The sequence below is a fragment of the Phalacrocorax aristotelis genome, chromosome 11 (genome assembly GCF_949628215.1).
Source record: "Phalacrocorax aristotelis chromosome 11, bGulAri2.1, whole genome shotgun sequence".
Taxonomy (NCBI): domain Eukaryota; kingdom Metazoa; phylum Chordata; class Aves; order Suliformes; family Phalacrocoracidae; genus Phalacrocorax; species Phalacrocorax aristotelis.
Genome location: NC_134286.1, coordinates 10,327,286 through 10,471,464, shown reverse-complemented (window position 1 = coordinate 10,471,464; position 144,179 = coordinate 10,327,286). Strand labels below are relative to the sequence as shown.

Here is a 144,179-nt window from a genome sequence, read left to right as displayed (position 1 = left end):
TTTTAAAGGAAGGCTTCGAAATAAAGATGTATTCTTGTTATAGCACCAAGGACAGTTTTAATCAATGTTGAACAGTCCAGTTTCTCCCCTTGATTAACGAGCATGAAATACCATCTACCTTATAACTACTCCCAAACACCTAAGTATGTTAAACAGCCTTTTGATTCTCTCCAGCTTTCCAAGTGTGCGTGAAGCTTCAGCTGAACCCAGTTTGTACCATCAGCAACTGGAATTATTCTGCATTTGTCACTGTTGGCATTATGTTTCTCTCGACCATAACGAAGTGACACTGAACTACAGAACTCTTTATACTGTTTTAATACTGTGATCGTTTGGGTGTTATGAATCTGCAGGAATGTTAAGGCAGTTAACGATGTACATCTGCCCAGATGAAAAGGCAATGACGTTTCCAAGGAATTTTTTACCAGGTAGATTTAACCACACTTTAAGCCAGAAATGGATCTCCTGCACCTCCCCTGCAGGCAGTCAGGAGGGTGTCTTCTGAGGGACTTGCTAAAACTTCTCAGATAAATCTTAGCTGCCAGTGGGAGCAAGACAGGCGTATGGAAAACAGCTTTTGTCCCAAGACACTGAGGTCTAGCAAAGACACGCACTCTGAGGGTGGCTAAAGACACCTCCCTGACAAATTTAGGATCCGGCGGCTTGCTGAAGGTGTAGGGTGAAGCCTTGCTAAACCCCACAGATGGATGCCCCTGAACCCAGTCCTCCCACCCACCTCCTCCCAGCTTCTTTCACCCTTTGGGCTTGTAGCAGCCTCAGGGTGATCATCCCTGCTCTGGTCTTCAACCTGTGACCCTCCTTTCCCTGACACACATGAAGCATCAGTGAAAACATCCTATCTACCAAAACTAATGCAAAATTTCTCCAGTGCCATTACAGTCTGGGCTAACCATGGTGTGCCCACAGAAGGGCTCTTGGCAAATCCCTGCCCTCTCCTGCAGAGGTGGTAACATGTAGTACACCAGGTCCACATGAGCCAAGAAAATCAAGAGTGCTGTATTTTGACAGTCGAGAGATGTAGAAGTGTTCTAGGGTAGAGACAGAATGAAAGAGTGGACAGGCACAAACATCTGCACGAACCTCTGTCCATGAGCACAGCACATGTTACCCGTCAAACACGCACACAAGCGAACGGGGCCATTTACAAACTTTGTGCCAAGAAGGAAATCCATGCTGTCTTCTTACCTAGAGGAGAATGAAAACATTCATGATAAAGCATGAATGAAAAAACTACTAAATATTTTAATCAACTCAGTCATCATATGAAACGGAAGTAATTTTCCCCTCTCAGGGCTGCATGGATGGGTGCGCACTTGCTGCCTGATGGAGCAGCCATCATCTATTTAGGCTGCTTTAACTTAATAGCTAAAATTCAGCTCTTTGACTTCCTGTGCTTAGGAAAGAAATTTATATACATTTTTTAAACCCCGAAATAAAAAGAAACTACTAACAGCCACAAAGACGGGGAAAAAGAAGAGCATTCAGTGCAAAACACAGCCTAGGGTAATCCAGGATAGGTTTAAGAGTGTTTCCCCTCATTGCCACTTCTTTCACACATTTAAAATCTCACTTGGAAGACCCCCACAGTCCTTCCTAAATCTCTGTGTTGTGTTATTCCCTATCCACATAATTAAAACAGGTGTTGAGCAGCAAGGCCCTAGCTGCCAAACTTTGCCATGAAAAAAAGAATCTGTTTCATCTCGACCTTTGCTTGCCATTTCTTTCTGAATTTCTGATGTGTGTCTTTCACCCCGTGAGCTCTTCGTTTCTTCAGCACTCCCTTGCCAGCAGGACTAAACACCAACCCCTGGCACAGTCCTTGTCCAACAGCAGCTCAGGGAACACTGGCTCCTACCACCTCACATATTTTCCTCTATAAATAAAGACATTGGAGCTGCTTTCCTAGCTTTTTTGCTACTCTCATCTAGCTTTCTTTAATCTGTGCATGTATTTTCTAATATTTACCATGTGCACACGAGCAAACAGTGTCCGTTTTTCTTTAAAATCTTTAATCTTTCCGTTAATCTAACTTGAGGTGGGGTTTTTTTGTGTTCTCGTCTGCCTTCTTACTCTCATTCCACTGCCAAATAAAAAGCAAGAAGGAACCCGCCACCCATCAAATGATCTTGACAGCAGAGAGCCTGAAAACAGACAGTCAATCCAAAGGCAAACTACAGAATACTTCATTTTCATCATCTTTCAGGCAAATCTCATTTAATTATTAATGGTAAATCTTAACTATTTAATCCATGAAGCTAGATAAGCAATTTATGAGAGAGGGAAAGCATAGCAGGGAAAAATGTATTTTCAGATGGGACACAAGACAGACATAAAATATCCCCTAACTTTGGGCTGTTTTCAGAGGTGCTGTGTACAGTGAAGCCACCTCAGCCTGATTACTGCCCTGCTGCCCCCCAGCACTGGTAACACCCCGGATCAGCCCAGAACACTGCAGAAATACTTGGTATCCCTTTTCCCCAGTGCAAGGCACTGAGTTGCACATTTAACTGGCTGTTCGCTAGTGGAAAGGCCAACATGGAAAACAAGCTGCTTATCTAAAGAGACAGTTTCCCTTTCATCTTAAAGGCACACATCAGACTTTATGTTTTACTTGCTAGAATGATGAATTTTCCACTGCAGAATCACAGCTGCCAACAGCTTGAAATGAGCTTGGACAGCCATGGGCAATTAGCAATTTTACATTCATTACCAGGTTCATGATTTGTCATATGACCTCTTTTTTGTAATTCTCTTTTTATTAGAAAATTCAAGTACAGATAAAAAAATGCAGTGAAAACTAAAAAAAAAAAAAAACACAACTGCAGGCTGCATTTAGAATAAACAGAAACTGGACTTTTAGACCCCCATTTAGACAAGTGCTGTGCACAAATATTTGTCTACACAGAGGGCACAAAAACTTTCATAATTTTGCTTTGCTGAGGATAGGAAGACTGAGGATGGCACAGGATATATTTCAATTACATCCACCCATGTAGGAATGTAATTACATTTAGCTCATGTATGTCTTACCATTATTACTAATTCCAATTTGTAGTATTATAATATAGATTGTAATAATAACTTAGACTGGAAAGTACCTCTGGAGTTCTCTAGTCCATCCCCTGCTCAAAGTAAGGCCAAATTCAGAGTTGGACAAGGTTTCTTGGGGTTGCACGCTTCGACAGCCCATTGGAAACCCTGTTTTGGGCTGTATTCAGACAATCATTACAAGTTTCAGATCTCGGAGATTTTCCACCCCACTGCTATGTTCTTAGCAAACTCCATATAGTTTGAATAATAGAGCAGGAAAAAATACATGATTGTCATCAACCAAGACACCAAGACACTTTTTACAGGGATGAGAAAAAAAACCCACCTGAAATGGGTCTTGCCACAGAGCCTTTGGAAAGCAGCCCAAAAGACTTAGACACCAGTGGGGGGCCAGACTTAATGCGCATCTCCATAAAGATAAGTGAACCTGACGGTATAGGTAATTAACTTCCATGCAAATGAGACATAACAGCAGCAAATTTTAGCTCAGTCTGCCTACTGAAATCAGTCAGCACTTTGCCATTGGCTTCACTGGCAGCAGGACCCAGCTCTCAGTTCGTTGTGAAGCTCATTTTAACTCCCCAAAGCAGGCGGTGCTGCAGGCTGGGTGCCCTGTAACAGCCTCATGTACCCAGGCTCTAAAGCTGTGCCCAAGGCAAGCTGAGCCCTGGCAAGGGGACAGAGGACAGTGCCACACGTAAACATCACAGACCTCTGGCCTTTTGCCCTGCTGCCCAGCATTGCCTGAACCAGTTCAACCTCCTCTCGTGGGGTCTTTTAGTGGACTTATTGAGCCTCAGACAGAGGCCATGGAGCCTCTGCAATCCCCTGCTTGGCAATGCATCATTTTGGGCACCTGCACGGCAAACCTCAAAATATGTAAACACCCAAACCAAAGCACAGCCCTCCTTCAGATGGAAAAAAAAAACCAAACTGCATCCCTTTTTCCTCATTCTTTTTTCCCATTTCCTTTGTACGTTTCTTCTTTGCCAATGACTCCAAAGTCAGTTTTCCCTCTCAGCTTTTGCAGCAATCCCAGTTCCAACCAACAGCAGCCAGACTGGCAGTCCACAAGGGAGGTGGGACTGAACAAACCAAGCAAAAAGCACATTTAGGTCTGTGCCTAAAACTGGATGTTTCCCTGGCAACATGGAGAACTTGGTACATCTCACGACTTGCAGCATGCACAGATTTCCTCACTGTAGCACCAGCCCAGGGAGCTGCAGGGAACTGGCTGCAAACAGCAATTCCTCCAGCTGCTGCAAGCATCCAAGAACCTCCAGCCCAGCAAGGGTCGAGGCTCACTGCTATGCACTGGACAGCGTTTGGGGGGAAACAGTGCCCAGCAATGGCTTGTGTCCTACAGAAGGACAACACAAAAGCCATTATACTTGTAATGTTCTCTGTCCCAGCACACAGCAATGCCATAAAATGGAGAAAACGTAGCAGCAAAGCACAGCTTAAATTCATTTCCACTTGAAAAAAAATGATACGTAGTTTTACTTCAAGGGCTTTGAAACCAACAAGCAACTTGGCTTTCAGTAGAGCGAAGCCTGTGAGAAACATAGACCCCAAAACCTAAAACTATACAAATGGAAAACTCAGGCATGTCCTCACTAGGAAATCTGCCCCAATTCCCACAGCTCAGCTGGGGGTGGAATAACATCTCCTGACCCAAGACAAATTACACAGAGGCCTCAACCTCTAAGGAGTCCCAGCTTCCCAAGCTATAGTGTCACAGGCAGTGGCAATAAATGTGTATTTGGAGTCAGTGTTTGTAGGGAAAAATGCATACAGTGCAACCAAAATAATTAGACAATATAAGAACTGACATGATGATGTACAAGAAATAAACAAAAAGGAATCCAAAATCATCTCTTTTGCTGCTTCTCGCTAAAGATGTTTTAGCGTATTGTTCTTCAATACAATTCAGATTATCGGCTGGTAGAACAATTATCTAACTAAAAGATTTAACCATGATTAAAGTCTAAACAATCTGCTGAACAAACACCTCGCTTGAACTGCATTTCAACTCCCGGCACGTTCAGTGCTTTACCTACAGATTTTTCTGGTGATCAGGCTAGCAGCACACTAGGCAACATCTCTTACCCTCTCACACACAATTTACAATTCCTCAGATCATTACCAGGAGGACCAGTGCATTGGCTGCGTTTCTTTGGCCTGGCCCAGTCCATCCAATTAGCTCATACCCGGTTCCATCTTCCCATCTGTATGCAGTTTATTTCTCCCCCAGCATAAAATCCAGGGAAGCCTAAAACCACGCTGGTACGTACACATGGCAAACTGCAACAAAACAATGGGGGTCTCCAACTATTTCTCTTAGAGATACTGCAAAATCCCCCACCAATGCCTTTACAAATGCATATACTCAGCAGACTGAAATGGAGGTAAAGAGCACTAAAACTCCTTTTCCAGATAGACAACAAGAGCAGACAATAGAGGGAAAACAGACACAAATGTAAGTTTACTCTGCTGGGGAGAGGCAGCGCTCTCAGCTACACTTGAAGACCAGGGCAGCATCCCACAGCGAAGGGGATGCGTGCTCTCCCATGCCTGGGGCTGGTGCCTGCACTCACCTCATTATGCTGATGCAGAAGTATCGACTATTATTTCCATCCACCCATAGCTCACAGCTGGGTTTTGGGGTTGGTTGTTTTTCTTTTTGATTTTTCTTTGTTTTCTGATAGCTTGGAAATTAATGAAACATTAACAAAAAAGCCTCAGGAGGGCACGGAGAGAGGAGGTAGGCTCACCTTTGCAATAGGTGGACCCCCTTCGTGATGCCAACGGCACCCCAAGCACAACAGGTCCCCTCCGCGAAGCCCCAGATGGTTGGAGGGGTCTCAGCAATGTCAGCAGGAAATTGTCCATAAGGCTTTCATTGACGTTCTGGAGTTTAAATTGCTGTTTTCACTAAAATAGAAATGGGCAGAGAAGTGCCCTGATTTCAGCCACACTCTGTTCAGGCTGGGATTTTAAAATGAGTTTCAAGGAGGATAGAAGGTCTCAGTATTTTCATGTGGAATGCGGTAACCTTTTGTTTTAAGACAAAAGTACCTTTTTCAATGAAAAACACTCTATAAATATTTTTAAACCTTGCAGTCACATGAAAAAATATTGGGTTTTTTTAAAGGTTCATATCACAGAAAAATTAGAAGCTTTGTTCTCATTCTGTTACAAGAAATTACGTATTTATTAATCAAAACTGAACAATAGTTAGTTAAATTAAGAATTTTGGTTTCGTTTTATTAAGATCCTTAATCAAACTGTGAATTCGAGATTCTTTGAAATGAGGTGGCATAAGTGGATCCACTGCTCAGAATCAAAATCACTGTCCACTTTACACATTGCACATCACAGGATTCTTTTGTCACTTTGTTTGAAATTTGAACAACTCCATGTCTTGTAAATCCTATTTTGCTTTGAGGTCATTCCAGCTGTTCATTTACCTGATATATTCACAACTTCTGTGCAAGTTCTCTGCCATGATGAAAGGAAGAAAGAAGAAGGATCAAAGACAAATTTTCCAGTCCTTTGTACTCAGTAGAAGCCAAAAAAAGTAGACATAGTTTTTACTGAATAAAAAAAACTATTAAAAGATATTCATTCCTTACTACTATAAACATGATAGAATATTACCCTTAAGTTAGTGCCCTGATTCAGTCAAGACACATCTGCAATAGCCGTAGGCAGGTATCATGTGATCAATACCCACATTTATTTTTTTCTTTTTATTTCATTATCAATAAACAAATTATAGGATAAAACTCGTATAAGTAGGCCACCATTATACACTAGTGAAAAACAGACCTGAAATGCATATGCAGTGTATTAATTGTGTAGACTTAATGACAGGTGTTACTCCAGAAGTAGCAATTTTTTCCAACTCCACTTAATCTGGTGCCTCAAGCAGCACTCATGATGGATCCATTAGCTCAGTGTGAAGGACATGTGCCCACATGTGTTTTGTTCTTTACAGTGCAGAAAATTTAATCAAATTAGAGGATCAATGAGTTTTTAACAGGAATGACTAGCTTAGATTTTTAGCCAGGTCAACTCAAAGACATCTTTGTATCCTTATAGAGGTGCAAGGAAACAATTGGCCTAACTCCACTTTGATGAAGCCATACAGTAATTTTTTGCTATTCTATCCAAAACTTGTTTTATAATGCTTTTAAACTATTTGACAAAAAGATCTTAATGAATGTTATTAAGTAAGAAATAAACTCCTGAAAATACATGAATGCGTTCATATAAAATTATATAGTACTGCAGAAGTGAGAGAACGTCAAGCCCTCAAAATTTTCCTTTCATTAATGATGGTAAAATCACAGTGAAAGAGCAAGAGCCACAATGCACCCCACAAGGATGGAGAATGGTGATGAAAAATCTTCCAGTCCCATTATTACTGAGGCAGTTAGAGATGCCCTACTCTTAAACCTTCAACTACCTAGAAAATACAGATCTGCCTCCCAAAGCTAAAGCCCTGTGCTAAGGGGCTCTCAGGATGGGGACATACTTTACAGCAGTCCAAGAAGAATCTAGAAAACTTCTTAGAGCTCCCATTATAAACTACAGCCCTCTAAGGTAGATCCAGATAATCACTGGTAGGTACTTAAACACCAGTGGCTCCCACAGAGCCCACACACAGGTGTCCCTGTGTGCCATTATCTGCCCATCGTGAGACAAAAACCTTAAAAATCATATTCCTATTTTCAGCTTTAAATCTTTCAAATGATAAAGCTGAACAGGACAGGTAAGTGCAGACACACTCAGGCATCTACTCAGGCAAGTTGCAGCTGGGCAGAAACCTTGTACTCAGGTAAGCGCCACAGGGAAGTTTAAGCCAAAAGAAGACTGGCCATGCAGCAAGTCTTTCTTCAAATGTCTTTTCACAGAGTCATCATGAGAAATTTAAATGGAAACTCATTCAAAGAGCAACAGAACTGGAATTTGGCAATGCCGAAGCAGCCACCCCAGCAAAGCCACCATGCCTGGAACCACTCTGCACCATCAGTGCCACACAGGGCACCCAGCTTGGTCGTCACAGATAAAACAATGCAAGGATGTCACCCGCAGCCAAAGTGACGTTGTTCTTCCCATGGAGAGGCTGCAACATCCCCCTGTCCCAGCTAAGAGATGCCCACAGCAGCCACCACGAACAATCACCCATTTCCAGAGGTCCCGCAGAGCTCTCTGGATCCTTTTGGAAAGGACTGATGCATTTTAGCAGGCAACTTCTGCAGAAAGGGCCAGCCTGCCCAGCTGAGGCCTGAAGTAGAAGACAATTTTATAACCCCGTGCAACAAACAGCTTCCTAATGAGCAATGGCAGGAGACAAGAGCCAGTGCTCCTCCCCGCCCCATGCCAGCCTTCCCCAGTGAAGCAGACGCAGCTGATCTTTCTGTGGACAACAGGCAAATGAACCCATCGATTTGTCTGCAAAAATTGAGAGAATGCATTAAATTAAGACTTCTACAGCTGTGCAGTGTCAATACGCCAATAGGTGTCGGTGCCTTTCCATAGGACTAAACAACAGGTCCACACGCAGAAAATGTCACAGCCCGTGGCTGTGCTGACAGGCGTTCCAAAGGCGTTTATTTAGGGACCCACGCAGCCGCACGTCGCCATGCTCATCATTACCTGCCGCCCGCCATGGTTCAGCCCAGGAAGGCAGCAGCAAAAAGCAGGGATAATCCACTGCTGCGGGCAGTAAGAGATACAAAAGCAGCTGGGGCTTACTGCAGCTACCGGGCTAACTTGGAAGCGTTTAGAAAATGCTCAGGTGCTCATACCAACACAGTGGTATGCCATGGGTGTATCAGCTGAACGCAGAGAAGATTAAACTGACAGTCTATATTCTGATTTATGACATTAAAAATGGCAGGATCTTTACTCATTGGGCTTGATTAATAGTTGTGCTGCTTGACTTTTTAATTAAATTGTGAAGACTATTTATTATATGACCATAAATTGTTTGTATAACAAGGGATGGTATTGAGGGATCTGAAAGCAAAGGCCAAATAAAATAAAAACTAATAAAAATATATTTTTTAACTGTAAAATCAATAGTAATTTAAGCATGCTAGGGGTCACAATTCTATTTTAAAAAGATTGATCATCTCAGAGGAAGAATTTTTAAACATTTGGCTGGTTTCTTCCATTTTCCTAGAATCACCTTCTTTTGGAGAACTGACAGCAAAATGTTAAAACATGTTGATTTTAAAATGCTGGGCTTTGAAAATCACCCATATTTGTCCATATCAGGCAAGGGATGGGGAACATATATCTAAACAAAACTCCCTATAACTTGCTAAGAAAGGTGAAACACACCATGATGACATACTACATATTCACAGGCAGCAATAAAAGTAACCTGCAATACCTATTTCCCCACATATGAATTCAATTCCAGGTAATAAAAATCATAGAAAAGGATCTACAGGCACAATCAGGGATCTGATTTTGTACCACTGGTGTAAAAAAAAATCTGGTAACTTACAGTGACGTTAGGAGGCTTTCATGCCAGTTGGATGACAGGAAACTGCAAGGAAAAACTACGGCTGAAGGAAGCTAATTAAGCTAATGGAATATCCTGTATAACCTAATGCTGAATGCAGAAGTGAATATAGCTTCCACACTTTTCTGCATTACAGATGTACAGATTTATTTAGGGAGATATCCCAGAAGAGCAAAGAGAAATGTAAGCGTAAAATGTGACATTTCTGTAAAGAAAATAAGGAACAGCAAGCTAGTGCTGGTTGGGAACGCCTCCCTTTCCTTCAGCACATCCTCACGCATATGCAGAGATCTTCCCCACAAGGACCATGCCTTGACAGATACAACAGGTTCAATATAATTTCTTATTTATGTGCACAAGTAAATCAAAAGAGCCAGGGAAAACTTTACATCTTACAAAATATTAGATATGCAAGTCTAGGGAGTAAAGCTTACAGGGTCTCAGCTCATTTAGTCTTTGACAGGAACACTGAAATCATTACTGCACCTAAAGCCTGGAAGCTGTTATTTACTGGAACTGTATTTGAAAGCAAACCAGCTTAGAGCACTCACCTTTTCCTGGAACCCACTTCTTGAGTTTGTCTAATACTTTCTTTTAGAAATGATGCCTGCCACCTACTTCTGATAAGTCTTACACCTCTGCCATTTGCTGCCAGACACTGAAATTCAGCAGAGAGAAAAGCCCCCAGCTAGACAAGTGTTTTCTCTTGGGTTCATCCTGTTCAGGGCTGCTTATATTCCTTCTGCTCCTGGTGCCAACAGCAATTTTTTTTGCAGCCTGTCAAAACAGTGATTAAATCCAAGACTGCAGACTAAAGTCAACCCTCAGCAGCCCCAGAGAGTCCCAGCGGAGGCAGCCAGGTCCTGCCTGCACCAAGGGCTTCAGCAGGCACCTTGCATGGGGAGGAATGGGAAGGATGCAGGGACCGAGCCTGGCAGCACATCCCACCCCCTCGCTGGGATCAACGTGCACCCATAACAAACCCATCTGAGGGCTTCGCTTCTCTGTGGGCACTGAACCAGCAACGCTTTGCACCACACCCTCGCCTTCCCAGTACGGTCGCCATGTGCTGCACTGCTTTTTACAGATTCCTGCCTGATCTACATTGCAGCAGAGGACCCCCAGGCATGCCCAAGCAGCTTTCCCAGCTCACCGTTTGTGGGCAGGTATGTGAGATGTGAAAGGGGGTGGCAGCAAGGCAGCTTCCCCTTAGGGGATGAAGGAAGGAATACATTTGCGAGCGGAACCCTCTTCAGAGATGGGCAGAGGATGCTGGTGGTAGCTCTGAGGAGGGCTGCACAACAAGGCAGATGCAGAGGTAGAAGTATTCAGAGGAATGTTAATTGACCAGCAGGAAGAGGCAAAACCTGCTCCTGAGGAGACAATTGTTACCTCTGCATGAAAAGAAGGGTCTGGCGCTTGTAGATGTCTAGAACACACCTTAGCAGTGTCTCAGGGCATGCCACCCATGGCAAATTATTTGGCAAGAGCACCAGTGCATGTTGTAGCCTTTGGGTGCTGAGCACACCCCAACGCCTTGGCCCCACGCATCAGCTCTGCCCTGCTGCTCTAGCGCTGCGTTGTACATGAAAGCAAATACACCTGGAGCACATACCTTTCCCAGGATACAATGCTCAAAAATCCAGACCCGCTCACTATCTCTCCAAGGTGTTATTGCAATAACAAAATAAAGCAGTAATTTGCTTTTGTGGAAAGTAACTGTATTTTATTGCATCAGAAAGCACTGACTTTCTGCAAAGATGAAAAAGCACCAGCCTAACAAAAAGTGATGCTCTAGCGTCCTGAGCTTCTCTAATGTTTGTGATTTCTCTGGCAGAACCTGGTGAGAAAACAAAGATTTTGTATTATGCAGACCGTAATCTTTCACTAATACGTCTCATTCAAAGGCAAATTTATGTACTTCTAAATGTTTTGAAGATATTTCTATATCCACAGTTGCATTATTGTGCATTCCTTCTCTTCCTTACAAACTTAATAATGCCAATTAAGTTTAAAAAGCTGTGCAAGCTCGATCAGTGAGGCTTAAAAATGTTTTGGATGATTAGATTTGGAAAGATGCCTTGCTTTAAAAATATTTTCCCTGTCCCTGTGCATAGAGCCAAAGGTGACTCCACTTTGCAGCATATTCCAGCTGAGCTCCAGACAAGTAACTGGCCTGCTGGTACAGTAGAAACTCCTAGAGAAGATGAGCGTTCCGATACTGCATAGCTTCCTTTGCTCCCAGCAACCCTGTGTCACGTTCCTTACACAAGCCAAGTCACGTTTGTGCGAGCACACAGTCCCACGGAGGGACTTTTCAGCACAAAGTTTGCAGAATTTGCCCTTTACCACATGCTACAGATGTCTAAAAGGATACATGCAAGCCAGGATTCCAAGGAGAGTGGGTGCAGAGACCCAGGACTCTCGGCATGCCAACTGGCACAGCAACAGGGAAGGCCATACTTTTTGGCAAAAGTTCTGTGAAACATTTCATTTTCAATGAATTGGCATTTTCAAAGGCGAAAGTGCTTCATCAGAATATTCCCCTAATGTGAATACACACCACAGTGGTTTGATTTGCAAAAAATTCCCTCAAAAAGTGCTGAGCTAGCAGGGCTGTTCGCCTGAAAGGGTATATGAAAGATTTGTACAAACACCATCAAAGATGAAATGATGTGTTAACTTCTGGATTATGACTAATCCCTCTGGAAATAATAATTTATTCAATCAACAAAATAAGATCAGTTACATTAACCTTGAAAGATCTACTAACAGCTACCCTCCAAGCTTCACCTACACAGATGATGAGGTTTAGCACCAACAGTTCCAAGAATCTGTTTCCTCACTCTATTTTCACCAGAAAACAGTGAAAAATATCCTCAGGCCTTTTTACTGTTTTGCTTACATGGAATGAAATAACATGGAAGATAATTTTCTTCTCACATGCCCATGTTTATCTCAGGCTTGACTTCAGCAAAGTTGCTGTACTTCACATAAACGTAAGTGGGAAAGCACACAGGGATGCAATTTCTCCGTGCAGCACTATGGGTTGGTTTCTAGAAAACCTAATTCAAAGGGCATACTGGGGTTGGGTCCTGGTTTAAGACACATGTAGAATATTTTCAGGTATTCAGGAGACCTTCCCAAACTCAGGCACCACCAGGCATCTCCAGTCAGACAACAGGCACAGGTTTTAAACTCCTTATGCCCCAAAAACCACCATGGATAAGGGACTCGCAGTGTTTTCAGCAGGTGCTGCTGAAGAGATGGAGAGAAGGCTGGGACAGGGACTTTTTAATTTTCTTTTATTCTCCCTATCATCCATAATTTAGTTGCACCTTCCAAGGCAGTGTATTGTTGTCTCAAGAATGATTCTGACCAGAGACAGCTTCCTATGGAAAGTGTCACGCCATGGTGTCCTTTGATTCATATTGTGCTGCTGCTCCCGTGCAGGCAATGCTGTGCCTTCCCACACTACGGCAGATGCAAAGTGAGAGGCTTTGCAGCAATCCCAAGCTCAGCACGGCCGTGTCTGGAGTGTAGCCATTCCTGCCACTGGAGTGGTCCATGAGGACCAAATGGATGAGCACTGAGATCTTGGATATAACCCATCCTGTCACGAGCAGCATGCACAACTCAGTGAGCTGGCTGGTGGGAAAGGCAAGGACATTCCCTCAGCCATCTCCTATTTCTGAGTCCTTGATTTTTTTCTCAGAAGGAAAATTCAAAACAAATGAAACAGAAAAGGTGATTGAGATCCCCTGGCAGGTGAAAACTACAGGAAAATCAGAGCTTTTTGCAAAGCCAGGTCCGTACCCTGCCAGAGCTCCATGAGTGCTCTAGAGGAATACACCGACAACAGAAATTTCCAAGACAGGATGACTCGGGAAGAGCCAACGACCAACTGGAAGGCAGCACAAAGCTGTGGTGTACTGCAGCCAACTTCAGCCATGCTCACAAGATTGCAAGAAGTCAGCCTTGCGCGATATTCCTGTAAAGCGATGGCATTTAGCTACTGGCTATGAAGAGTCGCCAGGATGGCAAGGTTTCCTGGAGAGCTGGAACTACCTGAGAAATGGTCACCAAGGTCCAGACCCATAGAAGAGTTTGAGTGCTGGACTCCATTTTAAGCAGGGTACCTGGGGAGAGCAGGCTGCCGCAGGATCATAATCATTACATACAGGAGCTGCCTGCAAAGATGCAGAAAAGCAGGTGTATCTTGCTGGCCAAGACTTGGCCGCAGCATTCACATGTCCTGGTGCAAACTGTAAATATTGAAAAATATTGTATCTACAAACTGGCAGTGCCCCTGGAGACAGGCAGCAGCTGAGCAGAGAGCTGAATTTCAGCACAAAAGTCCAACCCCAAAGGCTCAGCTCTTGGGTGCTCAATTGAGCTCTGACTGAAGCCAAAAGGAAAATTCATTCCAACGCACTAAGGAGCAAATTTTACTGGTGTTTATATTTCTAAATATATAATTAATATTTCTGAAAGATTTGTTCTGGGAGCTCTGGAGAACAGCAACATCAAAAGAAAGTAGACTTGAAAAGAGAAAGGAGAGGTTGAGTCAATAACAGCGTCTTTATCATCCATATATTTAACAACTGCACATTTCTGTGCTGTTTTTAAAAGAAATCACCCTCATTTGCTATCTGTGCATTTGTGAAACACCTTTACCCTCCAATCCTCTAGGAAAATAATTAAATTTAATAGAATCCACCCACGTTCTAAAGCTGAGATGGAAAGTACTTATATTTAATAGAAACTACATCTTCTAAATGATTATGGTATTTAATTTGCATTCTCTTTGCTATTTGAACTGCAGCTTTATTAGAACAGCATTGTTGGCTGCAGTGTTTATCTTTTACCACCATTGTCACGATAAGAAAAACATGGAAAGCAGATGAAAAACAGAGAAAATATGAAAAGACAGAGCATAAGCAGAATAGGCTGAATATTTGTGTTTGGGGAAAAATATCTCAGATCTCTGCAAGTCTCAAATCCCCATTCACCCTCCCTGAGAGCTTCCAGGAAGAGAAAAGAAGATGTAGGATGTTGCCGGCTCATTTCCATACCAACTAAACATCCTTTTGCTTCGGCAGAGAGGGGCAGAGGTCAGCAGCTGAAAACCGCCCTCCAGCATCTGTGCCCATTGGCACTGGTGGAAGTGGCTGCTCACAGCCTGCCCCTTTCCTCCATCCTTAGACGGTGGGACTAGAAATCCCATTTTCCTTTTCTGCTCTCTCCCTCTCAGGACCTGCTTAGCTTTGTGGGTTGGAGCCAGTGCCAGATGTCTGTGTTTATCCAGTTCAAATCCCCAGCCAGAAGATTACGCACATCTACACTGAGAGGATCGTCTTGAATTTCTGTTAATGAAATAATCACAAACATCAAGAGATTGTGACGCTGGGCCCAGCGCACCCAGAGCGTTTGGCAGAGGTGAATCACGAACGGGTGCGAAGGGAGGCAGCTGATGGGGCGGGTGAGCCAGGACCTGGCAGGTGCTCAGAGACACACACACGCTGCCTGCGAACCCACAGCCCTGCTCCAGCCCCACCCGGCTCAGCCACGGAGGCTATTACGAGCCAGAGGATAAACTACAGAGGAGGAAAAGTGAGCGGAAAAGGCAACTTGATCACAGACCCCAGTAATCACTTCCTGAGCTGGAACCAAAAGGGTATTCACCACTGAAGTGGTGAATAATCATACAGGGTGATAATGATGCTATGCAAACTGAGCTGCAGTCTCAGCATCCATGATTCCCCCTTGCTACCAGTTCAGCACCATTGCCCAGATATTTTTAGAGCATCTCTGCCAGCTCCCCAGCATGTTCTTCCACCCTGCCCAAGTGCAGATGCACCTATGCCTGCTTCTGGCAGTGTAGCACCATCCCTGTGCGATGCCTGTAGAGCTGCTACATGAGGAATATGGATCAGGCCACCCGCCTAGAAATCAGCACAATTCAGTGTTACAGAAAGGGCCATCATCAATCAGCACCCTCCAAGCCCTCCCCAGGCAGAGCAAGGAAGGGATTTAACGAGGGAAGCTGGGAAGACTCCAGCACTCACCACAGCACGAGGCACTGGTGGAGCACAGTGTTTTTAAGCAACCGGAACACCCCAATAGCATTCACAGCTCAGTTATACAGGATGACCCACATGCAGCCAAAAGATGGTCCCTGTCCTGAATCCTGGGGCAGGAATCTGGTTAAAAAAGGAGGGAGACAAGAGGAAGCACTCTGGAGTTACTCAGCTCTTCAAATTTGAAGGAAACATGATATTGGACAAGCAAAATACCATATAGGAACCTTATCTCTGCTGATTCTGAAAAATTAATAATTAAATTCTCCTCAACCTTGTCTATAGCTGGGGATTTGCTCAGATTCTTTTAGTCATCTTTGTCACCTGCTGGATGGAGCAAGGAGCACCAGCTCACATTTTAATAGGTGTCACTGGGTTTATGGCGCCATGAAACCACACTAAGCAGGCAAGGCAAATGAGGCAAGCGTCTCCATTTGCTGAGAAATCAGATTCACACTAAAAAGTAATAAAACTATCATGATTTTTTACTGGTTCTTTTTTTAATAGAAACAAGTTACTAGAGTGAACTCTCTTTCTGATGAATGACAGACTTACTGGGAGAATAACATGTCTGCTGGTAAGATTTTAAGAAAAGGGACAAGGTTTGGGGTTTTTTTAAACTGATGATCTTGAAAATGTCAACCTTTTGCTCACTGCAGTCATGAGTTTAGACAGATCCCCACCACAAAGCAAACTTTGATCCAGCATAACACTACCAAACCTGGAGCAGAGCCAAGGACGCAATATGCCTCTATCCTGGGGCTCCTGCGCTGCAATACCTACGAAACATTTCAGACAGCAGAATTCAGATAATATTTCAGATAGCATAATTAATAATAGTTGTTTTAATTAAGTCTTGTCAAACAACACAGAACAAAGAACTGTAATACCAACACACCAGCGCTGGCGCAGGTTTTTAAGATTTGCTCAAGCAGGTTGTCATCAGCATCTCTGTCCTGGCCGGAAATTCAAACAGAAGAGGGTAACTGGAACATGAGCTTGCAACTATTAAATGCAAACCTAGCAAAGAGCTTACTAGAAGGGGCAACAGAGGTTCAAGCCAGAATTAGCCCTTCTTGCCAACCGAGAACAGTTCTTCCATGGCTGCTCTGTGCCTACTGAATGTCTGTCTTCAGCTCTTCTCTAAATATATTCCATGTCATCTTGGGAAAAATACTAGAAAAGAAAAAAGACCTTCAGTACTTGCACTCTTTCTTGTGAAAGGGCTGCTGCCGCATGCACCCCCTTTCTTAGATCTGCTACACAAAGTGGGTCTGCCGAGAGGTTTTGTACAGCAAAACTTCTTCAGGTGATGATGCCAGAGCACGGAGCACAGCAGGTGCACCTCTGGCCTTCATTTGGTAGCAAGAGAAATCAAGGTGCCTTCAGCTTTTGAAGTCATCTTTTAAGCAGGTAGGTTCATCTGATCAGAGGCAGCCTGGCTACGTGGAAGTAGATTTTGTAGGAGAATATAATGGCAGAAAAATAAAATGTAAATACCCTATCTCAATTTAATTAATTGACTTGTAATTATCCAGCGTAACTCACCTGCAGTTCTGCCAGGATGGGACAGAGATATCGGCACACCAGAGACAGGCATGTGTGGCCTCAGGAGTGCCCACACTGGCCCCAGGCAGCCCCAGCGGCTGAACAGGGACCCAGTCCTGTCAGAACCCAAACCTTGGGGCAACGCAAAAGGGTTCAAATCCTCATCGTGGCTCCTTCCAGCATGCAGATTGAACACTGCAGGCCATGCACAGGGGGTGTGCCTGGTCAGGTCCCACAGCCCATCTCTGGCCTCTGGCAATGCACCAAATCACTCCACTGGCATGGATGAATGAGTCAGGCCAGGGGTTGCCATATGTGCAGATGATGCCTGGAAGGTACCTGTGATCCAGAAGTGTTACAACGCAAAGAGACCACGTCCTGTTGCACACTATTGCCCCAGTCCCCTGCCAAGTCCTTGGATCATGGCTGCATCTATCAGGCTCCAGCTGTACTTTGCTCCTTTCTAGTAGGGGCTCAATAGTTCATGTTCCCTTCGAGGTGAGTTCTTCCTTCAATTTAAAATTGACCATGTCAGCATGTTTTTGTGCTCACATTCAAGTGACGCTAATTTTACATGGCAATATGCCAGTTCAGAAAACCAATACGTAAATTCATAATTATTCATGCATAATTCAGGAATTATTTGCATACAGTAAACAGGCCATCATCCTGATGAAGTGTCAAAAGATATAAAGTGCTAATGAAAAAAATGAGAACAGACAAGAAGAGATCATGAGACCAAGAGAGGGAGAAAGTGGAAGTATATCCTCTAATGAACTTTCAAAAGTTTCTCCAGGCTCTTGTGAATGATAAAAGACACCCAAAACACAGCCCCAGCAGCCATCCCCTCTCCCGCGTTTGTGTCCAGGACAGTACAAGTATTCCCAGCAAGCAAAGATACATTTTCAGTCTGGCCCAGGATTTATCTGGGTACAAATCAGATCTTCCAATCAAACCAGAAATTATTTCTTCTGAGACCTAGTAATTCAAAAGACCCATTGCTGTCAGAGGGGAAGTGTTTCATTATTAAAGGGTTCCTTGGCTGTCTCAGGAGGGTACCTACATTCTTCTTATGCATTATGTATGGCGAGATTATTTTAATAATTTCACTGGAAGAGAAAGCATTTCCAAGCCTCATTCAAGTCTCTCTCACTCTTATCCTGGGTCTATGAGTGAGACAGGGTCCCCACCTCCAGTAAATATTCTATATTATTAAGAGTCTTTGTTAGCAACATGTCATTCACCGGGGAAGAAAGGGAGAAATGGATTCACACACTGATACTCTGGCATTGACTTCATTTGCGTTGTTTTACAATGAGTGTTACGTCCAGCGGAGAGACCCAGCTCTTACTGAATGAATGTTATTCGCAAGGAAAAGCAAAGGTTTTTGCTGACAGTAAATTCTACCTTTTTAAATATGTAAATATTTTTATTTACAGAAAAACATAAATATTTCAGAAAAGGGCTTTTAGCTTTCAAGATTCTGAATAAATGTACCTTGGTTTTAATGTGTTTTTACATAGATTAATATTTCTACCAAACATAGGTCTAGGTAGTTTCAACTGTCATCTTAATAAAAACCTCAGAGACAAATGTTGAAAGTTGTGGTGAGAAGTATGCTTTTTAAAGTCATTTTTCAGTGGTTAATTCTAAAAACTTAATTTTTAAATAATAATTGCTAGTGAACAATTTGACAGAGCAAGGAACAGTGCAAAAACAAATTAGAAAGCACAATTTCTGTCCTGATTTACAGCGTATGACCCTGTTGCTTTGTGCCCATTATAACTGGCATAAAATTAAATAGAGTGATAATGTATTACACCGGTAATACTCCTGCTAGACTGAACGAAGTCCAGCCGGACTGTTTTAGGCTCACGGGGGCTATTGGAGTTTCTAGCACTTTTTGTGCATATGCGTTATTGGGTGGTTTATCATTGATTAGGCGTCATAAAAGACCTGACTTTGCTATCTGCTTCCATTGAAGTGGAAATCAGAGGTATCTAGCCAGACTTGCTACGGATTTATTATACTTCCACTGAACTGAAAACATACCTATTATTAACGGAGGGGCAGTCGATATTGTCACTAAATACAGGTACCAAAACATTCATTATCTCTAAGCGTTTTGATTATATTACAGTTTGCTCATTTCTGCTCTCACATCAAGAGCAGCAAGGCTGCATTCAGAGGACAAAAGGAGAGACAGGCTTTCTTTGTGAGCATTTTTGTTTGTTTGCTTGCTTTTTAAGCAGATAATCTTGCCTCTCCACAAAACCTATTTACAATCAAGGCTTCAGTCTTGCTTTCTTCTTGGGGTTTTTTTTTATTATTTTTATTTTTATTTTATCCTGTGAATGGACAGCCGGGGGAGCTGAGATTGGGAGAAAAATACATCGGCTGCAGTAACTCTTGAGAAAAGCTGACAATCAGCATGGCTCTCTTTCACGCTGCTGTATGCATGATAAAAAGGATCTTTTCTGGTGAAGATGCTCTAGGAGAAAATGTTCTAAGCGTGGTGCACAGTGGAGAGGGAAGGAGGGAGACAAAGTCTGGAAAAGAAGGCAGAAGCACTTTGTGCCGTAAGAAAAGATTTAAGCTTGTCAGAATGAAAGACAGGCATTTTCAAAGTGCATAATTTCCAGAGAATTACATGGGATGTGGGTGGCTTCAAGGCTACAGCTCCTGCTCTGCCACAGATAGGTTTCAAGGTCAGAGTCTAATTTTATCCTGTGATATAACAGCCTGCATTACGAAGCTGCCGAGGCATGCCTGAACACCTGTTGCCCAAAGTGATTAGCACCTCAGTTTCCTTGTTTCTCTAAAGCTGCGGACAGCGCGAGAATGGGGCAATTTGGGATCGCTCCGTCACGTCTCGCACGTTGGCCTCACGAAGAGCGCGAGCGACACAGTCGCAGCCACAAACACCGCTCCGAGCAGCAGCACAACCACCACGGGTGGTTTTTAAGGTGAGCTGAAGGTAATGAAGGGGAAGGAATTTAAGCAGAAATTCCTGCAGTGGACTCAAGCTACGGAAGATATAATTTTTTTTTTTTCAGTTATCCCAGAGAATCCTCAGCTTGAAACTTAACCACTTCAGTGCAGGAACTAGAAGTGCAATGTAGGGAGATAACATTAGCAGTGATTTTGTGCTCATGAATTTAAAAGTTGGTCTGAAATGAGCTTGGCATCGCCCTGGAAGAAGCAATGGGATGAAATTTGATTTCAAGCAAACTTAACCAGAAAAAGAAAGCAAAGAAAAAGCAAATTAAACACCACTGAGATAGACCTTGAGGAAGCTGACATGGATGAACAATTTTTGATGTCTGTTCCTCATAGAGAAAAGGGGGGTCTGACAGGACCATAGGTCTGGATGTGACGTCTGGAAATCAGTCCATTGGGTTTCCTGGGATGGGCTCCCTGTGATCAGGGCAGGCAGAGATCTTCACATATGCGGTTCCTGCCTTGGAGCAACCACAGGACAAAATTACTTTCTGCATTCCCCGCCAGCCCTGCTATTCAGCCATTCCTTAATATCCATGAATTCCCTCTAATTTATCTATTGGCATCTGCAATGTATCCCAGAGACACAAGGGGCCCTGTGAAAGAAACTCTGGTAATGTTTTTTGGTGCTTAGATGGCTTTGTCTGATTCTCTGGAGTATCTCTTGAGATAAATCATGTTATTGTTAATGTGGTTTCTAACAATGCATTGATATTTCCTTGGGAGATACTGGTCCTGTCAGCCCTCAGAATTTTAAAAACAACAAACAAAAATATCTTGATTCTGGGAGACTTACTGACCACCACCAGAGAGGTCAGCAAGGGACTTGTATTCACACACATTATGGATAGACCTAACTGAAAAGAAACAATCAATAATCCCCTTTATTCACATAAAAATGACTGCTGTCCGCACACAAGCTAGGGAAGCTGTGTGGAGCAATTAGAAAGGAAAAAAAAAAAAAAAAAACAAACCCAAACCTTCTCCTTTTGTTACTTTTCCTATAAATTAACAGAGATGTATGCCAAAAATGAACACAGATTTTTATTGTTTTCACAAAACTAAACCTACAGATTGTAGGGCTGTGCAGAAACCGGTGGACAGCTGAATACATCCCTGCAGCCCAGGGCTGCTGCTCTGCAATTGTCAGACAGAAGATGTCAGGTTTTGCTGTCACCTCCACGTTCCAGGGCCAGCTCAAAGCACGGCTAAACAGAAAGGCAAATTCTGGAAGGGCGGAAGGGTGGTCCCTTCCCAGTGAAACGCAGCCATCGGGTGTGTGAGCACCTTCGGAGGGGTCTGCTCTGAGCACCCACAGCTGCCTGCTCAGCCCTGTGCTTGCAGCCTCCAGACACACGTGGGTTTTTTCATACCTTGCAAGCCCTTTCCCTCCTGTGAGCTTACCTGTAGCAATATTAAAGCGGTCTCCTAATGACAAGCTCAGAGACAGATTTTCCTTGCCTACGCAAGATCACTGCCAATTCCACCCACCGAAAGTATTGACTGCCACTGGGATGGGGTCACGCCTGGAGCCGTGAGACAACAGAGAGCTGCAAATTGTAAAAGACAAATTAAGTCTCCACTGACAGTTCTGAGCACTAGCACGAAGAGAACTTTTTCTCCCAGCATAATGCTTTGTAAGACTTTGCTAGATTGAAAAGAAAAACAACACATGGCAACAATGACCTCTGGGCAAAGGAAGAGCCAAGGATGAAGCTGTTGCAGCTGTAACACCCAGAGGAGGTGCAGGATGATGCTGTGGGAGCACCAATGGTGCCAAGAGCTGTGCGGCCACCTCTTACTTCTGCAGCAGGGACGACAGAGATCAGCGCAGTTTTTTGGCTCTAACCAGGCTGACAACAGCCACCAGCCCCCAGGTTAGAAACCCAGGGCCATTGCAAACTGGATCTGGAAACTGTTAACCATAAACTATCCTCTAAAAGACTCTGTTAAAGCAAAAATCTTTCCAACACAGCCTACATTTATTTTGCCTTGTACCTCACCTTGGTTTTAGCTGTATTAAAATCAGCTTATCCTACACCAGTCCAGTGCTAACTATAAATTATGCTGCCGACTATTATAAATTCTTCATGTTGTTATTTTCAAAGTAGGAAAGATTTGCAAGGCAGGAGAGTCTCTCCTATAATCCTTTTACCTTAATCAACCAAGCTTGTAAACTTATTATATAGAAAACAATCAGAAAACCAGTATCAAATTTGTCTGACAAGGTTATCTTGCCCTCCTTTAATATTTTACTGGTTATGAAGTCGGGTTTAAAATAAAGATGCCTTCAAGGTACTTTCACCCCTAGCAGATGGCAGAAGTCGCAAGGCAAGAGCTGTAATTGAAAATTCAGTCGCAGTCTCATCATTTACTGCCTCCTACACCAGTGCTGAAAAGAAAAAGAGGGGTGTCTGTTGATGTTGAGGGTAACCATTTTCCTGGTTGATGCTTCTTGCCCATGGCCTCCGTGGAGGCTGGCCACATCTCACTGCAGTTGTTTTGGATGTCTCCAAACTGCTCAGTTGTTTCCAGGACCGAAGCTGAGGAAGACGTGTCACTTTGCCTGCTAATAAGTCCCCAGTCGCTTTTCTTTATTGCCTTTGGAGCTGATTCATGAAGATTGGCAGGGGAAGTGCACTTACACTGGGACTCTGCCTTTTGCATCCCCCTGACAAGTGACCAGGCTCAGCCCAGCGTTTCCCTAACACTAAGGTGAGTGCAAGCAGAAAACCTGCACTCCACGAAATGCTCCATGTGCATATGGGTTAGATACATTTTAATTACATGATTTCACGCTATTTTTCTCCCCCAGATTCCCAGACTCGTGTAGGACCAGCAGGACGTGCTGCAGGGCTGGCTCATGATCCACACTTTTAGAAGGAGCTGTATTCGTAAACCATAAGTATAAGGTCAGACCTGCATCCTCCAGGCCTGCTTCCTAAAGTATCAAATCCTTAGCTGCAACACGGAAAGCTACAGAATGAGTAGCATCTTGCCAAGCTTCTCAGCAAGGGCTGAGACCAGCTGGCCTGGCTCAAAAAAGATGCAGAAGTAGCCGAAGCACTGGCTGTGCTTTGGCGGCAGCGCTGCCCCCGGCCACAGGCTCCTGCGTCTCTGCTTTTCGCAACCAAGTCCTACCCACTGGCAGACCTCCAGCACAGCAGGCTGGAGGGGTGGGAAACCAGCCCCAGAAAAGGGGTACTGGCAAGCAAAGAGAGTATCATGTGGAAGGTAACAGGGCAGATGGTGCAGGGGTAGAGGCAGCATTCACTCAGGAGCAATTCTGTAAACATCCCACCGTAGATAAATGCCAGGGAAGACCATTTTCCTTTAATGGTCCCTTCATGTCTATTGCATCTGAAATATGCAATAAAAGGAAAAATATCTAAAGCCATAAAGAGCCAAAAAGAAACAGCCTGGCATCTCCTGAAATACTGTGCAGGGTTGGACCCATGTGATTTCAGGAGGGAGGAGGGTGTTGATACATAGGAATAGTATCAATGGGCCCATGCTAGGGGAAACTTCATCCACCCCCAAGATGCCCATCTGAATGAAAATCCCACGCTTTATACTCCTCATCACTTGTTCTGCTCCAGGATACTTGCCTCCGGGCTCCACGGTCATCACTGGGGACCACAATGCTACCAGGGGAAGCAGAGCTGGTAGATAGACACAGCCTCACAGCAGCACCACGTGCTGCAGGTCCCAGAGATGTGCCAAGAGGAGATAGTCCAGGACAAGGTCTGTGCCACTGCACTGCAGCATAAGGAATCAAAACAGCAAAATTCTACACCCATGAACAGTAATAACATGATAATTTCAGAGCATCCCTAACTGAACTGCACCTCACTGGCAAAATCTTGGCCCTACATCTGAAATACCAAAGAAAATAGTTCTTTTTTTTTTTTTTTGATAGAAACTAATAACATACTGAAAATCCAGACTGTGTGGGATGTTACGGAGCCCATCTAGGGGCTTAGGATACCTGCTCCAAGCAGTACCTGGAGCAGAGCTGCAGGATGGGAGCACCCTGTGCTGCAGATATTAAGATATTACAGCACAGCACTGCTGAGGCTCAGTGGGACCAGAAAGCTCCAAGAGTGAAAGGTTTCAGATCAGGCTCAGTTTCAGAAAGAGTCTGTGCTGAGCTCGCTGGCTACTTGCAAGCACCTCATTTATAGGAAAGACATGATAAGCACTTATATAGCTGTCTATATACATGGGACACTGCTGCATGTAAGGCATACCTGTTCTCTCCAGCTCAAGCAGATACACCTCTGGACAGATCATATATACTGCAGAGCTATAAGAGGCTTTTGATTTTGGGAAACTAAAGCCTGGCTCTGTTGTGCCAATGAGCAGTCATTACTTGAATGTGCTGGCATCAAAGTCAAGGGAGAGAGATCCTGGAGCAGGCTGAAAACACAAAGGGGTGTCATGGAGAAGCACAGTTGTCTTCCCTCCAGAAGGGGGATGCTCTCATCCAAAGGCTGCCATAGTATATCCTGAAAAGCAGTGAAAATGAAAAAAGTTGCCAGAGAAGACAACAAGGAAGCAGCTGAGCTGGACATGGAGCAGCTACTACCCAGCGTTTCTAATTCCCTGGCTCAGCTCTGCCTCAAGCATGGAAGATGCTCACTGGCTCCAGGAAGGGGGAGCAGCCGCAGCTGGCTTGACTGACTGCGGAGGTTTGATCAGGGTGGCCCTGGTGCTGTGGTGGTTGATCTTCTCCCTCCTTTCAGCTGCACTCTCTCCTCATCTAGTCTGTGTAGGCTCTTGCTGCCACATTTTCCTGTTCTAGCAGAACTTTCAACAACAAACAAATATTTGTTACACAAAAGTCCTTCTCCCTCCTACCCATTACACCAGGGGCTAGGGAAATCACAAGAAAATCAACCTGCAGCAAGCCAAAATGGAGCAGAAATCCCCGGTGAGAGGCAGGGGGCTCTGTGCTAGGCGCACAGGTGGGATAGCGTCCAGCTCTTGCCCAGGCAAAGCAGGCAAGGAAGGGAAGGCAGGAGCAGAAGACCCCTGCCCAGGGGGACATGGAGGCAGCAGGAGGGGTGGGAGAGCACAGAGTGGGCTGAGGAGGAGGTGGGCCCCTACACCAGGGGTGGCCATGGAGAGGGCAGGTTACTCACTGGGGCTTTCTGGGAGAGCCCATCTACCCAGTTTATTCAATCCAGCTTTTTTTTTTTGCTGTTAAAAGAGCTTCATAAATCCAAGAAGGGAGCAAACAACATAATTAGCAAGCAAATTACACATTGCAACATGATGAAGAGTGAATAGGGGAGAGGTAACTCACTGAGATCTCTCTGCAAATAAGTCTCCCATTGGAGCATAAGCAATTTCTCAGAAACTTATTACATCTGCATGAGTCAGAATTGGTTTGAAAGCAGGGAAAAAAGGTAAAAGTTCACCGAATCCTAACTGGCAACAAACATTTGATCAGCATCAAAACTAGTATCATAACTACGTTGATATAAACAACGCTGGCTTTCCTATAAAGTGTGTAGAAAGATGTTAAATAATACCTCCTGCTCTTTTTAATTTAGCTGGATGCAGTAAAATAATGCCAAAGTGGGGAAAAAAAACCCAAAACCAAAAAACAAAACTAGCCAAAAGACCAATTTTCAGTGCCCGGTGTCAGTAACCAAGGACATGAAAGAGTTTAATAATCATATTTAGTGTAGACATGCATTATGCTATTCGTTGTCCAGCCAGCAACACCTAATTGAACTAAAATTATTCGTTCTGCTTATCTAATTATAAGGCACAATCTCAAGGCTGTGATGTCATCAGTCACTCAGTGTCAGACTTTTATATGAGGCACAGCTGATGACACTCACTTGTGCATGGCACGGAGGAAGTGCCAGTGCTGGAATCGCAGCTTTTGTTTCCAGCAGATATTACTGTTTATGATAGCCTTGATCTTTTTGTCATAAATTTACAGATCCTACTGCTGCACACAGATATCACACACTAAATCTATCAGAAAACATTACCCAGTATAGCTCTTGGCAACACCAACTCTGCTGTGTCAACCAGCCAAAACAGGGCTTTAAATGAGGAGAACAACTTGGATCATATGTTTTGTTAATTATGCACAAGAAGACGATGTAAACAAGCTTCATGAAGATTATTATGCATGAGTTCATGTTTTTGCACAATTCACAAATTACCTATAACTGCTCTTCTCAGATAAATAATGTTGGAACAACAAAGCTGACATTTTGTGCTGAAGACTATGACTTCACTGTGGCTTTCAGAGAAATTACCCTTAGATTTACAGTCTTATTAACCCATGACCCTGAAAAATGTCTGATGAAACTTGTTTATCATCCTAGTCTTGTGGCTGAAAACAGTCTTTTTCTTGATCCAGATGACTCAGTGCAGAAGCAATACGGCTCTGAACTGAATCCTTAACAAAGTGGTCTGAAAGAACCAGCCCCAACTGTGTATGAGCATGGATGTCCCTGTTTTGCCTAAGAGAAAAGCTGTCTCAGGAGGTTGAACATGTAGGATAGCCTTCCTTTTCTGATTAAAGTCAATCTTATATGAAATGGGAATGCTAAAAAAAGACAAAACTTCTAGAAAGCATTTGTCCCGCAGCATCCCCTGCTCACACCAAACTTGCTCTGCTCCTACAGGGCAATGCATGGAGAGTCTGTGGGGTCAGGACAAAGACACAGGGCTCCTACAAGCAGCATCTCCACGTCCTGAACAAACACAGCTCCAAATGCATAAAGCCGTGGCCCCTCCCTGGTGCTTAGGTCACAATAAGCACGTCGCTTTGCAATATCATTCCCTTTCTAAGGCCCTCCAACCCCAGCCTTTCTGGCTTCACTCCTAACTGCATGCTTGTTTGGGGTTTTCTGCTGAAAAATGACAAAAAGCGACTGCACTCAATTTCTCAGTGCCTTTGTATTTTTTAACAGTGCATAATCAGGTCAGGGCAGACTTGTGACTTTTTAAATTTATCATATTATTACTTTGATACTATTTTATTCTGGATTGTTAGATAACAGGAACACCTTTCTAACCCCATGTTACTCTGCAAATTGCTTTAATTTGTACCTACTAAGCACTGGCCCACTGTCCAACACTACAAAAAATAAATTTGATATGAAGAGTTTGCCTGTTTTTCTACAGTATCTCCTAGCAGAGCTAGAGAAGGAAAGTACCTCCCTGAGATGAGAATAACGTGGGACAAGGACATCGTTTCAGCCAGCAATGCAGACAGCTTTGTTGGAGGAGAGCAGCGGTTAGCAGGCTTCTTCCCTTGACTAGGCTTGTACGCATGCAGGAAGCCTTAACTAACATTTGTTAGATTGTAAATCCCTAAATGACCTTCATGTGTCTCTTTAAAATCATATTGAAGTAGTGCCAGGTTCACCAGCTTTGCGTCATATCCAAAATGATACTGAGAGCCTTTACTTAAACTGGTAGCGGTGTAAGAGCACCTTGTCCCAGCTGCTCTCTTCATACCTGAAGGGCTTTAAAAAGGTAATTTGAGGGTTCCTGCAGAAATCTCATCCATCTTCCAAAACTGGCTGTCACGAGGGACACAACTGCTGTAGTAGCGACTGCCCAGTGGACTGGAGGGCAGAGCAAAAGTCCAGATGGACCCCAAAAGACCTGGGTGTTAACCCAAAACTTGCTCACGCCTCCACAAGCTGCTACTACCATCAAGTCAGAACAAGCGTGTGCTTTCCTACAGATGTGTTCAGGCATTCGACTTTCAAATTCAACTTGCTCAGGGGCTCCTGCTCTGTGTAAAACTGCGCTCAGACCCTGAACATAATGTTGGCTAGTGGCATCCGTATTCTCCTTGACTGTGACATTCATAGCCTTTAACTACACGTATTTTAGAATTATATTAATGGCTCCTATATTATGTAAGGCAGATTAGAGTTCTGTTCCATTTAATCTTGCTCATCCATCATTTATTTAACTTTGCACATTGTCATTCAAAGCAAGTATTTTAAAATCAAGGCTCCATTAACCTGTTCAATTATCTGTTGTTCCGGGCAACCATTATCACTAGGTGCAATAGCTTTCAAGAACTGAAATAGAACACTATGAAAACAAAAATACAATTGTTAACCTTGGAGCATCTCCAGGTCCTAATTTTAAAGGAGCTCAGGCATTAATCCTACAACTTATAAATAAATTATTATTAAAAAAAAAAAGACCAGGAAAAGTTGTAGAAACAGACAACTAAGCAATGCCTTCCATCACTGATATTGCTTTTTTAAGCAGGTAGGTCTTTTTCCATGCAGCACACAGAACGGCTTTGATGTTCTGTGTAATGCTGTTGCTCACTCAAAGGCAACTTAGAGTTCAGCAAAAAATTCAGACTGCACGGAGAGTCTAACCTCGCAGCTCTGCACTCTTATTTATGAAGCGTTCTATATTTAAGAGCATTAATAGTGCTTGAAAACTATGTTCAGAAGAGACACAATTGTGGTGACTCAGTCTTAATCACTTTATAATTAGATGTGGGTTTAGTAACTTCAAAGTAAGGGGAAATATTGGTCTATTTCTGTACTATTCTTACTCTATGTCATGCTTGTAAAAACTTCAAAGTGTTTAAAAAACCGTCTGATTTCATACATAATTAGTTAAGGAACTGATACTTCCAAACAGAAGCCTAAGACAATAGCAACCCACTTTCTAGCATTTGGCAAGGAACAAAACAAGACAGAGACAACAGCAAGAATTAGCTGATACCAGAAATCACCTCCGTGCTTTCCGGAGTGGGAAAGCCTGGGATCAGACAAACCACGTGGGCTGTGCATCTTTAGACTTCTTGTTTGTGCCAGGAGGTTAGCAAGGAAATCTTATGGACTGAAACATATTAAATGGTCAGAGGTGGCGAGATCCAGAAACACATTTGAAATACAGAGGTGCAGAAAAATAACATCTTCTAAGGGAAGATGCTCTCAGCCCAACTCTCTGGAGGCCGAGGGTACCTGATACAGCATCACACAAAAAAAGCTAATAACAAGGCAAAATTGCAAGACTGACTGTGAAATGTCATTAGCTTTATCTGGGGAGAAATGTAAACCCACGCCTCCTTGTTACCCTTCCTTTTCCTAACACTGGCCAATACCACATCACCCAAATAGCCCAAACGGCTCTTCCATGATCAGCAGTGCTCGCACAGCCCAGCCTACCACCACCTCAGCAGTTCTCTGGTGCAAGAATTAATGCAAACTGCTATTAAGGCATATTTACTTCTCCTGTTCCTCCTTCACAGTGCAGAGAACCAAAACAATACCTTTGAAAAAATGTACATATAAGATTAGATGAATTACAGGCAATACAAACAAGAGACATACATGGGTATTGACTAACCTTCTTGCTCAAAGTAATTATTGCAGGCTACAGCGAGGAAGCTGCAGTCTCCCAAATACCTTCAATCATATCTCATTGGCCTCTGGCCAGATCAGCCTGCAAGAATCTTTTCAATCACACGATCCTATAAAAACCAATTTGGTTTCATGATGGTGATGAATCTGTCCTCTGACTAACCTTATTATTTGCTTGCTTGCTTTGAGAAGACCCAGATCAGACAGCTTCAGATTTATCCATACATTTTCAGTGTTTTGTTAATCACTTTATTGCTTTATCAACATTCCCATATCGGACAATTACCTTCATCCGAAGAACACTTGCTAACTGTCAATACTTGGGATGCTGGGCATTTGTGCTAAACCTAATTAGTGGGACAGCATTCCTGTCGTTCTACCAGAAAGTGATAACCGGCTGTAAGGAAACAGGACAAAAACAAGTGGAAAAGAGAATAAGATGCCATGTGTTCTCATCCATGGGAAATCATGCCAGACCAATAGCGCATCATTCCTTATAAGAAAACTACCTTGTTGGACTGGGGAAACACACTTGTCATCTATCCAGAGTGCAGCAGTCAGTGAAATCTCCCTGTGTGAGTTACTGCTCGGCAGTGGAGTGGTTGGGGATTAACAGCAGGAACCGGCTCTGGGGGACCGCCAGCAGGCTGTGCCAAAAGGGGGCTTCTCAGAGCAACGATATTGTCAGTGATGACAATCCTGCTCATGGTGGCCATTAAGGATCCCGGTCCACAAAGCAGCTGTGATGTTCAAGGAACATGCCAGGCTCACGTTCAAGGAAATAGCTGTCTTACAGAGGAAGGTGTAACATCAAACCTGTGTAAAACTGCACTGTACTACCAGGCTTTTCTTTTCCTTTTTTTTAAACCTTGAAACGGTCAGCCTGAGAGTCAGAGAAAAGGTGGTGATATCAGAGGGATTAATACTGCTAAAGAGCAGCGTGTGCTGCAGAGAGACATGGCTCGCCTCTACTCTGCGTCGGGCTGGTAATTACTGCCCCAGGCCCCTGGGGAGGGATGCAATAAGAAACGTGTTTCATCTCCTGAAGAATCAAGATCTGAAAGAAAAAAAAAAAGTAATCAACAGTGCAATTTGCTTCTAATTCAGAAACTTTCAAGGTCTGCTGCTGTGAAACAGTTTATAATGAAGCAATTTCCACCACCATGCTGAAGAGGAGAGATGTATGGACCAGGAAAAAATCGAAAGCTACTCCGCCAGAATCATTCCTCTTGAAGAGCCATCAGTATTGCTGCTGAAGTGTCTTCAGTGCACGTGACTTAGCATTTATCACCCGTGCTGATGCCACGCTAACCAGCCCCACGCAGGTCAGTGTACTGCTGGCTCATCTCCGCCGTCTGGGCTGTGCTGAGCCTGGGGGCCCAGATGGCATTTGAGTTCCTCTGCGCAAGGAGATGTGCAGGACACAGAGCATGAGTTGCTCCCATTTGCCTCGCAGAAAAACTTAACATCTAAATAATCAAGCAGTGGAGGAAAAAGGGTTTTTAAAACACCAGCTGCTGAAGCCTATGTCTGCAAGGCCTCTGCTCCACAGGGAGCGCCAGCGAAGGCTCAGCTGGTGCAAAGTGTTTAGTTTACACAGGGTGACAGTAACTCCTGCACCAAGCCAGGAGACCTTGCGGTGACCTGCCCATAGTCACCAAACCCTTGGAGGTTTGCAGGATTTCCTCACCTCAGCTGGGACCATCAGGGCACAGGGGCAAGTGGGAGCAGCAGCACAGCCAGCTGCCAGGATGGGCACCCAGGTGTGAGGCTGCCAGTCCCGCCCCAGCACAGGGAAGGCTCAGCCAGGGCAGCTTCTAGGCCACAGCACCACAGTGAGGCAAGCCTAGCACTCGCCCTAATGAGCCACCAGTTACATCAACAAACTGCATTAATTTTAATGCTCTCCCTTTTATGCCAGAGTCATTATGCTTTTGCACTCCATTTACCTGACTGTGTCTGCTGAGACAAACAGCAGCTCAGTATTAGGCAGTAGCATCTCTGTAAACCCCACGAGCCCCAGGTTGAAGGACCTGAGCTCATGCAGGAGCTCAATGAGACACAGATGCAGCATGGAGGATGCAGGGGAAGGTGGACAGGCACCCTGCTCGCTGCCGCTGGATTTCCCCAGGGCGGGATGAGTGCTTGGCGGAGGGGAGGTGACATTTTTGCATCCAAAGACATCCCAATCCCTCTGCCACTGCAGTGCAGCTGAGGGACCTGAGCAGGATCACAAGCGGCAGCAAGCTCGGGCTGGGCACAGAGGCAGCCCTGGGCTCTTCCATGGGCAGGCAGAGCTGTGCAGCCCCTCTCATCGAAGCACACCTCTGGTAGGGGATGTTTGCTTATTAGAAACTGCAGTTTTCACAGGAAAAGAAAAAAAAACAAACCACACAGGTGGCATTTTTCACTTGTTTCCATTGAATTTTTAAACTGAAAATACCACAATTTTCAAAGAAGGCCAAAAGAAAATAATTACAAGACAGTGCATAAACAGAAATTAATAGAAATACTTCCATAGGATTTTTAAGCATGAAAAAGCTTTTATAAATATCTGTGGAAAAATTACTGCTATTTTGGATCAGCTGTGGAGTCAGCATCCAGCAACAGATTTTGCTGAGCATCCGCTCCTCCAGAAGTGCTTCCCAGGATAGAAAGCAAAACTCCCAGGCTTCTCAGCACACTCAAGTTGCTAATTTTGTCCAAGGAAATCTACCCACCAAACGGATCCTTTCATGTTTTAGAGGGAGCAGTCCCAAGGAAGACCGACAGCCCTGCAGACACTTCGGTCACCAATCAGTCCTTCCCGAGGTTGCTCTACAGTGCATATACAACCGTGCACGTACAATATGGTGTACGTGGCCTGACTGGGGTCTGCCAGAACCTTTCCCTTGCCAAATACACATTTTCAAACATTTTAATGCTGATCATCCCTGCAGCCCCTAGGTGGTAACAAGGGGCTGAAACGTGGGCAAAGCACGGAGGCAGTGACGAAGCTGTTCATAAGGTGTTGGGGAGCTCTGACCCCTTCCTAAAAGCCCCAGGGGGAGCTGAGCTCCTCCTTGGAACTAGCGACAGGAGGCAAACAGAGTGGGAGAAGTTTGGGGAACTTTTCCCTGCTGCCCAGGGGTGTTCAGGATCGCAGGCAGCTGCACTGAACTGGAGCCATCCTTAAAGAAAATTCAGCAGAGAGCACAGAGAACAAGACCCTTGAGAGAGAGCAGAACAAACTGTACAGCCACAGCTGTTGACTAATGAACAGCGGCTTATTATCTAACTAATGATCAATTAGTGTTAAAGCACGAGGTCTGTCCCATTCCACAAGCCAATGACAGCATCTCTGCACAGAGCCTGCAGCACCCGGATGCACACAAAAAGGCCATTCTTCAGGGGAATTACTAGCAAAACCAGCAACCTCTCCCATGCACACAGAAGAATAATTTTCAGTAGTGGAACTAATGTGATTTGACCACATGTTTGGGCTTTTCCCCTCCTGTGGATAAAACCCTTATATTATCATTTATTTATTAACATAAGCCCTTATTGTAATTGGGATTAATCTCCTGCTTTGCCCTGCTGGGAGCTGAACAGACACAGGGGGCATGGGTGCAGCACAGGGGACCCATGTCTGAAGGTACCTAAGGTTTTGTGCAAGCTGTGGGGACTGGAATACAAAATGGTATTGCCGGTCACTGGGAGGAAAACGGCATCAGTAGCGTCCATGGATGGTGCTGGAAAGGTGCTGGCAGCCATGGTTTCACCCCCAGATTGGTGCTGCATCTTCTGGCTGAAGACAAGTGGTGCTCCCGCAAGTGGGGCACGATGCACTGGGATCAGCTGGCGTTTGCCCTGAGCATCTCCTCCAGGCTCACAGTTCATCCACGTTTTCTGCCTGTACCACAACTGAGAACATCTGCACTGCTGAGACCCGTCACTACATTGTCCACGTGCAGACATGAACACAGTGGAGAGAGCAGCTTCCAAAACCACTGCAGATTTTGGGCATAAACACCTCTTTGGATATAGAGTAAATCAGTATAGAGACAAATCTCCCCATCTACTGATAAAGTTTCTTTCCTGACAACATGCAGTACAGCAGAGCAGCATTCACGCTTAGTAATTCCAGTTAAATCAATGGAAATACCTAGAAAAATAACTTAGTCCCAAGAGTTAGTTCATGTTGAGCCAGATGGGACGAATGACAGTGTGGCTCCTCACTTGTTTGATTGTTTTTTAACAAATCTATTGTCTGGACTCGAGTAATAATCCACCATTTGGACTCTTAGTAGAGTATTGATGCATCTTCTGTGCAACCCTAAATCCGCTCAAGACAGAAGAACCATTTTTACTGACTTTGGAAGGTGTTGGTCAGGGCTCACCTCCTGGAGGCTGTGCTGCCCCAGGCATAAAGCACAGGGAAGTGGCTTTGGTGCTCGTCCGCACGCCTGCCTAGACCGGAGCCAGCACCCACCGGTCCCAGCTATCGCTCTGCAGAGCAGGAGCTCCGTTAAAAAATCCCAACGGATTAAGGATTATACAAGCATACTTTTACATTTTATGTTTGCTAAAATTAACTCTGAAAACTGTCAATGCTGCAGCAGAACTCTGCAAGGAGGGCAGGATATTCATAAGGCTATTTTAAAGATGTTAAAAATTGGGAAAATGAGTATAAGAAAAAAAAAAAAGGAGTTCCAGCTGAAAACTTTAAAGCCAGCCCACCAGCTAAATAATGCAAGGAAAACAAGAAATAATTATTAATAGAGTTAGGAGGCCTTTAATACTACATTTATCAGACAAGCTAAAAATAGCAGCTAAATATAGCAGCATTAGACTAAAACACTGTCTTTAGCAGGCTTAAGTTTTGACATTTCATTTGCTTTCTAGCATCTACATGAAATCACTCAGCACCTTGATTTTTTTTTGAAACAAAGACAAATAGTAAGTTTTTATCTGTTTAAAGAAGCCCAAATCGCGGTGCACTAAACATCGAGAGAATGATGTAAAACCTAATTAAAGACCTTTAGCTGCCACAGAATTGAAAACCAATTAAAAACCTCCTTTTGCCTAGAAATGTCCCAGAAGAAATTCCTAAACCTTAATTTGCTTCTGTCCTTATCTCTGTTGTGGCAGGTCTCTGAAGCCTTCTCTGCCAAGCCAGGAAGATAAGAGAGAAGCGAGCAGTGGTGCACAGGGTCTGCCTCCCCCTCCGCAGGCAGAGCCGACTGGACCACAATCTTTAATTATGGAGCATGATCAGATGCGCTGTAAGAGAAACGGCTTTTAAATCACTATTTGAAAATTGATATGCACGCCTCAGTACCTTGCTGCTAACTATAGCCCTCGCAGCTGATGAAGGATGACATTCAGCCTGGGCCGTGCCCTGAAACCACCTACTCCTGCCAGCAGTTTCCACTGCTCCCAGCTCAAGCCACTCAGGGTACATCAAGGAGGCAAACTAAAATTTTCAAGTTTATCCCCCCACTCCAAAAATAATAAAAAAAGACATTATAGGATCAACACACTTCTGTCCTGCTGCCTGGGGGTAGTGCCTCAGCACTTTGCCCGACACTTGATACCATTTTGGTTTATTACTGCAGAGAATTATCAAGGAGACAGGCTGGGAACACTCAGAAAGCCTTTTTACAGGTTTATATTTAATTTAAGAATCTAATCTAATTCCTTAGTAGCCTTTCCTTTTTGTTAAATTAACACTTAATTCCTTCCTTGCTATTTGAATGAATTCATATCTGTGGTCAGCCAGAGAAGATGAAATTGGAAATTACAATTCTGGGGGCATCATGCTGCAGACGAGTAATAAGAACTATGGGGTTTTTACATAGATTTTGACATTTATTAATTTTCTTTAATACCACTTTTTGTTCTGTATGACAATCTCATTACGACCTGGGGTTTGAGATTCACTACCACGGCAAGTGCAGAGACCAGAGGTAACCGGAGGGCGCAGCTCTGCTCCCAGCTCCACCATTGGGAAGACGCAGCCTGCCCACTGAGCACAGCACTTGTCCTCCCAGGCATCACTCACACACAGATCAGAAATCCCAGGCCCTTGAGACCCTCCAAAGTGTGATCTGGGAGGTGGTGCTGTGCCGGAGGAGGAGCACCCGAGGGCAGAGAGGGTATGGTGCCAGATGTGCCAGGGACCCGATGAGCCCTTGGAATAATACAAAACCACCTTTTCTCCTGCACATCTTCCTCTTTTGTTGAATGCTCCCTTACTGCTGTTACTGCATTCCTTCTTCCTTCACTTTTTTTAGACCTCTAACATATTCTGTATTTTCCTTCCCACCAAGCCAGACTCAGTCTTCCCTACCCCTGCAGGGCCACGCAGCCGGGTCAGCTCTCCCCACTGCGGGCAGCCAGCAGCCCTGAGCACACCGTCCCTCTCACAAGCTCTAGTCTCCTCACCTGGAGGAGGGGAACAAAAACTTTCTTAGAAAAACTCTAAGAGATGATGGATGACTGACCACTGCACTTTGCCCCCGGAGATCCCCCAGGCATTGCTTGAGCTGGCAGTTTGCTGGGGTTGTCCTGGTTTAGTGCGTATCCATGAGCTTCCCAAAAGCAACTTGGACAGTGCAGGTCCTTTCATTATTTTTCCTGTTGAAGCCCCAGGCTCCATCTAAGTCACCAGCTGCAGAGGAGCAGCCTGGGCCTGTTCAGACACAAGGAAATACCACAGTGCTGCTATTTACCAGCAATTACATAAAGCAAACTTTCACCCTGAGAACATACTGACATTATTTAAAACTTGTCATCCTGGTGACTTTGCTCCCTTTGCTTGTGTGTGTCACGATGGCAGCTGCAGCAGGTCGCTGCCTTGAGTGTGCCACACTGGTGGGGCTCCGCTTTCTTCTTGCTCCCAGCCCCAGTGCTGTTGCTCCCCATGGGCAGGGCTGGGTGCTCTCCCCTCCACCCTTTAGGTCTGCAGCTCCCAAAGTGACTTACTCATTTGGTCACTCAGCTCAAAACCCTCAAAAAGAGCCTCTTTCTCCCATACGGGCACAACCTGCCAGGCCACGCTGGGCACTGATCCTGCTGGAAACACCCCCTTTTACACAGGTGCCATCCCCACATCCAGGTTTTGCAGCGCAGGAAGTAGCCGTTGGGGGCTGCTTCGCCAGCGCCTGCCAAAGCAATGCCCGCACGGCCTCGGCGCGGGGTAAATGGCCCCCGGGTTTCTTGCAAGCTGCTGCCCAGAGAAGGGAAACTTCTCCCCCAGCAGAAGAGGCCAGCAGCTGTAACACTGCGGGGTGCAGGGAAGATGGGTAGCAGGGCGCAAGGACCACAGAGACACATATCGCATCTTGAGCCACTAAATATGTGCGCGGACAACCAGGTACCAGCCTGGACTCTTCTACTGCACGCAAGGAAGAGGTTTTTCTGCTCATGCAGAGGTTTATATTGCCTGCCACTGTTGGGAATATGCTCACAGGGCTCACCGTGCACAGGGACCTCACTGCACACGTGAGCTCAGCGACATGGTGCCACTGCTGGGGCCATCCTCATGCAAGCAGGCACAGGCTGGGGGCTCTCCACACAGACCAGGCAGCTGCAAATGTTTACTGGGCAGGTACTGCTGCCTCAGAGACCAGCGACTGAGCCAGAGGCAGCAGTGTGTTGGCCGTCAGCAACTCTTTTGCTCACTCCTAGGCATTATGCACCGAGATGAGTGATGAGAGCTGGAAAACCTACCTGCCCCTGGGGCCAGCTTTAATTGCAGCATCTTCCCCAGCCAGGACAGAGGCCTCGGAGGACAAAGCTTTTCCTCCCCCAGCACCAGCTTGATCTTGAGCTCTCACCCTCTGGCATGCTGGGCAGCACAGGAATCCAGCGGTCCTTTTGCTTCAGGTGGGTGCACTTGTCATCGCTTAGCATTTGCAACCAGCCCTTGAGGATCATTCCCGTGAATGAGGGCAATGAGTCATCTGATCAGTTAGCTTACCATGCCAGTGAGTTTTGCTGCTGCACTGCTTACATGAAAAAAAGCAGCTTTAATTTGGGGAAGGCAGCTTTAATCCCTGCTGGAGGAGAAAAGCCATCAGAAGCTCATTTACTGCAGTTCAGCAGGAGCTCTGCATGTCAGCTCTCACACCATCAGACACTTAGTAAGAGGCAACTCCAATTGGGAATTAACCCATTTTGCAGCTACTACTAAACCTCTGGGTTTAATTATTTTAAAGAAAGTATTTTAATCCCCAATGCTGGTCTTTCCCAGAGACCTCCCAGCCTCAAAGCAGGTTCCTTTCTACAATGGCATCTTCAGGACCTTCTCTAAGGTAGGTTGGATCCACAGCTCAAGGGGCCCCAAGACATCAGACCCATCCAGGTATCCCAAGACCGTTGGCGTCAAGGGCTCTTCTACACATAGAAATAGGCCTTTTTTTCCTCCCTCCCTCCGTTGGTACAGCTGAAGTGTTTGGTTTTTGTTGTTGGTTTGGTTTTTTTGGTGTTGGTTTGGTTTTTTATGCCAAGCTTTTGTTCCTGAACAGACTGCCCTGAGAGAAGGATGGAGAGGGACTGTCTAGAGGTTTGTGTATTGTAAGGTCACAGCAGGCTTTCCCTGACATAAGTCACTAATAGCATGGCTAGACACACTAAATGACATAAAAGTGTAGAGTGGACAATTGAATATCATTTCAAAGTGATACTTACCCTACTTGCAAAAATCACTGGCTTTACAATGTCTAATCCTTTGCAAAATGTCTGTATATTAAATAGCAATATTTAATGCAACCACGTATCCTCTTGGTGGACTCGTTAGTCTATCCTCTTGCTAAAAATACTCTGGTTTGTCTCTGGGAATACAGTAATTCTCATTAGAAAATCATGGTTAGTCTTATCTACTACAACAGCGCAGGCCAATATACATGGAAAATACATTAAAGAAACTAAATGATGGCTTTATGCTTTTCTGAGGGGTAAAAACAGTCAAAGCAATCAGTTATTTTCTTGTGAGAATATAACAGAAAAAATCCCAAACTACTACATGCAATAACCTTGTGCGTGTACAACTTAGACCGGTACACCTCACCGTGCTCAGACCATGCATCGTACCCACAGCTACGTCCTTTCATTCCCTTTATGGCGTCTCTTGGACGTCCTCAACCACACCGACCCAGCAGGGTTATGTGCCAGATGGAAACCACGCCTCACTGAAGTGCTCTGTGCCTACCCCAGGCTCATTTTGGCTTCTTAAATCATAGCTTTCCCTTGTCTCTTCATCACAAGAACTTGGTCTCCAAATTGCAGGCAGTTGCTTGTTGAATTTCTCCAAAGTAGATGCTGCTTTCACATCATCCCTGCAGAAATACTCCAGCCTGTGGGAAGAGGCACAAGCCCTGTGTTGCCCTATCACACAAAGGCCTAATTTGTAAAAAAAAAAAAAAAAAAGTATATGTTTTCCAGAAGTGTTAAAGCAAGCAACTGGGAATTCTCAAGACTATACAAAGCACCTCCCATGGAGCGTGCTGGCCACGGGACCCTGCTGTCAAGACACTGGTTAGGGCTCAACCATTGCATAAATGGGTACCTACCTTTCTCCGTCCCTGCCCCTCAAGGTCAGTTCCCTCATTTACCAGCAACTAGACTAGTTGTTTAGATGACTTACAGGCAAGAGAAAGCACTAGTTACCTTGCAAAATAGTAACAGGAAGACAAAAACAATCACAACCACAGATTTATTTTTATTGTCATAAAGGCTACCCACCAGCAAATAAATGTTATAATGCTTTTGGAAATACATGGCAACCCTTTGAGGGGGAGCGCATATTAAAAAAAATCCAAACCCTCAGACTTACAGATTTTGCCTGGCAGCGGGACCCTCTGGGGATCTGGTTAGCCAGCAAATACCGCTTTTGCAAACAGGAGCTCATTTGCCTTCTCTGGTTCATTTAACTTCTATATTGAGAAAATGAAGTGACCAAAGTAATTGTCATTCTCCAGAAGGCATCCAGTTTGGAGATCGCCCACTCAGATAGCACGGCTGAGCAAGGAACCGCCAGTAACAACGGAGGCAGCCCAAAACTGCTGGGGAGGTGAGTGCTGAATCCAGCCTGTCTTACAAATGGAAGCAGAGGCTGCGAGAGATGAAGCCGAGGACACCTGCAGTGAGCCTGGCTGCAGATGAGACGCTCCCTTGTCCAGAGGAAAGCTGTGCCCCGGGAGGGTGTTGGAGCTCCCTTTGCCCTTGCGAGGCACCTCGCGAAAGGGCATGCACAAGGCCCGGAGCGCTTCCCTGGCCTCCACCGCCTTTAAGCAGCAAAACCCTAGGAAACTATCAAATGGAAACCCTAGGAAACTATCAAATGGGCTGAAAGGTAAGCAGTATTTTTACTACAATGGCTTTAAAATCATTGTAGCTTTCATCAAACTCTCATTTTACCAGTAATTTCATCACATCATTTTGGTGAAAAAAGTTCCCTCACTGCTTGGTGACAGCCACGAGCAAAACACAACCCTGTGCCTGTAGTAATGCTAGGAACATGCTCCAGATTTTTTTTCCGAGCCTAAAATTACTTGAAATAGCTTTTCATCAGGACACATAAACCTGATCTGACCACACACACAAAACACCTCACGTCGTTCCTCATCATTCACTACAGCTGGAAGGAAAAGAGACCTTAAATGAACATTAAACATTGCATCTGAGTATTTAACATCGCATCTTCTTCAGCCAAGGGAAACCAGTTGCCGTGTTACATCCTCTTGTTTATCACTTTATTCAGCTGTGAACACAGAGTTATTGATGATACTCTAATACATAACTAAGTTACTTTTACTGAATAAGTAAACTGTAAAGGTTTCTTGCATGCCTACAGAATGTATTTTCTCTTATATTGTCTGCAACTATATTACAGAGTCCTCCTATTACGCAAACCTGGTAAATGAAGCACAAAAATATCAGACAATTTGAAAGGTCTGAACAGGACAAATGTTGCCGGTGAAATATCTGGTGAGGCTGTACAGTTTTTAAGAACAAGTTACCATTAAACTACTGCACCTCTTTCCAGTGTCTTAACGATGGAAAGCAAAAGGCGGAGCTTGTTGAGAAGTGGCAAAGCACTTCCTACAGGCAACGGGAAGGAGCAGGGCTGAAACTGCCATATATTTTCCACTGCAGTGCACGTTTTTACAACCAAATGTTGATGTATAAACCACCATCCATCATCTATGATGGAACAAGCACTAAAAATGGAAGAAAAAACATTTAGCTGCTATTAAGCCACTCAAGTTTTTTTATTTAGCCATTCGGGGTGGTTTTATTTTTTTGTCTTTTTTTTTTTAAACAATTCATCCCACTCCACCTTGACAGCTTGTTTACAATTTCTTTCTAACCACAGACAGCTGACAGATGTGATGTGATTAGCAAGACAAGACAGCCTAAATACAGAGCAGACAGCACAGCAGAAGACACACAACGGGACTGCAAGCTACTCCGCAGGCTTCAACATACCTTGAAGTTGTCACCGCAAAGTAGACATGGGCATTAACCCCTGCAATTCCCGGCAAGGTCAGATTTCAAAACTGACTGCATTTAGGAGCAGACCCAGTTTCTGTAGAATTATAGAGAAAAAGTAGGTGGCTTTCTGTGGCTCAACTCTTTCAGACAAGAACATCTTCAGCTCAGCTCCACTATCGTTAGCAGAGTTACAAAAATAATTATTGCAGTTCAGCTTGTGCACTGGTGACCTCCTCCTTGATGCCACCTCCACAGCGCTATGGTAACAGGAGCCCGCACAACAAGCACTGCAGGGTGCAACAACTGCTCTGATCTGCAGGAGCAGAGGTGCCTGTGGGGAAAGACTCCCATCCAATATTCTGACTTGTCAGACGTGAAGTCGTCTATTTTCCAAGGAAAGGGGTAGGGACCAGAAGGAAGAGGAAGACCAAAGAAATTACCTAATAAACACTAGACAGACTCAAGTATCTGTAGTGGTGGTAAATTCAGACACCTGGGGTCTCCCTTGCCAGGGTCTTTACATCACAAGCTTTGGCTTCTCAAAAAACCCCCAAGTAATACACCCAGAGAAGAAGCCACTTTGCAGTCTTTTGACTGGGCCCTTCCAAAACATTACTCTCCAGTTTTGAAAGGCACATGAAGCTTCACTGTAATGCATCAGAGAACATGCCGTCCAGGATGTGCAGATGAGGTCACAGGCCTGGTCAGACAGCTTTACTTACTAGCCTGGTTGAGTAATTTTACTGAAGTCTTCAGTTAGTGAGCAGAGACCGACAAACGAGCAAGGGGCACACCACCTTCTGCAAGAGCAGCACAGGTATGCTCGGGGCTGACGGTTCATCTCACACAGAAGTGATGCGCAGCACTTTGGCAGCGGCATTAACCAACAGGGATGAGCATTTGGTGGCACAGAACGCAGCTGGCTGAGATTCCACCGCATTTTTCTTAAGCAGTTACTCGTCTGGCGGATGGGGAAAGCCCTCTCACCCTGCGTGCGGCAGCGCTACTTCAGCACGGCCACCCAGCCAGGTTGCAGCCACCTCCCACACCTGAGCAAGGATGGTTCAGAGGCAGGAGGGACAGCCTGTACCACGTTAGATATTCAGTCTGTACCACACCAGGCTTTCAATCGGTTATTTCTGCAACGAGCGCAGTTACCTGCAGCAATTCAAGAACTGTTTTTGTAAAACAACCAGTGCTTCCTCACGAGGTTCTCCTATGCCTGCTGCGTGTGGTCGATACAGCTACTTGACTGTGTAGTCTTTGCTGTTGACATCAAAAAGCCATGAAACTGACCCTTTGTCTACCTTCAGGCAGATCAAAGACCTCAGGGATTTTGAGATTAAAAGAAAATAAATAAATCAATAAACAGTCAGAGAAAACAAGTACTTCAAACCTTAGATGACAACCAGCACCAGAAGACTGTGATAAATTATTTGCTCCCATTTCATGCATAAGGGAACACAGACTTTCCGGGTGGCTTAGAAAAGGAACGGGAACTAGAGAGGTCTTCCTTTAGCACACAGGAGAACTGGGAAAATAAAGGTGTATCACACCCTCCTACCAAGACCCAGTGCGTGAGCTCAGCTCATGGACAGCCAGGGCCAAGGGTGCCCCGCCAAGCCTCTCGTCCTGCTCTCCCCAACAGCAGCACTTGACCTTGTGAAGCTGAAGAGCCACACTGTTGGGTGGTCACGTACCGCTGGAGATCCATGATGCTCCCGCTCTCGGGGCACTGCTTTTGCCCACCAGTAGCAACATTCAGGGCTTCTTCCAGCAGGTCCCTCCCTCCACTCTCCGTGAGCGGTGTGCCAGTAAGATTTGGTAACACGGAGCAAGAACAATCCTGCCTACCAGCTTTCATACTTGCTTCCTACACATGGAGCATTCCTCTGCTTAATTTTAAGTTATTTCAATGGCCAAGTAGTAAGATGAACACAGGGTTTAATGGCTTGATACTGCAACGTCAGCTCTGTGTGGGGCATGGGGAGAAGACTCACAGCAAGGATCTTCTGTAAAGAGAAACTCCTGTAATTTTTAACTTGTTTACTAATTGATTGGCTGATTTTATAGTGCTCAAAATAGTAACTGCTGTTTCCCTTCAGCCAGTGGACTGTTAATGAAGCTGGAATTTGTCCCAGCAACCATATGGCACACATCATCTCTATCAAGTTATCTAAATGCCAGAAAGTCCACATTTATAAGTGTATAAATACAGAAGAGGAGAATGAAACGTGATTCCTTATGAAGTGCATTTTCTGGAGTAACCCTAAGCTGCAAGACGCAGCTGTTTATTGAATGGCATGGTTTCTCATGCCACATGGTTTTAACAGAAGACTAAAAAAATTCATCTTAATTTGGAATAGACAGCAAAAACGAGTGAGATGTAGAATGTGCAATATCTTTTAAAACTCCCAGATCTAATACAAATATGTTTACAAATAGGATGGGTTTTCTTCAGAGAGGAAGTAAGGATGGGGAGAGCAAACAGAGCTCCTTTCTCATCACCACCACAGTACAGGCCACATGCTTGGTGACACAAGGAGGTCACAGTCACATTCCTAACTGCTTGGCCTCTGCATGCCTCAACCTGCCTAGAGTGAGAGATAAAATGTGTGAGAAATATTAAGGACTAAGCAGAAAAGGGGGGGGGGGGGGGGGGGAACAAACCCTGACCCTCTCCAAAACCAGTGGCTGACAAGTGCTAGAACTGAGTGGTCTCGTCTGGACACCCTCTTACAGTGACCTCTGCATGCAGCGACTGCAGCTCGGGTTTGCCCTGTGCTTTGGAGACCCAAGATTCAAATTATTCTTATAAGCAATCAAGCATTAAAAAAAAAAATTCCTTCTTCCACACCGTCAGGTGAAGACATCTTCCGGGCTCCGCTGTCTGAACAGGCGCCGCGCTGAGAGCCTTGCTGGTCCCTGCTCAGAGGGGCACACCCTGCCTTCACAAACTCCCTCCCTCCACTGACCTTCAGCTTCCCCCGGAGCCCCAGCTGGGCAGAGGCGGCCGCCCGATGCTCCCCGCCGCCGGGCGGCCGCCCTCTCTGCAGGGAGCGGGCCCGCTCCCCAGGCCGGGGCACCGCGGCGGCACGCGAGGCTTGCTGCCTCCGTGCAGACGGGTCTGCATTGTTATTCCATAGCACATGACAGAAGTCACAGCTCGGGGAATAACGCAGAGATGTTTGAGTTTCTCCTTTCCCAGCACTGTGTCACTGCAGGCCAAATGGAAACCTCCTGGGTTATTAAACAAAATAAATTTGACAGGATTGTAAATCATAAAATTGTCCCAAATTGCAGAGGTGCTGACAGCATACACTATAATCTGTTTGGCATCTCATGTTTCCTTTTCTTTGTTTCTTCTTGCCACAGAAAGAAACATCCATCCCCTCCTTATATCTCTACAGAGAAAAGCCGCAGCAGAAATGCCAAAAAACCCAAATGATGAACCAAAACCTGACATTTTATGTTGCCTTGCCAGGTTCAAGTAAATGCAATAATGCTATAATGGTTAGATACAGAAAATGGCTTTAAAAGTGGTTTTTAAAAAAAAACCAGAAGTATAGCGTCTAATATTCAATGTGCTTTTAAAACATTATTCAGAATCGACTATACAGAACACCCCGTGACTCATGGGAACTAGAGCATCATTCATGTGATTAGAGCAGAAAAGCAAGGCATTTGTTATATATGAGCACTCGAGACACCCCATATATACACAGCCAAATGTTAATAGTGTTGCATATCAACACAGGCAACCTGCCTGTTTTGGGGACAGACTGGTAGATTTACTTAATTGTCTTTATTTACAGCAACAGCCATTGTTAAAACCTTGAACTCCTGACAAAACATGCCTCAGGGACAGCAACTCTCCCTCCCCTTTCTAGAAACACTGGCTTTCAAACTGAGCCGTAGACTTTTCTTTCTTAACTGCAATAAGAAGCTGCTTTAATTTTCCATCCAAGTTCAGTTCTCCTGTCCCTGGTGCGGGTTCTTTAGTGACACAAGGTTGTTCCTTTGAAGCTGGGACAACATCCACCCCCCTCAACGAGCCTTTGTGGGCAGAAAGGGGGCCTCAGAGGCAGGGTTGAGTAAACCTCACAAGCCAGTGCTCTACCCACCTATTAGCAAGGAATACACTCTATAAAAAAAGGCACATAGACATTATTTGCAAAAAACCTGAGAATAAAATATTCAAAATTGATGTTAACAGCACAGGCCAAACCAATCTGCATTTAAATGTCTGATCCAGGGCAGATCTGCTCTCCAAAGGAAATAATTTCTTCAGATTTATTCCATTGTTAAGGAAAGTATTGAGCCCTCTTTACCATACCTACCGATGCAGCAGAGGAACCTGGGCCCATTAGCAGGAGTTATATGACTTAATATTTATTGAGAGCTGCCAAAGGTTTGGATAAAAATATGGAAAGAGACACTGGCAGGCACTGCGTAAGAAACATGGGGAGGGGACTCGGGTGATCAGTGGTTTGTTTATTTCAGTGCATAAAACATGTTAAGGAAAATTATTTCCACACTTCTAAGAAAAGGTTACAAGCAATGAAAAACAAATGGAAAAGAAACCAAGCCTTTTTGTTTTGCTTTACAATGATGTTGAACAAGGCAGGTAAAGGCAGAGCTGTTAATCCAACAGAGGCCAAGTGTTTTGGAACAGTGGATATGGGGGACACATGTTATAATGGGGCAATTTTAATGTTTTCCTTCATTAATTGATACTGTTCTGGGAGTTAATGTTTAAAATCTGAAGTGTTTCTACAGTTCTTTTTCCCCACAGTGTTTTGCAGACAGACGACAGTAAACAAGCTTGCTCTCTCCTGAGGTCTGCAAAGCCTGACCAAACCCTGACCCTCCCTCCTGCAATTTCCATATAGGCGCAGAAGAAAGAAAGGGCAGAAGCGATGGCCAAGAATGAAGTATTGCAAACCAAAGAGTTGCTGTATTTCTACCCCTTCCAGAGGACTCAGCAGCTCTGGTACACAACCCTCCGCGAAAAGAGGATGAGGAGATTCTGTTGGTCTCTAGATGCCAGGGTAACCTTTAGGTCAGCCTTTCGAGATTTGCCTCCTGCACACACATTTTACCTGGATTTGGGAATATTTGCTTGCAGGGTAGCAAAGGGCTGGCAGGAAATTAGAAGTCAAAGCCACAGTCCTCATTCCACAGCTCCACATGATCTTTAGCCAGCCAGAGTCACCAGGTACTTCAGATATAAGAATTAAGGCTCAGATTTATTTTGGAACTCTATCAACAGGCAGTATGGATGAGGAGAGGTAACGCACCCCAGCCAGCGCAGATTGCTGAGGTCTAGAGAGAACACCTAATGCCCACACAGCAACAGGCCAGCCAAGAGTCCAAGCAGGTATGAACACCTGAGCTCTGGTTCACCTAAGCCAACTATAAGTTGTTTTAAATACATAAATAAATTTAAAAATTGTGCTCCAGACAGTCTGTGGGACCTCAACATCCAAACGAATCTCTGAACCATGCCGACAAACTCTAAAAATATGCTTTTTTCCTGACTAGAATTCAAATTTCACTCTGCAACTTTTCTAGCTTCATGTTTTTCCAGCCCAAAACACATTTTCATCTGAGGTCTTTCCACACTGCAAGCTGAATTCTTCTAAACGCTTAGGAAACAGAGCCTCAAATAGAGAACTTCAATTAATATGTGGCTAGCCCGACAGCATGCAGCTCAAGAAGAAACAACTGAACCTTTCACTCCCACTACAGATTAGAGAGGTTTTACTCATTTTATGAATAAAATGTAACCAACCCAAACACTCCCAAAGATGGGGGGGGGGGGGTTGGAAAACCATCATTCAAGAGCCAAAACAATACACAGAGGAGCAGGCGATCCTCATTCCAAATCATCCCTTCTGGAATGCCAACCGCACTGCTGTAGCACTGCTCCCAGCTTATCCGGGCTGCATCTTCTACAGATCAGCTGGTCATTAAGCAACTCCGCAGGACTCCTGTGTACCACTGATGCTGGAATTCCTGACAAAAACTAGCCGCGTTGTTTTACCAAGATACCTTGCGGAACAAATCCCACCACATTTTCCCCAGAATGGGTAACCAGCTGGTCAGACAGTGCTGGACATCAAAAGATAGAGCCTAAGGACTGACAAAAAAAGGTCACTTATTGATGTGTAAAAGACTGGCAACAGGAGCGTGCAAGCCAGTGCCAGTCAGTAAAGTCATCCTAATTCGCTGGCTTGTTCTCAAAACTGTGATCACAGCTGAATGGGTCCTGCAGTACCCATGGGACCACAAACTTCATCATTAAGCAACGTCTACATAACTCTGCATTTTAAGACTTTTTTCCTGAACATATCTGTACACAAAAAACGATTCACATTTTAACTAAAATATAAAAGGAAAAAAGTCTAAGAAGCTACATATGCTGTGCAAGTACACAACACTGACAGAGCATGGAAAGCCTAAAGTGAGTCACCCTGCAGATCTCTGGGTAACTACCACTCACTACGCACAGCCTAAAACACCGTGTAAGGTACAAGGCAGGAGGAAATGGGACACGTTACTCCTTCACCACACACACAGACCTTTCACTAGGTTAAAATTACTTATATATTTCAAAGTATGCACAAGCTGAATTATGATTACATTTAAAGATTATGTTACACATCAGCAGTGGGCTATTTTCTCCCTTGATGGATCACTCCACTAGAAAAGCTTCAGCTTTATCAATTCCAATTAGGTGCAGAAGTAGTAACAAAGATGTCAGCTACAAAAAGGAAGAATTAAAAACCTAGTAACCAGCAGAGTCAGACACCAATGCAAGGGTGAGGTACGTACCAGCCGGAGTATAAATTAAGGAGTAACAACAGTTCCAGTAGGCAGAGTGAACTTTGAAGAAAAAAAAAAAAAAGTGCTCCGATCTTTCCAGATCAGATAATCCCCAAATCTTTGGCTTTAAACCTCTCCAGATGTATTGCACTTATTGCTGTGGCATCAAATTATTTTTTATGTCCAACCAGTCCATCAGACTAAGACTTTAAACCTTTGGGGAGAATTTTATTTATCTGTATGCAAACTGCCCTAATCCAAGATTTCCATTATTCCACTGAAGAATCAGACTATTGCTTTAAGCTTCTGACTGTTACTAAAACGCTACTCCTTGAATATTCCCCTCCTCAGAAACAAAATGGGCAATTTACAAGTAGCACTGATATGGCACAACTCATTTTTGTGCCGTAAGACTCCGTGATTCTTCCGCACAAGGGAACTCTAGAGCCACAGGTCAGCTGCCTTCTGCTGCTCCAGTTCTCACCCCTTCATAACTCCATTATCCCAAGAATGCTAAGACTGCAAATGCCCCAGGAGAGGTTGGGTCCTGCCATTAACTGCTTTCCCTGGACCAGACTCTCAGACCTTACACGACTTTAAGGGAAGGGGAACCATGGAAAACTGGACATCTGCAGACGACCAGCTCCTTGATGTAAACAGGGCAAAGAAACTTCAAGTATTCTGGGTTTTCCAGGTTTTCTTCCTCATCGTTCTTGTCCTATTTCAAAACACAGCACAAGGGAATTGCCATCCCAGATGCCTCGAGTCATTCAGAGCGCTGCGTTTCTTTGCAGGGATATCAGCCAGGCCTTTTGATGAGTTGTATATGGAAGTGAGGACTTCTGGCATTTGCTGCTAATTGGGCACCAAAAAAAGCAAAGTCTAAATCAATTCCAAGATTGCAGTGTGGGTCTGCCATCACTGGGGGAGGGCAGGCAGCTCCAGCGGCTCTCCCGGCCGGCACACTCACGTAGTCTGGTTCGCATTCAGGTCAAATATCTAACAACTGCTTTTTATCCAGATGCTTTTCTAATTTAGGTACTATAACTGCAGTAATGAAAGCATTCAAGATGTACGAAAAAGAGATGGCTGCTTATCATCTGGACACTGCTGGCTCTAGATACGATGACACTTACTCTTCATAAAAGCAGCCTTACTGAAAAAGGAGACTGAATATCTGCTCTATCTACATGTACACCTACAGCTGTGGATTCAGAGATGGAGAGGGTTTGTTATGCTATGGTTAAGACAGATGTAATGAGAATTAAGTCATTTTACACTGCATTACAGAAGAAAACTGTTTGCAGGTCTTGGCAAATCTTTGATGTTTGCTTTTCAATTCTGGTGAGTAGATGTTAACTAATGTCACTAGGAACACTCTAATCCAGAGGGGGATATAAGAAAAAACCTCAAAGATTAATTTGATTGAAGCACTACATTTAATCCACTCTGCTATGTCCAACACTGATGACAAAATGACGTTCAAAAAGAATTCTTCCACTTTAAGTAGAATAGATAATGAGTCACTAAAAAAATATTAAGTCTCTACACTGCAATCATATACCAGCTCCTGGGCTATTCTCAAGGCTCAGACACAAAAATTTGACATCCTGCCTTCTAACAGCCGCATAACGGTTAGAACCCACCCTAAGCTGCTTCTGCATGGAGAGTACCAGTGAAGATAGCCACTTTTAATCAGTGCACCTCCTCACCCCCAGCCTACAGACAGCAGGATGTATTTATGTTATCCAAAGGGAGCTGCAACTACTTCAACTACTTTGTAGTTTAATTAATAAAATAGAAATGGAATATGAATTTCAGGGGATTTAAACTCAAGCAGGCTTTAAAATCTGGTCTCTGAGCTGGAAAAGAAAATTACTAGCATGCGACATTTAGATGACTGACACATACTTAAATGACAGAGCAACATTTTCCTATCTGATGCTTTGCACAGGATTAGAAGAATATTCTTAAGGTGATGAGCCAATTCATCTTGACTGGCTACTTTCCAAGAGTATTCACTGGTGCCACTATTAACACCTGTAACAACCCTGCCCAGTTACTCAGAATTAAGATTATTATTTTTTTAAAGAGGAAGAATTGCTTTTGATTTTAACCAAAACAATTATAAAACCTAAAGCTTACACATATATTTTGGTAGTGATCATTACTAGTAAAATGCATAAAGAATAAATATCAGTACTTCCAAAATTGACACCATAGTAATACTGCTGCTTGATGCATCAAGCAGGGACAAAATACAAACAGCATACTCCCAACAGAAGTCCATTAAACTTTACATGATTAATGGTAATAGCTAGCACAAGAAAATCAGCTAACAGATGTAAACAATTTTCCCCAGATGATGCCCCTCTGACTGTGTTCATTAGCAAAACCACTTGCAACGTACGATGGGAAGTTCAGAACAAATACGATGGTATTCGCCTTCTCTACGCACTCAGAGCTGCAACTTCTCAGCAGTGCACTGTATTTTGGAGCAGATCAAGGTTTCCGTAAATGCGCCCGGCCGCATGCATAAGCGGTAGTTCTCCAAGGAAAAAAAATTAAGACCGTTTGTTCTTTTGTCAGTTCTTAACAATAAAATGAACACATCAGGCCAAAACAATTTCTTAAAAGTAGGTCAAAAACACCCATTCCCGATCACTTCTGCATTGGTTTCCTAGCAAATTAATCTACCCACACAGATATACGTAACGCGTATCCTGGAGACAGTGAGGCAGAGGAAGAAAACCAAATACATTAATGAGGTAGCTTAGACTGAATAACTGCATTTAAAAGTTTTATTGAATAAAATTACGTAAAATGTGGTAGTCCAAGTTCACTGAGCAAAAGCAGCTCTCTCGCTGAAGCTGCACTTTGTGCTAAATAACCTTGTTTACTGAGACTATACAGAGGACACATGATGCAAGTTATCCCAACAGCGAAGGAGAAAAGTTAGATTAAATTTGATCTGATGGAACGATTTGGTCAAATTTAGTGGCTTAAGTTAATATTTCTAGCCCTTATCTACCTCTATTCAGTACAGGCGTACAACAGAATATACAGCTGCACTGAATTCCCGTTTGTTAATAGTGTGTGCTCCCATGCAAGCGGGAGCCAGTTCCTGAAAACACCAAATTAAAAAACCCAGACATTTTAAATCTTTTGTTTGAAGTGTCACTCAGCCAACTGAGGAAAAACACTTGATACACGGTATAAAAAAACTCCCGGCCTCTCAAGGTCCACTTCCTGTACAGTGCTAGTATTTTAAAATTATTTTATTTCTCCCCTCTGCCTAAGAAACTTCATATGCTCTGAAAGGACCCACAAAGTCTGGTGGGTAAACAGATATGTCAAAAATACTCTGTGAAAAGAGGGAGGTAGCTCAGGCCCCTTGGCAACCTTCTGTCATAGTTCACATTGATGTGGTCTACCTCCCCTTGTAATCTGCAGTCAAAAACGAAAGGGAAAAAAATTTCAATTATGCAATTTAGTGAAAGAATGTGTTCAATACAAAGCCTTCACATTTGACTCACTGGGCTTCCAAATGTAAGCTATAAGGTACCTCACACCCAATACACAACATTAACAACGTACCTAGTTCATACATTTCATAGACAATATCTTCTCATTTGTTAAACATTTGGCTTGGGTGAGTACATCTGGTTTTTGTTAACCACTTGACAAACATTCTAGGCCAAACAAACAGCACGAATAATGTCAAAGTCTTTTTTTTTTCCAGTAATTGTACGAAATGCTGTAGGCTAAGCCTAACAGAAACTACTGAAGAAAAATAACAGACTCCATGATGCAGTGCAAAGGTGTTACTACAACATCATAAGTCAAGGGATGTTTCTAAGGTGCTGAAAGAGGAGATTCTCTAGACGGTGACCCTGTATTGTCCTCCGGTGGGAAAACAGTAAGAGTGCAGGCTCGAATGCCTCCAAGTGATTCTGGAAGGTCAAATACTTTATGCCACTCATCTTTTTCTGGATCATATTTCTGAACTATTTCCACCATACACCGATTATTCCAAGAATATCCTCCAACAACATAGATTTTATTTTCAAAGACAGCAACCCCAACATCACTTTGCCCACGTAACATGGCAGCAATTGGAGTCCACTGGTCTAGAGTTGGTGAGTAATATTCACAGCTTAGAACATCATCATAATCACTCGTTCCTCTAAAGTGATTTCCACCAATAACATATAGCTTGTCTCCTACAGTACACATGCAATGCAGACCTCTGACTGTTGTCATCGGAGCTTTCTGAGTCCATTTGTCTGTGTCAGGGTCAAAACACATAAGTTCCTTTTGGAAAGTATCATGGGTAATTCCCCCTAGAGAAATAAAGCACACGTTAGAGCAGCGTTCCTCCTAGCAATAAATAAATAGCAGAATCATACATTTCTGTGAAGAAATTCAGCCTTCCCTTAAACTTTTTCAGGTTAACTTAGATTCCTATCACATCAAATGGCTCCATATCAAATGGCATTTTTAATGTACCTTGCTCCTGTAATTCTGAATATGGAAAGAAGTAATGTCTCATACAGTACTTCATTACATATGATGATACTGGCAGATTAAAAGAAAAATTGTTATCTATGCTTCATTTTGGCAAAATTATTTCTTTGCTTCCATTTGTTCAGTTTGCTAGTTTTGCTTCTCACCATCAAGAAAAGAGGACTCCATTTCCCTTTCAAATTTTGATACTATGCTATTGTGTTTTAAGTGGTCCTATCACAGAGCAGAATTTTCTTCAGAAAACTTTTTCCATCAACTTGAACTGAAGAGAGAGAGGACACAGATTTCAAATATTCTTCTCTGTTAATAGATGCCTATGGGTCTCTGTATTTACCACCTTCACGGTTCCCTGCAAAAGCACTTGGAGGCTTCAGGGGAAATCACAGGACAATTTCCCATCAGTGGATGAGATGTGCCACCTTTCTGCAAGGTCACTAGGCAGGCCAGAAAGCAGTCACGCCAATTTTGGACACGGTAGGCTTATTGGCTATGGTTTAAGATCATAATGCAACTATATTTAAGGTGCTAAAAAATATGCAGAGAACACACTGCTACTGAACAACCTCCTGCTGATCTAACCATTCAACACTGAATTATCATGCTTGGATTACTAGCGGACAGAGGTGGCATGGTGTCTGCAGTTCTGCAAGGAAGTACTTAATTCTTCAGTCGGACAGTAAGAATTAAACACAGAAAAAAATAGGACTGTCTGGTCCTGACACTTAGTGACAGCCATAGTAGTGGCAGTGCTTAGGAGAGTGTCAGAGAGAAGAGGCTTTAATGGCAAAGGAACCAATCTTCACGTTTTGAACCCCAAAAGTGTCTAGACTCACGGGGATATCTGAGAGGACAGGAAGAAATGGAAAATCTGTGGGAAATACACAGCATCTACATGAAAAGACACAGGAGAGAGCATATATACACGTCACCTGCAGTAAAACAAGCAAAATGGGCAAAAAAAGTACAAATAGCAGGACAATGATTAGAAGCTAGCTTAATGGACTTGCTCACAGCAAAATAAGAAGCTGTACCTTATGGTAAATGTTCAAACAAATCCCTACTAGTCTACTGCCAAAGACCCCCTGATTCAAAACACCCAATCCAGTCCAGGGCATCTCCCTGCCAGTTCTTTACAGCTAAGCAACTTTGTCCCACCTCCTGCTCTGAATTTAAGGGATATCATCCAAGAGCTAAGCTGAAAGTCGCAGTAAGAAAACACAATAGGTCTGATCTCTGTAGGGATCAGTGACAGACTGAATCTTCTTTAAAAATTTGTTTCAGATTTTCAGGAAACCCATTTCCCCCAGTTTGTGGAAAAAATGGAATGAAACTATAACCTCGGTGACATATAGGACTGAGTGTATCACAAATGAAAGTACAGGCATCGTTTGTATATTGTCATTAACATGAAAACTTATCCCTTTTTATTAGCTCAATGAAGGCAGATGTTGTTCTTTAAAGTATTAAAATTTGCAGCGGTTTCCAAAACGTATCAAAGGGGATGTGTTTAATGGTTATTGCTATATAAATGCATACAAGTGGTGTTGCCACAGAAAAATGTATTCTGACAGTTGAAGTGACTAACTGCTTTGGAATTCAGAGCTGTCATTTACTATATAAATGGATAATATTATCTAAAATAGTTTTCTCAGACTCTGCAGTATATATGCTATTTGACTGGCTTCATATGAAATTGCATTACACTTATACCATGGCAAACCTACTGCAACCAGAGATTAATTTTTGTTGTCTCCAACTGAAATAGAAAAAGTCAGATAAGTAATCGTTTCATACAAATTATATGATCATCGGAATTATTTACCTGAAATATACATTAATCCCCCATACACGGTTCCAGCATGACCATAGTGGGGTTCATTCATTTTTGCGACATAGCTCCATTCATTCATTCTGGGATTGTAACATTCCACAGTGGCTGTTTAAAACAAATGAGAGTACAAAAACGTTGAAGCTAGCATGGCAGTTTGGTTTGGAGTACAGTCACAGTGGCAGTAATATATTCATAAACAGAGGAAGTATCAATGAGAAACATGGTTCAGCTGAGAAAGTGTCAAGGGAATTATTGAGCATTATGTCAAGAGACAATACAGAAAAACCTCAAGCTTCATCCCAGAGGAACAAAAAGGAAGAAAAAACCCTCTTGTATTCTTGCCTTCCACTTGCCTCATTCCCATTCCTGATTGACACACAACCTGCCCCAGCTCATGAACCCTGCCAGAGGTACAGCTGTGGGACACCAGAGAAGATGGCAATGAAGCTGGGTGAATTCAGCTTTTCTGCCCTTTCCTCTTGTATAACTCCCTTCAGTGTCTGCTGTAGTGAGATAGGGAATAAAACTTCAAACTTATCTCAAAGAGAGGATCAATACATCCGGCAACCAGAACAGACCCACGTCTTCAGCAACATCCCACCCATGCAGAAAATCAGGCTAGATTTCCTTCTTGGCATTTAGCACTGAACTGGCCCTATACCCTCAAAAGGGGGCAGCAACTGTTTACTGATTCCCTATTGTTTTGCAGTGTTTTACTAAGTACTTGCACACCAACATACAGCACAGCATATGTAAGTCATTAGTTCAAAGAGTTTACACAAGCCAAGCTTCAAAAAAAATACAAGAGAAAAATCATTGAATCTCGCGTGGAGAGAAGTAGTGCCTGTGTCGATATACAGCTCCACCTGTGCAGCTTTCTGTGAACTAGAATGTTAGAATTACTAAAGGATTTGTGAAATCAGAAATCGCAGGTTAATACTAAGTTAAAGAAACCTGGAGACCAGACGTCCTTGCAGAAAGCATTTCTGAGAAGGAATCCTCTCTTCGAAGTGGGATGGAAGAGATGTGGGGTTGCAGGAAAAGGGCGACTCAGCAAGCACAGAGAATGGAAATAGAAAACGGATTTAATGATGGAGCTGAGGAAGCTGTAGAGATTAGCAGCTTCGATAGTACAATATGACCACGGGGGCAAGAGATTCTGAAAAACCCTGTTAATATAGTGACCTTACGATGCACAAAGCAATTATCAATAAATGTGTTATCTTAAAGACAAATTAAATCTAATTCTAAATAATTAAAATTAAGAATCAGATTCTAATGCTTGTTATACACTGCTTAATCTCTGAAGAGATGTTTATGAATTACACATACAAAATCGAATCTGTCTCTGAAAGTGGCATTTCACTTGCTCTAGAACAAGCTTTTTATTCAACCAATGGTAAAAAAATCTGAGCCAGCTCTATGGTGACTTACAGTCCAGGATTACACATCAACTGAAAGAGACTAGAAGCTGAAAAAAATCTAGAAGCTGGGAAACTTGCCATTTTAAAGGCAGAAACTAGTTATTGTTAGTATAAGCCTGCAGAATTAGCAGTACTGGTCAGGTCAGTAAAGTACATCCATCGGTAACAGCCATACAGTGACTACAAGGTACCTCACCCTAACTCCAAATCTGTCTTATTAAAAAAAAAAAAAATATCCTTCAGAGCATTTTGGAAGAGTAAGGTATAGCTATGGTCTTAGACTACCATCAAAAAAATCCCTAGTCACGTAAAAATTTAGCAAAGACCACATTGCTGTGATCTTCTGAATTATCTTTTAGCTGCTGTAAAATGCACAACCTCCTTGCTGCTGCAAAACAGGACGTTTCGTAATTCCATGCAATTAGTATCTCAAGTAGACACACTCAAAATAGAAGCTTCCAGTTTCAGTCTCGGGAATACTGTTTGACCACCTGTCCAGCATCATCTAAGGTTAGAAATAAAAAATACAAAAAAATCTATATGGCACATAAGAATTGCTAAATTGTTACAGCACACTGCATTTTCTTCAGCTTTTCCCCACCCAGGAGCCGAAATTTTAATTTAAGAAATGCAGAAAAGTGCTGGTCCAGAATATTAAGTTAATGATATAAGGCAAAAACACGCTAAATTCCTGTTTCAGAACAAATTATGTACATCAATTCACAGGTATGAAGTGATTAATTTCATATTCTTGAAACTATTTAAAAATAGTAATGGAAGGCTGAAATGCTTCTGGTTTTATAGGAGTGACTTGCACATGGAGTCCCAGTTAAGCCAGCCACCTCAGGGCTTCGTAAGAGAGACAAAAAATAAACTGATGCGAAGTAGCTGAAGCCAAGTGTGTCTGTACACTACTGTTGACATGCCAAACTTGTGATTTAAAAAAACCTGCCCAGGATGGAGAAGTTCAAGTTTAAGAGATCAGTCCTTCGCTAAACACTCCTGCAACCTAGCCTTCTTGTACCGCGTTTCCTACGTCAGACATCCGAGGAGAGCCTCGAGCTGCCTTTCACATTACACACATGTACAGAGAGATAAAAGTCTGCATAAACAAACATACAAAAAGGTATTCAAGGCAATTCTTCTACCATGAAAATTTTTAACGTCAGGCTTAATTTTTTAAAGTCAAAAATATCTTCTTTAAAAATGTTGGTATTTTTCCCATTTGATATCCTGTAGACTTTGGATATCTGTCAAGGACTTACATAGCCATAAAGCCAGTGAATGCTGGAGACAGCCTCTTGCCCAGATAAAGGTATAGGCACAAAGAACTGATTCCACAAAGCACACCTAAAATTAAATCTATGAGTTGTATTTCCGTGTACTGCCATCTTGGCACCACACGCAGCGTTTGCCCAATCCTCAAATAAACCCGTGCTCTTTCTTGTATAAACGTATTCATCCACTCCAATATTCTTTTCTAAAGAGGAAAGCTCCCTTCTACTCTGCTCTATTTAGCAATCAGAAGAAAACAAAGATGTGCAGAAATTTCAAGAACAGAGAAAGCCAGACTTGACATGCAAGTAATTATAGCTGTCCCAGTTCTACCCTGACAGCAGACCCTTCGGACCTGCTGTTTGCTGCTGTGCTGCACCAAAATCATCATTCTTCTTGCTTTCACAAAGGCATCCTCTTTCCCATAGCGCTTCCACTCTCTGCTGAGGTGAGGAACTTAAATTTCTGATACACTATAAGGACAGGAAGAACAGTGTATGTGCAAAGCAACTGCAAAGCCAGCAGTAACCGATTAACATGACATTCAATGCTGGACAACTGTTTATCTCACTCTGCACTTCTGCATGTAAGAGAGAAACCACAGCCAAAAGATCACTTTAGCAAGAGAAGACAAAACACGTGGAGATTGGTATACATTAGTGCCACCACGATCACCACGTCAGACATTAGTTATCTGAGAAAGGATGCTGTTGAGTCAAAGATCCCTCACTTTCTGATGTCACTTCAAAATTCTCCCAAATATCACCAGTAAAACTAAAGTACTGTTTGACAGTATTTCAGCCAAGTGATTCCAACTCAGATCTCAAATCTACCATGCTCTAAAACAAAGCTAATTATTTCCCAGTTGAAAAAACCCCACTGTTCAGTGAGGTTGTTCTGCATAGTTATTTCCCTGTTTCCTTGCAAGGTCATTCCACTTCTCTCTCTCAATAAGATCTCCCTCTGCACTGAAAAGGAAAGAAAATATTCACAACTTCAGCTCTTAAGGGTACCTGTTATTTCAAAAGAGGCATCAGGGTGTTCTATACGTCATCTCCAGACAGAGCATCACTCACAAAACACTCAAAAGAACTGCTGCTTTATTGAAGCTACATGTATATCCTATATAGTGTGAGACTGATGGATTCATTCTCCCAACAGCATGAATGATTCAAATCAGGCCTTATTTATGTTTAACAGTGGAACTTCTGATCTGTTCATTACCATAATCCAGGGAAGACAGGCCTCATTTTAACAGAATTAAGCAATCTCAAAAAGACACAAAGCTTTGGCAGTCCCAAGGGGTGCTCAGCCTGCACTCATTTTATAGTGCCATCTGTGATGCCGTTTGAGGAGTACAGAGATATTTACCACTTCTCTGTCAGTAGCTTCGAATGTGTCTTGATGTTTATTGCAGCAGCACTTGGCAACTGTGTGTGATGTCCCAAAATCCAGGATCTTCATTTTGTTACATTATTGCTATAATACATCTTGCTTCTGTAGAACTCAAAGCTGACTTGGTTAAATTAAACAGAACCCCGAGTAATTTAGTCCCTAGCATAGCAAGGAGCCACTTCAAAATAAGCTCCTGTGCAAGGGGTCCTCCAGTCCACACTTGGGTTTGATATTCACAGTACTACACAGACAGCAAACACCCCAACTGGGTAGTGATGCATATTCTTCTTCTTAACCAGCAACATCTTAAATATATGTATTATACAGACTCACAAGAGAAGTTTTTACATAAACAAGGAGTTGTTTAAATTGAGAGTTAAGCATCATAAAGGGCAGCTGGAAAATAAATGCCTTCCTACTTCTTGGGCAGGGGGCCAGAAAATCACATAACTGTCCTGCCCTGGACTAGAAGTCTTCTCTTTCTGTCTTTATTGCAGCATAATGACAAAGGTATCAACAAATCTGTGGTTTAGTCACAACCCAACATCCCCTAAAGTGCTCGGGAAAGCCTGTAAATAAAAATCTCAAACTCCACTCAAGCCTATCAACAGCAGAGCCTGAAGGATCCAGAAAGTACCTAACTGCACAAGTTTTCTGATACTTAAAGGCAAACTCCTGCCATCATCGTCATGCACTACAACTGAACCCCTTCAAAAAACAAATACAAAAATCTACTTGTCCAAGAAGAGAAAAAAGCATCCAGTGCTCTGCACAACAGCACGGCGGGAAACGGCCGCTGAGCTCCGCTTCGCATGTATCCCTGTGAGCCACACCTGGTTTTCCTTTTGTCTCCTTTTCCAAAAAGTCTTGCCTTTTGTACGCCTGCCTTCTCCAGGCTGGTCTCCTCCTCATGCCAGAGCGCTGCTCTCCCTGTATCCTTGGCAGGAGCCTGCTCTGACGTTTAAAAAGACCCAACCAGAATTATGCGCAATCCCTCTAGGAGTGCTACATGCTTCTGCACAGCCCTAAGTTGTCACAGGGCTGACAAACCTGCATTATAATTTCATAATTCTGTGTATTTCAAAGATACATTTCCCATATTCCAATTCACGTACCATTCACCACATGCAAATTCGCCTGTCCTTACCAATGAACCACACCTTGCTCAGTGGCGTGCGCTGCTAAAGAGCAGCTGTTAGTTACTGCCACAGCACATACTACTGAGGCAGAAAGTGGTACTTACGAAGTTCCCAGAAGATTAAACATTTGAAAACTGTTTTTGGAAGGCTTGATAGAGACCCTCAAAAAAGTATAATTTTTACTCCAGTGAATGTCAGAAGGAAAGAAAAAAAAATTTCATTTTAGTAACATTAATCCTTTGGCCCCTTTCCATAAGAGCTGATCTTCCAGAAAGCTGAATTCAGGTTTTGGAATTTTTCCTCTCTAACAACAGATTGAAATTAGTTTGAACCCAAGGGCAACTTCTTTAATACCTGTCCAACACACATTTGACCTTCTCTTCTATGAAAAGCTTGAGAGTTTTTCTCATCTGAAGAGAATGGGAAGTTTAAGCTGGATTTCATCTTTCAGCTGCCAAGGTTTATGAAAGAAACATGAAAATGAAAAGTGACTTGCCTCACAATTAACAAGAAAAGAAACTGAAGCCCCAAATCAAAGCACCAGACAGCTACAATATTTAGCATTTATAGAGTGCTCTTCCTGCAGAATGATCCAATGACATTTTTCAGGTCTGTGTGAAAATCATTGCAGCATTTTAATGATATCTTTACAGAAGAATTTTAGACAGCTGATAGATTTTGTATTTTAATTAAAGCTGCAGAAGTCTTGAGGTCAGCAGAACAATACTGCTCGATCTAATTTAGGAAAAACACTGAGCTTAAAGCCTGCTGTACACACAGATTGCACTGGCTTAGTGACAGTATTATTTCATATTGATTTTGTTAGACTTGCAACTTTTTCACTGACATTGTTATAACCCTACTCTGTTTAGATGGTACATTACACAAGGACAGCAATCTGATTATCTGCTATTAATTCATACCATTAGAAAACAGCTCAATGAATGTCAGGTTTTCTGATACTCAAGATAAAGATCAATACACGTTAGTTTGTACATTTGGTCTTTCACAAGGCATTAAGCTTGCTTTTACAATGTATTTTCAGGTGAATAAAGTGACATGTAAGAAGAAACCTGAAAACCTCTGGATCTGCATCAGAAAATGGCTGTATAGACAAAACGAGTTATGGAAAACAGTTTCCCATGGTTGGTTTTTTTGGGGGGTTGAGGGTTTTTTGCGGGTCTTTTGTTTTGTTTTGTTTTTTTTTTTAAACCAGGGGCATTTTTAAATGTCTCATTTCATCAAACATTAGAATTGATTTTAAACTTCTAGCAAAACCAGCCCAGTTTTGTGCAGTGGAAGCAATGCACTATGCTTCCTAAGTCAGTCTGCATTTCAATCATGAAACAAAGTGTATATATACGTGAACGACTGAGATGCATTAATTAAAAAAAATAAAAACCACAGATTAGGTTTTGTATTGTTTCAATTCAACATGCTTCTCACTGCACTTGAAGATATCAGTGCATTTCTAAAAAGCAGTTCTTAGGAGCAAGAGATACTCCCACAAAGACTTGAGAAGTCATGCATAAGTATTGGGCTGAGAGCAGCAAACAAAATAATGAAATGTTGCATCTGGTTTAGATATAATATTATACTAAAATTCCAAACAAATCACCGTAACATTTCAATTTTAAAGCACAGACAAATTTAAAATTGAGTGTAAGCTCCCAGACTTGACTGCAAACGATAACCACTGTGGCTTCAGAAAATGCAGTGGATTAATACAGACTTCAGATATATTAAAAGTTACCATGTATTTACTGTTTGTTTCCAACCATCTTATTTCCCTAAATTTTTTTTTTTCCTTTTTTTTTGGTCAAGGAAAACGAATCATCATTTGCAAAGGAGTCAAAAAAGGAAGCAGCAGGACAGGGTCATTGGTATAAGTGCGTTAACTGTGTAACAAGGTAACAGATCGCAGGCAAAATGTAACATATTTAGTAACTAAAAAGTCCAGAACTCAGGAGATCTGAATCAAACTGATCTGTGAGTGAAACAAATCACTTCGTCATTAACCCACTTTAAGGAAGAAGAAAATTACTATTTCAAAATTACTATTTGAGAAAGATTGTGTGTTTTAAAATACAACCTTCATTGAACAGTAAGTTTCAGTTAGAAAGTCATGTAGGTATCGCGTAAGAGTGAAAAGAATGGGTTTGGTTTCTAAGCTTAAGTAATGATTTTCTTTGTGTGTGTGTGTATAGTTGCATTTATATCTATATATACACACACATGCTTATATAGGTAGACACGCTCTTACTTCATGTTTGATGATAAAGATAGAAGCATCAGATATGGATCAATACAAAAGATACATGTATTGGGAAATTTTTTGTGGAAGCCCTTTAAAAATTAACTGCTAACAGTATCCAGACAAATTTCTCTAGGCATTTTCAGTGTTTCCAGAAAGAAGCTGCACATCAACAACTTCAGCTTGTTCCCTCTCCACCCATTCATAGAGCAGCACAGTATTTCCAGGCCCAAAAAGCAAGGCAAGAAGCCGTGCTTGAGGAGAAGCACTCACCCAGCTCACCCGCTGCATTTCGGCCACCGACTGCATACAAATGTCCTTTGAGGGCACTTAGGTGGAAGAAGGTGCGCTTCTCATTTAAAGATGCAACTTGCATCCACTTGTTGTAGCGAGGATCAAACCTAAAGACTGTGTCAACCGCCGTCTTTCCTTTTGTGTCGTAGTTGCTCTGGCCCCCGACAACGTAAAGAAAGTTTCCAATCACGGCGATGCCGTGCTGGTACCTTGGTGCATCCATGGGAGCTAAGGATTTCCATTCGTGGGCCTTTTCATCGTACATCCGTAACTCCTTGCTGACAACCAGCTGCTGCCTCAGCACTCCCCCCAACGTCACCAAGTGAGTGCTGTCTGAGCGAATGGCAGTTCTCTCCGACTGCATAACCGGCTGCATGTATGGCATCATTTGGTAATTGCTGGCTTCCAAAAGCAAGTTTACACAGGTATTGTCAGTTCTCATGAAGTCCACCGTTTGAACATAGTTAATAAGATCCTGGGGCGTCATCAGCGGAAACCTGATGTTCTTCATTAGCTTTGCAGCGTACTCCATCCGAGGCTCCTCATACCGTAGCCAGCGACAAGCTGCCTTGAACAGTTCAAGTTCAGTGCAGTGCTTAAGGCTATTACTTGAAAGCACAAAGGCAAGACGTTCAAAGGGGAGTTTCACAAATTCACCAGTACTTAATAACGCAGGGAAGTTCTTCAGGATGAAATTATTAACATATTTATCCACTTCTGTGAGATTGTATGTGTTGGCAATTCGCCCAACCTCAACACAGTTTTCCAATGAAACCTATTAAGTAAACAGAAAGAGGAATCAAAACACTTTCTTAATTTGGTGTCTAAATGATAATGTAGAATTTAATTAATACTACGGAATCAGCAATTTTTCATCATTTCGCAATGCTCAAGGTGATTTACACATGAGCAAATAAATATTCAACGCTATGTATATATTCATGACTGCAAGGGGAGACCCAATGTATTCCTTATTTTGAAGAAAGGAATGAGATAAGTACCAAGCAGATGGCATATATTAATTATGTCAAATACATTATACAATGATGATACATAGCAATTATACAGCACTTCATCCTTGAAAAGCTCTGCAAACATCTTTGTAAGAAAGAAACGTAGAAAATACAGTTGAGGGAGAGGTGATCAGCCCAAGGTTACAGAAATAGGTGTTGCCATTAGACATTTCCTAACATTATTGAAATTGTATTGTCATAATGCAGCCAAAGAGAATGGCACAGCTACCTCATCAATGCCACATATATCTAACAACTTACAGTGCTAAATCCCATTAATTCTTCCCCTCAAAATAAACAAAATTTCATCTTTAGTAAATCAAGGTGGTGCTCTTAAGGAATATGTTCAAAATTAAATACATGTCATTGTCAAAAAGACAAAAGTAGAGATTTTTTTTAATGCATACACTTTTTTAAAAAAAATTAATTTAGGAGGATTTCCCCTAGAAATACCCAGCACATGAAATGCTTTCGCAGTATGGATCATACATAATTTCATTCAACGCTTGAGCAACTGTATCTTGGTAACCCCACCTTTTGCACTGCTGCTGCATTTACCTTCCTCACACCGTTGGCTCCTAAATTTGAGGTCACTTGGGACCCAAGGCAGAGGGAGGAAGGAGGATGGGAGGGTCAGGACATAGCGTTAAAGTGGGACTCCAGTGAACCCAGCCAATTCAGTTCAGCAAACTCTGCCGTACATATGCAAAGCAAATCAATTTTCAGGCACTTCTTGCTGAGAAATGCAGCTTTTTTACATTCAATCCTTATTCTAACCCAAGCTTCATTTACACATGCTTTCTAGTCTCTGTCCATGTCAGTCCTCCTCAATGTTGACAACTCCACAACTTTGTGATTCTCATTATATTTGTAACACCAAAAGAATTTAAACTTCTGAAATTCATCGTTATTTTTAAAACGTTATAAAGATTGAGGACTATGACCTGATTGCAGCCTAAGAATTCAAAAACCTTCAGATGACCTTCTGGTCATGACAGAGATAAGATTTTAATACGGTATAACTCAGTCTGATCATTGCCCTTTTATACTAGAGAAGCCAAAAGTCTGAGTATGGTAATAGATTTCTTTTAATTCATTAGAAACTGATCTAACTTGCCCTAGAGTTAAGATCTGCAGTCATCAGAAGTCTTCATTCACACATCCTGAAACGCCTTTATTCAGTCAAAGGTTCCAAATCTTACTCTCCATCTCCAGGAACACTAATCCTGTAATCAGGTCCTATCTAGAATACGAACATGAGGCACTGTCAGGGGTTCTATTATAAAAAATATCTGTGCAATATATACCTTCAAATTATTTTTCTATTACAAGACAGACTACATTGTTTATATCAAAATATAATCACATCAGCTAGCAATGGATTATGAAGCATTCTCTGATCCTTAAAAAACATTCTTCTTCCTTTTGACTGTTTTTGAGAGTCAGTATCAAAGTAATTTCTGTACATTTCCTTTTAGGATTCTTTATGTACATAAATGAATTGCATAATGGAAGTAACAGTGTATCTTAAATTAAGTAAATAAAACAGGACATTCTTTCTTCTAAAATTTCTTCCAAGCCGTATAATAAAAATAAAGCAATGGACAAATCACCCTTTAAGAAACAGCTGACAGTGTATGCCACAAATCCTAACTCTTGCTATAAAGTTACTGCATTTAAAAACTACTTTGGAATACATTTACTGGCATCAAACTACAGAGGTGCAGCAATTTCTCCATATCAAGGTAATCAGACAGGAAGATATTATTGCATACAGAAAAGGCATGCTCGAATTCAGAAGATCAAAGCAAAAAAGGTACAGATTATGTACCATCGGTACATGGTGTTCAGGTTACAATGAAGTATTTTGACCTACTGCAGAACGCATGGCAGCTATCAAGTGGCCAGCATGCGTCCAGTTGATGTATCATCATAACCATGTTACACTGTAGATCTATGCAATGGAATATATTCCCAGAACACTCAGAGTTGAGAAATTTGTAGGCACATCACACACTGTTAATGACTGATGTACATGACACCAGTTTCTAGTCACCCCCTAATTCTTGGAAAACTTACCTTATACTGCCTTAATTAATCCACTGGAATTGTACAGTACTCAGGGTTTTACTTCGTGCTATGATTGCAAGTACTCCACATTATGTTCAGGAAATTGTGCACTGTGTTTGGCTTAGTAACAAATTCCACCACTCACGTCAAGCCAGGGTACCACATTAAATATTTTCTTAAAGGTTACTTTCCTTGGCAAAAGTACTATTACCAGTTTTACCATGCTCTAAGATAACAATCAATGTATGAGGCTAAATTATACTGCAAAGATTTCACAGCCATAAAAATATATACTCTAGAGGCTGTTAACTCCTGAGCCAAAAAGTAATCCTTCAACAGAATGAAATGCAATAGTTACTTCTACTTAAATATTCGTAGTTGGACAGCATTAACCACAAGAATACTGCTTAAATACTTAAGTTACTCAAGTGTTGATTAAAAAAAAAAAACCCCACACACCACAAAAAACCAAGAGTTTGACTTATGCTATGGTACTTATGAGAGGTGTGGAAACTGTTCTCTGTGCAAGTTAGTCAGTCAGGAGCTCATCAACAGAAGCAACAGCTGCTTCTGAAAATCCCACTGAAGTGAACGGGAAGAATGGAAATATCAGACAAAAGTATAAGACTGATTGTACAGTGAATCCAGGAACTAGTCAAGATACTCATGAAGAACCAGCTAAAAGCCATAACTGGACAAACAGCTAAGCAACTTCATAAAAAGTCAAGAATTTTAGATAAACACTATTTTACTTGGTCTTTGACTATGGTGCAGAGCTGCTCATTCACATTATTCGTTGTAATTGCTCATTACAGAGCAAAGGAAAGGTTCCAGAACATACTAAAAAGCTTTTAAAAAAACACATAAAGGTCAAGCACAGCACAATGTTATTACAGCCTGAAAAACCAAATGCAAAAGCCAAAGTACTTTCTCAAGAAAGCAGTTGATTTAATTCTTTGAAATTTTGAAGCAACCACCCAAGCTCTGGCAAAAAACGTAACTGACTGTAAAATACTACAAAACTAGGCACAGAGCAAAATGACTGCAATAACAACAACCCTGGAAAACAACTGAGGAAAAATAACATGCACAGAAAATCAAGTCGTTAAGCCCAATACCACAAAATATTTCGGCATCTAACTTGTTTCAATGCCTTTCAACACTGAAGTACTTAACATGATGTTTCAAAGGGTCCAGGTTTGAAAGAGTTTACGCTCCCATGAAATGGCCAGTTTTCCTGTGGGTTCCCATATACAGAAGTCCAGAAATAAAAGCACAGAAAATTTGACCAGCTTGGAAAACAGAATCAATCGTACCCCCATGTTAGAAAAGGTGGGTTTCTGGTAGCTGGCAGGGCTGGCCCTGGCATTAGATCCCACACTCCCACAAAACTGAGACCATCTTGCTCCATCCTCAGTTAACCAAGTTCTTGTGACAAGACAGACTTCCAGATATTGAGAGCTCAATATTTGACACTCTTCTAGTTGTTACAAAAACCTAAAGCACAGAATTATAGGAGGAATAAAATTCTTATGCAGCTTATAGGAAAGGTAGAGCCAAGACATTAATTTTCAGTGTTTTGAAATATTTTCTTTAATTACAGTGTAACACCCCCTTCCCCATTACACTGTCATTTTCCCGAGTGCTGTAATTTACTCGGATTGGTTTCTCCTCTTTCTCCATTTTGTACACTGCTGCTACTTTTGCAAAAGCATTGTGTGTTCTCCAGCACTCACTACTCTGAACACATTTCCATGGCATTTTTATTAATTTTAATTACATTATTGCTCATTTAGATGTGAACCTGAGAGTAGTCCTAGTCTACCGTACACCTATAAATATTTAAAAACAATACTAAAAGACAGACTGAAAACATCTTAGGAAGTATTCCAATGTTTCTCTGGGAGTCTGTTCGGCTGCAGAGCAAAGATTATCAGAGCAATGAGCTACTTGACAGGAGGGGTGTAAATGATGAAGAACAAGTAAAAGGACGTTTACAAGTCAGCTACAACATGTACCATTGAGTGCCTCAGTATTTTTTACACAAATTGAACTTCTACCTTAAGCTTATATTTTTCTTTGTAAATATTTCCAATACCCTTTTATGAAATAACACATTTACATTATGCTTTACATAAACTGACTTCTATAACCTTTCTAACAATAGACTCCCTAGATAATTTAAAGACAATTAAGTACTTGTCTGGGAATGGTTACATCAGCTCTCAGACGCTGCTCTCAGCTCATTTCAGCAGAAATAAGCTCAAGACTTCCTCAGAGAACTGACTTAAATTACAGAAATGCTACTTCAAGAATGGAGCAAAACCACTGTAAAGCTAAGATGTGGTAATTAAAAAAGGAAAAAAAACCACCACATTTGTTCACCAGTTCTTGTTCCTGTTCAAATTCCAAAGAAAGTTCATTCAAGAGTTCTTTATGCAAGGACGCTGAGAACATACCTAGGCTAACAGCCAAACTTTAGTTTTGTACTCTCTCTACAGTTATACAAAGAATGAGATGACGTTCCCTTAGACCTCAATATAGAGAAAAACATTTAAGAACAGATAATCAATAAAATTAAGAGAACAAATAAAGTCTTCCTGATTCTGAACCTCAGCCCTTTTGAAAAATGGTATCAAACAAGACATTTTTCACTTGAACCAAAGCAGTGACTGAGCTAACACTGTAAGTGAAAGAACCTCCAGAAAACAAGCATTTCAAACAACGAAAAAAATTATTCCAAATAACATGATTTAAGATAAAAGAAGCTCTTTCTATAGGAAAGCAAAATAAACAAGCAGCCGCCCTGCGCAGAAATGGGAAAGGGCAACACGGTGTCCCTGGGGCTCACCTCCCATCAAAGGGAGGCCGCTCCAAATCCCCAATTCAAAAGAACAGCAAGACTTTATTCCAAATTGGCATTTATAGCAACGTCAACCCTGGAGAGGCAGACTGCATCATTTTGGAAGGTAAAAAACCTGAGCAATACAAAAGAGGTAGTGTAGGATTTAAGAGTATTAAAATTAATGGCACATTATCACAACATTCTCAGAAAACTGGCCAATTACAAAATGTGCCAAAACTAAAAGCAAGTAGCTTTTAAAGTAGCATTATAGAGCCTAAATGCCTCTAACACTTTCCTTACGAAACAGATTGCTGTTATTAGCAGCCTAGAGTCCTCTTGCTTACATAAATCCTAGTACATGCCTTCATTAGGGAGGTCACATTTCTGAGCCTGTGTTCTGAGGAGCAATGGAAATACCTGCTTCTTTATTTCTTATTACAGACTGTCAGAAAGATGAATTCCAAATAATATCATAACTCATGTAGAACATACTGGTTTCCCTGCTACAGCTAAAGTGAGATTTCTAGTGAGGTATATAAGCAATTAACATTAACATCAGGAAACATCCAGGAAACATTAGAAATAATGCCAGTGTCTCTCTGGGCAGAACTGCTTTGACAGCATAGCTCTTGCATCTCGCTCATTCTGCAGCCCCACAAAGTAGGTGCTCCTTACTGTTCGCAGTTATAGTAATGCAAGACAGCAGGACAAGAACTAGGAAAGGTATTGAAGCATCACATATCGGCATTCCTTATATAACGTGTTTAAGTTAGAAAACAGATAACTGCACCCATATTCTGAGACTGCCTTGTTTTAAGAATAAAGTGAACATAACTGAAGCATGCAAAATGCACGCAGCAAGTTGACTGTAACACCAGAATGAGTGCAGTCACGCAGTGAGACCCCGAAACCTCTGATACCTAAGTTTTAAGAAGTAAAGGATGTTTAAAAAATAAAACCTCTGAAAAACAACCCAACATGTGTATATCAGCTACGCTTAATAAATAACAAGATTAAATGGAAAAGTACAACGTATAAATCCAATGCTTTCAACAAGAGGTTGGAGCCAGATAAATGCAGTGTTTGCATGTCACATCTTTCCTTACATGCCTTTTCCCACCCATGAAGACAGAACCCAGGAAAAAGCTGACAAGAGGAGAAGCCAGTTACCACTTAACAAGCTGAATCCTTAATGCCTCTCTTGCTTTTGCAAGAACACAAGTTGGTTTTTAATACAGAGAAAACTGCAAAACTGTTTGACATTCAACCTGAAGGGCGCACAGCATTCTTCTCCGAAGCACAGTCTCAAAACAAAACAGGACACCAACTCTGAAAGAGGAAGGGAAGGAGGAGGGGAACAAAGGTTGTTATCAAAGTTCCCCCTCCCCCCAGAGTGGGTTCAGGACCTGAGATTTTCATCTCTATAATAAATAAAAATCAGCAGGGCAACTCTAAATCATAAATAGACTGACTACATTGCATTGGAACTACAGGGTACTGCTTTAGAGGGCAAGCTCTATTTGTTCCAATTGCACAAAAGCAACCGTGCTACAAGCTGTGTACGTATTAGTCTTTTAACTAACTGTTATTATAGAAGAGGAGAGGTTTGCTACTTTGGGGACTGTCCCCTGCTTACAAAAGCAATTATTTTGGCAATTGTGAAAAAATATTTCCCAGTAGGCATTCAAGGCCTTTTTTAGTTCTAGCAAAATACAGCAATCAACATAAAAATCCTTGTAGGTACTTTTTCATGTAACCAACATTTCTGTAACGTCCCTGTTAATAGTCCCTTTAGAGGATATATTATTCTAAAGGACTGTGACCAAGTTCACTGGTTTACAAAGAAGATGTAGTGGTCTCTGTGATGATCACTGAAACTGTGGGCTTCATTCCTCAAAACAAAAAGGTTTCAAGACACAAAGGGCAAGAGCAGCTCACTACTCTTTTTTTTTTTCTAGTTTAAGTAGCTTTCTTATGGAAGGATATAGACTGTGAGGGTATAAACTAGAAATCCAGTAAGGAATCTGGGAACTATGATCATCACTGCTGCCATCATCACTGCAATACGCTTAGGAATTAGAAGAATTTTAATGTGGTATAACATTCATATCAAACTCACACTGTATGCAATATTCAGAAGAAAAGAGACTCAAAAAACTACACAGCAAACTTGTTCTCTGCAAATCCAAATTACGAATAATGGCAGGGTTTAGACTTAACTTTGACTATTACATAGTCATTGTTTTATTTTGAGAAAAAAAAACAAAACAACAACAACAAAAAACCCAACCAAACTGAGGCCTTAATCATTGTAAACATGAAACAAGTAGGTAGACTTACCCCAGAGATAAGAAACACTTTACAGAAGTCCAAAACAGGTAAAATCTGCAAAAAACTGGCAGCTTCCAGAGTGTCCTGAAGGTTGTCCATGTTAAGGGAAAGTTTTGCAGTATAAATGAAATCAATGATTTTCTTTAGGCCTATTTTGTTCACACCATGGAGCTTAATGCACATTAAATCCTGTTCCTTCATTCCTCCTGAAAAAGACACATAGGTATGTTTATATGATCATTTTGATTGGGTTGAAATAATTTCAAAAAGACTTATACAAAATTAAAATATAAAGTTTAATTTAAAAACCCATATGCAACAGCAGAGAGAGTACAACTACATAGAGTTGTTTGCAGTCCTGGGCTGATTCACACACAACACTGAACATGCGCCCGAGTGTCCAAACGATGGCACTTTGGAGATAGCAGGATGCATTATTTCAACAAAAACACCACCTGTGAACATAGCCTTGAAGTAATCACTCGCAGAAGCCATCATCGCTCTGTGAACAGGAAACACTTCGTCACCATCTCCTGGAACTAGCGTCACATCGCAAAGCAAACCTTCCACTCGCAGTTGGTCAAAACCCTGCAAGAAGAGCATAACGCAAAGCATCCACTTGATTTGGGAGGCGAGTAGGAATCTCTTTCGTTTCCCTTACGTAAATACTTACTTACTATTATGTACAGATATACTGTAGTTCCAAAAAGTCACTAAGAAATCATCTTGCAACCATTATCTCTAATATATTCAATGATAATTATTCATTGGAAAACAAGCAGGATAATTATTATCTTCCAGAAATAGCTGAAGAATGTAAAGTACACTGGGCCTTAGAAAGTAGCTTTATTCCGGTAATTAAGTTATTTAAAAGAAGGAGTTTGTTCTGTAAACCTGCACTCCAGCAACTTTTCAAGTAGGGACTGATATCTTTTTTGGTCCAACCCGTTCTGGACACATATGCACTCCAGATATATTTTGCTTCCACACCAGCCTAAGTGCTTTGCAGCCTAACAGGCTGAAAAATACTGGGGCCTGAAAGGAAAGCTGTCACCTGGTTCTATCAAATTTCTTACCAAGGTTTACATAGTAAAAACTCCAAAGTAAGCTCACATTATATATCTGATCTTTTCTGAATTATTTACAATGGCTAAATGTAGTTGAATTCCTTTTTTATCATATCAGCATCCTAGGGTAAGATTTTCCTCTGAAAATATGCCCAGCTGGGGATACTGGAAGACAGGTGGAATACTCACCTCCTCCACACACTGCAGAACAGAAGCTCAAACACAAAACAATTTCCTTCAACTGGGTGTGTCTGATGTTTTCTAGTACTAACAGGAATGTAAATATTTTCTTTATAGATTTAACAGTTAGACAAATCTTGGCATCAGCCCACATTGTATAAAATTTAAGATATCTTAAAGCAAGGCTGTATTTTTTGAAACTGCAAAGATAAGTAGAAATATACATTCAAATTTGTGGCACAGAAAAGAACAGCATAAAAATGAAAAATTAGTATTAGCTCCAATAAATCAGAAGCCAAACACAGAATTATAGAAAACTAATGTATTTCAATGATTCAAACGACTTGCCTGTAGTTCCTACAAACAAGGCTTTACAACTACCAGCTCTCCATTTGCTCAAATTTTGAAGAAAAAAATTGAATGAAGAGGAAGTAAGCTCTGAACACTTTGCCTAGTGTTCGAACAAGGGAGAGCTATGCGCAGACACCCGAGCTGTAGAAACTAAAACAGAAGATTCACTAGCTTTTCTGAATTTTTTTTAAAGAAAAAAGGTCCTATTTTTGTCCCAGAACTTAGGCAATCTATTTAGGCAGCTGTATGAGGTTTGCGTGGCAAGGTTTTGGTAGCGGGGGGGGCTGACAGGACTGGCTTCTGTGAGAAGCTGCTAGAAGCTTCCCCCATGTCCGACAGAGCCAGTGCCAGCCGGCTCCAGGATGGACCCACTGCTGGCCAAGGCCAAGCCCATCAGCGATGGTGGTAGCACTTCTGAGGTAATGTATTTAAGAAGCAGGGAAAAAATGCTGCCGAAAAATAGCGGTGAAGAGAGGAGTGAGAATATGTGAGAGGAACGACCCTGCAGACACCAAGGTCAGTGAAGGAGGGGGCACCAGAGCACAGATTCCCCTGCAGCCCATGGTGAAGACCATGGTGAGGCAGGCTGTCCCCCTGCAGCCCAGGGAGGTTAGCGGTGGAGCAGATACCCACCTGCAGCCCATGGAGAACCCCACGCCAGAGCAGGCAGATGCCTGCTGTGACCCCATGGGAAGCCCACGCTGGAGCAGGCTCCTGGCAGGACTTGTGACCCCGCAGGGGACCCACGCTGGAGCAGCCCATTCCTGAAGGGCTGCGCTCTGTGGAAAGGACCCACGCTGGAGCAGATGATGAAGAGCTGCAGCCCGTGGGAAGGACTCACATTGGAGAAGTTCATGGAGGGCTGTCTCCTGTGGGATGGACCCCATACTGGAGCAGGGGGAGAGTGTGAGGGGTCCTCCCCTTGAGAAGGAAGGAGCGGCAGAGACAACATGCGATGATCTGACCGCAACCCCCATTCCCCGTCCCCCTGCGCCACACGGGGGGAGGAGGCAGAGACATCGGGAGCGAAGTCAAGCCCCGGAAGAAGGCGGGGGGGGAGTGTTAAGATTTAGGTTTTGTTTCTCATTATCCTGCTCTGATTTGACTGGCAATAAATTAAACTAATTTCCCCAAGTTGAGCCTGCTTTGCCCGTGGCAGTAATTTCCAAGTGATCTTCCTGCTCTTATCTCTACCCATGAGCCTTTTGTTATATTTTCTCTCCCTGTTCTACCATATGGTCGTGCCACGCACCCAGACCCAGCATAGGGCATTACACCAAACCTGGCAGGGCTCTGCCATCTTCGGGACATGAAGGAGGAGCACAGAGCTCTCCTCATTCACATCCCTAAGGCAGCTTTCACACAGGAGATGGTACAAGTGTTTGCCCAACATAATTACATTATTATATTCAAGTGAACTTCTTTGATACAGCTGTCACTTCAGAGTTGAAACAATATTACCGCTTAGAAATTCAGAGCGGACAGGGATATAACCTAAGGAGAAGGCCAGGGGTTTTTTTCCAAGCTGTTACTAAAAGTCAGATTTCAAAAGTTCACAGGAAAGGAGTTTACAAGCCATGTTTGCTGTGCGCATTGTCAGCACAGCACACTAACATGCATTTTTTTGAGGTTTATAGAGTCTATTACGTGGAGGCATTGTTTAGAGCAGCCAAAATTCCCAGTACAGATCAATACTGACACAAGAACGTTTAGTTACCTGTAATACCACAGAACTGTGAGTATTGCTGGTGAAAAATCTCGTAGTCCCTGTCTTAGAAGACTGTAGATGGGCAGAGATGCCCATATCGCTGCTACCAAGAGATACTTTCATATGAGGATCCTCCTCTTCCACCAGAGATCTAAGAAGATTAGAACAAAGAAACCTTAAGACCAAACAAACTCATTTTCATTCAGTGCTCTTGAGCATTAAAACCACAGTCTTCTGGGATGAAATGTAACAGCATAGTGGCTATAGGTCAAAAACAAGCAGGCAACAGAATTGGTCCTTAGTGGTCCCCTTCAGCTAATCTAAGAAAGTGAAGCATTAACAGTCTCTAAAACAGCGTAACTTTAAAAACTTAGTTTTCTGCTAATAAATTTTCCCTTTTCCTTCCACAACCACCTCCCTGATTAAGACACTTGCACGCTATTTTATTTCTACGTGTGCTCCCAGCATTGTAGGATGCTTGCAGATCACCAAGGAAAGCTAAAAGATTGAAACACTAAGTGCAATATTGAAGTTCAGTAATTTCATTCTTACAGCTTGCATTATCTTGCTCAAGTATGAACATAATAATAGTAAATATACATAGTGGAATTTCAAGCTGGAACTTTAAGCTACCTTTAGAAACACACAACTAGAGGAACTCCTTTAGGACATGATATCCAGTATTTTGCTACTGCAGGCAACCACTTCATAATTTTAATTTAAGGTTTGTTAGTGTGAAGCCAATACTTATGTTTTTGATTCCAAGCAGTTACTGTCCAAATCTAGATAGGAAGGGCTAATTTTAGGTAGAACTGTTAAAGAATTACTGCACTATTATTAGCCTTCCATTTTAATCTTAAGATGTAAATTAGGTTTACATAAAGAGATATGCATATGAGATTCTAACTACCCTAACCTGTGATTGCTATAAAATGTAAATAAATTTCATCTCCAGAAATATTAACAATAACTAGTTCCTGTAATTTCCATGATCTAATGTACGACCTATTAGCGTGCATAGCAATATAATGCATATAGACACAATATTTATTAGCAAACACAAGCTGTTAATCCACAGATGACAGCATCTTCATTATTAATAAAGACACCGTGTTTCAAAAAATATTCATAGCAGTTTGACATAATTGCTACAAATCTCAGATACAAAAAGTTTTCCAAATTTTAAAGGTGCAGGTTAAAACATTGGCCTCTGAGCTAGTTTCAGAAATTACTTTAAATGACAAGAATATGGGTAAATTTCTCTCCTTCCCCCCCCTCCCCAATTTTGACTGATCACTGTGTAAGGACATATTTGGAATTTTCAGATTAAAAATAATTGTAACAAAGTTTTTTTCCCAGAAGAAGTTGCTTCTTTTTTAAAAAAAAGTATTTACCCCCACCTTCTTTGGGTACATGGACTATGTAGAGCACTTTCTGAAACTCACACATAACCCTGAGAGCACTGTAGTGCCTTGTTCAAACCCATGAGTACAGAAGGTCAGATATGAAAACATATTCACAACAAATTCCCATTCAACAGTGTACATGGGTTTGAAACAGTGAGGTTTTATGCACACAGACATCATAACAGATTGTAGGAACAAGGGTACATTTAAATAGCTTTGACCTGTAGCAACCCAATACTCGGACATCTGAAAAAATTAGTAAATGTGGATATAGTGCATCATGCCAGAACTGTCATTACTGAAACAGAATTACTTCTATTTTATAAAGCATATCCAGAGTGTAAATTAAAGTCTTACAGGGTGTACCTTAGAAAAGTGCTCTCCAAACTGTCTTTGGCACCCAACATTGTAACACAGCAGCAGAGCAGTTGCTAGCTCATAACCCAAATATTTTTATTCACTTTGTTCTACGATGTTTTGGGGTTGGGGCAGGGCGGGCACATGATGTGGTTTTTGTTTGTTTCATTTAGTATTAATACAATCACATCAAGGAAAGAGGCTAGCATAATTTCAAAGGACACCCAGTCTCTAAATTTGTACTGTCTTGAAAAAGAAATATAAAATAATGTGGGGAGACTTGTACGCATGGGTGGGAAGGAACCACAGATTCAATTAGCATGAATCTGACTCTATCTGCTCTTGAAAGATCTTCCTGAACTGTCAGGTCAGATAGCCATTATTTGAAGCAGCTTTTAAAAGACTTTTTCTAAACTCAGAATAAAACAGAAGATATACGCATCAGTTGAAGTCATTAGGAAAATAAATGTACAAGTAAACGACCTTCCTTGGCTGTTCACAGGGGGCTTTTTACCATGTTTGCCACATACACCATGTTACTTTATTTCCCGGCATCCAGAGTACTTTGTAAATTTTACAAATGAAGGCAAAGACCTTGACATGATTCATTTATTCCGAGAATGGCAGTGATAACGGAAGCTTTCTTCTGAACAGGCCACATCATATACAGCTTCCCAGCTTTGTCCTGAGAGGTCCTCTATAGCAGGTGACACCTTGTTACGACTGCACAGCCAACAGAGAGGACACAATACATTTCAAAATACTTGCAATACTTAGAAGTACGCGTTCAATATGCCAGGTGTGGCTATGAGCAGTTTTTTCCCCTGCCTAATTTTTCAATACATAACGGACAGCTGTCTAATACCTATACCACACATATAAGCTCCGCAGCTTGATGCTTTTCTGCAGAAAAGATTTTCATTATTTCTCTCCCACATTTGCTAATATGTATATACAGGGACCTGCATATGCGAATTAGACATTAAAATTGCAAATTTCCACACTATAAAAATGCACCAGAAAATAAATCTTGCCGTTCTAGTCTCAAACATTAACTTGGCTGCGTATGAGTCCATGAGGATAAACTTAAAAGATAACCAAATTATATTTTTCCTATACTGGTTTTTGTTTTATATCTTAAGAACGACGCAAATATTTTTTTTTTAAATTTGGTTTTGTTACGAGGGGATTTCTTTGTGGGGTTTCGGGGAGTGTGGGGCGTTTGTTGGTTTGGGGTTTTTGGGTTCACCCCCCAAATACACCACCTTTTTTACCTACAGCTTTAGCAGTGCGGGCAGGCAGCATACCTCTCCCGTCATGCAGAAAGTGACATTCAGGAGCCGGTTTTGGCAGAAGTTACAATGCAAGTCAGCAATAACACCTGGCAACAGCGCACTGATCCCCTGAATCCCAGCCTTGTGACATTCATCGAGAGGAAAAGAGCACTCCCGGAGCAACCAGAAATTATGAGTTTGTCCCTGGCTTTGTACCAGTTTCAACACTTATCTTCATGCAACAAGAGAAACCAGGCTTTGTAAGATAAAATGAAAATGCAACAGCACTTACTCACTGTGTTGATACCAACACACAAAGAAACAGCAAAACTCGGGCACTCTATCAGCTACAGTGAGAGTAATTTCAAACTGCCCTGCACAGAAATTTTAAACCATTCAGAACAACTTCTGTTTAGGAGGCTGTAAAGTGAATATTCAGAAACAACCTGGCATTCACACCCAGCACAGACTGGTAACGCACTTTATACCCAACCGAATTCCCAACAAAAACTAAGTATATCTGTCGTGTTTGGACACTTGCCAAAGGCATTATTTACATTCATTAACATAGGTCTGCTAAGCACTATAAATAATTAGATACTAATTAATGTGAACATATTGATTTTTTACTTTATTGTAAGTACAGTATATCGCAATTAAGCATACCACCAAAGCAGCAAGCTAACTAATTTTCTAATTAATTCCATTGTTCTGATCAATAGAAATCATTAAACAAGAAGTGCAGCAGCAGCATTTTTAACCAGCGTTAAAAAAAAGTTGGAGGAGACACCTAAAACTACAACAACATGCAGTGATAATTCACAAGTTGCTCAGATTGGGATATTAACACCATTTTCAATGAACACACTTGGTCTGGAGGGGTTGAACATTATGGTATTACACTCCACCGTTCCCTCGTTCTTAACTGAAATGAATACGGGCATCGCAATAGCAAGGCTGAGGAGCTGCCTGAATCTTTCTGCAACCTCTGGGAAGCAGTGGCTCACAATGCAGAGGAAGGCACCGTGGGTTAATTAGTTGCTATCACAGAATAAGCTGTCACTCATTTTTCCTTCTAACCTTATGTTGATTCTTTCAAGTACAGCATGGTTTTTTTCCTAGCTACTGTAACCAAATGTGCTTTTCTCGTGACTCCGAATTAATCCAAGTACTTTTAACTGGTATTTTTGTAGTGATGAAATGTGGAATGTACGTTTATGTATATTAATTATATATCTTAATTTCCTAATTTGCTGACAGTTTTGGAGGAAGACAGCTTTGCTTTTTACCATTAAGATGTTAAAATAAGTTTTCTTTCTGTAGATGAATGCCCACTGGATTCACTTCCACTTATTTTCTCTCTAAAGATATTGCTTTTCATCTTGTTCATCTACTAAAAGGTACCTGAACACCCTCTTTGACAATGTTTAAAATTAGCAGTTGCTTTAGAACTAGAAAGACGACCATAAGCCAAATGTTGATCTATGAAAAAAAATACTACAACAGTTGAAGAGTCTTGCTAAGCTAATGCGAAGCAGCTACACTGACTTTTTGGGTTTGTGTTTGTGGGATTTTCTTTTTCATAGCACGGGCAAAGGAGAATCATAATGAAGCACCACCCTAGTGGAGAAAATGAATTCAAATGGAACAATTCAGTAGCACTATTTAATGTTTCATTGATTTGAAAGATACAAGTTCAGTGGCTTGTAAGTACTGGTCAGGTGTATCACTCCCTAGATCTTGTCACAACACAGGACAAAATATAGTGGAGTAACAACAAGAACAGCTGACTTCTGTTAGTGAAAAGACAACTGAAAGGTGAAAATAGTCTCAATGGGTCTTCATGAGTTTCTAGGTTCAACTGCTAGAACCTGCACACAGAGAAGTGGCACGAGTAAATGCCTAGACTAGCACAAACATTAGGGAGCTTAGTACTTCAGAGTACTACTAAAGATGCAATTTGAAAACGCACAGACTGACCAAAGCACTTACAGGACTTCTGCCCATTACTGCTCCCAGCTGTGTGCAACCTCTCTAGATCAAATGCTGTGAATTATGGAAACAGTGCACTGACTTTAAAGGTTGAAACAGAGATACATATACAGCAGAAGAGCTACTAAGCCTGTGACCGCGGAGAGGATACGCGACCCTGTAGTCAGACCCAGAACTTGAACTTTATTCACCCACTCCTTAACTGAAAGCTTGCTGACATAGATGCCCACACCTCTAGCATAATTGTGATTTGTACCTTCCTTCAAAATATGCCTTATGTACTGGAACTTTCCAGCAAATACTGACGAGTATCTTTGGACTGGCTGGAGTTACGACATGATTCAGAGGCAAACTGCTTTCTGAAGCACATAGCAAATATTAACCCATTAAAACAGCTCAGAGGCATCCAGGTGACCCATGAAAGCTGGATTCTGTGTAAACGAAGACAAGTTTTACTGTAGATTAAAATATTCAAATACACATTGCCATTTTGTATAGTGCCCGGTGGCAGGAATGAAAAAACAATGTTCTGTTATGATGTTTTCTTGAGAAATTAAACTCATTCCGATTCTGATGCAACAGAAACATGGCAACTATGATTATTATTGGGGATTTGTTCATTTTACATCAGTAAACCATTGATCTGTTTGAAATTGCAAAGCATAGTGCACAGACTTTGAAAACAAAGTAAGGAGATCAGCCTACAGCTACAGATATTTTAGAGTGCATGTTCTCTGATTTATTTAAGACCCACAGGCTTTACGTAACTCAGCAAAAGCTTGCCAAAGCCATATTGGCCAGACAGCGAATTCTTAATTTGGTGAAGCTCAATAGCTTGTTTTTGAAAGGATTATAACCTTATTTTCTATGTCAAATTACTGCCCAATGAACCATGACTGCAAGTGTTCTGGTCACTGGTGAATAGCATCTTCAGCAATCACTCCTGGCGTGTGCCAGTGCTCTGGTATTTATCAGCAAAGAACCAGTTTTCAATTTCATATTAAGATACTTTTATTTTAAGACAAAGCTTTACTATTTTATGATCCATCAAAAAAATGTGGTATGTTACAGGGCTATCCCATACATGCAGCTATGCATGTATTTTGCTAATGAACCTATTAATGGAAAAGCCAGGGAAATACTACATTTACTGTTAGATATAGAGTAATTCTTTACTTTGTATGCATAATCTGCCAAAAAGTATTTTAGTATGCTTAGTCTGCCAAAAAATAATTTAAGTATTGACTATCTTACTGTCTTCCCATGATGAACAGATGTTCCAGCTTCCTGAGTAATGAATTTAGGAATTCCCCAAATTATATGGCCACCTAGGAGCTCAATAAGCATAACTGATATGGCAGCACTGTATGAAAGAAAACCTCATAATGATTCTATTAGGGAATTAAAATATTAATGTAATGTAGATTAACAAATTACACAATCACAGTATTTCACATTTCTTCCATCCTGTATCTGCTACCCATACAATTTCAGGACATCCTTTATTCTGGTGAAGAAGTTAGTTTTATACTTGTCCTCTCCTAAAAATAACATCTAATCTTTTTGTTACTAAGTCTTAACAGGAGTTCCTAACTTAATTCCTTTGTGGAATCAGTCACCCAGTAAAACTAGCCAGTTTTGTAATTGGTTAATAGTTTCTTCTTACAAAAATACAGCAAAAGTTTCTATAGGAAATGCAAGTTTACATTTGAAAATAGATACATGACTCCAGCTAGAAGAGAAAACAAAGACAAAAGGTCATGTTTGTTCTGAGAGGTTGTCAGAGCAAGTTAACTCCTCTCTTAACAGGCCAGCCACCATGTTCAGCAAACTTCAGTTCTTGCTTTGGATGCATTCAGGTACTGACACAGGCTGCTGCTAAAGGTCTGAAAGTAGGACGATCACAAGAACAGTGCTGGAAGGCAGGACTGAAATGACCTGTGACACACACAGAGCATGAGGAGTACGAATCAAGAGTACCAGTCATGGCTTTTTTCCCCTATTACGACCACTAGTCCCACGCCATCAGCTTCAGCTATCATTGTTTTTACTGAGTAGTTTAAAGAGTGTAGTTTTATAGATGGACTAGAGGCTGATAATGTAACTAGAAACACTTTCTGTTTATTAGGTTACTGCATTTCATAAAAATGCCATTTTAAAGCTGTTTACTTGAAAGGGGCCACCAAAACCAGAAGTCTGCAAGACTTTACCTCGAGTGAATTACTACTGCATATTAACTACTGTGGGTACAATTTTCAAAAGTAGCTACAGTAGCTAGTGTAGAATAATGTTCACCTTGGGCAATGCTCTGATGTTTATATTTGCATATCTCACTTTTTACACCTGACCTTGTTTATAGATTAGGAGGACAACAGTAAAACTAAACAAACGTTTAAATGTTCTGCTAACTTGATACTGAGCTCTTCTAAATCTCCACTCCAGGAAAAATGCATAAAATAAAGCTTACCGTTTCTTAAATTGAAAACAAATAGATGTTCCTATACCCATTTTCTACCTTTACTCTTAACTAAGGGTATTCTGTAAAAGGAGAACAGAAAACCAAGCTCTATACAGCAGAAGAAACCAGTGAGAAGTTGCATCTTACTTTCACAAGGCTCCGGCCAAGGACAGCAGCACAAGAGGATACAGGGCTTCCAAACTTCCAAAATCAGCAGAGAAGGACAACGATCATTTCTGGACACATGCTGATGGACAGCAAGCAGAGGCAGGTAGCTCTCCAATTTTAACTGCTGTTTGGACACTGTTACAGCATGAGATGCTCATTGAAATGACAACTTTAAGGGGAAATTAAGTACTGCAGCAATGTAGCCCAAGCAGCTCTGCAAGCACAATCACTAAAGGCAGCGAGGCCACAAGGGGAACACCACCACCACAGACCCGAAGGACAGGCACACCGAACCTTGTTCAACCAGAGTCAGGCTCAGGGTAACCCATTTAACCTGCTCTAGAAGTAAAAGTTTTGGAGACTAGTGGGTAAAAGTCAAGCCTTTAACTTTTTTTTTTATATAGTTGTTTGGGTTTTTTTTTAATATAGTTAAGTCTCTGGACATCAACACAATCACCAGCTTGACAAGAAGTTTCTGCCCAAGCACACAAGCCCATTAGATGACCACAAAGAAAGCTACTGGAAACACTCCAATGACCAAAGACACAATCACTGTTCCATACACCAGTGACCTGGGTGGAAAGGAGGACAACGCAGAAATGAGGATATTTCCAACATCACTTGAACCTTTTTGTATCACTTCAAAGTACGGCCACACCGTGACCAAAGTCAGCACAAAATTAGGTCCCACAAAGCCAGCAGAAGAGGACTGAGCAACATTATCTACTGTTTCAGTATGATTTCCCAAGGATACGTGCTCAGAAAATATTCTCTTCAAAATTCCTTCTTAAACAACTAAACTATCAGAGGTCTCAAGCTGTTTGCAGCATAATTACAGCCCACTGGTTAATTCAAATTTGTTTTCCACAGAAACAAAGCAATATTTGGCTCAGGCATTGCTATTAAGCTTTTGTTCCTAACAGCATTTAGTCTCTCTGGGAGCCTCAGTATCACATCCACATTTATCTATTTGACAAAGGGTTTACATTCATTGAGCCATTTGTAGCTTAAATTTGCAGACTCAGATTGTTAAATGATGCTAAATTAGAAGCGGTTCTCTAATGACTTTTTGCCAAAGTCAGTGTCAGTCTATTGATTCCTACTATTAAAAACAGAAAAAGCAAAGCAAACACACATGCTTCGTAGCTTTTCTACAGGAGAACTACTGCTGTGTTTCCTTGATGTTCAGAAAGGTAATATACAACAGTCACCCAGAGGCTTCACAGTTTAGGCTGGACTGACACTGCGCGTCCTGTTCTCTGCCCTTTTTATTCAGTCTTCAGTGTTCAAAAGGCAAGTCGTAATTTTAGCTAAATGCCTACTTACATTACAAAACACTTAAGAGAAGGGATTGCATGCACCAGCAGATTACAGCTCTACCTGATGTGTCTTTCAAATTTGGTTTTCATACACACAGAAATTGTTAAGTTTACAGATTAGTTCCTTAGAGACAAAAATCTGTATACGTCTACGGTGGTACCTCCACGTTCAAGATTTGGTCACAGAATATACGATCCACTGTATTCCTGTAACAGATTTAGGAACAACTCCTTTCCAGAGCGTTGGCTTTTTTTCCCCTATATACTGTACAGAATAATCTTGATAGCTTAAAAGCCAGCAAACAAACAAGATTCTGACATTACTGTTAGGTTATTAACCCTTGCTCTTTCTGCTGGCGAGGTCTGCTCTACCATTCCTCTTGCTTTGTCACTACTCATAGATGGTTTAGCATTGCTTTATTACAATCTCCTGGGAAGAATGCGGAGGGGGGCGGCGATTACTTAATTTAAATTCTAAAATATTTTTCCCCTACATGATAAAGGGTTTAAATCTAAGCATGTCAGATAACAGGTGTGGGTGACTTGTCCATCCCATGAAAAAAAACATTTTTGCAGCTATCTCAGTCTCAGCTGGACAAAATATTACAGCAATAATATAGATGTGCACTTCCACTTTAGTGTTATAGCTACACATTATCACACTACAATTCCCACTACTACCATTTAGAACAAGTGCCTATTATTTTAAAACCCCAATATTCACCAAGTGCTTTATGAAAATCCATAGGTATCCCCACCCAAGCTTCAGCAGAAAATACTGCATAACACTAGAAATGCCAGTGAGTAGAAGGTGGCTGCACAACAAGATTCGTCCACAATAACAAGGAAATAATGGCGAAAATGATAAACCGGCACAACTGACATTCTGGCAGACTAGGCTGAGTAACACATTAAAGATAACTCAATAAACATGCTTTAGCATGTCACAACATAATGTCAATATTGCAACATCACACTGTATAAGAAGAATGTGACTCTGAGGACCAGTGAGCCACAGCATCACCTATAAAGGTCTGCCCAGAAAAAAAAAAAAAAAAAAATCACTAGCACTGGGAAACTTTATGACAGCCAGGTTTGTTTTTTTCCCTTGTTTTTGCCAGTTTATTACGGCAATGAAATTTCACATTTTGAACTTAAAATAATCTATTGGAATACCTATTATTTAAAGAGCAAAAGTTAGATCAACAGGCACAAATGAGAACCCTATATACTAAATTGCTGGGACTAAAAGCAGACTTCTATTTTTAAGTCCCTTCTATTCTCCACCGACCCAATTAATCTGTTTACGTGCATTGTCAGATTAGTTCAAAAAAATACTTGGGGCAACCTGCATTGACTTCCAACGTGTTGAAATTTGAAGTACCTAGGAAGTAATTGCTTAAAATGGAAGCTTTGCCAAAGACAGAGGAGTCTGTTGGTGTGACTAGGTGTAGTCTGTCAACAAAAGGGTTTATTTACTGCAAACGACCAAAGACGACAGTAGAGGCACATAGGGTGGGCTCACTAAAGAGAAGTGCCTAATACAGATGGTCTGATGAATTATGCATACACACCTTTTCCCATTTAAGTATACATTACCGTATAGAACAAATTCAAAGAGCTCATTGCAGAGCAAATCAGAGATTTGAAATAAGACGCAAAAGCGTTAACCTATATAACCTATATAAGCAGCTAAAACTAACACTGATTACTCCAGAGTATTAAGAATTTATTCCACTTTTCTGCACAGTAACTGATTTCCATTACTGCAAAACATTTCCTATCAGACAAATTCCACAACCACATGACTCAGGATAGACAGACTGCTGCAAACCCTTTGAAAGCAATATATTTGGAATATTGCATGTGTTTGGTTAATTATTAGTCAGTTACTTATGAACACATGCAAAGGATAGTTCCCATCTAAAATACCATAGGATAGAAGGCACTAAGTTTACAAACAGATTATTCTGCATTAAGATTTGTTTTAACACTTAACTGAACATTTAACTTGTCAGAAAAAAGCTAGCAATGATTCTCACATGGCAGAGGATTATAGAATAATCCTATGTCACAGTATTTTTGAAAATAGTATTTTTGCATTATTGAATTCTTTTAGAAGTCCATCATTGTACTTTAATCTCCAGAGTTTCCACAAACGTTTCTTCCATTCGTGTTTATGGAAAATGTGCACAACTGGAAAACAATATAAACGACATAGTGTGAATAAGAAAGAACGCTCTTCATAGCTCTTAATGTATGAGATGACGTGGCCCCTGAATAATAATTGGGAGACATATTCCTTTACACCTCCAGACTGTTATATATAACCAAATTCTGAACTGCTCCTTACCCTCTCTGAAGCAATTCTTAACCTCTGCTTATGTCAGTCACTGGTTTTTGTTTGTTTTTAACATACGGCCATAGCTACAATGCCAAGGAATACCACTCTTCAAACTCGCTATTATTCACCTCGTCCCTTCCTCTGACTCACTTGCTGAAACTGCTCACCTGCCCACATACTATCTTAAGTCACATAGGTCTGTCCCCACATAGCCAACACAACTGCAAACATGAATATCATTTCACTAGCAGAGCATAAACTTGCTGTAACAGCTTTCGCACTCAATTTGACAAAAGGAATCTATATTCTAAACCTCAACGCCGTGAGCATCATGAAAGAAAACTCAAAGCAGCTTGACAAAGGCGCGCCATGCACACGTACCTGCGCATTCCTAACTCATGCACCAAGCCAGGCTGTGTTACGCCTAATATATTGGTCACATGCCAGTGCTCCAACTCTAATACTATATAATTTTCCCTATGCAATGTCACTGGATCTCTCCATCAGCTTGGGAGAAAGCTCAGGCTACTCTGGACCAGTTCCACCAGAAGCCACGGGATGTCTGCATTTCCCTTCAGAGGGACGCATCGTCTTCTGTGTAACATGAAAAGTTACCACTTGTCGTTAGGATATCCTGAAAATATTCCAAATAAATAACTGGTGGGAAACAAAGCCACCCGCCAAAAGGCAGCAATTCACTGCTGCTCCTTTCCCACTGCCAGGAAAGCAGTACAAGACCCAGCAAAACCAGCAGGCTTCCCAGTAACAGAACCAAATCCTCACCTACAAAGTCGTCGGCTCAACTTCAGCAGGTCAGTCCCTTACTTCATGTTCTACCCGTCCACAAGTTTCCCACAGCAGGGGACTCTCTGGGACAAGCATTTCATACTCATTCCCCACATGAGGAACTACAGCAAACTTTTCAAGCAGAGGCTGCAGCTAAGCCGCCCCAGCTGCACAGCAGTTAACTGTTTTACAGTGGTACTTGGTACATAGATCCCTGCTTCATCCAAGAAGCCAAACGTGCTCGTAACTGCCAGTCTCAGCATTTTGATACAGGGAAACTAAGGCAGAGTTCAGGTATCAGGTACACGGACCAAATAAAACACTAATAAAAATCTATGTGTCCTGACAATCAGTTTAACCTCTAGATAAGTTACCTGTAAATCATAAGCAGGATTAAGCTTTTAAAGTTAAGGTCAACTGTACTAGAAAAGCCTGAAAAAATCTGATTTTTATTTCATTCATTCCCCCGCGCCCCCCCAAATCACCTTTAAGACCTCTCTACATTCTAAATTATACTACATTTTAAGATTAAGATGTCAAGTATTAAAGGGATTAAAAGCTCATTTATACCGCTGCACACTCTAGATCCAAAATATCAAGTATAGAAATGTTCATCTGTGAATTCAAGAGGTTTATGGTCATTTAATTTACATCAATATATGTTCTGTTTCACACGCCGCTTATTCCTGAATCTTTTACTCAAAGCATAAGCCTCTTGCCAGTGTGCAGAGTAATGCTTGTGAAGTTATAAATGTGAATGTAAAAAACAGATCACAAAACAGCAGCAAATTTACTGTAATCTCTGCAATGAAGATAATGAATTCCACCACCTATTTTACTGGTCAACCTAAATTACAATGTTCTTTTAATCAGTTGATATAGACTGCCTCATCAAATAGGTGCCATTTTGTGATGTTTCCCATACTTTATACTAAAGTATATGAATAATTTTAACATTAGATTTAAGAGTCCTGCTAATGTCAGGACTGTGTGCCAGTGAAAAAATGTCTCCATAATCATTGGGATACATTGACTCATTATAAAAAGATTATTAAGGCTGCTGATCACATATTCCTTATGCTCCAGATAAGCTCAGCATCATATAGTTAAGCATGATCACTAAACCTGTTCACATACTTTCAACACTCTGAGATAATCAGCTACATGATCCCCATCATAAAAGCTGGAGCATACACAGAGCTTGATTAGCAATTTCAAGGCGACACACAAAAGAAATGCTTGGTTTCAGCAGCAGACAGATCAGACTGGGATATTTCTGATTTTTCTTGCATTTAATAAGCGCTATAGTTTAAAAAAACAAAAACATACAAGACTAAAGACAACGTTGTCCTGAAATAGGTTCAAAATCCTGACAACTCTTTTTTATCATTATACTTCCTTTGTATTTAGTCATATTTTTAAAAGAGTCATAATAAGTAGCAATTTACTGGAAACACCTTATTTCTAGTAGCCTTAAACATATTTGATGCATTCAGTGAGTGAAAAGGCTGAAGCACTTCCATGAAAATTTATCTTAAAATTGGAGTGTGCACAGCACAGGTTCTGTACAGCCAGGTTAGCTCCTCAAACCCCAGCCTTTCTGACTGAGAACAATAGTGACCACGCATACAGCGTTGTATTGTTTCAGTTCCATCACTTATCAATGCATTTCTCAGCAACAACCAAAAAAAGATGACATTTAGAGGACCTGTAAATTCTTACAGCATGTCCCTACAGCAGCTGGAGCAAAAGCCTATGTGCAAAAGCTGCAAGCTTAAAAGTAATAATGTTATATATATTAAGCTGGAATACAATTGGAACGTAATAGTCTTTATACTAATTTCCAGATAAGGAAGTCATCTACACTGCTACTTGTGCATTTTAAAGCAACTCTTCCTCATGTTCAAATGAGCTGCTTTCTTAAATAAAGGCAGAAGCAATTCAGTGCCCTATGCTCAGTTTTATTTCACTGAAGGAAAAAAAAAGCCACCTGTATATGCTAACACAGAACTCATAGCAATGAAATGTGAACAAAAGCTCCGTCAAGATTTAGCAAGGCAAAGGCATATTGTTTGCGTCTGTATTACAATACTTTTACATGAAACTACTTTACATGGACAAACTGCATAACTACACAAGTGTTCAGACATGAACGATTTATATTTATGTTTTAAGCCTTTATTGCAACTTTGTAAAAAGACATTCAATTTGTATTAAGGATAAGACTTTCAAGAATAAAACAAGACCAAAGCAGGATGTCTTCTTTTATACAAGAACTTACTCGAACAAAAGTGCAGTACAATACAGCAGGTGATTCCATGTTTAAATTCCAAGTGTAATAGTCGGGAGGAGGAAATGTTAGCATATACGCTACAAAGAAAGCCTGCCTCAAAGCTTAACTTGTCAATTCAAGATCAGCACTACAAATTAACAGCAACACGAACTTTTCAGATGAACATATACGATAGTATTATGAATATGGCTTAATCTGCACAATTTCTCTACATTTCAACAAAGAGGGAAAGACTCGACACAACATCCATCATGAAACATCCAGGATAAAATCTAGGGGTCTACATAGAAAACAAGGTAAAATTCCGAGTGCCAATGTCATTTAATATATAACAGGGTATTTTGCCACAGGGTAGTCTCACAAATGCAATCCCACCTTATTATCCTCATTTCTCTCACTTACATGTATGCTGGAGAAAGTGGCGATGACCTGGATGTTTTAAGCACAGGAACTGGGAATTTCCAGATAGCAGGAGAGCTCGTTTTCCATTTCAATGGCATGTTGTCACCACGGTACTACAATAACAGTAAACAGCGTTTCCATAACAGACTACCAACTAGGACTTCCATTCCACACACTACTGACACAGCAGTGGCTGCTGCTAAGAACAAGGAAATGATTCTGCCAATGCCCTTAAACCGATGCTTCCAATCTGTAAAACAGGGCTGCAAGGCATCTCCTTTTAAATCCTGCTGTCCCCTAAAGCAATATGATGATTCTATCCTTCTAACTCAACAATAGTGCCACCTCGTTAGGGAAGCGCTGACTGCAGTATATTTAAAAAAAAAGACTGCACTGAGCACACCAGCACAATGCAGCTTTATTTAATAAAAGCAGCTAATTTTTAAAGAACTGTTTCTGATGCTATTGTTCTATCTTAACAGGGACACTGCAGCACTGTACTATATTCTCTTCCTATTAACCTCATTTCTGACCAATGGAAGCAGAAAAAAAAAAGGTTTCATATGAAAATGAAACAACGTACCTACTCAGAATACACTTGTCATCCTCTGAACATTCTTCTTTTGAGCTGCAACAATACAAATGGGATATAAATCTCAGCATAGCCTTAGGCCACGGCTAATAGAGATCAGTGACTAAATTCAGCAGCCTGTTTTCCTCCTGTGCAAGCTCTGACCAAACAATACAAGAATGCCATTATGGAAAAAGCCCATTGCAAAAATCAGTCCTTCTAATCCATAGCTAGGAAGACAAAATAAAGCACAAATCGCTGCAGGTTTCTGCATGCTCTTCTAATAGCTTCTGGTTCAGGATGCTCTCATTTTCCTATTCTCATTTCCAAGGAGGATGAGCAAAAATCTCATGCATTTTACAACATGCTATGGGAACACAAATATCACTCTGTCTTCTGCAGTAGAGAAGCAGAGTAGCATGCTGTTAATAGCAGTCCTTGTAGGGACGCTATCAACAATCTAATTCTGAACGCCCCCCCCAGCAGCTCACAAATTGCCTGAAGAACTGGCGGAGCAGACGGTCGCGCAGGTGTCCATCATGGACCACTCTGCAACTCTGTGCTCTGCCTGGTGACCTCCCGGGGCTGATGACAGCAGGGAGTTTAGAAGGCAAGCGATTAAAAAGGGAACAGAGAATCTAATCGCATATTGACCGTAAGCAAAGCAGGTTTCTAGGGAAAATAAGGTAGGAGCTTCAACTACATTGACTCCCTTACAAGGAAAAAAAAATTTTAAAGAATCACTTTTAATGTATTACCACAGTAGACCAGAACAAGACTGTTTAAGATGCTTATTCTACATATTTCAGAATAAACTTTGCACAGAATGACAATTTTTCTGTTTATCAGAACAGCTGAATCCTACCACAAAAATGCCAACACCCTGTCACACTATTCAGCAATAAAGAACAGAACCAGGAGCAGAATTTCTGTGAATTTAAATGTTTTAATAACACTTAACACTCCGACAGGTTTTTCATAATGGTGAAATGTACATTATTTTTGGGAAGAAACCACCAGGGAATAATTGCTGCTTCTGATAATTATTTAAAATGTTTGCCCAAAACTATTTTGGGCATTCGAAGCTGTTACCATAACCACAGGCAAGGAACTAAAATAACCCAGGATGATCAGAGCCGAGGACTAATTCAAAACCAGATGCACCTATTCGACAAACAACTGAAGAGCTCTCCCACTTCTTTAAAGAAGTTCTAAATTACACATGAGCAGCATTAACACAGGCAACAAATTTCACAGGAACTGCAACTTGAACGCCGAACAGACATTTGCTGTGTAGGACAACAGTATTTATGTGCTATAAATATTAAGAAACACTAGCTCTGCAGAGAGCAAGAATACCGTTTTAGCACAAAGAGGTCTCACTTTTAGTAAAAGAATTCATGCATTTACATGCCAACAGCCATGCTTGTGTGCACTCACTGTAAATATTGCATGCAGTCTCATACATATACACAACACCAGACTAGTACATCGTGCCTTCTCTGCACTGGCGACCTAAAAGTTAACTTGAAAGATGTTAGATAGCAGCTATTATAACCACAAAGAAAAAAATCATGATTTTGAATTCATACACTCAGCCTTGCTTTTGCCATCATACAGAAACCGTCTTAAAATACCATAAGCAAATGATGTTACTCCCTTCCTCATGTGTGTGCACAGCCAGTGCAACCAACTGGTAACTGCCTTTAAAGTCTGCATCTCCCTGCTCTGCCAACGCCAATGAGCTGATTACACCTTTTGTTTATTAACAGCAGCATTACAAATATAAAAGAATGAGGCTAAGCACAATCAGTGGGCCACTTGTTTAAAAGCAACTCTTGAAATACCCTTTTGATCAGTAAAGGAAAAGCCAACTCAAGCCACAGTCATTCCCAGGCATTGATTAGTATCTAAGTCGATCAATGCACATCCAGAAAGCAGAGTTACCTCCCACTTTGACCCCAACAAGATCATTCAGCACAGAGGGCAGGCAGCAGTAGTGCTCAAATACCTACTTCTCCTTCACGTGCTTCAGATCCCATTTATTTTTCATTTAATGTACAAGTAACCTAATTAAAACCTTTACAGAAAACCCAGTAGCAAACCCAAGTGTATGAATCCCAAGCACTGCCCATCTTGAGCTCCACCACATGCCCAGCACACACCACGTGATCAAAACAGTCAATATACAAAATACAGAACTGACGGAAGTAGCAGTGCCAGGAAAACTAAAAATAGACAAATGCTCTTCTCTTGCAAAAGGAGAACCACGTGACAAACAGATCACCTACCTGCACGTAAGGAGAGAAAAAAAAAACCATCAAATACCATTTTCTTCCTGACAGTCACAAATTGGTTTTGTATTCCCAGGAAATTATTACCTAAAGGTATTCTATGCTTTACAAACTATTCCAAAGACAACAGAAAACCACAGTATATTATTCTGCTATTTTAATTAAGACTTCAAAATAATAAGAGTTTAGTTACACATTTTAAAAATACGGGAAAAATAACCCGGTCTCCCGGAGCGCACTGCACCCACTGAATATACTACCTTTTCTGTTCTCACATTACACTGCTTTGCCACTCGTCCCCAAATTAACTGGTACTGAAGGCCAAAAGCAGCATTACAGCTCCGTGCAGAATCGTACTTTTTGAGGAAACAGTTATTCCTAGACAAATGCTACAAAAAGACACCAAACTGGAATTCTGCTTTTAAGTTGTAAATGCTGAAGACCCACAATAACTGCACAGATTAAACAGCTTCTTGGGACCATTCAAGGGGCGTTTTCTGTATTTTTCTCAGAAGCAAGCTCATGTTCAAGATTAAAAGCATCTACCACTTTAATGTTCTTAAAGTTATATTCTACTTATTATCTGAGTCTCTTACACATCTTTTCTTCTGTATACAGAAGATGAGAAAGAGGAAGTCTTTGGGTTTTAAGCCATCATTTCCACGCTACTATTTCCAAAGCTGCGCTGAGCAGACTGACAGCAAAGTAACTGACAGGGTACCAAGCATGTCTGCAGAAAACTCCTCCATAAAGTAACAGAACAGGTGGCGTAGGAAAAAAAGAAAATAAAAAGACCAAAGGCAAGATCCCACGCTGCCGTTTTACAGACCCGAACTGTTAGCAAGGCCAGAAGCAATTGACAGAGGCTGTATGGCAGCGCAGCTCTGAACCTGCAAGGGACACAGGAGAGCGCTTAAAGGAGCAAGGCATTTCTTATTCCTCCTCCTCCTCCACCCCCCAACCCAAATCCTTCTTCACCATTGACCAACAAGCAAGATTTGGCCCCAAATGAGGGGAGCAGGCATGCAGCACCGTACTCTGCAAGCACATGAACAAACCACACAGAGCCACCCCTTGCAAGAGCATTGATCACAGCATCTTTTCCTCTGCAAGCTTTCCCTGATCTTCAGGGTAGGAATGCAGCTAAAAGCACTTCCCTTGCTATTCTCTTTCCTTTGTACAACTTGAACACCAGGCTGCTACCACATCGTTTCATACTGTCGATACCTATACCTTTGCTGCATTTACCTGCATTATAAAATACAAGTTCTCCTCTTTACAGCCTGGTATGCTTACATTTCTGGGGCATGTATACCTCCAACAAAACCTTTAAACCATCTCTGCATTTCCCATAAGGCTTCCCCCCTCATAGTTGTTTGAAGAATAAAAAGTCACAGGCAGAAAGATGTATCGGAGTCCAGTGGCAACATAAAACTCTAGTAGTCTGAAAATACTTATTCTTAGCCTTGAAATGGCACATGAATTTTTGTAGGAAAACTAATCAGAGTAAAAGTTACCTTACAGACATGCCACTGGATTTTCATCAGTTTGCACAGATTGAGTTCAACTTTTTTCAGCCCTTAAACTATTAAAAACAAAACCGAAAAAATATTTGCTCAGTCAAGTGATTTGCTGAGGTTAAAAGATTTGCTGTTCCGCTCTAACAAGCTGCTTACCTCCCTCCTTTTATTCATCTACTAAGTATTGGAGGAAGTGAAAGCACTAGGGAGAAATAGGGTTATGCTATATGGAAACTTTCTCAACTCTTGCAAGCCCTATATAGTGTGACCTGAAAAGTCGTCTGCACTTCCAGAACCCCAGGCTTATTTTAGCCTTACAGAAAGAAAAAACGTTCTAAGTCATGGCGACTGTGTGATTTACATCTCCCATTTTCACCTAGAAATGGAAACAGACCGGTCTAAATATTTGTGCCACAAATATTATGTTTTCTAAGGTTAGACTCTCTTCCTACTGATAGAGTGCTTGCTCATATAAGAAAAGATGCCAACACACAAAGAGGTTAAAATGGTGATGTTGAGACCAGTAAACATCTTCAGACTTTTGAGACCTATGTTCTAAAAATTCAGTGTTTCATAGCTATGTTTCCATTTTTAAATGGATATATGTTATTATATGATGAAACTTCTATTATGGTGTATTAGCACTAAACAAAGCTCATTCCGAACGGACAGCAGAAACTCAGTTTCACATTGGAAGAAATTGCTCTAGATTTTTGCTTATCTTACAAGTACCAGCCCACTGAGCTGATGCATGCTACTATGCAAGTCTGTTTTGATATAGAAGAAAATCAAACACAACCCCAAAATCCAGCAAAATATTAGCATCAAAGCCATGGAGCTCAAATGCAATAATCATTTCAACATCAAATCATTTCAGTATTTTAAATATGGCTCTAAAGGCACAAGCCTTGAAACTGAATAGGAGCAAATAAGGACATAACATTTCTCTTCAGGATCCCTAAAAAATTAAGTGTGATAGTCTGTCTTCCTTATTCAGCTCTTTGCCCTTCACATGGATGCTTCTCATGCCTCTACCTCTGGCTTTTCAATCTACTAAACTGCAGCTGTTCCAATTACTGAAGAGAATAATTAAAAGATGGTATTGACAGTATTGCCCTATATATGAGCCAGTTAATTAATACAATTTCTTTGACTAAATATCATTAAAATATTCACACCAAAATTCGTATGAAGGGAAGGAAGATCTCTGCCTTAAGAGGAATCCAAAGGAAACCAGAGCCTGCAATCCCCTCACAGCAACACTATAACGTTCCCTAAATATTGAAGCACAGGGAAAAAAAGGCAATGTGCACCTGCAATACTTTTATTGAAACTGCAACTTTTCTAGAAACCTTGGAGATCTATCCTACGAAGTCTTTCAATTAAATTGAAGTAAATTAAGAAATAGGCTTTAAAATAGCTGAAGACATTTCTGAGAATTACACATATACTTTGAGTTACTATCCACTACATTGTCTCTAACATTTTGGTTTTTTAATGACTGGAGGGGGGAAAGCCCTCAGGCACCAGATATAAGTTAAAGAATCTTTTGGAAGGAAATGCACTGTAGACATCAAGATGCACACGGCCTCATAAATGGAACAGAGATGCTTACAAATAGTTATTATCAAATATATTTAATTCTTTTAAATTGGGCTGAGTGGTCAAGGAACAAGGAATAACCACAAATTATAAAGCACAAAGGAGTGAAATAAACTAGTTGGTAGCCAACGCCTCATGCTGTCAAAATGCTGTAAGCAGTACAGGTTCCCGTCTCCATAGCAATATTTGTAGGGCTATTTCTAAAACAGGAAAAAAAAATCCCCAAATCTTTAAATACTAAGTTAAGCAGTCAGGGCATGTACCACGTTTAACAAGAAGTACTGCAGTTTGCCATCCACCCACTCAGCATTTTTTCCTGTATAAATCAGAAAATTGCTGCAGTAACATTTTAGGATGCATCATTTTCAGTGAAAATTACTTTTATACCTAAATATACATACGCATACTATATATAAGTATGTGTTCATATATATAGCATGTGTATATATACACACACGCATTCTCTCTATATACGCACTACATGTATATATACACACACTTTTTTATATATATACACACATATATATGTATGAAATATATATTACCCTGCATCTGACAGAGGCCCTTCCCCTTCCCTCCCAGACACCTCAGTCAGGAAACATTCAAGTTCTCACATGATTTTCAGACTACCAAAACGCATGCTCCTAAACCAAAAAGGTAGCAGCAGCTGGCTGAGAAGTAACCATGCTGAGTAATGAGCTTCTCCATTACACACATTCTTCAAAAACCCACAACCCTGGTCCTTGCAAGTATCATTCATTAAGGACAAAAATATCTTGATAGGTTCAGTATGAAATTTATGAAAGTATTCAGCAACCATAAACAGTTAAAAAGACCCACACCACTTCCTATCAGGTCACAATCGGGTATCTTTAAAACAATTTAAAAAAAAAACCCTATAATTTAGGTTAAATCTTAAGTCTATCTCCCAGAAACTTGCAGGAAAAGGGGGACACACAAGAAATTAACAAACCTAATCCCTACAGTATTCACACTTCTAATATTTAGAAGAGTTACTTTATTAAAATATTAAATTCAGTTTCAAGTATATTTTATAACTACACAGAGCCTCAGAAATCTCAAATCTATTCCTAAGGGTGTGTTTCTGGCCATGAAAGTCATTTTAATTTTATGCCACTTATGGATGCCCTGCATATTTTTTGCATGTGTATTCTTGAAGAGGGCTTTGCTCTAAAGTTGAGGTAAAATTTCTAGCAAACAAAAAAAAAAGAAATCACTCCCAAGAGTCAAGATGCACTGTTAACTTAATGACAAGCTTCACGTTATAATATGGAAAAAAAAATTAAAATTCAGCTCTGCTTGGGCAAACTACTCTTACATAAAAAGCATTAGGTGAAACAAGGTCTTAAGACACTTAGTAGGAGGTAAAACCAAAGTGAGCTAATGAATGTTTCCAACTTTTGATCTAAGCCCATGTACTCTGCTGACAACATACTAAGAAGAAACGCTTTTGAACTAACACCGATTTATTCAGAGAACTGTGCTCATCTTCCCCAGGTGATTATATTTAATAAATCACCACAGAAATCTGAATGCACAGTCACAGCAGCCAGACTGACCCTGCTGCAAATAATTGGTCTGAAGCAAGTTGTTTTTATTAGGTCAAACTATGAACTACAAAGAATTTATTTCTAAACAACTTCTCTACAGCTGTTATGGTCTGTTGGCTGCACAGTTTATTTCAGTGAAGTATGCCTAACGCATTTACATATCTGACTTTACGATGCAAATATATTGAACAATTTAGTAATTAAAAGGAGGCCAGGATTGAGCACCAGTCACTAACAACTTCAGTATTTCCTACACCACAGACAGCAAACTGCAAATTATACTAGTCATGTGTTGATTAAAGTACGTTGAAAATATTCTTAAAATAAAAGTTTGTAGGTTTTTTCTTTCATTCTTCCATTATTTATATGGAATCTGTTAGTCATTTTGCATACCCTCAACCTTACTGTCTTTAGCCAGTGAGTTTTTGTGGTCCTGCACACCTAGGCAAAGCAGTCCCTACTGAAAAGAGCAGGTGTGGGGAGGCAAAAATAAAGCACATTGATTGCTACTCTTAACGTGTGTTTCTGTAGTGACTATTTCTTTACAAGACAAAAAGATTAACTTTTTCTGAGCACAGGAATTCCCACTCCATTGTCACCTCTCATGGATCCAGGCTGCTAACACACAATCCACAAGATGTCCAATGTGGGCAGTCTGACATCTTTATCTGAATGCCAGAGTCCCTCGGGGAACACTGACAGACACGAGATTGAAAAGGTTTTGAGAAAGATGCTGATGCTTCAAGTCTAGGATGTCAGGAATAGCTGTGTGCAACATGGGAGCCACCATACAGTGGGAAAGCATCTTCTAGGAAAAGAACTTGAAGCTGCGGCAGCACACAGCCCACAGTCACTGCACTGCCTCTGGCTGGAGTCCTTTAAGAAGTGACCAAAAAAAAAAAAGACACTTACATAGATTCAATCAATTTAATTATTTACCATCAGCCAGTCTTAAGCATGCTAGATACAATTTTTTATGAAATAGCAACTTAAAGTTCAGCTTGCCTTCACACACAAAGGCATGTGAAAGGCTTATGCAGCAAAAGTTCAGTTTCAAAGTTATCACTATTAGTATTTCCCCATTCAGTGTAAAAAAAAAAACAAAACAATTTCTCTACACTAGAAAAGGAGTTTGAAGTCTGCAGATCGTTCCAACTAAATGCCATGAAAGCAGGTGGAATTACTAGTTCCAAAGCTGGAACAGCTGAATGGGCCACACGGGGAAAAAAGGCAGTCTTGTACTAAACCACCACACTTCAAACCTTGGTTGGTTTTTGTTTGTTTTTTCTTTCTTTCCCCCCTTATTTTTTTTTGCCTATAAGCCAGAGGCAATCAGGAATCAACTCCTCACGTTTGGCAAAGGTAGGTGTAGTCCAAACACTCCTTCCCAAAAGAGAACACTATGGAACTCCCTGGTTGGTTTGCTCCAGATCCTCCCTTCCTCAGCAAATCAAGCCGGTGAAAACCTCCACACCACCTGCTCCCAAAAGGAAAGCAAAATCAAGTGACCATCTCTTATTTTGATGCTCTCCCATTCCCAACAGCAACAGTGAAAACTGGCAAAAATGGATAGTTTTCATAGGTTCTTTCACTTGGAAGGGGGCCAGGAGCAAAGACACTGAAGACGTGGGTTCACAGCTCAAGGAAGATTCACGCCTCAACGATAGCTGTAACTGTTCTTGCAGTCCTACGTGCATGGAACAGCTTTAATTGCAACATTTCTGCAGAGTTGGATACTACCTCTTCAGAAGATAGCTACTCACCTTCTACAGCAAAAACAGATTTTCTGTGAATTCCCCCTGTTGGGTGTTGTTATATGAAGGACCCAAAAGGAACAGCCTTTAACATTCAACTGAACGGGGCGTGGGGAGGATATACAATCAATGAGCATGTTCACGCCACAAAATTAACACAGTCTTAGTGTTATTAACTTTCTTCAAAAAATACATGAGGCAAAATTTTATCTTGCTTACATTTAGATTTTTCCAGAAGATAAAAAGAATGCTCACAAAAATGACACTTCATATTAAACAGTTCTATTTCTCTGAAACACACAGCTATATTCTACTTCTAATTTGCCAAATCTCAAAATTCCTGCATAATAATTGTAGAAAGACAATTACAAACTGCTTCTTTAGCATCTCTGAGAATATAAATTTAAAGAAAACTGTACATTTCCTCAGCAAAGTTTCAAAAGATGCGAGTTATTTGGTTCATTCAAGTTTGTTACGGTGGGCAAATGTACAAGCTATGAAGTTATTTCCAAAAGCATATTTAAAGTGACAGTTTTAAGATATTCACGTAGCAGACTGGAACAACTCTGCAGTTAGAACATCCCTACTTAGTGACAATGTAGGATCAAGTCAGGACGTACTGCTTTGGATTAAACAATTGTATACAGCAAAAAAAAAGTCTAAGCACAAGCTGTTTCTAGAAAAGCCCACAGAAGATTGCTCATCTTACTTGGATTTTTTTAAAACTATGAAATATTTAAACCAAATAGTTTCAAGTCTTCTGATTATTAACCTTTATTTCCTAAAATTTTCAGGACTATTTTATAGCACAGGGAGCTGCCACACTGAACTGCAAACATCTGACTCCTAATGAAAATTCAGGCTCAGTGCTTTCAGAAAAGTCCTCGTAGTGGATTATAGAGGTCTCACCACTGAACCATTTTACCAGCACTGCCATACATTCTAGGTGGTTTTCTACCTCTTTACAGCACTGTACACGTGACTATCACTTCATCCTGGCAAACTGTCCTTTCGAAAGGCAGAACTGAAAAAATCGGCGAGCTCTGAGGAGAGGCCCCACCTCTGGGCAGTCCGGGGGCTCAGCCGGGTGGCAGCTATCATCAGCAGAGCTGCACCACGACCCTGCCACCCGCCCTCGCGGCTGTTCAGTCTGCAAAAAGGGGTCTAGATTCTGCAAATAATGCTAGATTTCTATGCAAAACGGTCACCACTCTCATCTGTGCTGCTCCAGTGAATCACAGCAGGCTCAGGAGAGACTGCTGTTTAGAAAAAAAAAAATACCAATAGATGAGCATGGTGTAGAGGTCCTTGGGGTGAAACGGCATCGCACAGCTGCGATGCGCAAAGAGACAAAAAAAGTCAGTGAAAACAAGAAATATTTGTGTTTCAGCACCTTCTGCAGCTGCAGTCAGCTACTCCTCTAGAGCTGAAAAATCTCTTTTTGATGCACACACACTAAACAACTGCAATAACTTTGAGTTGGGACAAGCCCTTCTCTGAAATAAGAGTTTAAAACAAAACACTTGTAATTCAGGTGTTTGCCTGCTAGAGGGAGCTGAAGTAAAGAAAAAAATCCCGTATATCTACATACTCCAGAAGTTTTGGTTCTGTCCCACACCAATTAATTCAACTATTCAGACAAGAAAAGGTTTTAATGCAAAGTCACCCCAGCTGTGCCTGGCACAGGGCACTCTCGGCCTCAGCCACGCAGGCCACCCCTGCACCAACACCCCCACTACCAGAACCTTGCCAATTACGCCCAAGACACTCGCTCTATGAATAAGTTCCCCTGAATCTTTGAATGGAAACAGTATCTACTTTTAAGGTATCTTTAAGTACTTTTTGAGCCACACCATAGTGGCGATGACTGCCTGAGAGAGGCTTCTCTAATGAGGAAAGCATCGCATGAGATGTAATCTAATGCCTTCTTATATCAACTTGTCATTAAAATGCATGGCAACACTGCACAAAGTCTAAGGTTCCAGTTTGCCAGAACAAAATACAATCTACGCTGAAAACAGATTTTCATTTAAATGCTTATTGGTCTTCCTTGCACACTCTTCCCACTTACTGCTTCTAACATTTAACATTAGTACACTTATAAATCTGCATGTGGTTAGAGATGCTACAGCATAAAACTCTTAATTTACAAGTTACCGCATTACTAATTTATTGTTGCATAGCACCAGTTAACCTGAAGAGCTTAAAACAGGCAGAAATTGGTCTCATTTTGCAAACTGGTAAAGCAAAATATCTAAACAATGTGTTCACGGGAAACTGGGATTCTGTAAAACGGCTCAGGAAAGAATTCCACTGCACACATGATGGACAACCCCTTCTTTCCAACCTGCCCTTCAGTTAAACTATTTCCAACTTCAAAAACTTTCAATATAAAAGCCAGCATGAATCCCACCAGCTTTCACATTTGCAAAAGAGCAGACCAAGTATACCTTTATATAGCTCCCTTCAATATTTAAGGGCTAAACTGATCCAACTGTCCTTCGGTCAAAATTTGACCAACAGCTTTAAAATAAGTTTAGCGGCCTCCTGTGTATTTCTTGCAATCAAAACACTTTAGGGAAAATCAGTTATGCCACCTTCTGGTGTTCATAAGAACTGTTCTACAAGACAAATACTAATTTTCATAACTTCCCATTTTAAATGGGAAAAAACAGCATAACCAGAAAACTCACTTCACAGAGGACACTGATGCAAAATGACTTTTTAAAGCTTCAGTTAATTTGTAAAATGTCATTAGCTTGGACTAGCTTGTGCCCAGCCTTTAAGTTCCTTCGCCTGTACTACCTGCTGACAAACGCAGCATCATTCCCCCACGTTACCTGGTTGGAGATATGAGCTGTTCTGCTCTTTGCCCCACCTCAGCAGCTATAGCAATGGAACTGGAAAAGGCAGAGTGTGAAACAGATGAGTCATTTGTGAAATGGCTTCTATACAAGGAATACCTTGCAGATTGGACTTAGCAGCATGGAAGGCAGATAGGCAAAAAGAAATATTAAGAGTCTATAGTGTCGCAAGAAGCGTGGTAAAGGTGCACAGGGAATCATTATTCACCAGCTCTCTAACACAATAAAGAGAAAGCTTCAAATGAGACTAGCAGACATCTGGTGGAAAAAAAAAAATATGATAAAACCACAGAGGAAACTTCTTCAGGTAATATGCTTCAGCTACCACACCATCAGCTTTTCAGTAACCATTTCTCCTTACAGCAGATTCACACAAGCAACTGTAAAAAGTAATAAAAAGTGGTTTGTACTGAGATGCATGGCAGGTGACTCAAGCAGAGTCACATACAAGGCCAGCAAAGTTCTTCACCTTACCTCCCACTACCAGATCATTAATACTATAGTAAGACAAATGTATGGATATGTAAGAAAAACCATAAACACCCTGCCTTCTGTATTATACCTGGATCTATGCAATATAATCTGCACTGCTAAGCACACAAGGAAGGACGAATTTAAGCTATGACTCCATTTCAATAAATTTTTTTATTGCTTCCAAGCTAAGCCTTCAATACAGAACTGTTTCTAGACGTCAAAGTTCCACACACAATTTTTGCAGGCAGAAAAGTAATGCATCTTCAGTAAAGGAAGAAAGAAGGTAGGGAATTAGGTATGAAATAACATTTTAAAAGAGTACGTGGATAACCGACTCCAAGTGTGTCAAGTCTTATGCTCTTACAAGATAACCATATCTGCCAATTCTCCAACCTTAGTCAAACTTTGCCCTACAAATTTGGTGTTTCTGGCCATAATTTTTAACTGTAACTTTGAACTACACATGTTTAATTACATGAATTTTAAATGTAACTGGGAAGTTTGGTGTAGGAATCCGAAAAACCCAAGGCCATGGCTCAGGTACTTATGCACAAGTAGCAGAACCAACACAAGACACAGCTGAAGTACAAGGACATCTATAAGCATCCCCACTTGCTCATGACACCTTCCCACAAGCCTTTGCATATTCTTTCAGCTATATATATATTCAGCTCGTTGAGTATGTGCCTCATTGTATAATCATTTTCTGATCTCTAAACAAAGCAAATCTTATGTTCGAGCAAAGCTTTGCTCTAACATGTTCTTACAATTAAGGGCTTTTTTATTCATTCTTAAATTCAGCATTTTGGTTTCTGGAAATGCTGTAGTTATCCTTTTGCCCACAGAAGGATAATATGCAGAAGGGTATACATGCATAACGAGAAGTACAAAACATTGCTTTCATCAAACATCACCAAAAGTCATGCTGCAACACCGATTTGCCTGAAAGATTTTCCAAGAACCTCAGCAATAATGAATACAACACCGAAGCTGCACAATAATACCTCAGAAGAATGACGATAGTAACTCAGGCCGGGCATAATGTGACTCCGGCCACCCGAAAAAAGGCTTGATGCATATTGCACAAAGCAGTGCCTGCAAAATACAATGCTATCATCCCACATAATGAAGTGTTAAAACAATCAAATTTTAAAAGAAGTCGAGCACTGACATCAGTCCTGCCTGCCCATGTATTTACAGACATTTATAACCGCCACTGAACAGATTTTTGCAGATTACCAACCTTAAACTGAAAGCGGCGTTGGTTTCTAGCGATTCAAAGGCAATCTCAGATTAATACAGTACTTTTCATGACACTAAAAGTCCTTGAAACCTGAAGCTTTTGAGGCCTTTGAATAGCATATACTGGAAACAAGAAAAGAAGGCAAGATTCATTGTGAGGGCACCTGGGAAATCTCTGCTGGGCCGGCCATGTGCTACTCCATATCCAAAGCACAGGACGCAGAAGTCAGGTTAGGAAGGGGGGAAGGCAGGGCAATAAACCAGTATTGACCCTACTGAATAAATACCTGAACTGGAAGTGAAATGCAGTTGGTAGCTTGGAGGTAAGGTGAACACTTGCCACAAGAGTCTCTATAAAGAGCAAAATATGAACTGTCCAGTGAAAAATAAACCTATGCAGGGAAACCAACACTTACAGCAACTATTGGACCACAGGAGTTCTACATACACACTATTGCAGAAGAGTGTTCTTTCTTTAGTGCTCCTCATCAAATTTCTGCAAACTTATGTTCTGGTTAATATCCTGAATCAAGCAACAACATGCACAAACATACCTTTTTCTGTTTGATTCTTTAACTGAAGTAGAAACATAAGCAAACTACCAACACCTTGCTGCACAAAAAGCAGCTGCTGAGGAGAATTTTTTTAAAAAAAAAAAAATGATAAAGTTTTGCTGGGTCCTGAAATACGCTTTCAGGGATTTGGGAGGGAACAATGGCAATACCCAATTTAAGCACAAAATACTGATTTATTAAAAAGAAAAGACCTCTTTGAAGACTACAAGGGATGTTAAATAACATTCAATAAAGGGTTAAGAAGTTGTTCAGGATTCTTAGCCATTGTATCGAGCACCTCAAAGTAACTGAATTCTAGTATTTGCAGATAAGCAGCCTATTTAAGATTATCTTTTATCAACGCTCCAGAACAATGCACAAGGCACAGTGTAACTATGCTTTTCCATCATTGCTGTAATCTCATTAAAGCAGACAGAATCCAAAAGGCACATATTCAACTTGGAAAAAGTAAAGTTAGGTACAATTCTTGAGCCTTAGCTTTCAGTTGCTGAATACACATAATCCATTCTTTTTAACAGCAAATTCCAGTAATGTGATTCAGTTCATCTACCCTCCTTCTCCCTTTTCTCCCAAGTTCTACATTGTAAATGGTCTTATAACCCAGTACGTTAACTGTCCAGAGAACAAGGCCATTCCTGTTCTTAAACAACACTCCTCATTACTCCTAAGCCACACATAGCAGACAGATGGCCAGTCTAACTTCAGAACAAGCCAGCATGCATCATGTAATCACTCTTCATCCGCCAACGTCTTTGTCAGACCCCACTAAACAGCCACAATTGAAAGGATGTCCGGTTTACAATGACAGACCAGTCATGACCTGGCAAAGCCTCAGAACAAAACCCAAGACAGACCAGTATGTATTTTACTATATGGGCCCGGCTCTAATTATCTGAAAACAGAACTGAACACAGTCACACTGGTGCTCTAATTACTGGGGAGACAGATCAAGAGAGCAAACAATCTCGCTGTGAGAGCAAAGAGGAATCCAGACAATAGCCAAAGATGCTGCTCTAGCCAGGAGAGAACAGCTTTACAAAGCCTGCAAACTCCTCTGCAGTTCTTGTGTTCGGCTTTACTCCCACATTGCTCTGACTCACTGAAGTCACATCGATCCACATTTAAGCAACTGCAAACATGGCTTTGCTATCGTTGTCCAGCTGGGGTATGGAGGAACTTGCTGACTTGTTGATACGTGACCTCTACGTTCTTGGGACAACAGAAGTAAACTGAGAGCATCTGAAGATTTAACACATTCATTTCAAATCAAGTTTCCTTCCAGATCCTTGGCTCCACCTACCTGGTTGTCAGCTGTGATTCACCTAGCCTGTAACAGGTGAGCTGGGGCAGAAGATTAAAACTAGAAGTCTGGAATTTGGAACAGGGCAGTTGCATGCTGCAAACATTTGGAATCTGACATGATGGAGCTTGATGTGATAACACAGCTTGGGAAGATGGAAGGAGATTAGCAAGATGCTCAGATTTCAGAAATGTCATAGGAAGGTCAGGCATAAATATATACACAATATTGTAACGAGGCAGAACAGTAGCAGTTATAGCCGAAGGTTTTCTGTAACAGACACACTTCTACATTTTAACAGTGCACTGTTATCTCTAGTTGTTAAATTTACTATTTCCTGCAGGAATCAAACCAATATTTGGATTTCAGATTTCAGTGTGCATCTATTTATGGGACTGATAGTCACCAGGCTGCAGGAGAATGCACCGGCTGAAAAATCAGGTTGTTTCCCTCAGCCGCCTTCACTGGTCCTGCAGAATACTTCTAGTATACCTCTGAAGACCATGTGAAGCCACTATTAGTTGCTTCAGCTTTCACTGTCCAGGGCAGGACACTAATGCAAATATAACCTAGCAGTTCTCATTTTCACAAGGTATCCTTAACAACACTAGCAAGCTGAAGTGCAGCTCATTAAAACAAATCAGTTTCAGATGCAAAACCTACTGATGCCCCATACAGTGAACACCCAAGCAAGAATGGGTATCTCATTTTTCCCAGCATAGTCTCTACCACTGTGCAATTATTTTCTAAGATACACCTGATTTTGCACCCAAGTGAACTAAAACCTGAATCACAGAGACATCCCAGATGTCCAAAGACAACGGAATCATGAGAAATGTACTGCCAAGCAACACATAAATATACACATGCAGAACACCTCTAGCATTTAAAAATAATGGAATGTGGAATTGGGTGTTGGTTTTTTTTGATTGGTTTGGTTTTATAAGGCAAGGTTTTCTGGTGTTCAGGTGTGGGGGCTTTTTCCCTTCAAGTAAGGCACAAATACACACATCCTTCAGTTGGTTTGGGGTTGGGGTTTTTTTTGTTCATTTGGTTTTAGATGTAGGAAGTACCAAACTATTCAGCACCCACACAAAAGGTATACTTCCCTTTTCAGAATTAGGTGATTTCTTTCCTTATCAGCAAAATTACATAAAACCAATCAGATACTCCCATGAAAAAGTTCTATGTTTTCTTCCCCTTCCCTTTACAAATAAAGAACCATGTAATTCTTCTGTACTTGACTATATGGGAAGACATTTACTATACCTGAATGTTAGCACCAGAAGTACTCCCTGGGAGTAAGGAATTTAAAGATAGCATTGTTGCCTCTCGGGATGACAACTTTTATTTCCAAAGTGTTTATTTAGATGATCAGCTGCTAGCTACAGCAGATTTAGCCACATATTAAAGTGATGCATTTTTTAAACAACAGGAGTTACTTAAGTTTTTGAATGTTCCGTGCATTATCAGTTTAAGAAAAAAGTGATATGCCTAGCTTAAATATAGGGTCATGATGGATAAATTACATGCAGAAAAACAAATCCCATAATCCCTCAAAGGAAGAATGCTATACACACTATTTGAGTAGATTATTTTAGATTTAGGACTGTAAAGCACCTTACCACAGGCATAAAGTCACTCTGAGTAAAGCTTCTCTTTTTAACCTTATGCATTCAAATAAACACCAGACTTAGGAGGGCAACAATTACTCATAACACCCCACCCACCACTTGCCATCAAGAGAACCATTACGATCAATAAACATCCACCCAAGTGACAGAAGCCAGATACAGAAACACAAGGGAAAGGACAATCCCAGTGCGCTGCTAACCTGCCACCAGCTGGAGAGCTTTCCAGAGTTGCGTCTCTTCAGCAAAAACTGCTCACGCAGTACTGAACGCAGTACAAACCAGCCACATTCTCCTAGTTTGCAAGCTTCCCCATGCCATTAAAAGCAGTAACCTCGCTTTCTTCAGAGAGAAAACAAACTGTTTTAGATCCATACCTATTTGTTGACCACATCAACATCAAGTTGCAAACATTTCACATGTCAAAGGCACTGTATTTCAAACAATACACTAAAACTACATTTGGACAGATGTTAGCACCCAGAAGCCACGCATAGAGGGAGTTGAACTGCAACTAACCCAGAAATGTACCTGAACCAAAAACAAAACCCAGCTTTTAAATATGCAAGAAGGTGTTACTACTTTGAACCACCATAAATTTTTTTTGCATGAACAGTTAAATGCTACCAATTTGTCACGCCTGCACATAAATTTCTAGTCATATGAGCAATTTTTCCTTTATCAAATATTCCATCATCACAAATAAAACATTACTTTTACCTAGTCAGTACTGAAAAACCTCCAGAGATTTTATTTAAATGCACATCAACACTAAAGCTGTGAGTTTTCACTTCATTAATCCTTAAGTCATTTGGAGTAGTTGGTTCAAAAAAAGTGATTTGGAACGCTAAAAGCTTTTATTGGAGAAAAAACTTTTGACTGAAGAGGTTAATTCTTCTGCTGAGGTTAAGAAATCATTTCCTCCTAAACAAGAACAAATACTGTCATACACACCGTACTGAGACCAGATGTGTCCAACACAAGTGTCCAATAAATAAGAAACTTGCCATCTCCTCAAAAAAAAACTGCTGCATTTTTGTCCGGTTCTTTATTTTCCAGCTTTAGCTCTTACATTAATATATTCAAAAGGCTTTATATGAAAATCCCAATGTTCCCATTTCAAATGAAAACATACTTGTTCTAAAACATTCAAGTGCACATGCCTAAGAACAAAGGGTGTAAATGCATGCACCTAATACGGAGGAGAGAAAATACCAATAACGTCGCTGCTACGGACAGAGAGAGGCATAACTGCTAAATAAAATCAAGTACAACAGAATAATTAGAGGGAAATAGGATGGAGTAAAGAGGTACTGTTGGGGATTACTAAAGATTGGAATCTTCTGAAGATGGAGAGAACACATACATCATAACTCTGCTCTAAGGAAAACCTTTAATTTTTTCAGGTTTCACAGCATTATCCATTATCAGCCATTCTTCATGATAAGCAGAAACGTGACTGACCAAAACACTGCTATAAGGTTGTCTGCATTCACTGAGTGCCAGCAATGTACAAGAATTTCACTCATACAGAAGTCTGCAAAGTGAAACTTGAGACTGAATATGCTCAAGTCACCATAAATGCATCCAGCAGACAAGACAAGAGGCCCTTGTGTGTCTGTGTTTGGGGGGGGGGGGGGGGGGGGGAGGGAGGGAGGGAAGGAGGAAGAAGGCAGAAAATCTGTTTCTTCTAACCCAAGATCAAACACGTTGAGAGAAATCCCCCCAGAAGCGGAGAGCAGCATGCTGATGAGTTTGATCATTCTTCAAGAATGATTTAGCTACTGCCAAAACATAACTTCAATAATTTAAACTGTTGTTCCATGAATTATCTGTTTAGACTGAGATCAAAGTACACAAGATCAGGCAACGAAACAACAGAAACAGCTCTATTAGATTTCTTTAGTCTAAACTTGCTAATAAATAAGGTTGCTTAATGTCAATACAACCTTTGGAACAGAAATAATTGAGCATTTATTCTTAAGAAGAATGCTCAAAATAGTTCTTTAAATATATCAATCTAGTTAAATGAAAGGTTTCAATGTCATTAACAATCAAAATGAAGAACGTGGAAGTCTTAAATGGCATTAACAGAAAATTGCTAGTCGTGAACAATGCAGCAATATTCTTCAACTGCCTACAAGGGAAAACAAATCCTACCAACACTGTTTCCCTACTGAAACACTCTTATTCACGCTATTAGATTATATACAGCAGTGCAGAAAAGCACCCAATAGATCCCTGTTGTGTCTCAGAAAAAAATCAAGTCAAAACTAACATTCTTAGCACAATGAAGCTCCTTTACAAAGGAGTACCAGAAACTTTTGTACCAGCAGCTAATTTCATTATAAACTTAAGGCATCCAAGCTTATGTTTCCTTTTTCATTTAAATATGGAGTTTCCGATTCAACTACAAAAAGCATGAAAATTAACTAAGATACAGCGTACATCTTAAAAGATATTCTAAAGATACTGCACTAGAAACATACTGTTTTTTCTAGTTTCTTTGGATGGATGAAACCAGCCACTCCAACAAAATAATCGGATCAGACAAAACTACAATTACAGGTGTGCAAAGTACAGCACAAGATCAAAATGTAAACAATTTTACAGCTTCCTGAAATCAGGTCCAGTTAATTAAAACATAATTGTTCCTTAATTAAGAACATTTTCAAGAAAGGAAGACAATGAAATAAGGTTGCTGGAACTTTTGGGACAAGGTGATCATGTCTACTCTTGCCCTAACTCTGTGGGTTTTCTTTCTAAGAAAAGAATAAGCACAAAAAGATTAAATAGCAGGTAGAGTGTAATCAAGACAGACCGAATAGCTGATTTCAGTATGTTTTAAGACAGAAGCCCCTTTCCAGCCATATCAGGAATGTTTTTAACACACTGAAAGATTTTGTAAGTAACTGTTATTGCCTCCTTGCTCTAAGATTGTTCTTTGGATACCTAAAAGCAGATGCAAGGGCAGCTGGATCAGCTAAATCCGAAAAATCCACAGAAGTCCTGGACTAGAGAACCATTAACACTGGAGCTGGGGTTTTTTTTCTGCTTTGTCTGCAAGTCACATAGTCCATTACTTGAGGAACAAATTAGCTTACAACTCACTAACAAGGTCCTTTCGTTTCTAATCAGCTCTTCCAGGATTCCTCAGTTTCCTAGAAAAAAAGGCTTCCAGGCTGCCATCCTGAGAAAACTGGCACCTCTGCAGGAATTCAGGCACTTGCAACATACCTGTCATGAAGCACTGCTGACACCTCCCCTCTGAGCACAGAATGATCCATGCCGCCCAGGTTAGTTACTCCCCTGTTGACCAAAGGAGATAACATGTAATATGTCATTTTAGATGAGAGTAGCCACACTGAAGTGTGCTTAACATAGTAGAACACAAGAAGTTGCAGCAAATAGCTGCCAAAGATCTGTGGAGTCCATCTTTTGGTGTTGTTTTTTTAAAGAAAATTAGGTTTTTTGTTTGGAGAAATAAAAATGAGCCGCATTCTAAAAAGCTATTCAGGCACGACAGTTTCTGCATGCTGTCCATGTCCGTACTACCTTTTGAGGTTTTTACAGAAATATGTCAAGGCTACCAACAGCAGAAGAAAGAAAACTGACTCAAGAATAAGCTCCATCAACTGAAAAGTCTGATAGTAAAACAGGAAAAAAAATTGCGACGGTAAGTGTCAATCTCAGTGGAAAGCCTTTATCCCAATCTTCCCCAAACCTAGCGTAACCAAACTGTTTCTGCATTAATTTACTACCTACTGCTCAGCTGTGTTGCCTGTATTTCTGCTACTCCCTTGACTACCATAAACTTCAATTAGTCGTCTTTTGGCTTGCAAAGACAGGATCTAATCTAGGATGCTAATTTCTAATTAACCTGTCCTGTATTCATGTGCGCTTTATGAACACAGGAGGAAATACAATCATAGTATTCCATTTCAATGCAAGGACCAAAGCTTCACTGCACCAAAGCTTCACTGCTCCTCAACTGTTAAAAGTCTGAACAGAAAAGATAGCACAGTTAGGTCTAATTTGAAGCACAAAGAGTGAATGAAATCAGAAAACTGAGTTGTTCTCTTATTTACTTATCTTTGTTCACTTAAGAGAAGGTTGAGAGGGATCTAATCACAGGTTTCCAATATGTAAAATGTAGTTGTAGAGAAGATGGAGGCACTGCCTTCACAAGGATGCACTTTTTAACTTTTTTCTTCTTCATTAAAAATCTTTCTTGAAAATGTACTACAAACTGAATCACTTTGGAGTGAAAATCAACTTTGTCACTTTTGTCACCACAAAGCATTCCAGACAAGGAAAATATTCTGTATTTTTAAAAAAATTTTTAAATCACTGAATTTTACTAGTTGTTCTCTTTGCCATCAAAGCATCAAGACTGAAAATGAAATTCAAAAGCTGAACTAGGTCTTCAGACATTTTAATATTATGAAGCTTTGGGTGAATGTGACAATGTATCAAAATAATCTTTTCATTGCTTCTCCTCTACCCACATACTACTTTGAATCTTTGGACAGATCTGCATTTATGCTTTTCATCTTGCCTGCAGTACTACATCATTAGGGATGTGCAGCTTTTACTGACTGGTAATTTTCTTGCCGGGGGAGCGAAGAAAGAGTGTTTTGTTTGCAGGATCTCTTCCCTTGGCAAGAGATTGAAGACCTAGGAAACACAGAGGGTGCTGTTTCTTTAAAGAACTTACACATTCAGACTAATAAGAGCCTTAAACAAGTGCAGTTACATTGATAAATTACTTCTATCAATATATCTCATCAAAACAATTAGGATAAACTGCAAAAAAACATCTTTCATAAGTGTATGCTGCCTGTATAAAGACTTACTGTCAAATATACAACAGTTTTTTCCAGAACTATTTCTCCAGCATGTTCAAGATGCAACCTTTTCTCCCTCGTTATCTACTCAGGTAAAATCCATCTTTCATGAACTCAAATTATTCTGGTTTCAGAAAAGCTCCACATTGCTTAAACCTTTGAAACTTCTGAAATGTCCTCCTGCCTTATCCCTTCAGCCACATTGACTTCCTACAGCACATCCATCCAGTACCCCTGCTTCTCTCATCACACCAAGCATGAAAAGCTGCTCTCTAATGCCCTTCAGGGCTCAGCTTTGCTGTTTTCACACCATTTGTTCCCCTTAATTAGCTCAACCTTCGGCAAGCCATCCAGTAAGCACCTTTGTGTTTTCCTTCATGTGACCCCCTTACACACAAAGGTGCCTAAAAAAAAAAAGCAGTGCTAAGTTCTCCTTCAAAACCACCACCAAGTCAGCAGTGACACACGGCACTTGGCGTGGGTCACAGTGCTGCTACATTACAACTATTTCTTCTTAGGGACTCGGTCTGATTTCCGATAGATCCTGATCTGCACCTGCTCTCTTTCTGCACTCTGAGTTACAAGCACTTTGGATGAAAGATGTCTTGTTTTACCTTTGTATACCAGCATTGCTCGTCAGGTGAGTATTCCAACAGATTACCCAAGGAGCGGTTCTGCAAACTAAATGTTGAGCTGTACTTCTCACAGCATTTTCACATACATGCAAAATTAAGTAAAACTATAGGATCATCAAATTGGAAAGAATAAAAGAACTTGTTGCAGAATCAGTCATTCATCTAGATGAAGTAAAATATGAGGACTCTGCTTCATTGGAAAGTTCACAAGTTTCTTCAATTTTTTTTTTTTTAAATTTAGTACATAAACTGCATCCAGTAAGGTAGACTATCCGTAAGTCTTTGCAGCCAGAACCAAGAGCTTAAGGTTGACGGCGCACAGGTAAGCATTACAAGTCAGCAGCAATCGTTAAGGTAGCACTTTGCCTCTTGCAAACCCAGTACAAAAAGCTGGTTATCTCTGCTCAAAAGCCACCAAAAGCAAGCATGAAAAGAGAAGCGCTGAGAACTCTGCTAGCATGATAACAGCAGCAACTCAGGCCTTTCCATCAGAGGCTATTCTGATCCAGCTGCAAACACTCAGATGCAACATCTGTTGAGTCAGGGTTGCTTAGGAGCAAGTATTAAAAAGGGCATCAAACATCTTAAAACACATTCCCCATGGATTTTTCTCTTTAATTGAAAAGACACACAGTGTTACTTACTACATTTCTTAAAAAAATAAACCAACACACTGTTTCCAAAGCTATTCAGTTTTGGCTCCTTTAAGCAAAATCAAGAAGTAATTGTTAAAAGGAAGAGTTGAGTGAAACTGTCTGAAGTCTAAAATATAAGGAAGCTTCTGTTACTAAAAAACCAACACAGTTCATATTGCACAGGAGTTCATTAAAATTCTGCAGTAGGCATATGCTGGATCAGTTCAGGAAGCCTGAACTGATCATTTACAAGCACTGTAATTTCAGGTAAGCCACATATACTAAAAAGGAAGTGAGACTATTTAATAGAACAGGATTCACTACACTGAACTCCATAACACAAAATCATTATTTAAAATCAGGGCAAGTAATTCTTGTTTTATGTAAACCATCTACTGCAAGACTGGCTAGTACAGCACACAACAGAACACTATTAAAGCAACGTAAACATCTGGCTTGTGAAAAATACACTCTAACATGCAGGATGCAAGGTGGCAATGGGAACATTACCAATCTGCAGAGTATAAAGCTCCAGAAGATCTACTGCCTTGCCCTCATTGTCCTAAAACAGGTACCAAAACAGTCCAGAAGGACGCCTGCACCCCATCAGGATACAAACTGTTTCACTGCATAGCTACAGCAACCCGTAATATGGCATTGTACAGACAGCAAAACAAGCCTCTAGAGCTGTTCCATGAGGAAAGAAAAACCTCTATGCAGTCTTAATGCAATCAAACCTATAATCTTAAAACCATTCAGCAATTTCAACCTCTGCACAGCATTTGCAGGAGCACAATCATGCTTCTGTGCTCCCGAGCTAAAACAGGATTATTTCATTGCCTAAGTACACCGGCATCTGTGCCCTAACGGATCTTGGCTCTCAAGTCAATCATATTTTGGCAGTTACAGGCTTCCTAATTTGAACTCCAAGAGTGACAAGCCTGAACATACCAGAGTCATTGGTAAATTTTGAGGCAAATGCAGATCAGCATTTTATATAAAGATTTATGTAACTAAAGTTTAAAAACAAACCTGTCTGCTTATACACTTCTTAACCGACCTGTAGGATAAAAGCTGGACTTAATTACTCGGAGCACACTTGTACTCAAACTCCAATCCACTAGTTTGTGTGAGCCACAAGTCATTGTCAGAGGTCCCTCCTCTCTTTGTACGTTATTTCTATAGTTTATCTGAAGCAAATCAGCTACTCTTTCCATGCCAATGACCTTAAAAATGACGCTGCCTCTAACTTATACCCTGTGTCTAGACTAACCCCTCAGCCTACCTGCTATGGCTTTGTAGCTGACAGACTCATCAAGAGCAGAGGCAGACAGCTCTTCCCCACCAATACTTCACATGCAGTGGACCCCACAGACAGATCTCTCCGGACTGTAGTGGAAGGGGCACCTCTTCCCACATCCACCATTTCAGCCTGTATCTCAGGTTTTGGGCAGTAAGCTGGGAAGAACCAGGCTGCTGAGTTCCATGTACCTAACGTGCATTACAGGTGGCAGAAGGGTTGTCCCTTGCCTTTTCCCTTCCATTCTTCAATGCCCTTATTCTACTGCCAGCAAAGTTAGCTTTTACCTGAAGATTTCCAAGGATGAAAAAAACTACCCTGTTACATGGTACCACATCTTTCCCAAGAAATGGACAGGGGCCTGAAATCCACCCATTTCCACAAGCGGCTGCACATGACACCAGGTCAGGGCATGGCGCAAGGACAGTCTCAACGCACTGCACTGAAAGTAAAGTGGCAGAAAGAAGTTTTGCAATGCTGAGATGCATTGTCAGAGCATTGTTTTAAATAAAATTCAAAAGAATATTTCAAGTTAGCTGATGAACTGTTTCATGCCTGCGTTTTCACAAAGAACCAAATGTAAACCCTCACATAATTGTATAAAGATGAATCAAAATTTTATCAAGCTTACTAGTTGGCCCAAAAATATCCAATCTATTTGATGTAAAAGCATTCTTAAAATGTTTAAGTCCTTACAGATTTACCACATCTTCAGTGTTCTGTAAAGGACTTGCATTTCACCTGCACTTTTCATCCCCCATAAACCCTTTCTCCAATATAAGTCACCTATGGCTGTAACTTCAGCTTATAAAGCTCATTCATCACCACCTATGCTTAGTAAATCCATACCAGTGAAACTGATTCCACTGACAAAAGTTTGATTAGATGAGCATTGCATTTAAAAAAACAAAAAGGCACACAGAGCAATCCAACAAATACAAGTAAAAAAAGCAACTGTGTTAGCTCCAATAAGACAACAGGACTCATGACATTTGGATCCCACTTTTTCCTCGCTCGCAGTGAAAAAAATCCTGGTACGAAACCAGCTGCTGACTGTCAGTTATTTTAAGAGCATAAAGCTTTATGTGGTTACTAAGACTGGGGAAGGCCAGCGGAACATATTAGTCCATTCACGAGGAAACTGAATACCTTAGATACAGCATGTCCCTTCGGTGTCCAACTTGTCACATATACCCCTAATCTACTGATTGCCAAGGGCACAGCTCAAGTACCTATTACTCTTGTACAAATGAGACTTGCTCAGACATCAGCAGATGGCAAGTAGAACAAGGCACCCTCATTCAGCCTGTCAGGAAAAAAATCAGCCTACGGAATGGAAGTCCATCTCTCTTTTGGTTGAAGTACATTATTTCAACAATTTTAAGTTAAATATTATCCAATATAGTTATAGTTAGTATTGTTTAAGTTATGGTTGTATGAGTCAATACTACTAGGTTAAAGAGCTTTTATTGTACATTCTCACTTTATTAACAAAGCCACATTTTAACTTAATGGGCTAGGTTGCAGTACATATTTTAAACCCTTTAAAGCTTGCTGCTTGAGCGAAGTTGAAACATTTTCCCACTTTTAATCAGAAATCCTGTACATTCCAAACTGCACAGTAATAAACCATGATAAAAACAAACACGTAAACAGCAGTTTCCATCATACTTCCCACAGACTTTATATAAATGTATGAACACCACTCACAGAAAGAGATATTACAGCACAGAGGTTAAAGCTATTATGATCATGCAGAATTGGGCAAAGAAGCCAGTTCCTGCACCTCCACCCTGTAGCAAGGGCTAAACTCTACTCAATTCACAAGCTACTCCATTATATCTTACCCATATTCACCCTTGCAATATCCCATAAGAATTAATGGAGCTAGCCAGATAGATATTACCTGTTATTGCAGCTACTAACGCTGACACAGAGGAGTCTTAATGTAGGCAAATCCAGAAACACTGTTCACGGTGGGCGTCATTGGCTGTAAGCCTTATCCGCTCTCGTAAGTATCAGAGCACAACCTGATCCAGCCATATGCTGAAGACTCTGAAAAGCTGACTGCTATGCAACTAAAAGGTCCTTAACAGCAACCATCTGTACAAATTAAATGCTAGCCCCACAAAGTAACTGTTATGTATTTTTCGCAGAGCCTTTTCTGAATGTTGTCACACTAAAATATAGTAAACATCTGTAAATACACTCAAAGAAAAATGTATGTATTACCAGTAACTGGCATCACTATGAAAATATTTTAAGGTATTTAGACTGATACTTGGAACATTTTACCTAAACTATATTTCTGGTTAAAAAAAAAAGAATAGTCAAGTTCCAATGTCATTAAGCTGCTAATAGCAAAGATATCTTATTAAAAAAAATAATTAAGCTATTTCTCAACTGCAAATTTTTCCAAGCTCTGTAGAGTGATACCCAGCTGGCAAGTAAATACAACTGTACTTGTCTACTACACTGTACCTGACTAAAGCACATCAAACTTACGCAAGCCTGTACAGACCAGATGGCCACACAACTTCTACTTCCTTCATTCACACTTATACCATCTAGAAAGCTACAGCCAGAGTTTAAAGAACTTTTTTTAAAAAAAAGAGTAAAGATTTTTTAGTTATGAAACCGCTCCTTTGCCCTAAGGAAGCAGCCTAGAAAGTTGAGGCAGAAGAATCTGAACCAAACCACGGCATTGGTGACATCCCCTCACCTCATTGCTAACGGCAGAAATCTGTTGTCGAGTTCGGAGAATTCAAACAAGGTCACTTTTAAGAACAGTGTTATCCATGAAGGAAGCAGCCTAGGAAGTAGTAGACCCCTGAGCAAGTCCTACCTGACTTACTGGGTCAGAGGTGGGACTGCCAAAAGATGACTGTCTCAGGGCAGACCAGAGCAGTTCAAGGAGCTGCAGAAGGAAGCTCGGCCCACGAGATCTAATCCAGGGACTCGGCTTGAGCCCTGACCAGAATCTGAAAACAAGAGGAACGTGTGCCATGACAGAGGAATCAAATACTCCACTACTCCGGATATCCGCAAGAGGCATCACAACAGTATTTTTATTAAAAATATCAATTCTTATTTTAAAAGTTATATTATTAAATCGTATTCCATACTATCTCTGCTACTTAGCCAACTGTGACAAAGCCCTCATGGACTTTGGCCACAAGACAGTGATCGCAAGGTTTGATTATATCAAATCAGCGCTGTATTCCTTGGGAAGGTCAGCTGGATTAGCATGAGGATTTCTCCTGCTGCTTCATAAAGAATCCAGCACCTGGCCAGGACACCGTTACAAAGAAATCCTCCCGCAGCCTTCCTGAACTGGCAAGCAGAGCCTGGAAGAGGCCAAGGGAAAGATGACTACAAGCCAATATTATCCTGAAGCAGATTTTCTCCTGACTGAAAGCAAGACAGACTACCAGCCACCATCTGCAGGTGCCAAACCTCATCCCAGAATGAGGAAATCAAGCACTAATGACAATTTTTTCAAAACAGTTACTAAACTACAAATCAGAAAACTGTATCTATAAAAATATGCAAAGGGTTCCAGGATAAGAGAAGCCAAAAAACCATTTTTAAAACTTGTTCGTAGATCTAGATAACAAAAAAGGCAAATCCCATGTAAGAATCCAAACTAGTTCCTACCTAGGAGTTTAAGCAATTACTAGTCTGTTATAATGAAAAGATATTTTTCAATTTTAAAAAAAGAAAAACATTTTCTTGGTGTACCATTAATACAACAAACAAAAAAAATTTAGAAATCAAGGTGCCGGCATTAACAGCAGTTTTTCTAACTTGAGCTCCTCAGTGCCAAGAAAAGCACTGAAGCTGTCCACAAAGGCACCGTCTCCTAGATAATCACCACTAGAACAAAGCAGTAGCTCCAGAGCATCAAAACTTACAGTTTAAAAGATCACATTACTTGTATTATACTTTTAAAAAAAAAAGGGCACGAAAACTATCATGGAAAATCCTAAAATAACATGCTGCTTTAATTCCCAACTGTACTGGAAATTTGGCAGAAAAAAGGAAACACAGGGACTAACGGCCCCAAAGGAGAGAGCTGGCTGAGGAATCTGCAGCATTACAAACACTGCATATTTATGGAGTCCATCTGACAAGTAAGACATTGCATCACCTAACTGTGGTCATTAAAAATGACCTTGTTTCCACAAAAGTAAAACATTTAAGTACTTATTTAGGTACAATTATATTCTGACACAGAGGTTCTTCCTCTCCTGCAATATTTTGGGAGCGCGGTTTAACTGCATGCTCCTAGAATATTATTGTGTTCCAGCAGACAGGAACTGAAAACTTTCAGGAAAGCATCTACCGACTGCTACTATTCCCATCTTCTTAATGGCAAATATATCAGACCTCCAATCAAAATCAGACAAGGACAATACAGTGTTAACAGCCTGTCATAGGATAGGTAGCACCTGTAAGCTTGACAGAAGAGCTTCTGGAAGTGCCAAGTTAACCCTGCTAAAGGTTACCCGTACACCCAACCTGAGGGGGTTTCACTGGTGTCTAGCACACATTCAACAGCCAACAGGAAAAGCCTTTGGTAGCTTGTGGAAAAGTTAGGCACCATGGTTAGTCATTTATGAAACCATACATATTCTATTGCCCTGTCTTCCAGCTCTCTATTTCAGTGATCAGCTTTGTCTGTGGTTTCCATGAAGGGCTCTATATTTACAGCTTTCCAGAACCAAATGAAACTGTTAGGCAAACAGCAGTTATTCGGGGGGGGGGGGGGGGCGGGGGGGAGAAGAAGGGGAGGAGGAGAGAAATTCCCACATTAGCATTTTGGGCTTTTTAGAAAACACACATCAGTTACTCACAAAGTATCTCTCCACATCATCTCTGATAAGCGGAAATATCTCCTCTGTTCTTCATGCACCTGTAGTCAAACAGAAAAGAATTGAACAGTCACAGACAGACATCCCAAAACAGCATCTGCCCCTCAGATCCCATGGGTTTTCACAAAACAAACCAAGATTCATTCTAAACATTCACACACAATATGACCTTTCCCCATTTCACTAGCTTTCTCCAGTAAAATTAGAGATAAAGGAGCACAAAAGAAATAAAACTGCTTCTTGTTTGCATATATCACCCTGCTCTCTGCTGTGGAAACAAGGATGAATTATGAAAACTGATCAAGTGAACAGAGAGAGCACATGCCCTAGATTTTTCAAATAATCTCTTCGTTTAACCCAGTTGTTCCTGAGCCTGCCTATCCCATGAACAATTTACTGAAAATGGAAGCTGTGACTGATTAAAGCCACCTTTTATTTTAAGAGGGAGAGAAACAGCTCGAATTATTTATGTGCAAGACGTAATCACATTAATTTGTACAGGAGAGGCCAAAATTTTAATGAGTTCCATTTTTAAGATCTAATATAGTTCAAAAACTCCTTGTTCAGTTTTTTTTTTAATGTCTCAAGAGTATGATATCTGACAGCCATTAACCGAAATGAAAGACTACAGACTATATTCAAGTTTGTGAACTCATACTTCCACTTGAAGGGACAGTGAAAAAGTAACATTTCAATTTGCTGACATCATTTAGCAGCAAGCGTTGCAAAATATAACTATGCAATACCCCTGAAAAAAGCCACACTTCTGATTTTTGGTCTTTTATATATTTCCCATTGATAAACATAAGGGAAGAGTAAAAAATTAGTAGCTTTATGAATTAAATATTTCTTTAAAGCAATTTACTACTAGTTCACAGCCTGAAGCAGAAAATCCTATTTCTTAATTACTAGTTTTAACATGCAAAAGTAAGATTTACTGTTTTGTGACCATATCTAGCTATGTAACAGATTTGAAATAACAGGTCCTTTATATGTAACAGAAAATCTTCTGCAAACCATCCTCTCCCCTCCAACTGCTCTGTACCATCACAAATAAAATTCTGACTTCAGAGAGTAGGTCACAAGCAATGCTAATTTAGGAGCCTGTCAAATTTTATTTTGTTAAAGCAGATTTACGGATTTCATGGAAAGAAATCGCACACAGTATTTGTAAGCATGAATTATAAATTCACTGTGTGCTTTGCAGTACTTTAAACATGCCGTCACGGAGACGGCATCAAACAGAATTGTTTAACAGCACCTAACTTGCCCGCTCCCTCCCACTGATGCTACAGCAGCTGGTAGAATAATGTGTTTCTTAACTCCTGGTGTTGCTGCACCTCGGGACAGCCTCTTGTTTCAAATAAACTCCAGGCCCTCCTCTATTAAAGAAGTCTGCTGAGTAAATCGGATACATTTTATCTGTCCTCCATCATAAAACTAACACTTTGAAAAAGTACCACGTACACCTGAACTTCTTTCCTATCATCACACTCTGAAATGGTTATTTGCAAAGTCCTACGTGATGTGCAGTGTGGTTAATGTAATTCGGATGGATGCTGCAGCCTCACTCCTTGCTTTACCATCCTGCGGACATCGCACCAGCTTCTCTCCTGAGGCGAACGCACTACACAACAGTAAGAAGGGATCAAAAGACAGGCAGCCCTCAACTTCATAAAACTCTACGGTTGGGATTAAATTAATTCTAAAACATAAATTAAGTCGGCCTCCTCTTGGGCAAGCATGCACTACAGATGGGTTTGCGTATGTAGTTAAGCATCTTTTTTCCATACACGTGCTCAGTGAGGTCAAAACCACATTCCTTTGATGTGGTCTTTAATAGGGTTGCTTATCTGCACATATCAACTACGCTGCTTACTCCAGCTTGCTTGAAGAGTGTGAAGAAAACCTGACCTTTCAATTATTAACTGCAGATAAAAGTATTTTTTTTAATCCTCCCATTTTACGTATTTCCCTAAACAGGTCACTCCAAGGCAACTAGGCTGGAAGACTGTTCAAGTTTTTGGAGACATAAATATTAGTAGCACATAGTAAATTTGTTCTGTACCCAACAGAACTAGACATGAATTCCTGAAAAGGTCAGTTTCACCTTCTTCCAGAGACTGTTTAACACATTAGACTGACCAAACTGTCTACATACAGTCAGCACTACTTCTAATAACTTTACCCCTGTTGCCTGGTTTCAAATAAAAAGCTATTAGAGTAACTTCAAAAATGAAATCCCTTCTATCTTTATCTCTCTCCTCCCCTCATCAGAAGGTTTCTCTGGGATGAGGTTTTTGCAGAACAGGGCCTGTTACCCGGTCACACTGCTCTGCCTGTGAAAGCAAACCGAGCCAATTATACTGCAAGGTGAAAGCTGAAGTCTTTTTTTTATTTTTAAATTTGGGGATTATTTTTTTTTAATATACCACTGCTGATGGGACAAAAACTACCTCTCTGGAGCTACGTGGCTGGCTTGCAGTCGAAAATAATGAGAAATGCCACAGGTATCTTTTTTCGCTGTACATAGGGAAGAACTAAGGTTTATAAAAATGAATAGTGCAGGATAGGCAAGCTGATGCACACAAGTTCTGAAACTGGCAACTGATGGATTTTCTTCCAATAAAATATAAAATTCAGCAAGTACATGACAAATATTTACCAAGTTTCATTACCACAGAAATTCAGATAGTTCAAATTCCATGTTAAAGATAAAACTTTTCATACTCAGAAGTTTTAGTTAACTTTCAACTTTAACAAGAGCTGCTATCAACTTTTCTGTCCTTACCATTGATTCTACATGTCCAACACACAAATATGAGAAATTCACACCTCTGCTTACAACTTCACAGCTACTCACTGTGTCCACAGAAAGGACAAATCTGACCTCCAGTACTAGCTTGCCTCCCCCTGCCAGGAGCTGGGGACTAAATTTCTCACTGTTGTGCAAGTACCTCAGATCTCTCTGGTTTTGGGTGTTTGCTCTTGTTGCTGCTGTTATATTTTACCATCATTCTTTCAGACATGCAAAAGCAAGTACATATATTTATGAATTATTAATTTCCTATATAACCCATTATATTTATTTTAATGACCTTCAGCATGAATTTAGGAAGATAATTTAAAAGGCATATGGTTAAGACCCATGTAAAACTGATTGGCATTTCACAGGGAAGTTAAACTACTTCTGACTCCAACTCCATAAAATAGATAAAAAACTACATGTGTTGGTCATATGCCAGCGTGCACAACTCGCGTAGCGGACACCCTGTAACACTTATTTTTATGCCTGTATTTAATCTTCCATCAGAATGCTCTAGATTTTTCAGAGTTGAGAGACGACGCACATGGCTTATATAGGTCACTTGTATCAATTACGGTCAGCTCTTCAGGGACATCAGCAAATTAGCGACACAAGGCATGTCAAAGCGTACAATAAAGTGTGCAGGGCACGGTGCAGGCAGCCATTGAATGAACAAGCCCAAGCACCCTCAGTAGCACACAAATGAGCATGCAGTGGATGTGAAAAATACGCTCGTCAGGTCAGAGGACAGACCTCAGCAAACATGCCATTGCCACAGAAGGCAAGCTGTTTTCAAGTGATGCTCAGAAATCACAAAGCTGGAAGATGCTGTGATTCAGCCTGACCTACAGTGTTAACGCAGTCCTTTCTCCAGCACAGTAGCCAAGAAAAATCAGAACCATAACAAAACAGAACTGCTGAAAAAAAGACTGTTGACTAAATCCACAGGGAGCAAGAGGCTAAATTCCAGCCTGGGAACATTAATGAAGGACAGAGTTCCACATTACACTTAGCCTGACCACTTGCCTACTTTGGGCTGAACCTAACAAACCAACCAGTGGCACCCCTCAACAAAAAATGGCTGCCGGAGGGCAAGCAGTGCCCAGCACAGCTAACACTGCCTCCCATCAGACAACCAAGGCGATCCCACTCACCTGGTGGCGGCTGCACATCCCCAGCACCCACCACTGAGCAACTCTGCAAAGAGCAGAGCAGCACTGTTGTCCCGTTTAGCAGCAGTTGATTGAATCTGACACTACACTCTGAAAAGAACTGCTTTAATCTCTAAATAAGAAGTAATAATAAGAGAATCTTTCTTTAAATACAGGGAAGTATATGCCTAAAAAGGCATTTTTAACTTACAAGTAGGATTTAGAATAGCCTGACCTTTGTACATGTTTCTGGACCTTAGCATAGCCTCCCATTTTTTTATAATAGGCATTAGAGCTGCATTACCTGAGAGCAGCATTAACTTATATCAAGTATCACCTGATAATCAATAATTAACAAGTAAAATCATTACTATTTTCCACCTACACATTAGAAGTATTTAACCATTCTCAATAAAAAAAAAAATCAAGTCCATGCACACAAGAAACCCCATATCTTAGACCTCAGAAGGTACAACTGAAGTTACCAATTTGCTTCAGTCGACCAAGGTACTGCATTTGGAAAAACTCATTGTCATAAAGGAGTCCAATAAACTGTTGAAATACAAGTCTAGGTAGCAGAACAGATCTTATCCTAATGGAAATTGAGTAATTGTATTAAGTGAAGGAGTTTTACCCACCAAAAGCAGTGCTACCGTGCTTGTTAACTGCGGTTACATAACATCTTTTGTTAACGTACTTTAAAAATATGTTCAATAAAAATTATATTTGACCTATTCTAAGAACACAAAATAAACCAAGCTTCAGCATGTTCACACAAGCTTAGAAGTCTTCAGTAATATTTTATGTATAAAAAAACCAAGCTTCTCATTATTATAGTATTTCACTCGTACAGAAAAAGAAAATAGTCCTCTGAAGATCAAGCCATTAATACACTGCTTATAAATCACATCCAAGTAAAACACCTGCAGTTTAAAACGGGACCACAAGCATCAGGAAAATATTATGCCGTATTGGAAGCCCCTATATTATGCTCTCAAAATCAGGAGCTTCAACAATTACAGCATACAATAATCCAACCCCAGAGAACAGGCTTTTCTCCAATTAGGTTATCCCTAACGAGGCCAGCTCTGCACACAGCGATCTTAGCCTGGGACCAAAGGAGAGGGGGACAGGGAGAAGGCTGCAGATGACACCCCACGGTGACAAGGAGTTTAAGGTGCCAGCATGGGGAGGCAACAAGGGGCCAGTGTCCCAAAGCACCAGACAGCACGAGTGAGACAAGCCAGCTCCCTGCCAGAGCCATGCAAGACCTGACAGGTTAGGAACTCTCCTGGGTTCACACCGGCTTTGTTGCGCAGACAGCAGCACTGCTCTGCCTCTTCTGCCCTTGGCCCAAATATCTGCACCGTCTCTTCATCCACAGGTGCAGCTCCACGCATCCTTCAGAGCTGGGGACGGCACCCAGGCAGTCTGGCAGTGGCAGCTGCCTAAAATGCTGTTGTCCTCCTACTGCTATTACTACACCCACAATCCGGAGCAGATTGTCCCTACCAATAACAATGCCCACACTCCTGTTTGCAGGTGTCCAGACTATAAAGCAAGCATTTTCCACGCCACTCCTCTATTAAAGGCAACGCAGGCTTCTGCCTCCGCAGTTACAACTGGAGGCCTGGTTTAATCATTATCTCTCAAGACCCCTGAAAGTAGAGTTAGGACCCTCAGCCTACACGGACTGCTTCTGTTTGTCACCCGCTCCGTTCTGTGGAGTGTACGCCCCAGATTGAGGGGCTTCAACTAAATACTGCTCCGCAAGGGTTAATGAAAAGGCCAGCTCACACCAGACTGAAAACATGGGATAACAACAGGAGGTGAAATCCTGTGAAGCTTCCTAGGAAAATAACGTATACTTCAGTAGACTAAAATCTTCCAGTCTTCAGAAGTGACTTATGGAAAGCCAGCATTCATTACCTGACCACGAGTGCAAAAAGCTCAGAACGTTAAAGGTCACTTTCAGATTTTCTGCTGTAAAACTCTTTGGTACCCCTCTCCTATATCACCCACCAGAGTATCAGAGCCACCTGCTTCCCTGAGAAACTAAATCCATGGTATTTCCTTAAGCTACCATTCAAGTATCCATGTGACTAGCCACCTTGGAAACACTTTCCACTGAACTATGAGCCATCCCACCTGCTGTTACTTTCATCAGCCACATCCTTTACCTTCAGGCTTCATCTAAACCACATCCTGGGGGGAAAAAAAAAAAATCTACATATGCAAATAAAGACCTGGGAAAAATACTTCTGGACCAAGTTAGTCAGCGTGATTTCAAACACCAGTCACCATCAGCAAGCTTACTAATTCTGGAGTGCTGTTAACAGGTGAAGGTGGAAGCTAAGGGAACACCTGGCTGCAGATCAACTTAAAATGCACTGGTTTTCCTTTGTTTGCTAACAGCTGTTTTAAGCATGCCTTAAAAAGACACAACTACTGAACTGACAGTTCAGGAAACTCGAGGTCTTAAGGCTATCCAGAGCACAACATAGCACACACCACTCGCTGGCTTATCATGAGCCAAACAAATGATATGAGAGTTGAATAAGATGTATTTCACATGTTAGTAATTCAGCTTATTACTTAGTAGCACATGGACATTTTCTAACACTACTGGATTATCAGCAAAGGTGAGATTTGGATTTCTAATGCTACTTGTCCTAGAAATGGGCATCTAGAACCTCCCAAACACGAGGACCTTGAACATCAGTACAATAACAGTCCAGCTCTTTTGGCCCCAGTTACCACCTCAGAAGAGCCAGAGGAGATGCCACACAACTCTCAGGTAACTGACTGGCAGGGAACAAAAAAACAAAGATCATTCTAGCTGTCTGAACCTGTACCAAGTATCATTTCCATCCTTAAAATTTCTCTTAACTACACCGTACATGCATGATTATTCTCTGAGATTACATACATCTGTTCTCGACTCCACAAGAAATCACAAGGTTTTGGTCATACCAACCTGTGAACAGTGAAGTTCCCTGGCTTACCCTTTGAACAGTGAAGCTTGCTAAACACGACAGTTTAAAATTAATGAATGTTTTACCTCTGAGCAGCACAGCTTAAAATTGTTAGCTCAGTCTATCCATGATCAGAAAAAGTAAACTGAAGCTTTAGCTGCATTTTGGTAAGATTTCAAAGCCATTTAATAATCTACAAATATATACATTTGTCCTTTTCAGCTAAGCTTAAACTTCTGAAGAAGCTGAAAGCAGTCTTAACATTGACTCCTTGTGTTCCATACACTATTTTGTACAAAGAACTAAACAGCTTCCTGTGTCTTCATTGATTGTTCTAATAAATGACCTAGTGACATAATTTGATCCACAACAATTTAACAAATAGAGTATTTTCGAAGGAGAGTTCTGAGATTTTCAAGATATTAACATTGCCTAACATTTAAACTGTATCACCCAGCTTTTGAAAGCCCTGGGTAAAACACAGCTCCCATGGAAGAATTAAACATGACTTGGTCAGAGTTCTACAAAAGAAAATGAAACATTTTTCATTTGAACATTTGCATGTTAAGCATTTAAACTGCTGTGAAGAGTTTAGATACAAAAGCTTCCAAGAGCTGTTCATTTCCAATTGACTATATCCAAATTGTGACATTTAACAATACAAAAGCCTTCTAATTTCTGTCCCAGTAAAGGCTGACAAATAGCATCAACAGCGTCTGCTGAAAATTTACACTTTACAAGCATGCTACTCACCCACACAGTCTCTCATAAGTCATCTATTTTGTACTGGGAAAATTCATCAGAATAATTTTCAACGCATCAATTTAAGGATGCCTACTGCAACATCTGGAAAAGGCTATATAAAGAATACAGAGCATGTACGTGCATAAATATGTACCCTTCACAGTAGAAGGTTGCAGGCTACCAACAACAAAAAATATCTGAATATTTTGATCAACACACAAGAGTACCTTTAAAGGTGCCTGCTTTCCTGCATACACAAACCATTTAATCAACATCTCTATTAAATGCCAAGTTTCACGTCAGGAAAGCACCGTGCAGGAGGTCAGACCAAAGACCTATTTCCCCAAGCTACCTAACAGCAGTCAATACAGGAGCAGCGAGCAAAAGGGAAGCTGCGCTCTGCCAGCTTCGCTCAGCCAGCGTCTTAGGGACTTCCTACCACAAACTGCGTGGGAATGCAGTCTTCACTGCTCAGCAATTGCCTTTTTTCCTTTTGCTAATTTGTCTAATCACATCTCAAACTAATTTGTGTTCAAGATATGCTGTGACAATGGAGTCTCAATATAATTATACACTAGATAACAATGGAGTCTCACACTATAATTACACATTGCAGGACAGCAACCTTCAGCTACCACCTCAATAATTTCATAACACACCACCCATAGCAGCCTTTCCACCTCCAGTGTCACATCGGCTGCAGAGAATTCCCCAGTATTGTTTCCCAAAGAGTGCTCTCCTACAGAGCCACCCCTTGGACTTGCTGTACTGTCTCTTTGCTGCATGAAAAGCTGGGAGCACATCCACATTGAACTACACAATGTGTGCCTAGTCATGTTAATTGACCAGGAACAGTTTCACTAGGGTTTAGCCGTAAAAAAAAAAAAAATTTTGCATACATGAAGCATCTCAACTTTCTTACTGTTCATGGCAGGATCCCAGGGCTATGTTTCGCCATTCCCAAGTAGTCCAGGTTAGTTTTGACATCTAGAACAAGGTTTAGGAAAAGAAAAAAAAAAAATTGTCACACACGTTTGCACACTATTATTCACTGTAGATGTTATTTTAAAGAACTGCAGGGTACAGCACATCCAACAGAGTTAACTATTGGCTTCTGCAGCTCTTTGAGCTCTATCTCCACTGTGAGTGGAAAATTGGATAGCACCACTTCTTGCCTGGAGGGAAAGTTCGCATAACTCACTACAGATCTGTGGCATCCTGATCTTTTCCATGTATACAGAGCATTTCATACAAAATTCTGCAAGACCATGGCTTCAAATAAAAATAAATTTCAACCACAGTGCAGAAGAAAAAAAAGTCAGAGCTAATTTTTGCGTTGAAGCTAGTGAGACAGCCTCTCTGTACATCTCGGAAGTAGAGCCACCATGTTACATAAATCACTAAGAGCATACAAGTCACAGGAGGTACAGAAGTAATACCTTGCATCACGATACTAAGCCAAGCATGCTTTTCATAAATTCTCCCCACAGTTGCTATCACAGCAGGAAGCTGTCTGGCTGGGCTTGCAAAAAGCACTAGTCACAAGGACTTGAAATAGCACAAAGTTCTGGTGAAAGGCTTCACAGCCATTTGGAAGTCATCTCACTGAGCAGAATGGACAACTGAAACCCAGGATTTAGGAGGAGATGCTGCTTTTCTTTTTAATGTTGAAAAGATAGCACATCCAATTGAAAAGGAAAAAAGCAGCCACTTACCCAAAAAACGGAAAGAGCAATTAGCAGTATTGTCATCTGCAATGGCAGTCTTTTTTTAATTCATTCTAATGTAAAGCAGAGTGAGGAAACACAGGCAAAAACGCTGCCAGCTTTCACTTCCTCTGCACTTTGTCTCAGAAAAGAAAAAAACTGAAACATTACACTTGGCAACTCGTATTCTCACATTCAGTTAGCACCAATAAGCGAGGGTCACTTCTATAATTCAATGAATGAACAATATTTTTTCAATTACAAGCCCTTGCTAACCTGAAGTTATTCATTCAGTTAAAACAATAAAACAATACTAAGAACAAAATCACATAGGAAACTGCAAGTTAATCAGTAGTCGCAGATAAGAATCACTACCATGGGACATTCAAACTTCTAATCTTCAGATAACTCCTTTGTTTTGGTTAAGAGGCTACTGCAGTCTTATTCCATGAAGCTTTCTTCCTTTTGACACTCCTCTTTGAAATGCATCAAATTATTTTGCTTTTTATATATGCGCATCTATGCATGGCAGCCATCAGAAAGACCCATGTTCCAGAATTAAAATGTATGTGTCTTTCCTGACACATTAATAACTCATCAGGAAGCCTCTTACACAGGTCATTTTGGTGAAGAAACCCAGAAAGACAAGAGGTTAGAAAGTACTTTCTGGTGGCAAGAAACCATCTAAAACTGGGAGTAAGATCCAGGCTTCCCACCATCCCGTCAGACCATTCTGCATAACCTGCGCCTCTGCAAAGCCGTGTCAGGCTACTCCAGTGACACACACAAGCATTACAGTGGAGGGCCTTATGAAAGGCTCTCAGTAATGAAAATCTCAAACAATGTCAGACTTGTTAGACACATCTGGGGTGGCACTGAAGCAAAGTCAATACAAAGACAGCAGTTTTTTCCTCCAGCCCGTTCAGTTTTTCCTCCTCCCATTTCTTTTTCCACCATTATTTATTCCCAACTCCATGTTCGGGGTTGCAAAGTGTTGCCATGCAACCTCTTCCCTTGCACCTCTGCTTCTTCTGGCCCAACTCCCTGCTATCATTAATTTTGCTAATGAATAAACAATCTGAACTAGCAATGGGAGCTGGTTATAACCATAGCGTGGACTTTTCTGTGTGCACATGGGGAAGACACGATGCTGCTGCACAGCAACCCCACACCACCTCCCATGGCACCCGCAAGCCTGGCAGCACCATCAGAAGAGTGTTAGCACTACTGCCATCCCCTGTATCCCCATAAACTGTCTAAATTTAACTACTTATTTCACTCCACACCAGCAGATCACTACAACCTAACCAGAAAATACACTCATTCCCTAAGAGGATGGTGAATTGGGATTCTCTTACTTCACCCATAATCACAGGGTTATTTGCAGGGGAGAAACCACATTTCTGCCTGTCAAACAGCCTTTTAGCCTGTGAACCTCTGCCCTGGGTCTGGATCTCCTCCTCTAGATACAGCTGTGCCATGGAAGAGAACAATAGCCTGAGCTGCTTGTCCCTGCTCTTTGCCAGAAGGCTACCAGCTGAGCTGCTCGTAAGTACTGTCTAACCTATTTACTCGGGATCAACCAATACAAAGAGTTATTATTTAGGCTGTTTAAACCACTCCAGCTTATTTTGGTTGGCATTCCACAGAAGAGCTCACATAATCGTCTAAGCTGCCAGAGGTAAGGTTTACAGCCCCCTTACTGTAATATTTTCTCCTTCTACAAACCAGGAATGATGGCCAACAGCAAAACCAGACAAGAAACCCCTGCCGGCATCCCAAAAGAAACCAGGGCTGTTGGCACACTCATCACCCAAGGAATGAATTTTAAGAGGTGAGCAAGTCTTGCTTACATCTGCCTGGTCCTTTCCAGGGAAGTAATTTCACCTAGGTTTCAGAGGAGACATAACTCAGAGCTCCACAAGCGGGGACAGCCACATGAGCACCAACAGTAACAGAGCATGCAAGCCTCTGTCCTTGATGGAAGGCAAGAGATGCTGGTAAAATCCATCAAGTTGCCTCAAGGCTACAAGTTCTGAAAGAAATATGCTACCACCACAGGCTAAAGTTAGACTACATGCTTACTGAGATGTTGCCAACAATGTTAACCATTTTTTAATTCTGTTTACCCACCCCACCCACAAACCCCAGAAAAATAACAGGTGGGAGAAAGACTACACTAGCATAACAAGATTTGGGAACAGAAACTGCCTTTTTTTTTTTTTTTACACATGTGAAGCACTATCATACCAAGGCCTTGGTCCATCACTGTGGCTCTTATATGCCATCAGGTACACAGATCAGCAAGAGCACTAAGAAATAAAATTAAAATTAAGGAATTGTGGTATGAAAATAAAACCTCAGGGTCTCTTATCTTCTTGCTAAAAGGAGATGCGACGGGAGTTGTACCATGGTCCATTTAAAGCCTCACAGGAAACTCCGCCACATATTCAGCCTTACATTAAGGTAAGCTACTAAACCATTCCTGAAAAAGATTAGCCTACTTGCAAAGATTTGGGCCAGGCTCTCTTATAGCAAGTGATACTGCCAACATTGCTAAGAGAGCTGGTTGAGTTAATGACATTTCCACCAATTCCAAGGTAGCTGAGAACATGATCATCTCATTACTGCTCTCCTTTCAATAACAAAACTCCCTGTTTGGACATTAAGGACAAACTTTTCAGGCTCAGGGAAAATAAGATACCAAGTCTCACCTGCATTACAAAACTCCCCGCACTAGCCCTTCTACCATTAAAGATGTCAGTGCATTATATTGCCCAAGTCTAATGAAGAATAGAAACAGTGAACGCTTACGCATTTACCGTTACTCCTCCGTGACAAATGCAAGCAGCCGCAAGAGACTGGTTTGATTTGCATAGCCACCGAGGGAGCAATGTAAGGCAACTCAAGCAATCTAGTAAATTCAGATTCAATATTGCTGAACTAGCTAGATTTATCCTTTGATTCTTTTGTAGCTCAAGTGTTTAATTCATAATGACCAGTTTGAATGCATAAGCTTGCAAAGTCTTTAGTTTATATAAAATATACCTCACAGGGCATATACCCTGATGGAAATACTTTAATTCCACTCTATAAGAACAAGCTTAGAACAGCAAACACAAGAGCCCAGCTTAAATTTCTAGATATAACAACACTGCTAAATTACAAATTCAACATTAAAGAGAACAAAACTGGTTACATTCTGTTTCTGTTAAAAGCTTCCATCATAAGCAGGCAATAAAATATAGCTGTTAATAAGTGACAGCAATACAACCACATATGTATTTTGTAACTTCTAGTTGCTACTACTTAAAAAGTTACTCACTAGCAGTGAGTAGATGATCAGGGAAAGGAGGTGGGGAGATAAACTATCAATACAAGTCTTCTACAACTCTGGCACCGTGGTGGATAATCCGCTTCTCAAAAAATATTCATACAGGATACATGCCAACATCTATAGGATTCTAGTGCCACTCACAGCTTTCTTTAAATAATGGATGTGCTACTCACTTCCTCTGTTCTATTCAAAAATCTGTGGGCAGCCATAAACTTGCCCAGATCCATGCCTGTTTTATAACAGAGAAGCTACTTGAGAGTCAGACACTGAGAAGCCAAAAGTTGACAAGGCAGAAGAGCAACCCGTTTCTCCCTCTCTGCTTCCTTCAAGAGCCAGATAATACATAAGCAGGATGCAGGCCAGCGTTTTGATTCCTCCAGAGCTGAGACAAAAGCTTTCCCCCTGCCTTACTGTAGCACAGAATTCATACTTTCATTTAAAGATTTACCGAAAGCATGAATTTACATGGATCATTCAGCTCCTACACAGGTGGAAAGATAACTGGAGAACAGCAGCCCCAGGAATATGTCTTTAAAAGCATCTGCAAACATGACTAGGTTGAAGCAGGAGCACTGCCCCGGTCCTGCTGCACTGAATTTGATGCTGCATCCCCAGCATGTGCTGGGAGAAACACTCCTGCTTTCCCCCCACTCACCTCCAGCCACATCATTCCTGCTTCTACATGTGAGAGCAACAGCAACGTGTAGCCACAGGGTGAGTTAGCAAACCGATAAAAACATTACTGAGTGAGTTTCCCATGAGATAAGCAGCATGAAAGAAATCACACTGCAATCACACAAGCATTAGCTTTCTGCCAAGGGAGCCGCAGCTGGAGATCAGGGCACAAGGTGGGACCACCCAGAGATGCATCAGATGAGGTACCTGCAGCGCCAAACTGTCTCCAAAGCTTCGAGCTTCAGATTTTGTCCTCCAAGTATTAATTTTCTGTTAATTTTCAATCCATAACAAGTTTATGAATGTTTTAAATTTAAGAGATGTTTTGCATATATTCCTTACAGAATTATTTAAATATGTAGAAAATATACTACAACAATGTGTAACAAAAACAGAGCTTCAGCTTTAGAGAGCTGGGGTTTGTGCCAGTACAGTAAAAATATGCTGGATATTTCAGATCACCATCTTAACATACTGCTGGATATTTCACATTAGCAATATCAGATAAGGTCAGTTATTCAAAAGAATCAAGGTTTCCACGATGCTAAACAAAATGTACGTGGGACACATTCAATTTGACTCTAGAACAGACCACTCACGTGGAGATCCCAAAGAACAATCAGGAAAAAGGAACTGGGCTCCAATTCACCTGTTAACCCTTGCTTTCTTTGACCTACCAGATTCCCTCTAGTATTTAATAATTATTGCTCATAGACCTTAAAAATTCTGCTTCATTTTTTTCATGACATGGAACCTCACCTTCCTCATAACAACAGTCTGCACTTGACCAGATGGATGTGCAATCAAGCTCATTTACAATGTGCCATGGATTTCATTTGTCATGTTGCTAAATCCTAGCCCACAATTTCTGAAAAATTTCTGATTGATGCAGACTGATAAAACTGGCCCTGAGTTTATTTTTCTAAGAATCAAGGAACAAAGTTCTTCCCTCGCTTCCCTGCAAATATGGAAATTTCCATTTGTAACAGGACTAACACGCTGACATGCTGAGCACTGTATGTCTGTTAAAACATTTACTTTTAAGTCCTCGGAGCTAGGACAGGCACTCCAATTATCCCATCCCTGGTTTTAACCATGAGACCTGTGCAACACATTCCCACGTGCTTTGTGCCGACTGTTTTTTCTCCTAGCAAGGTGGAACAGCTTAGACAGGACCTCTGTCCTAAAGCAGCTTACACCTCCCACATTCAGGCAAATAAAGAAACTTCTGAGGGGCAAGACAAACAGGTATGTATGCCAGTAGGCAGAAGGAGCCAAAGGAAGGTGTCTGACATCATGGGTAAATAGTCCTGCTGCTTTGACTAATGATCACCAGTTCCACTTCTGGCCCCATCCACACCCGTGGAAGAAACACATCAGCAGTTTTGCCCCCTCGATAGCCTTCCATGTGCACCACTGCTGGGGCCCCCCTCCAGAGCAGCGTCCCTTGGAAAGGAACAGCAGAACACATAACCTGACAGTTCAAGTAGGCACAGGGCACCTTGCAAGTCTGATGCTCTTTAATATGGAAATAGAAAAAGGGTTGTAGTTGCTTAGATTTTGAGGAGAACTTAAAATAAAGGCAAAAGTTCTAAAAACTTCTTTGAAAGCAAAACTTCTGTTCACAATCTATTTTCATTTCTACTTTCACCTGTATGTAAGCTTTCTCATGCTTCATATTTAATATTTCATATTAAAGAAACAAAGCTTTAAAAACAGAGTGCGCTGGCATTGCCAAGCAAATCTCTCAGGCTTCACAACTATAGAACACACCACCAAGCAGCTGCATCTATCACAAAGAAGTTAAAACAAAAGCCCCATGAAATCATATGACCAGTGTCATTAGTATTTACAACAAAGAACTGTTTCCACAAAAGGAAACAAAATGACATATTTCCTACAGCAAGTTTAAAGCAAAAACATCGACAGCACAAATCAGTAGCTGGTGCATTCTTCAAAAAATTAGTACACCTGATTTGTTTAAAAATCGCATCTCAAAATAGGCATGGAAGACAACAAATTCATTATAAGACACTGAACATAGGAAATGTTTTGAATTTTCTTACAGTTAGTCTTCTGAAATACAAAGGCCAATTAAAGGAGTCAGACTTAAATTTCGTCCCAGCTTACAAGCTGCTCTTGGGTTCAAACAGGTCCCTTCCTACCTCATAATCCAAAAAGACATCGTTAAGAAATGCACTTCTGAAACACTGCTGCCACCAGTACCAAGTCACACATTGCAATTCCCTGTATCTCCCACCTCAGTGCACTTACGGCTTAGTTCCCCTGTTGGATCCTCTGACGCAGGACGCAGGCTACCCGCACTATACAGCGCAGGCGCACTTTCACCCCTAAACGCTTACTACCATGTGAAACCCTTAGAGAAACTGGCAAATTTCTCAAGTACCCTGAATGCCCCCTGAGAGCCTGCCCTTTCTTCCACAGACTAATACCCAACATCGCTTCATTACTTCCTAGTTTTTCAAAGACACTTTGCTTAGGGATAGCAAACATACTAAGGTAAGTTTCTTCCACACTAGTGTTTTTATTTTATCCATAAAGCTCTAATCTCCCAATTTTAAGAAAACTGTTGCATTACAAACAGTTAAAAAGAAAACCATAAAAATATTTCCACCCAGTACTCTGACAATGTAGTACAGCTGTGAGAATTTTAAAAAGCTGAAAGTAGAGAACCTGGAAAGGAAAGCAGAACATACGTTGCCCCATCTATTTAAGCTTTTGCCTCCCACTCACACCCATACACGCTATGCCAGATCTGCGATAAAGGCATCTATCCCTGTGAACCTAGCCCAAGGCCATCGAAGTCAACTTTCATAAGCTATTAAGTCATTAGAAAAGTTTTGTACTATTGATACAGTGAAACAGCCAAACACCAAATACTCTCCCTCTGAGGCTGTTCTGAAAACGAATGCTTCATAATCGTTCCATTTTTGCCACAGTGCAGTTTCTCAGAAAGTTTTGCTGGCACAGGTGTATCAACTGAAAAGGAAAAAGAAGCCCTGTACTAAGGATCTCTGCTACTTCAGCATATAACAACCATGAAAAAGCAGAGCATTTTTGCCAGCTTTGCTTGTGGTGTTTGTGAAGGTGATACTAGTGCTGGCAGAAACACTCCTAGCAGCACACACTGCAAATTCATTCGGAGTCTCTATCAACATGTTTCTTTGCAATGTGAACTAATCACCCTTTTCTAAACGCTGGACCACACTAAGAACATATAGCCCTCGAGGTATCATGGGAACTTTTAATTCAGACAGCAGAGGTTATGCCTTTAGATCCAGACGTCCTGGGCTGGATATCCACTGTCAAAGTAGTACATACAAGTATCATATTACACTGAGATACACTCAACATGACATCGTTTGTTGATTTTTATTTTTTAAGGAACTCCAACATTCTTCTCAGCTTGTTGCAAAACAAAGCAAAAAAACCCATATATAAGGTTACCATAATGCAGGGGGAAAAAGCAAGGCTTTACTTTGTACGCTCAATCCAACAGTGCTTCTAGCCAGCTCACGTGCCAGCGCAGAGCCCTTTCTGCAGCAGCTACATTTCACTTCCCCTCTGAGCCCCCTTACAACTTAATGAAGGGTTCTTCATCAGTCTCTCACACCGCCTCTGTAGCAGTATCAGCTGAACGTACTCCCTCTCTGCCTCACCCCGAGCCAAATCCTCAAGGCTGTTTGAGATGATCCCAGAGCTTATATCCCCCCAGACACGCTGCCCTACCGTTTGTGGGACCGCACTGCAAACTGGACCAGTGAGCCTGTGCATGACCCTTTTCTTTCCTAGCTGGGTAAGTTTGCTGATCTGCTTCATGCCTGGCATCCCCAAAAGCTGTGCCAGTGACACCGCAAGTCGCGGAATCCACCAAGCCAACACTACTGCTACAGATTAGGTACAGTTGAACTATGGCCTCAGATGACTTTCAGTTTAGTGAATCCCTTACAAAAGAGCAGAAGAAACCCTTTAAAAATTTAAAAAAAAAAAATGCTGGCTGGGGCAAAGTCACTTTAATTCATTTTTGACACCTGGTGTCAAGCCAAGGCTCACTAGAAGCAGTCTTGCTTCTTTGAAGCAGAGCAGCATGTAAATTTGTGCTGGCAGCTCACTACAATTTTTTGAACTTCAGAAGTGAAGGAAAATGTTTAGAAGCACAATTTTGAAAAATCACAGAATCAAAGAGATCACAAGCAGTGCATTCAGGATCACATTTAATCCTAGTTACTACTCAAACTTTCTTTTACTATCAACACTCTGCAGTGTATTCCAGTATTAAATGAGATTGCAGAACAGGCTTTACCGTGAAATCAGAGAAGTGGGGAGAGTGCCCTGAAGGTTCTTCATTAGCATTATCTCTACACGTAGCTCACTGGGGAAAGAATAAGGAAGACTCCTCTGTGGCATTCTATTCAAATGTATGAGCCATAGTTAAATGGGTACGGGAGATATTTCTGATGCAGCATCGGTTTCATTAACACTCAGAACATCCAAGCTAAAGAGTCCTTTGCCATACAAAGCTGAAAAAGATGTGCGCCTTGCATCTCCTGAATTATAAAAAGGGCCCGAGCCAAGACTCCAAGGGCTCTCAAGTTAATATCGCACTTTTCACACGGAGGCAAAAAGTCCCGAACAGTACCTAGCAAAAACAGAGCTTGGCCTAAATTTTATGCGAACAGGGAGAAGAGGGAACCGGCAAGTTAATAACAACCTACAGCTACATCCCCATTTGTAATGGCTCCGTCTCAGAACTAATCCCCCAAACCCCTCGCTGCACCCAGACCTCAGCCAGCCGGCCAGGGAACAATAAACACTGGTGAGCAGAAAGGGTCGGGGGAAGGAGGAGCACGATTTCAGCCACCGTAACACAATGCCTGCCAAGGAGGGCCGAAGACACTTTTTCAGAGAGGAACAAAGCACGCAGCCGGTCCCGAAGCGAACCGCCCGCTGCGACCCCAGCCCGGTCACTCCCGCTTCCAGCCCGGCCACCCCCACCCGGGACCCCCGGCCTGCGAGACCCCCGCGCTGCCCTCCTCGCCCTCCCCGACCACCGCGCACCCCCCGAGGCAGGGCGCGTTTGCTCCCCCCTCGCACGCAGCGCACCCCTGCTCCTGCCCCCTCGCAGGGTACTCCCGGCTCCAAGGAGAGCACCCCCTTTCCCCCCCTCACAAGCCGGGTCTCCCCCCGCTACAAACAGCGCTCCCTCCCCCCGCCCTCAGGGCAGGCCCCGGCAGCGAGGGAACCCCCGCCCCGCCGCCCCCGCCCCGCAACGCGCGCAGCGGGCGGCCCCACGACCCCCACCCGGCCCGCGACCCCCGGCCCCGCAGGCCCCGCAGGACACAGGGCCCCCGGCCCCACCGGGACTCCGAGCGGGGCGGACCCGCGGGGCGTCCCCGCGCACCGCTCTCACCTGCGGGCTGCGGCTGCCCGCCCGGCGGCGGGCCCCGCTCCGGAGCGTCCCCGAAGTCCCGAGCGCGGCCCCGCTCCCCGCGCCCGCCCGCCGCCGCCTGGCCCCGCCCCCCGGCGCCGTACGTCACCACCCGCGCCAACATGGCGGGCCGCCGCGCCTGTGCGCAGGCGCACGGGAGCGCCGCGGGGGCGGGGGGCAACGCGCGGCGGGTGGGGCTAGGTGAGGGGGTGGGTCTGGGGGCGGGGCCGAGCAGTGGGAGAGGCGGGGTTGGGGAAGGGGGCGTGGTCTCTGCGCCTGCGGGGCGGTGAGGGCGGCCAGATGGATGGACGGATGGACGGATGGACGGATGGGTTGATGGGTGGATGGATGGTGGATATATGGGTCGATGGATGGATCGATGGATGGACCCTGGGGTGCACGGGGCAGTAGCTCTGCCAGCAGGGGCTGTCTCCAGGAGCGCAGACAGCAAGGGGCAGCAACAGTCCTCGGTGACTTAGTGAATGCGAGTGATAGATGTACAAAACCATCTCCTAGTGTTCTCCGGCGGATTGATTTGGGACTGGCATCTTCACCAAGTGAAAGGCGAAGCCCAAGGTGCTCTCCCGACCGTAGCGTTTGCTACTGGAAAGCTCAGAATTGTTTCACCTGCTCCCGTAACACTGCAGGATAGTAACCCTGAAGCTTCTTCACAGTCTTCTTCACTCTTTCATGTGGCTGCAGCTCTGGTTTTGGAACTGCTGTCCTTCTACCGTTCTGCCTGTATTGTTTCCTGTAAACACACCTTTAATTACTGAACCCCCAACATTCAGCAAATTTTTGACTGTAGGTAATCTTAGGGCAAATAATGCCTTAGTAAACCCAGTCAACCCTAATGAAGTTGTAGGAATTTCAGCAATGCAATTCAGGGCAGAACTTGATGCAAAACTAATTATGAAACCATACGTAGCCTTCCAGCTAAGACTGCAACCATCTCCTTATAGCACCTCTGTAACCCCAGCTTGCTAAATGCCCTCGGCTTGAATGATGCCAGCTTTAACCTTAAAGGAAAGGTTAAACCACCTTTGAGACCATACCACACCATTTGGGAGTTGCATATCTTCAACACTTCTTGCTTTTAAAGCTGTCTTTTTATCTAGAAATTTTAAAAATTGGCTTATCAAAGCCAGTGCATCATCTATCTCAGAGCAAAACAGATTCTGGTTAAGTAACTCTAACAGATTTTGCTATGGGCAGTTTCAGGTTCACTTCTGTTCTCTTCACATCATTAACAGCAACTGAAGCAAATTCAGGCACAGAGAACCAACCCATCACTGCACTCAAGGTGACAAGAAATTCAGTATTTCATTTGCAGAAGAAAGCATTTTTTTTTTGTATATTTTTCCTACTTCTACCCTTGAAAATGACCTCTTGCATGAGCCAGCACTAATCTCGACTTATCTTTACAAAACTTTGAGAGGAACGCACCTCTGCTGAGAAGAGATGTGGACATAGCGACATGCTGGGTATTTCCCAAATGTTCCCTAAGAGAATAACTCAAGTCTCAGAATGTGCTCACTCACAATGTTTTACAAAAAGCAGCTTCTAATAGTGAGTTCTTCACATTTTTACTTGTCTATTTCCATTAGAAATAAAGTAAAAATTGCCATTTAAATAGGCTGTAGCTATGAAACACATGGCCTTGTAGATATAATGTTCTTGCAGTTCTTTTTACTCCCAAGGCAAGATAAAGTCTCTAACACACATTTAACATCTTGTCCAAGTTTCAAACCAATCCCACACTTCTAACCACACAGAAACTTTACCTCTTTGCTTACTTACATGGCAGAAGGTGTTTTTTTTACACTCCAGGTTCCATCTCATTCCACAGTTGAATATACTCCCTTTTTTTTTCTTTTTTTTTTTTTTTTTTTTTTGGTTAGGACCTCGCAAACGAATCAAGTGCTAATTGTGCTTCAGTGTTCTTCTAATGGTTCCACCTTGAAAACCAGGCAAGCTTTCCCAGGCTTTACCTGGGGGGCGTCTCAGCACCAAAACCTATGGATGTGCCTCTGGCAGTGCCCAGCAGATGACAGCCCAGCTGGGCAGGGGAAAGTTGGGAAGCTCTGTTCAGCAGACCTACGCTTTGTCACTAATGATTTCCTCTTCAAAATACATGTACTAGGTTTGCTCAAATGTTATTTTGTCATTAATAAAGTTGTTCTAAGCATACTTTTCTACAAAGCTTTGTTGTCTGTTATGTATTTCTCTGCAACAAACCCACCTTAAATTTGCTTTAGACTCTCTGACAGGCATCTCACAGTATAAACACGATATAAGACAAACATATAAAATTACTAATATAAAGTAATTTACATAACTACTACAAGGGTCTAATAATTTCCTATTAAAGTCTACTGATAGCATAGTTCCCTTCAAAACATCATTCTAAGTATTTATGCCCACAAATCTGACACTTGATAACTATACTGTACACAATTCGCTGTGGCAATATATGTTCTCAGCATCTAACAACAGTATAAAGAATGAACAAAATTACCAGTTCAGACAGAGCATGTTTATATTCACCTCGCAATCATTTTGCATTCATATTACAGATTAAATATAGAGAACCATATCTGTTAAGTAACATTTCCTGTTCAGAATTTTTACAACTTGATTTTATCTAAAAAGAAAAGTTAACACATACCCACCGCCACCTGAGCTAGAAACAATTCACTCTGAACATTTGCCATAAATTATAACAGAATCTATTATGAAGCCAAACACAGAACTTGGGTAGAAGAGGAACTAAGCTCTATTAAGCTTCAATTGCTTGTGACGAGGTAGATTCACTATTTGCAGTTCTGCAGATATTCACCGGTGAACTTAATTTGAGCATGTGAGAAGCTGCAGTGGGAGTACCCATAAACGTGTATTTATGGCAGCATTTCTCCAGCCGTTTCAGCTTGCATCCCCTGCCAAAGTGAAGTGTACCATCCATGACCCCTTCTCCAAGTTCACTTCTGCAGGGATGCATCTGCTTCCAGCTCCCAAAGCAAGCTTATGAGCTGCAAGAGCACTTTTTATTTCCCCTAACCTTTTGTATGCTGCAGTTTAGGAAACAGTTACTTTCAGGATTTATACTTTCTCTGTACTGAAAATGTTCTGTGTTGGATAGATCTGCATATTCATGCCACAATAACAGCCTCGCAAAATTAAAATCATTCTAAAATGAGAGGCGAGGTGCGTATTTGTCAAGCAGTAAACACTAAAAATATTTTGTGATTAAAAAAATCATTCATTTTAGGTATTTTTAAAGCCCTCGACATCCTCCCTCACCCACAGCTACAGACAGCTTGATTCCAGCCATACACGCTGCATTTCCAAAGTTCCCTGGCTACTCTGGTCCCCGCTAATGCAAAATAAATCCTATGGAGCTGGATTTTCCAAGTCATTTTATTAACCTGGAATAAAAAGGAACATCTGCTGCGTGCAGGCAGCCGGTTCGCGGCTCCTCCCGCAGGCTGGCATCCCATCCCGAAGGCCGGCATGTGCAGACGGAAGCTGCTCAGCAACAACCATCTGGAGCAGCTCCGTGAGTATTACTCCAACCTCCGAGAGGGAGAAAGGGGTCTGCGCAGCAATAAATGGTGTTTGCTGAGGCTGGTAAAGCCTCATAAAAAATCTTTTCAGACTGGTGCATGCCTACATCCTAGCCTTGCTGTTCTCCTCCGGTGTGAACTGGAAAGTTCCCCAAGGAGACTCTCGAAATAAAAATCCCAAGAAGGAGGTTCACTGTCCCGGCAGTGCTCTGCCACAGTGTCCTACTCCATCTCCACTTCAGCAGCGCCCAGGAAGCACCAAGCACTTCCCAGGAGCGCCAGCAAGGAAAGCCTCTCCCATTTCCCAGGTATTTTCTCCAAGGAAAAATTGCCTCACGGCCTCTCTCCCTGTCCAGAGCTGCAAGCACCAGACACCCTTGGTGCCCACAGGGGAAAATGGAAATGCCAGCTTCCAGCCTTATGCTTTAGGGCAGAGAAATAGGTATTACCCCCCTCGCCATCCCAGCACTGGTAGGATGAGAGCCACCTGAACCTCACCGAGCCATGTGAGGCAGCTGCAGGCAGCCCTCAAAACAAAATTACACCAAAAGTATTTCAAAGCTTGGTGAGAAAGGTACTCCTTGCAGATTCAACACCTTTACATTACAAAGGCACCAGATATCAGAGTTTTCCCCTGTGTTTGGAATTGGAAATAACCACCTGGTATGTGCTGGCACACATTAGTGTTTTAAATTACAATTATAATACAGATAGACCCTGTATGTGCAAGTCTTGATTTTTTCTACCTTTTTTCACCATCCAGTAATTTCCACAAATGTAAAACTGAGGGTAGAACACCAACCCAATGACTAATTTTTGTTGATACCACTTTTAATGTCTTGTCCCTCTTTGCCCTCCACAGAGTCTCCCACTGTAGAAATGACAATTATCGGGACAGCAGAGAATCGCAGGCTGTTTTGAGAGCCTGCCCTTCTCTTCCAGGCAAAACCACAGCAGAAGAGGGAAGAAATAAGCATAAATATCACTGCTGTTCTCAAGAAACATTTCCAATGTAAATGGAGCATCTCACTCAAGAGATGCGGTCAAACTACTAAAATATGTAGGAAGGGGGAATTATTTTGGCCACTGTGCATTAAAATTCATCATGTGAGGGGAAAAAAGCAAAAAGCATTCAGTGCATAATTGATCCAAACCTTAGGAGTTTGGGAAGATAAATGAAATGTGAAAGGAGTGGAAGGAAAGATGTGGAAATCAGACACTACTGCAGGGAGTACGGTCTGCAACTAACATTCAGGCAGAAAGGAGGCCATCCTGTGCAAGCGGAGGTTTAAGTGCCTCAGGAATGTGGAGTGTTTGCAAAATTTAACATAGCAGCTACAAAGACAGTATCTGACCTAAATATGCCACTTACATCCTTACACTGTCCGGTGCGACAATAACTCTATAGTTTGAGAACATAAAGGATTAAAAAAAAAAGTAGCACTGACCTTTTAATCCTGTTTTTTTAAACCCATACATGATAAGATTGCTGATCAAGTTATTCCTTTTAAGAAATACCAGTAGATCTTCCCTGCTATATCATGTCAGTTTTGTATAAATGGGTAAAGTGAGGATCAGAGTCCATCACTCCGTTTCTTCGCCAGAGGTCCATTGCCCAGAGGACAAGTTATTATGGAGGACACAAAAAATGTTTTACCCATTTTGTCTTGCAAATTCTTGTGTGATTGCAACATTTACATTTGTAACAAGGACTTCCTCATCTTCAGTTGACTCAATCTTTTTGGAAGCACTGACAACTAATAATCTTCACCAACTGCAGTCTGTCAGTCCCAGCCTGAAGTCTTCCCTTACCTCAAAGGATTTCTCTCAAAGAAAATAAATAGCAGTGGAACTTGTCATTTCCTCCAAATTCACTCTGGAGTTCATCACGTTTTTGCTCTGGCTAATTTCAATGAAACAGAATTTTATATGTGGAGGAACAGCTATTTTAAAAATAGATTTCTTTATGCTATAAAATATTATAATAAAAAATCACTGTCAAATGACCTGTGAGTACTTTCCCTTAGTGGTGGCAGAGAGCCATTTGGGGAGATGTGGAAGGCTGCAGGTTGTGCCTGAGAACTCAGTGCAGGACTCAGTCACGTCACTTCGCTGGTAATTCAGGTGTTTTCCCGCAACAGCCTTAATTTGTAAGTCTTACAGGAATTTTCTTGTAAAGTCTTCCCTTGCTTGTTCCCTTTGAGATATATATTTATAAAGAGTGGGGCAACTTCATATTTTAATTATACCATTTCTCTACATTGCTTTTAATTTCTTATACATGTTTTGAGATGGTCAGGAGAGGGGTGGGAATTTGAAGTTTGAGTCATAGATTTTCAGAAAGTCCAATGTTTCATTTATCTGGGGTTTTTTAAGCCAGATTTGTATCTTCATTGTCTCTTTTCCAAGGTTTGGGGGTTTTTTTTCCTAGCTTTTAGTATCTTGGAAAAAGATAACCAAATGTAATTCTTTTCCACTGTTAGGCAGTAAGTGAAGTGGTGCAAGTAGGGAACCGCTTCCAGCAAATGTCAGAGGAAAAAAGCAAAATAAAATCCTCAGCTTCAACCCTACACATTTCCAAAATGCACTACAACAGGGCTTTTGATATCATCCCCATCAATCTCTCTCTCTTTTTTTTTAACGCCTATACAGCAGAATGTACCAGCATTGAGCTTTGATGTGCTAGCATGGGGATGCTTTATGATTCATGAAATAATTACATTCCCATTTACCGTATACAAGTTCCAACAGCCAACAGAAATGCTGGGTTAATCAATGCCTTCTGCAAGTCCTCACTATTCTAGTTTGGGCAATAACTGCAACAACACCTTTTGCACGGGGTTACTAGTCACTGCAGATAACTACTTCCACCCCTGTAGACTGTATATTCTCCAGGCTAAACAGTTTATATACTTTTGTTCCCCACTGGCAAATGGCACTAACTCCTCTCGTAGGACTGCAGGTCAGCTTTAAGAACATGACGGGAATTACAAAAAAAAATTAATTTATTTTTCTCGAACTGCAGTAAAATCACCTTGCTTTTGCCTCCCAAAACTGGTGATACAGGTCTTTCTTATCACAGAAAGGAAACGGGAGCTCAACACTCCTCATCTTGCCAGGAATATGGCAGGATAAAGAAGATCACTTTCATCTTCCTTCCTGTTCCCACAGGTGGGGATGGACAAGGAACAAGTGGCAGCCGAGGAAACTGCTCCAGCCAACACAGTTCAACCAGGATGCAGGAAAAGTGGTCTGTGCCAGATGGAGGGCTTATGTATATAAGTTCCCCTGGAGCAATAGGGAGAACAGTGGCTTTAGATGAGGTGATATAGCAGTGCAGTATAGCTCATTTGCTCAAGGCACTTGGCATAATCCATGTGCTAGCTTGGTACCTGGGAATTTCTTTCCATATAGAAGAAAGCACTGCACCTCTGTTTCCTTATAAGTAGCAGCAAGGATAGAAAATTTGGAACTCTAACAATCCCTGTATGTCTTAAATTATCATTTATCACTATGATATCAAGACATATATTATTTTACTATCATGAGAAAGGTATGAAAAGCCAGACTTCCCTTGCCTTTTGCAAACACTCACATTGATCTCTAGAGCACTGCTCATATGAAAGTCATAAGATCTGACCGGAGCTGGTTATGACA

General features: G+C 41.5%; 1 protein-coding gene across 11 annotated transcripts; it reads right to left on the bottom strand.

Annotated features, from left to right (window-relative positions):
• Window positions 1-45,570: 45,570 nt before the first annotated feature.
• KLHL13 (kelch like family member 13) lies at window positions 45,571-137,043 on the bottom strand. Of its 11 annotated transcripts, XM_075106848.1 has the most exons (11): window positions 136,942-137,043; window positions 126,692-126,779; window positions 118,099-118,157; window positions 109,063-109,134; window positions 73,638-73,779; window positions 70,778-70,910; window positions 70,332-70,528; window positions 62,043-62,838; window positions 54,274-54,387; window positions 52,172-52,267; window positions 45,571-50,472 (listed from the first exon to the last, which is right to left on the bottom strand). In XM_075106848.1, exons 2-11 carry the CDS (start codon window positions 126,719-126,721, stop codon window positions 50,399-50,401), a joined length of 1,713 nt encoding a protein of 570 aa, XP_074962949.1. In that variant the 5' UTR covers window positions 126,722-126,779; window positions 136,942-137,043; the 3' UTR covers window positions 45,571-50,398. The 11 variants fall into 11 exon arrangements, with proteins under 11 accessions (XP_074962949.1, XP_074962938.1, XP_074962941.1 ...); XM_075106837.1 differs by lacking the exon at window positions 45,571-50,472 and having other exon boundaries at window positions 50,712-52,267; XM_075106840.1 differs by lacking the exon at window positions 45,571-50,472 and having other exon boundaries at window positions 50,712-52,267; window positions 126,715-126,779.
• Window positions 137,044-144,179: the final 7,136 nt, after the last annotated feature.

Coding starts and splice junctions, on each gene's coding strand:
- KLHL13 (XM_075106837.1), bottom strand. CDS start 126,721: ATGAACAGTAAGAAAGTTGAGATGCTTCAT. Junction 54,388..62,042: donor AAATGCAGCGGGTGAGCTGG/GTGAGTGCTTCT, acceptor TGTTTTAAACAG/CCACTGTGGAATGTTACAAT. Junction 52,268..54,273: donor GGGATTAATGTATATTTCAG/GTAAATAATTCC, acceptor TTATTTCTCTAG/GGGGAATTACCCATGATACT.